Raw genomic sequence first — 144,179 nt, forward strand, 5'->3', positions numbered from 1 at the left:
ATTATCCTACTAGCCTCCTCAATTCTTGTGACTAAAAATTTTCTCTCTCATTATAAATGCAAGTCTTATCGGAACTTAGTTCTATTCTAACGAATTTTCATTTGTCTAACTAAACTGTTCAATCAAAATAATAAAGTAATAATATAGTGATCGGTTCTTTCGAACTAAAGGCTTAACACATTCGTCAAATAGTTGGGGTGGCATATACTCTATAGGGGAGTTCATCAAACCACCAAGCTTGGTCAATACAGACTTTGTCCAAAGACGTACTCACAAACTTACATACTTAGTCACAATTAATACCTTATCCACTCAGAACTTATTCAAAACACCATACTTTGACAAATAGTATTCGAACACTAGGATTACGTCAAGTGGGATGTTACACATAGAATCTAAGGATTCAAAGAAAGATTAAAAAAAAAGAATTGAGAATTAAAAACTGAGTTGAAAAGAATGAAATTTGGAGGGGTTTATATAGAAAAAAATATGGTTGTTGGGTATTATAGTCGTGGGAATTGTGACTGTTGGGAGAATAGTTACCGTTAGCCTAAAAATGTGCTCTATACAATGCATTTTCTTTTCTCTCTCCAAAAACAATATATATAGTATACATTCTCAAATTTTAATTTTCTTCAGCATCTTCTTATAAATCAGCTTACAATTTTACGATGTTATTGGAACTTTCAGGAAAGTTTCAAATAGTATGGAAAGAGTATGCTTTGGATAATATTCTACATAAATAATTAAATATTTAATTATTGTTTCTGTTCTAATTAATAGATCATATGCCTTATAAATCCATTTTCTTTTTCTTTTCTTGCAATTTAGTGTATAAATCAAATTAATATAATTCATAATGTACTTTTTATTATTTAAAAGTAACTTTAATGTATATGTTATTTATTCTACTTATTATCAAGGTATCATATAAATTTTAAAATTTGATTCACGATTTTGCATTTTGTATATTAAATTATATTTTATTTAATATGCATGTATGCATTATATTAGTTTAGACTTATTAGTAGTAGTTATTATTTATTTTTGTTAAATACATCTCATATATTTATAAATAAATAATATTTAAATTTTAAAAGCAATTTTCAAAACATATTTTTGTAAATTTTGAAAATTTTAAACAACTTTTGAAGACATAATAATTTTTTAAAAAACATTTTTAAAAGAAAGTTTTAAAACGTGTTCTAAAAATACATTTATAATGGAAAAAATTAAAATATTGGTTACACTAATTTAAAACAAATTGTAAAAACTTAACATTGGTTATACTAATATTATTACAATTTTGTTTTAAATTAAACGGAGCGGTGGTTAAAATTTTTGTTACACATCCTTTTGACACAAGTTCGAATCGTATTACCTCCTTACTCTACATGTAATACTATTATTAACTGTATATATATTTTATTTCATAAATAGCCTTAAAAATTAATATGTATTTTTTAATATATATATATATATTATTTTAATATTTTAATATGCCATCATAATACACTTATTAACTCCTTAACCTTATTTATAGAGTCTAAAAACTCTATTGAAAATAATTGGTTACCACTCGATTTCTAGCTAAGAAAAACAAAAGCTTTTGGCTCATAATATGAATTATTTTGTATAGAGAATAAATTAAGTCGAAAATGATGCAGAAAGTTGCAAATAAAGAATCATTGACTTCTCAGGTTTTCTTATTTCCCACTGCCACTACTTCAAAGGAATTATGCTTTTCGTGTAAGAAACTCTCAATGAGTAACGAGTGATTTTGACTCATCCATTTCACAAAAACTATGAAATGTAACTATTACTGAGGTTAACATACTATACCCCGCACACTCTGCTTGTCATCATATCTGTATATGTATCTCATATTTGAAATAAAGATTCGATGTCATTGTTGTTCAGTGTAGTGCGGTCAACTCTATTACTTCTAAGCAAAATGCAAACCAAAATGTTAATTAAGAGAAAAGATAAAATTTCTTGTATGTTCTCTTTGATTCGTTTATACCTTTTATTTATAAGTTTTCTTATTAATTTTTAATTTTTTTTTATTTTTTATTTAGCATCTCAACGACTTAGTCAATAGCTGCTTACAATCAAGTCAAAATCGCAACGGCTAATTGATGTGTTTTTAACATCTAAAGGCTTACTTGGATGCTTTTTTTCATGAAATTTTATTGAATTTTTAAAGAAAATTATAAGGATTTTCTAACCCTTAAACTTTTTAAATTAATATTAGATAAACAATATATAAAATATTTTTAATAAAAAAAAGAGAGTGTTTAATCATTGTAAATAACTCAAATGAAAGAAGTTACATTTTATAATACTTTTACTCTCCTTAATTGACTCACACTATAAAAGAGAGCGCTTTCAAGTTATTCAATACAACTTAACAAGTTTAGAAGTTTAAAATGGCTTTACACTTTTCAAAAGGTATTAAAATTTATAATATTTGATATTAATATTTTATAATTAATATAATAATATTAAATTAGATTTTATATAAAAAATAAAATTAGTTATAAATGAGTTCTTTTGGATATTAATATTTTACATATTTTAAAATTAAAATTTAAAACTTATTATTAATATAATAATATTAGATTTGATTAAAGTTAATTTTTATATAAAATAAAATTATTTAAATGAGTTCTTCTTTATGAAGGATAAGTCATTTTCAATAAAAAAAATGATTTAATTTTTCGTTGACTAAGCTATTTTTCATGAAACAAATATTGAAAAATATAGAAAATATTTTTTGTAAATCATTTTCTATGAAACAAACACATGTTATGAGTTTGGAACTTCCTAGGAAATTGAATCTTTGTGATGAAGAGTATATATGTAATTATGTATGATGTTTTAAAACTAGATAATTTTTGGTGAATCGGAAAAAGGAAGCATTTCAATATCTTTCTACAAATCAAACAAGTGTCTGATTTCAAAGTAGTGAATGATATTAAATAAGAACAAAGTGACAAAAGAGTATATCTAAACCGAGGAAAGATGAAAATGGTGTAGTGCAAGTTTATTTAGCTAGTAATAACAACGGAGATTGAGGAGGGGAAGCCTTTGACCCTTCGCCTTCAGTGAGCCAATTAAGGATGGGGACATTATCTTTCGTTGGTTGTTTTGCGTTTTTACTGCTTGCTGATGTCTTGTTATTTTCACTATCCAAGGAGCGGAAATACTACATCTCCCAGAAGTTTTACATAAAATGGAAAGAAAATTGGAAAGATGAAAAGTGAAGGGTGGACAAATAAAAGATAGAAAATATTATATTTCTTTAAAGTTGAAAAAAATGAAAAGAATAATTAAATTCTCTTTTGATTTATTATTTGGTAGAGTTGGAAAATGAAAAGAAAGAAAATAAAATATTTAAAAAATTCATAACTTTGAACTAAAATACACATTTCTCGCATTTTCTCTTCTCTCATCTTTTTAATTTAGAAAATGATATCTCTTTTATTTTCTTTTCTCTTACTTTTTTTCTCAACCAAACACACTTAAAATTTATTTTCTTTTCACTTTTTCGCTCACTCCTCCCATCCCAACCTGGCTCTTGTAATTCAACAATTGCAACCTTTATGTATGTATGAATGCGTTTGCTTAGTTTGCCTCCTCTCTTTTTATTCCTTCTATGTATCTATGTATCTCTATCGAAATCATTAATTAATGAAATGATGTTGCTTTTTATTAAATAAATAAACATAATAAAAATATGTATCTTATTTAATTGAATTATTTGATTCAATTAATCTAATCAAAGCCATTTAAACTAATAAATTTAAAAAATTAGTTTTACTAATAATTGAATTATTTGATTATATAATTCAGTAACTTTTTGAACATTTATCAATTTATTAAAAATAAATTTATCTAACAATTATATAAGTTAAGAAAATAACAAAAAAAATCCTTATCCTATTAGTAAGAAAAGAAAAAAATACTACATCCATTAATCATTAAACTATGAGTAAATTTTTGTTTTAGTTACTTAACTTGAAAAAAGATTATAATTTAATTATTAAATTATTCGAGAGTTTTCATTGAAACCACTAAACTATTCAAAATTTTTCATTTGAGTCACTAGGATGTCAAGGTTTTTTTTAACGTTCCGCTAGTGAGCTCCAATCAACAATTCGGTAATTGGTACGGTGGATCAATACTTATCGACGAGTAGAAGAATATACCTTAGATTCAAGTCGATCTGACGGTCAAGTCGGAGGTTGAAGAAAAAGGTTATTTGAATTTTAATTTGTTGATTTGTGACGTCCAAATTATTCATGAAAAAGAATCTAAACTATAGAAGAGAATGAGAAAAAGAGCTTTCAAGTGGTTTAGATAATACGAATAATGAAATCTCTATAATATTGTTTTAATAACCCAATAATTTGAATAGAAATTTTGAATAATTTAATAATTAAATTGTAATTTTATTAATCGAGTGATCAAACCTAAAATTTATCTATAGTTTAATGACTACCTTTAAGAAAAAGAAAGAAAGGGCGTTTTGAAATTTTATCACAAAACAAATGCTTTTTCAAAGGCTTAATATAAAGAAAATGGAAAAGAGCGGACTTATCGACTCCGGCGAAAATTTGATTCGTAGATATAAAAATATAGGTTTCTCCGCCACATCGGAGTTGCAGTCACCACTCGCCACCGTCTTTATTTTAAAAATAAATATTTTAATATTTTTAATCATTTTTTATTTTTATATATAGTAATGTTACTTTTATCCCCCACACCCAAAAAAATATTAATTAATTAAAAAGGAAGGAAAAGAAAAGAAAAGTCAGGCCACATTGTTCTCCGCCTCTTTCTTTTCAAAGAATCCCCGAAGGGAAAACTCAGTTCAAAAAACCCAGAAGAGAAAAGCAAAGAATTAGGCCTTTTTTTGGGGGGGAGAGATTTCTATCATTTGCTCGAATTATGGGATCTGCTTCGATTGACCCTGTTCTTTTGGATGATATAATATGTCGTTTATTGGAGTTTAAGCAAGCGAGGCCCGGGAAGCAAGTGCAGCTAATGGAAGGAGAGATCCGTCAGCTTTGCACCGTTGCAAGAGAAATCTTTCTTCAACAGCCTAATCTTCTTGAACTTGAAGCTCCCATCAAGATCTGTGGTACGACTTTGTCACTTTTTCTTTTCCTGGTTCGTTTGAATTTGAAAAATGATGGAAATTCATTTCTTGGGTCTTTGGATTTTTAGTTTTTGGCTTTGGGTGTTTAAATTTTGATTGTTCGAGGGAAAGTTTGAAAACTTAGAAGAATCGTTTTTCCTTTTTTTTTTCTTTTTTTCTTTTTAGGAATTTGATTGGATAATGGAAAAGTTGAATTTTTTTGGATTGATTGTTTTTGAATGATGTATATCCATAGCTATAGGAGCTGCATTGAGGATTTTGCCTAAATTGCATTAATTTAAAATTTATGTTTATGTCTTCGTTCTTGGTATGGTTGGTTTCGTATCCAGATTCTTTTGTTTGAAATTGTGGTTTATAATGGATTGCAAATGAGGTTGAATATGTACTTTATTAGCTATGGATTAACTCTGCTACGCATATCATCTCAATTAGTTGACATTGATGGTCTATTTGAAATTCTAACCGTCTTGATTAATTGCTTCTTTTAGATTTTCATAGCTTTTTAATGCTTGTGGGGTTAGGGCTGGGGCTACAATCTGGATAGAAGGATGCTTTAAACTGGGTAGTTGCTTCTATTTATCTTACTTGATGATGCCGTGGCTGTTGGCTGGAAAGTCTCCGAGGTGGAGAAAAGTCAGCTATTGCTGATGATGGACGGTATATATATATTGATAATCACTTTTCTTGGGAGGGTTTGAGGAGATTGTTACAAAGATTTATTCGACAAACATGATATTTTGTGGATTTTATCAATTTGATTAGATGATTAAATTGATGAGCTGAATGTCCTTTTTAGGACTGAATAAATTAATATATGCCCTTTACATGAGTTAAAATAAGTACTTGCAAGTAAACATCTTATTTGATACCTTTTCTTTTTACAATTTTTATGTTTTGAAGATTGTCAAGTCTATGCAATAATGGGAATATCCACCTTGAAAGCTTCGTTCTGTTGCATTTCATTTCTCTATGTTATACGCATGGGGCTTTTATGATGGCTTCTATAGAAAAATTGATATTGGGTGCCCGATTAACTAACCTCAAAGTTCTTATATATTGAAAGCTAAATAAGATTTTTATAAAAATCAATGGTGAGGAATCCTTTATACTGTTGTGACGGATTCTGGTATAAGTACATGTAGGACTAAATGACTGCTAATCTTTTTTATTTCAATCCTAACTTTAGAAGGATACTACTACGAACTGATGAAGTAATACTTGTTTGTATTACTTGATGGTTCCAATCATGAAGAGATAAGGCTAAGTAGCCTAAAGAAATATTGGAAATATGCTGTCTATTAGTTCCTCATATTGTAACTGTTTAGAGTTGTAGTTGAACTAACTTCACTTTCAATTTATGTCAAGGTGGCACCCATTTCAAAATGGTAAAGTGAAGAAACATAGAATACAAGCTTGATATACTGCTACTTTGAACATCAATTCTGGAAATATTTCTTCCTAATTCTGACAGTTGGTTTTAGCTTTCTAACAATCAGTTTTTTTTTTTCAGGGGACATTCATGGGCAGTATGCTGATCTTCTGCGGCTTTTTGAATATGGGGGTTTTCCTCCCAAAGCTAATTATTTATTCCTTGGGGACTATGTTGATCGTGGCAAGCAGAGTCTAGAAACAATATGCCTTTTGCTAGCCTATAAGATTAAATATCCTGAGAACTTCTTTCTTTTGAGAGGGAATCATGAATGTGCTTCTATTAATCGGATTTATGGATTTTATGATGAATGCAAACGAAGGTTCAATGTGAGACTTTGGAAAACCTTTACTGATTGTTTTAACTGTCTTCCAGTGGCTGCTCTAATAGATGACAAAATATTGTGCATGCATGGTGGCCTTTCTCCTGATCTAACAAATTTGGATCAAATTAGGAGTATAACCCGACCAACTGATGTTCCCGATTCTGGTTTGCTTTGTGATTTACTTTGGTCAGATCCTGGTAGGGATATCAAAGGCTGGGGCATGAATGATCGAGGAGTCTCATTCACCTATGGCCCAGATAGAGTCTCTGACTTCTTAATGAAAAATGACATGGACCTTGTTTGCCGTGCCCATCAGGTTAGGGATATTTACTTTTTCTTCCTTTATACGTCTGAGTGTAAGCTAAGTAGCTGACCCTAATACTTTGTTCAGGTTGTTGAAGATGGATATGAATTTTTCGCTGACAGACAGCTTGTTACTATATTTTCTGCTCCCAACTATTGTGGTGAATTTGACAATGCTGGTGCAATGATGAGTGTCGATGAAAGCCTAATGTGTTCATTCCAAATTCTTAAGCCTGCAGATAAAAGGTCCAGGTTCATTTGAGGGACACGATGATTGCTGTCTCTGTTCCTACGAAGAATTGCTGATGTAAGTTGAATCTATCACTTTCTTCCTCTTTAAAACTTTAGTTAGTGTTATGAGAAGAAACTCGACAGTCAACATTGAAGTAAGTGAGATAATTCAGTGACGAAGCATAAGAGTCCCTATCTCAGTAAAGAAAAGCTTTAGTTCACCCTAGTACAGAAAATATCATTGTTTGTAGCATAACTCGTTTCTGTTTTACTTAATGTTCATCTCTTTGCCCCTATTTTGTAAGGACCAATCTGTTGCAGTCATGCAACGATTTTCAGGAGTACCTTGGTTCAGAAACAGTTTATATAGTATCGGCATACTGGAGTCCTTATAACTAATTATATCTGCTCATCTTATTGTTTTAGCAAGTAAATAGTTACATACCTGAAGTTCTCCATGTTCCTTTGGGTAATTTCTTAACATTATTATGTAATTCTACTCAAGAAGAACTTGCTAGCAGTGACATGGATCACCTAGGTGACAGATAAATATGCTTACAAGTGGCATATTTTGATTTTGTCATCAGCTATCATTTCTTGTGTTTATACATATATGTGTTTTTATGGGAATTCTCGTGGAATACCATATACATAGGTTGTTTGTCAGCATATAGTATATCTTTAACAAGCTTGGAATATTTAGTTGAAACTATTCATTTGTCCCATATGTAATGACTTTTGTGATCACCGGCTATAATACTCGCAAGAAAGACCTACGTATTTCGAAGATATGATCCCTCTAAATGCATGAAAAAAAATTCGGGAGAAAATTAAATATGCTCATGTTGAATACTCACATCATGAGTCTGAACATAGTTCATTACTTGTAAACTTTTCATTGTCTTTGTAATTTGTGTACCTAATTTATACCCTTTTGTGTATGCTGATATTGACATATTTCTTGCAGTCCCACTTGTGATTTAAGAAGAAACCACTTGAAAGATTAGGTTGTGTTGGTGTTGGAGCTCCATGAAGATCTGACCATTTACTCCCTCATGTTAAGGGTACAGGTTATCTGTTTAAAACTATTTATAACCGTATTAAATCAAAAGACAAGACGTGATTGACATATGGCCCCTTTGATTTTTTATTTTCCCTTCTTTTATCAGACGTGAAATCTATTGCCATCAACATTCTATAACAGCTAAAATTTTGGTCTCTTTTTTTCCCCGGCTTATTTTGAACAAAAATTGTGCCAATTCGGTTTAATTTAATGTCACCAAATGAAACCTTTAATCGATGCCTCGCACTTTGCAGCAAGTGACGAAGCAAACCATGTTCTTAAGAATGGGTCAGATGACGTCGTTTCAATCCATTTGAATATTATTAAGTGTTAAACCGGAAGCCCGGTTACTAAATGGTAAAAGTTCATTCATTACTTAAAAAATAAAAAAAAAAAAATCATACACTATGCTTGGTTGGGGCCAATTTCGGGTCAATTCCGAGGGGAATGGCTATTCAGCCATTGAATGCTCGGCTAAATAGGCTTTAAGCCCGTGTTACACATGCTCCCTATTCTTAACTATACCAATGCCAACCATTTCTTTCATTTTCTCAATTTCAACCTACATTATTTTTGCAAAGGATGGAGAGAGACTCTCTAACTATGCTTTAAGTTTTGACAAGGTTGATAGTGGTGGTGACGGTGACATGCTGAAGACTAGAAAATAGAAGATGATTCCTTCATTAGAAGAGAAAAGAAAAATATCAAATGAGATTAAAATAATTTTAAATTTATATCTATCGATACTTTCCACCTATATTAACTTGAGTGAGTATTTGATATACTAGTAGTTTACTCTTTTTTTTTATTCCACAAACAATCTTAAAAAGTTGACACATTACTTTTTTAAGATGTATTTATTAATAATTTACTATAACATTATAGGACACTTGTCAATCCCTAATTGTTCTTGTGAATTGAACTGTTATTAACTTTCATTAAAATGTTTTTATTAATTTATTCTTATATTTTTATAAACTATGTTTAATTCTTTATATAAATATTTAATACAACAATAATCAAAATACTATTTATTTAGTTTGAGGATAATAATGTTATCTTATACTTATTCTTTACTTATTTATTAATATCATATTAAAATATTATAAATTCAAATTATATAATATATATTAGTATCCTATTTCATTCTAGAGAATCAAACTTGTGATTGATACTTTATCAAATTTTTAGAAGAAAACTATTTAATATTATGTATATCAAATAATTATATAATTATATCATTTAATTTTATATACATTAAAATATACATAAATTGTTTTAATTATTTATTTCGTTAAAATAAAAAATAAAAAAATAATTTTGTTGGATTTTTTTTTCCTTTTTCTTCCTCCTCTCTCTCCCCATGTGTTTTTCTTTCTTCTTCCTCTCCCCAGTAAAAGGAACTAAAATATGGCCTGATTTAAATAATTGATTGCTCTGGCTTAGTACCTCTGGATGAAGCAACCTGTCTCCGTGAAAAGATGGAGCATGGTGCACCTGCGACGTTGATTAGTCTCAATGGATGAAATTCCATGCACCAATCACCAGCCATCATCATAAGTTGTAAGATTCACACCTGAAAGTGATACAGATAGATGGGAGAGCAGGGATTCCAACTCCCAACAGCGACAACTACTAACTTCGAATATAAACCGTTAAAACAAATATGAAAATTACCATGAAACAAGAAAAGGAAAGGTAAATGTCAATCCAAAAATTATTATGGCAGCATGTTCAAATTTAGAAACATGGTTAATCAATTGTTAACCTAATCGAGTTCCAGTAAAGGCATCAAACGATAAACAGAAACGACATCGTCTACCAAGGTTTCCTTCAGTTTAAGTATGTTGCATGATTCGCATACATTTTAAATATACGAATGCTTGCTTCATTGCATTTGATTTTATTTTACTCTCATATACAAAATCATTATTTGGCCCCATAGATATTACTATAAGACGCCTCATTTTCTACCTTCATATAAACAACATATTGAAACAAAACGTGGAGAAGAGAGGAGGAAGATGATAAATAATAAAAAAAACCTGGTAAGAGGGAGAGAGAAGGAAGAAAAAGAAAAGTATATATATATATTGCACATTTCTCATTGGCTAAGGGAGATTGTTAATGCAGCAAATGTTTAGCCTAAAAGTGTAATGGAATTATAGATAAGGTTTCAAAAAGTCGGTTCGGTTAATAATTAAATTAAACTAGTATTAATCGATACTTTTAGTTAGTTGAACTGAAATTTTTTTAAAAAAAGTTTAACTGAACCGAAATATTTCTGTTAATTCTATCGGTTAACGAATTAACTGAAATTTATGTATTTTTATTTTTTGGTTAAAACAAATATAAAACATTTAAAAAAATTAACTTCCATTGAAAAGCACATTTAACTACTGAATTTAACTTCAAAAAGCTTGTCAAAACATAATTAACATACAACAGAAAATTTAACTGCAGAACAATGTTAATCACTTGCCAGTTCTAGAAAAATGATTATTACCACTATGAAATCTTAAGACTTAACAAAACTTGCTTATACCTAGAATTTATAATGGTCAACAATCTTCAGAATTAAAGTCATAATCAATCAACTCTTTCTACAAAGCATGAACAAGTTCAACCAAATTAAACAATGCATCCAACTAAAAAGAAACCAAACCAAAGCAAAATGGCCTAATTGAATGCCAATTTTCACTTCTGCAATCATATGGCACTTTCCAAAAGCAAGGTTCTTTAAGTGAAAGTTCTCCCATCCCCTACATTCTAGAGCATCACCGCATTTTCACGCATAATCTAGAAAACCAAATAGAAATTTAAAGTTCTCCCTATTAAACTCTAGAAATTCAAAAAAATAAAAAATCCTCTACATTTTTTGAAACTTATCTCAACTTTGAAGTAAAATGCCCAGCTATATTAAACTCTATCAACCAAAATCCTTGACACACTTCCTTTACTTCCTCGAAAACCAAATAGAAAATCAATGTAACTGAAAAACACATTCAAACACTCATTTCCAGTCAAAGAATGAAGCTAAGGAAACAGAAAAAAGAAGAAGTAAATAGACAGAAAATGTCTTCTAAAAAAACAAACCTCTTCTTTAACAAAGGGAAGGTATGCGATTAGGGATTTTGTGAGTTGCTGAGTTATTTTCAGTTTTTTTAGGAATTTTAGTTTTTTATTAAATTATTTATTTAATATAAATTAAATTTATAATTAAATTAATTATTTGGATTGAGTTGGGATAGGAGGGGTAGGTGTTGGGGCCTAAGTGGGATGTGGGTTGCTAATATATATTATATATTATATATATTGTTTATTTTGGTTAGTTTGATTAAATATCTTATTTCGAATCGAATTATTTGAAAATCAAATTTTTAAAAAAAAGTCATTAATTGACTTTTGGTTGAATTAGATTGGTTAATTAATCGATTAATCGAATTAGATCAGTTTGATCGATTAATTCAATTTTAACCAAAATTTGAACGCTCCTAATCATAGGCATCACTATTGATTTTTTTATTAAAGTTTTGGGGTCAATTTTTCATTTAAACTTTGAATTGTAAATTTAGTCCTTATATTTCAATTTTTTCATTTTTAGTTTTATACTTTTTCGAATTTTGAAATTTTAATAATGACGAAATGATAGCTATTAATTCATTAACTTATGCTACTTCCAAAATCTAATGCGAATTATCACATGTATAATGGTAAATGTCAACTTGCTATTTCTACATATTATTAAAAATTCGGTTAATTGATTTAATAATTGTCATTTGCATTAAGACTAAAATTTTAAAATTTCAAAAGTATAGGGATAAAGATGATCCAATTGTAGAATACACTCTAAATCTACAACTTAAAACACAATACAAGACTAAAAACATAATTTAATCAAACAAATTTAATCATTACAATTTAAGTTAAGATTGAATTTTAAAATTCAAAAAGTATAGGGACTAAAATTGACCAATTCAAAAGTACATGGACTAAATCCACAACTTACACATACTATAGAGACTAATAGTAAAAATTAACCTTTAACTTTTTATATACACTAGATTATGACATACCCACACTAAAAAATTACATAAATATATATAATTAATGTAAAAATAAATAAGTTTCTGTTTGAAAATTTTATATAAATATATATACAATCCAATTTTGTCATATCTTTGTACCTTTTCTCTATCATCATTCAAAAGAAGTTTGAGAGCTCATCTAAATTAAGAAGAATACCTATGAAGGAGGAAGGTATAATGTTAAAATGTCTTGAATCCTTCCAAAAAAAAGCTATTTAAACAGTTGTTTCAGTGACTATTGAGAAAGAAAAACAAATGGTATATATGTTTGGTTTGATGATGTTTATTTATTTCTAATGAATTTTTAAAATTTATATTTGAAGTGATTTCATATATAAGTTTTCCCTAAATTAACAATTAATGCGAAGTGCATCAAATTGGAACACAATGATGTCAAAGGTTTAGATTGTGAATCGTTGTTTGCATGCAATTCTCAAATAGGTATAACTAGTTTGGGTTCTTGCTTGTTTTTGTGTATTCATATTATAATATTTTTATAATTTTGTTTATGTTTTAATTAATTAATGATATTTGAAAAATTGTAAATTTACTTTAATCAATTTATCTTTATTTAAAGATATATTTTAAGTTTTAACAAATTGATGTAAATTAGTTTTAATATTGTATACATTACAAGTTCATATCTTTATGTGGCTCGCTTTAAAGCAACAATTGCTCACAAATGTGGAACGTGTTAAGTGAGGAATTGGATAGAATCCTTCTTGCCTAGTTTGCGACCATGCATTTGAAGACCTTCTTCATGCTTTTAAATCAAAGTATCATTTTCTTCTCTTCCAACTTTTTTGATTGGTTAGTTTCTAACCTATCTTCACATTTTAGGGCACTTCCAGCGGATGTTGTTTGGTTTTACCTATTTGGTTTAGTCGCGTGGTGCCTTTGGAAGAACAAAAAATTATTCATTTTCCATTGTCTTGAAACGCTCCAGAGATAATTAAAGTTTCGTTATGTTGGGCTGGACAATTTTCGATTGTACATGCAAATAGGACACTTAGTAGGCACATTGGAGTTCCAGTTTAATCTTTGTCAGGCAATTTTGTCTATTTACATATTGATGTGACAGTGAATGTGAGCATAAGGTCCACCTTTGTTAGTGGTGTGGTGTGGTGCGAGATTAGTTTAGAGACTGGATCGTCGGGTTTAATCATATTTTAGGTAATTGTTCTGTCTTTGATGCTAAATTTTGGAGTATTTGGGATGGTTTACTCTTGTTACAAGAAAAGGGATATCTTAATGTTTTAATTCAAATAGATAGCTTGGAGGCGGTCAAAGCTATTCAAGAAGGCTTTTTGAGGGCATTGAATTCGGCTTTGCTTCAACGAAGTCAACAAACGTTAACAGTGCAAGGAATTAGGCATGTCCCTAGAGAGAGAAATCAAGTCGTTGATCATTTAGTTAAAATGTCTTCTGTTGGAAAAGATGATATGCAGATAATAACAAGTGTACTTAAGGAGTTGATTGACTTTCTTAGGCAAGTCAAGCAGAAAGTCAACTCAAGCCTGCTTTTGATCATTTAATTAAATTTAGTTATCTCATATTTTATTCAAAAAAAGTTAGTATTTAAAAGTACTTTTTGAATTTAAAAATTTAATATATATTTGTGTTTTATTTCCTATAATTTATTTTAATTTTATATTTTAATGTATATTTAATATATCCCTGCACATTTAGAGCGTGTATTATTTAAGTTGAATTTCACACAAAATATTGATGTAAAAATAAAGTGTATTTATATATGCATAATCTTGTATTCATATAAAATTTGTTAATTTTATTCAATAAAAATATAATATATAATAAAACAAGTCTAAATGCATCGATATTGTGAACAATAAATATAAATATTTTAAAATTAATTAATTAATTAAATATAACAACATGTATTGTTTTTGTTTTGTTTTCCTTTAAGTAAGCAATGTATTGAATTAATGGAAATATATTATTAGATAGAATTTGCCTCGAATTAATTTTTATTCTAAATTTTTGAGATATTTAAAAAATATGAGGAATTTTTATCCCAAATTTGTCGAATTTGCCTTGAATTAATTTTTTAAATATAGTCAATAGTTACACGTGATGATTATTATTGTAACAAATGATAGTTTAATTATGTTATATGGGAATTATTTATCTCTTTTGAATAACCTCATATTGCTATAGTGTATATATATTTTAGATTTGTGGATTAAACTATAGTAGAGAATAGAAAAAAATCTAACTCATTAGATTGTTTTTAGAGTTAATAAGTGTTCATCAGTTCGTGATTAGAACCTACACTCTAAGCAAGTCAAGTTTCGAGAATAGTAGAGAAGATCGTGTTGGTCAAAAGCCGAGAACATTCTTTATTGCCTATTCCAAAACAAAGGTGCGCATTTGGTAAAGGGTATATTGCTATAAGTGTCACAATCACTTAGCTTCAGAAAAAAAAATTCTGCTGTGCAACAAAATTGTTTTTAAAACTGAATTCTTTCCAACATGTTTAATTCTGCTAGCCCTTTCATGGGCAATTTCAAGGATGCCCCATGCCTCTTTAGCAAGAGCACACTTTGAAATTGTAACACCTCTAAGCCGTATCTGTCACTGAAACAGGGTTACGGAGCATTACCGAAACTTTCAAAACATTTACAAATAATTCATGTTAATTATTGTTCATTTATCGAAATTATTCATAACATCCCTTAAATGGACCCTTGAAACGAGTATTAGAATCTAGTTAGGACTTAATCGGGAAATCCAAGAATTTTTTGCAAAATTTCTAAAATTTTCCTAGGTGCAGGGCTCACACGCCCGTGCGGTCCAGGGACACGTCCGTCTGACCCTAAGACACGACCGTGCTGTAGGCTGTGTTAAACCCCGTGTAACTCTTTAACTTGTATCACACAGCCAGCCACACGCCCGTGTGAGTAGGCCAAGTGATCAATTTAATTTTCAAAAATTAGATGCAGGGTTCACACGACCAAGACACATGCTCGTCTTCTAGGCTTTGTAGCACACACGGCTAAGACACATACCCGTGTCTCTGCCCGTGTGCTCAATTCTGAGCATTCTTTTTCTCGAATTTAAGATGTAGAGGCCACACGGCCTAACCACATGCCTATGTACCAAGCCGTGTGTCACACAGGGTCTAGACACACGCCCGTATGTCTACCCGTGTGGACAAAATAAAGCCATTTCTAGCTTCATTTCTCACCCAAAATTTTACCAATATCCAGCACCAAAACTTACATCCAAATACCAATCAATTCAAGCAATTAGTTTAAGCAAATTATAAGATCTAATATGATATATCATTGCATATATAATTATGTTTATAATCTTGCCTTAGTTTAACCTAAACATTAAACATAGCTTGTTCATCCATACTTAACATATTTGTATTTGTCATAACATAATGCTTTATAAGTACCAAAACAAAAGCATTACTAGCCATTCCAATGGTTAAATTACAAATAACATATTCAAGCAATCCATGGTTAAGTTAACCTATACATGCCATCGTACCAAAATAAGTTTACTATTTATATCAAAGTAAGCTTGTGGATAGTGTGATGATGCTCCAACTAATTCCCAACCTTTGCGAGCTTTAGAGCACTATAAAACAGAGAAAATAAAACCTAGTAAGCATTATATGCTTAGAAAGTTCGTATAACTAGAATTAAACTTACCAATCTCATTTATTAAAATTAAGCATATAATAACATGTTTCCATCAACTTGGCAAAAATTGCCTAAACACATGCATTCAATCAAACAAGTTAGTAACATAATTCTCATATACATCAAGTAAACATAGATGAGCTCATCATGCTATATTCTTTCAAGACTTTATTCATTTTGTCTGATAATTATCATAACATGTCAAGTATTTTATCCGTTAAATCATTGAAATTCCGATGAATACTCAGATAGTACACTTAAGGTGTACAATTCAATAACCCGTCAATTCATATTCAGAAGTACCTATTAAGGCACTTTATCCGGAAGTACACTCTCGAGCCACATATCATATAACAGGATTACTTGTCCAACCTAAATCCTGTGTCCAACATATGTTCATAAGAGTTTAATCAGGATTACCCATCCGAGCTAAATCCTATCTATATCATATGCTCAAGAGAGCTTATATCATGATTACCAGTCTAAGTTAAATCCTTTCTGTAATGAGGTCAATAGGATTACTCATCCAAGCTAACTCCCGCCAGCAACAAATGTAAGACCTCATTCAATAAGGGAAATCACATTTATCCATCGAAATTCAATATTCGAACGGAACTTAACCTTTTTCATACAATTTCAAGCATGTATTTATTTCCTATATTGTAACATCCAAACAATTAACATACAAATAAATCACATTCTATACAAATACGACATCCAATTCAACATATTTACATGCTCAATTAAGTTACACGAACTTACCTCGACACTTGTTCGCGTATATAGATTTACTAATCCGAAACTTTCTCCTTTCCTCGATCTAACTTTGAATTTGAGTTATCTGGATCTATATAAATGAATTTAATCATCAATTATCACATTTCACATTCAATTGAACTTAATTTACATCCTACGCAAAATTACCATTTTGCCCTTAAACTTTTCATAAATTCTAATTTTGTCCTTAGGCTCAAAAAATGAAATTCATGCAATTTACTCCTTTTTCCAAGCCTAAAAAAATTTCAATATAAAATTTACAGCACATATTTTCTATAAAATTTAGAATTTTTCTTCAATTTTCACAACTTTACAAATTAGTCCCTAAATCATATTTTCATAAAAAATCACTCTGTAAAAGTTGTTTATCTATCAACAACCTTTCATTTTCTATCATAAATTTCTAATTTTCAGCATATTCATCCTTGACATAATTTCTATACTTTGATAGCTTTTCAAATTAATCCCCTAAATAGATAGATTAAACTATCCCGATTTCAAAAATATCAAAATTACTAAAAACAGGACAAGAAAACTTACCCAATTAAGCCAAGAAAGATTGTTTTCTCTTTCCTAGGGTTTCCATAGAATATTTGGGGAAGAAGATGATATAAAATGATTTTAATTCTATTTTAATTATTTACCATCTTTAATTATTTCTATTTCCAATTTAGTCCTTGCCATTTTCTAAATTTCCATGGATGAATCATCAAAAATATCTACTAAATTTTTATTAATGGTCTAATTACCATATAAGGACCTCAAGTTTTGAATTCCATAGCTATTTGATCATTCTAACTACTAGAATTCAACTTTTGCATTTTATGCAATTTGGACCTTCCCGTAATTTAGCACATAATCGATAAAATTTTCTTATCAGAATTTTCACATGATATATCTATCATAATATTAACCATGCAATAAAATTAAAATAAATTTTATTTTTGGCTCGAATTTGTGGTCCCGAAACCACTATTCCGATTTCATTGAAAATGAGTTGTTATAAAAATTCTCTTAAACTCCTGCTGAGCAATGCCACAGAAGATAGCATAAAGTATTTTTAGAGTTGGCATTAGCGAGTTTCTTCTCATCAGTGGTCTATTCCAACATACACTTCGGGGTTCTTCTAGCTTTTTTTTGAATCAAAGGTTGCCTCCATCTAGTGAGTACGAATCTCCATACATTTTCATCAGTAGACTTGATGTAGGCTTTCATTCTTGTCTTTCAATAAGCATAGTTGTAATTATCTAACATAAAGGGGTGAGTAGTTAAATATCCTTCCATATCTAACAATTAGCAACACCAGGAAACACCATTATCTATGCTAAGTAGGAAGCTCTAATATCAATTGTTGAATCGAATAATTGCTAATTACTTAAAGAATAAAATGTTTAATGAAAAATGCTTAATTGCAGTAGCCACTTCAGTTGCCACTACGATGAACAAAACAAAAATACAAAATAAAACAATGACATCCTATATTTGCGAAGCCTAGCTCAGTGAGTAAATCCACTATCTCGAAAAATTGAGGCAGTTCTGGGATGGAAGCCACCAAAATCAGTATCGGAAATTCGGAGTTTTCTGGGTTTGGCAGGCTATTACCGAAGGTTTGTAGAAGGATTTTCTCTGATTGCTGCACCATTGACGAAACTGTTAAGGAAAGGGGTAGCATTTGTCTGGACTGAGAGTCAGCAAAAAGCTTTTGACCATTTGAAAAAGGTATTGACTGAAGCACCAGTGTTGATTCAACTGGAGTCTGGGAAGGACTTCACTGTGTACAGCGATGCGTCACATGTGGGGTTAGGATGTGTACTGATGCAAGAGGGTAAGGTGGTCGCTTATGCTTCCCGACAGCTTAAGTCTCATGAAGTGAACTACCCTACGCACGACTTAGAGCTAGCAGTGGTGATCTTCGCGTTGAAAATCTAGAGACATTACTTATATGGAGAAAAGTGTATCATATACACAGACTATAAGAGCCTAAAGTATCTGTTAACTCAGAAGGAGTTAAACCTTGAGCAACGAAGATGGGTAGAGTTGCTTAAGGATTACGATCGTTCGATTGAGTACCACCTGTAAGGCTAACGTGGTGGCTGATGCGTTGAGTCGAAGGGTTGTTTCTGATTTGAGAGCCTTGTTTGCACGTTTGAGTCTGTTTGATGATGGAAGTCTGTTAGCAGAATTGCAAGTGAGGCCTATTTGGACTGAACAAATTAAAGAAAAACAGTTGAAGGATAACTCGTTGATTCTTGGTTTGACAAGTTGAGAAGGGTGAGAATGAGGATTTTGGATGAATCTTGAAGGAGTTTTATGCTTCCGAGGAAAAATTTGTGTTCCGAAGGACTCTGACTTGAGACAGTCAATATTGAAGGAAGCTCACGGAGGACTTTGTGCCATGCATCCTGGAGGGAATAAGTTGTATCACGACTTGCGAGAACTGTCTTGGTGGCACTGGCTTAAACGAAAATGTGAGTTCGTGGGAAATGTCTAGCATGCCGCAAGTGAAAGTGAACATCAATTTCATACGGATTCTCGCAACCGGTGAAAATTCCATTGTGGAAGTGGGAGAGAGTCACTATGGACTTTGTGAGTGGGCTACCTTTGACACCCACCAAGAAAGATTCGTGTGGGTAGTGGTGGATAGGTTAACAAAATCGCCCATTTCATACCGGTTCGTCTTGATTACTCCCGCAAAAGTTGGCTAGGTTGTATGTGGCGAGAGATAGTACGACTACATGGAGTGCCGGTGTCAATTATTTCCGGCCGAGACCCTAGGTTTACATCTCGTTTCGGAAGAAGTTGCGGAGGAGGCATTGGGTATACGTTTGGATTTCGATCGCCTTTCACCCACAGACAGATGGACAGTCGGAGAGGGTTATTCAGATTTTGGAGGATATGTTAAGGGGTTGTATCATCGATTTTCGTGGGAGTTGGGAGGACTACTTGCCATTGGCGGAGTTTGCATACAATAACAGCTACCAAGCAAGTATTCAGATGGCTCCATATGAGGCACTTTATGGGCGGAGATGTCGTACGCCTACGTGTTGGACAGAGTTGGGTGAACGACAAGTGCTTGGACCGGAGTTGGTGGTAGATACTGAAAGTAAGGTTAAGTTGATAAGAGATCGATTAAAAGAGGCATCTGATAGACAGAAGTCGTATGCGGACCTAAAGCGCAAAGAGATAGAGTTCGCGGTTGGGGATATGGTTTTCTTAAAGGTTTCACCTTGGAAGAAGATCTTGAGATTCGGCAAGAAAGGCAAATTGAGTCTGCAGTTTATAGGGCCTTATCGAGTTCTTAAGCGGGTAGGGCCAGTAGCGTATCAGTTAGAGTTACCACCAGAGTTAGACAGAATCCATGACGTTTTTCATGTGTCTATGTTAAGACGATATCGATCGGATCCCTCACATGTTGTGCCAGTGGAGGAGATTGAAGTAAGGACTGATTTGACCTTTGAGGAAGAACCCATACAAATTTTAGATCGAGAGGTTAAAGTTCTAAGAAGGAAGTCGGTTCCGTTGGTAAAAGTACTGTGGCGTAATCATGGGAGGGAAGAAGCTACTTGGGAGCCAGAAGAGACGATGCAACAGCAATACCCTCATCTGTTTGGATTAGGTAAATTTCGAGGACGAAATTTCTTTAAGGAGGGTAGAGTTGTAATGCCCCAATTTTCGGGAATTCTGTGAATGTTGACAAAATTTCATGCTTTGATTTTGTCATTTGTGAGTGAAATTATGAAATAGGACCTATGTGAAAATGTTTGAAAATGCGATAGGCTAAATTGAAGTGGCCAAATAAATAGGAGTGCAAAATAAGAGGATTTGCATGACAAACCTCCCATTTTACATGAAGTGGCTAGCCATCATGTTGTTGTAGACAATATGAGTACTTGATATCCATAATTTATGGTACAAATTGATACAAATTGATAATAGGTTAGGTAAATGTTCCATGATAATAGGTTAGGTAAATGTTCCATGATAATGGGTTAGGTAAATGCTTCATGATAATAGGTTAGGTAAATGTTCCATGATAATGGGTTAGGTAAATGTTTCATGATAATGAGTTAGGTAAATGTTTCATGATAAGAATTTCATGTCTTTTGTATTAAAGAATTAAATGGATGAAATATGAAGTTTTATTAAAAGAAAAAGGGGTGAAAAGAACAAAGTTTTATCCATCTTTGTTCATCATAGCTGAAAGTTAGAGAAGAGAAAGGAGAGGAGAAAGCTCTTGAGTATTCGGTCATTAGGAGGAGGAAAATTGAAGGTAAGTTCTTGGTACCTTGCTTCTATTTTGAGGTTCATGAGTTCTTCTTGATTCTACCTTAACTCTTGAAGTATATTTTGATTTTTAGTTGTGTTGTGAGCATTTAGTCATGAATTAAAATGAAGGAAATGGTTGTTGTTTCATGTTCTTTTGATGAAAAATGGAAGATAGGTGAAGTTGAGCCAAACAAATGAGCATGCATGTGCCTTAGATGTTAAAGGGAAAAATCAGCTAACATGTTGTGTTTTAAAATGATGAAATGGAGATTATACTTAAGTAAAATCATAGATATGTGATGATTGATTGGTGATATACATGTTTAAATAACAAGCATGCAAGTTAGGTGTGAAAGAGTGATTTGGTAATAAATCTGCTTGGGACAGCAGTAGTAACGTGACTTTGGAAAATCACCATAAATTGTGGGAGATTAATTAGAAGCTGAATAAATTATGTAATTAAAGCTTTTTGAGTCTAGTTTCTAATGAAATAAACAAGAACATATTTTGAATTCTGTACAATGAGAAATTTGATTCGTAATGAAGGGTGGTCAGATTAGTCAAACAGTGAAACATGGGAAACTTTGAGAAAATTCTGGTATTGATTGGCTAAACCAAAAATTCTGAAAATTTTATGGATAGAAGATATATGAGTCTATTTTCAGGGAAAATTAACGGCACTTGATTTGGAGTTTCGTAGCTCCAGTTATAAATAATTTAGTGACAATTGCTCAGGAAGACAGCTTGCAGTGAAATTATGATTATGTGGTAAACATTGACAAAAATTTGTTAATGAGATGTTTATTGATTTCTTATAAGGTTACTATGATCTGTAGGTGTGGTTGGCTGAATATTGTAAGGGGTTAATACGTAGTTTGTATTTGAATAGTTAGATTAACGTGTTAGTAATCCAATTGTAGGCGGTTCGTGTGTGGATCTCAAATCGATATCGTCGCAAATGCAATGTGTAACTAACACCCTCTTTCTTAGTCTAGATCGGCAAAAGTCGAAAAGCGAAATGCCGAAAACCGTATTTTGTAGATTTGCGAGTGTCGAATGCTCGTGAGGTAAATCGATTAATGTTTTTGGTAAGCTGCAATGTTTGGACCGCAAAGTGCATGATTTACGTGCCCTCGATATTTTTGGGCTTAATGGGCCAAAATTGGAATGATGGGCCAACGGCCCAATTCGGTAAGAACCCTCGATGCGTGATTACTGTTAGTACGTGAAAAGTAAGAATATGCATGAAAAACCCTAAAATAGATAAATTACTGAAATACCTTTAAAAGTGAAAAATTTACGTTTTACCCCTAGTAGATAAATTACCAAATACCCCTAGGGTTAAATTGACCTAAATGCATGTTTGATTTGTTATTTACTGCATGCCATGTTGTTATTATCGATGCATGAGACGGGATATTGACGGAGGAAGTCTTGAAAGTGGCTTGTCCACGTCTTGGAGGCTCTGCCTCAATTCTTCGATAAGCTGAGCGAAAAGAAGGCAAGCGTGGAGTGTTGGGTGAGTGGGTTGAGCTATTCCCACATGGAGTGTATGGCTGGTACGGGTGGAGTGTAGTGGTTGGTGGGTTGAGTAGTCTCCCAAATGGGCTTGCATATGTTTCTTGATGTTGCATGTATTTTGAAATAGGCCTATGGGCCATCTTGTTATCTGAATAAGGGCTAAGGCCCGGTTTATTATAATCTGAAAAGGGCTCGACCCAATACCACTTATTACTGAATGGGCTTAGGCCCAATGGGCTTGAGCTGACTTGGGCTTTGAATGGGTTTTCCTTACACACTGAGTTTCCCCAAACTCACCCCTTTTATTTTCATCCACGCAGGTAATCCCCAACCATAGTGGGCTTGGAGCTGTGAGGGAATTCGGAGTGGCCACCTATTCGAAAGTTTGATTTTCTTACGTGAACTGGACATCCTTTTATTTACGTTTGAAGTTTTGGGTTTTTAAATGTAATAATGCCGCTTATTTATTTTTGATGGTTTTTTTTATATGTATTACTAAGATAAGTAATACTTATTTTAACTGTTGAAATTGGATAGCTTTAGGGCGCGTTTTCAAAAACAACAGTTGATTTCAAAATAACACGACAACAAGCAAAGCTTCCGCAATGAAAGTATTTTCCAAAATTAATCACTTTTCCTAAAAATGACTTAATCAAATCGGTTTCCTAGAAATATCCATGACGTTAAAGTGTGGCAATGGCGGTATGCATGTCTAGGATTGGATCCGAAGGGAGCTTGGTACTTAAGCAGTCCGATGGACTCACCACCTCTTTTCCGGTTTCCTACCTGGTGCACAGCTTCCATTCACTTGGATAGTTTGACAAAATTCGGCTTTTTTTTTTTTAAAACACTAAAAAGGGAACACGGGTTTTTGGCTTCAAAGTGGCATGTCGGATTCGGCCTTAACGTCTGGGCCGGGTTTGGGGTGCTACAGTTGGAGATTTGTTCTTTAATGCTATCTTCAATACTAATAAAATCAAATTCTTTGATATGATATAATCTAATCCTTAAGATAAGTTGCTTCAAATGGATTGGTTTTCAAAGTCAGGCTTGCATACATCTATAATATCAACAATTTTCAAAGCCCAAAGATTTTGTTTCAATAAATTACTAACTTCAAATATGACAAGTAATCAAACTGTCGTAGTAATGATAGAAGTGACCACTTTCATTAGCCACCCACCTCAAAAACTCTGCCTCAACATGATTTATGGTATTTTATGAGTTCAATTATGCATTATATTTATCATGCAGAAAAACAATTTAATGTATAATAATTAGGTTTACTTTAGCTTAAAGAATAATGTTATAACTAAATCAATTACTTAGAGGCAAAGAAAGAGTTTGTTTTTTTGTTTTCCAAGTAGCTTAGGTATATATATATATGTTTTGTAATAGACAATAATGTATCTTCGATTTTCTCTTCAAGGGAGTTTTCTTTCGAGATTTGTTTATTGATAGAAATTTCAACTCAAATTTTCAAGGATTGTTGGTAGAATTCTTCGTAACTTCAAATTGCTTAATTAGCTTGATTAGAAGTTATTTGAAATCCTTTGTTGGTGTTAAATCTAAACATCAAACCCTACTTCATTAAATTGGGTTTCATCTTTCCACAAATTTATCTAATTTTTGTTAATTGTTAAATCTTTTTAAACCAAGAATTAATTGAAATTTGGTTCTTATCTTTGTTCATATTGTAATTTCATAGAAAAGCCTTCTGTCAAAACCATCTTTCAAAATTTTAAAAAAAAAATGGAGGATCGACTTTTTGAAAAACGAAAATGGAGTCGCCACCAATCCTTTTTGTTTAGGTGTGATCGGATCACCTAAGAATTTGGTTATTTTAATAAAATATTTCTTTTTACTAAAACAACGATTTTGGCCTACGTAAATATGAGAAAACGTGTTCGGGAGTCGGTTACGCATGAGGAAGGGTTAGCACCCTCATTACGCCCAAAAATTGGTACCAAATCGATTAGATACTATCCTTATGTCTAAGATTTAAAAATGTTTTTGAAATGTGGTTCCTTTTAATAACATTTGAATAACCCGAGTTGGTCATCAAAATTCTCTTGCTTAAGAGGAATATAGCATCACATCCAGCGTGATAGGACATTATCCTTTATGCCCTCGAAAACATGATAAATTTCGACTTCCAAAAGTGTATGTGTTGAAAAACCATAAAAGGATACCCAATTATTTAGTCCAACGAAAAAATTGAAACCCAGCACAGTAGGGCACAATTCCTCGAATTTCTAGACATCAGACATTTCCTTATTTTAGAATTTAAAGAACATGAGTGAAATTCTAAAGGAATATTCGATTATTTTGAACAAATGAGAAATCGCAACCCAGCACGATAGGGCATGATTCTCGAATTGCCAAAACATCGAGTATTACCTTCGTTTTACAGAGTTTTTAAAGACATGAGTGAAATTTCAAAGGAATATTCGATTGTTTTGAACAAACGAGAAATTGAAACCCAGCACGATAGGGCACGATTCCTGAATTGCCAAACATCGAGTATTACCTTGTTTTGGGGGAGTCCCTTTCATTATAGTTTTAAAATTGATGATTAAAAGGTAATTGATTGAGCTAAAACATTTAAATAGCCACTCATAGTAGAAATATGTATGAAAATAACGACATTTTATCTTATCAAAACATATTGCCAAAGCATTCACGGATTATGAGGTTGCAATGCACAAACAATCAGATCACTACAGCAAAACAGGTTTTTAGCGGCGTTTTTTAAAAAGCGCCGCAAAAGAGTTTTACAAAACAATGTCATTTTGTATTGACCTTTTAGTGGCTTTAGCGGCGCTTCTTAAAAACGCCGCTATAGGTACACCTTTAGCGGCGTTTTTCAAAAAACGCTGCAAAAGAGTTTTACAAAACAACATCGTTTTGTATTGACCTTTTAGTGGCTTTAGCGGCGTTTTTAAAAAACGCCGCTATAGGTACACCTTTAGCGGCATTTTTTAAAAAGCACCGCTATAGGTACACCTATAGCGGCGTTTTTCAAAAAGCGCCGCAAAAGAGTTTTACAAAACGACATCGCTTTGTATTGACCTTTTAGTGGCTTTAGCGGCGCTTTTTAAAAACGCTATATAGTACACCTTTAGCGGCGTTTTTCAAAAAGCGCCGCAAAAGAGTTTTGCAAAACGACGTCGTTTTTATTGACCTTTTAGTTGCTGTGGCGGCGCTTTATAAAAAACGCCGCTAATGCTCGATCTTTAGCGGCGTTTTTAAAAAGCGCCACAAAGAAAACATTTCATCTGTCTACTTATAGTTTAACTGGTTTATTTATATTAAAATAAAATTTATTTTAATTAAATATTTAAATTCTTCAAAAAAAATAATGGCACAGATAAAAATTTGAAAGTAAAAACATAGAAAAATATTTGTTAAAAATGAAAAAATGAAAATACTATTTTTTAAAATAATTTTAAAGATTTTTGGTATATGACTGATTGCTTTTTAATTTATATGTTAAATATTTTCTTATATAATTGTAAAAGAGATAGTATTAATTTTAAAATATTGAATTAATTATCATTATAGTATAGGGTTTACGGTATACGGTATACGGTTAAGGGTTTAATGTCTATGAGTTACTATTTTAAGGTTTATGGATTATGGGTTTAGGGATCATGGTTTAAGGGTGGTTTAAGGGTAGTTTAAGGTTGGGGTTTAAGGTTTAGGTGTTAGGGGTTAAGGGTTAGGGGTTCATGGTTCATGTTTTAGGATTTAGGGTTTAGGATTTAATGATTAGAAGTTTAGGGTTTAGATTAATTAGTGTTTTTTAATTTATATGATAAATATTTTCTTATATAATTTTAAAATATTGAATTAATTATCATTATAGTTTAGGGTATATTATTTAGGGTTTAAAGTGTATGAGTTACTATTTTAAGGTTTATGGATTATGGTTTATGGTTTAAGGGTTGGGGTTTAAGGCTTATGGGTTTGGGGTTAAGTGTTATATTTTTAAGGTTTAGAGATTATGTTTATGATTATCCCCGGTAAATGTTTCTTTTTCTAACAATGGTTTAGTGTGCAATTGTATATATGAACTTTAATTTGATCCAGTTCACGTAAATTATTAACACAATTATTGATATAACATCATTTTATATTTATATATTGCATACATAAATATTTATATTTATCCAATATAAAAATATATTATTGATGTATTTATTTTTAAAACGTGTATGATTTAAATTAAAATTAAAGTTTCAACTATACATTTAAACCATAATTAGAATTTAACCGTCTACAATTACATATTAAACTGAAATTCATATATAATTACGAGATGTATCTCTATCAAAATTTAGGTGTATACATAAAATTAAATGTCATTTATATAAAAATCTAAGCAACTAATGCAGACCATACTTAAAAGAATAATGCTTGTATTGTTGTGTCATTTTGTATTTTTTAATTCATCGATTTCATTTTATTTCATTAAAGTTTCCTTTTTTATTTTATATGATAATTTAAAAATTATAAAATGCTCAAAAAATTAAAATTAAAAATTAAAAACTAAAAACTAAAAAATAATATTTAATATTTTAGTTAAAAAGTTAAATATTTAAAATTAAAAAATTCTAAAAATGATAATCTTATCACAAAAATTTTGAAAGAAAAATAAAAAATATTAAAAATAACAAAAAATTAAAATTAAGCAATAATGACGTTTTTAAGAAAAATGCCACAAAAAATTAAGCTAGAGTGGCGTTTTTATCAAAAACGCCGCAAAAAACTAAACTATAGTGGCGTTGTTTTTTAAAACACAGCAAAAGGTGAAATTAAAATCCCGCTCAATCCCCTAAAATAACTTTTGGTTGCCCGCTCGCTGCTTTCTCTTTTTCTCAACAGTTAACAGACTTCAATTTTATTCACCAAAGTATAGCACCTGACAGAATCGTTTCTAATTTTCCATTTTTCATTTTCTTCTGAAACAAAAACCCCATTGTTGCAAACTGGAATTTTGTGGAAACTGAGTCTCTCCCTTTTCTTTTTCTCTTCTTTTGGCTCTGGAATTTGAAAAACGAAAAATAAAAAAACAGGATGAGTACTGAAGCAGTTAAGAGAAGCACCACCGGAGCTCTAACGGTGAAACAACGGAAAATCGATGAATTGAAGCCTTCTCCGGCGCTTACTGCAGAACCCAAGAAAGTTATCATCAAAAGCGCCGACATGAAAGACGACATGCAAAAAGAGGCTGTCAATATCGCCATCTCCGTTAGCTCTTTTTATCTACCTTACAAGATTCCTAATTTTATGGCTTTTTATTGGAATTATTTTCTGGGTTTTTCATTTGATCTTGATTTGTTAGTAAATACTGTAAATTTGCTGACTTGGAGTGGTTTTTCCTTCTGGGGGTTTTGAGTAGGCTTTCGAGAAGAACAATGTAAAGAAAGATGTAGCAGATTACATTAAGAAAGAATTTGACAAGAAATATGGACCTACTTGGCATTGCATTGTTGGTAGCAATTTTGGTAAACCCAAATTTCTATTAGATTCAATTTTCATGGAAAATAGAATCTAAGATATCTGTTATTTTTAAGCGATGCTGTTGTTTTTACTTGAAAGCAAGCAATGTCAAAAACAGGTCCCAACAAGACTCTGCTTCGTTCACTGGGTCATCGCCATTTTTCGGATTTAACTGGAACAAAAGCCAAACGAAACTATGCTAACAATGTCTCTGAGTACAACACTGTCCTCGCTTCTCTCAATGCCAAACGAAGGTTCTGTCGTTTAACTTGTTGCTTTGTTCGGGTCTTATTTGATGTCTTTGTTTCTATTTTGTTTATCTATAGTCGGAAGAGGGTTTTTTTTTTTGACATGCATGAAGTTTCTGATTGACCATTGCAGTTCTTGAGGTTGTTTTGGTGGCAATGATCTATTTAAGTAGATAACAATACCCCTCAATCTGTTCATAATGTACCACGCGTGTTTAGTACAATGTTCAATTCTTCGAATCTTCTTTTGATGGTTGTACAATTACACTACGTTTACAGGCAAAATATAGAAGGAAATATTACCATGTTCATGCATTGATAAGTATATGATTTTAGATTTATCATTATCAATGCAATATACAGGCTTTTTATTCTATCTCTTATACTGATCATTTATGTTTGAAATTAATTGATCTGCTTTTCCAGGAAAGATTTCCTTTCTTAATCTTTGTTTATTTATTGTTTTTGTTCATTTTTTTAAAATGTTATAAGGGGAGTTTTTGTTATCGGTACTTGAATTGACAATTATTTTTGTAAGAGGTCAGTATCCATGTATTATTTTGTGTGTAGGATTTAATATTATCCTATATTCCATATCTTTTCTTTTGCATGTTGGTTCTTTGATGCAAATCTGATCTTCAATTGATTAAATTGTATGAACTAAATCTGGGTGTGAATATCATATAAACTTTGCTTTTTTGTCTGATTCTAAGACCTGCTAAAATCCTTTATTTACCTAATCTGCAATTTGAAAGGAGCTTTGGTTCTTGGGTAAATTGTACTTATTGTTTGCTCTTATTCTCACCCTCCATCCATGAATTTCTATATTTACATGCTACTTCACAATTAATATAATTTTATAATTTGTTGGTAAATATTGAAAGAGGACCCAAGGTACGTACTAGGATTTTCTTTTCTTTTCTTTTTATAGATCTAATAATCTAAGTACAACTTGATTAGAGTTGGTTCAAATTTCTTTTGCCTTTTGTTTGAAAGTATTTATGCTTATATTATTTATCTAAATATTATCTAACCAATTTTATGGCAATTCTGTTTTGGATAATTAAGCACCACTTTGAGTGCATTTAAAACATATTTCTTGTTCCAACCCTTTAATTCCTCCATCTACTCAAGCAATTGAAATAATAACTTATGAGCAGCACTATCAGCTATTATCAATTAAGTTAATATACTATATTTACTAAAAATAGGTTGGGTTATTAACGTGGAACCTCTTATTACTTCAGCAAGTAAAATGCTATCCCAAGCTTCTGCTTTTCCCATCCCATCCACATTTTCTTTAGGTAGGAGTCTTCATGATAGAAATAGGTTAGTTAATTTTCTTATTCTTGTTGAAATTTTTGAAATTTTAGAAAAAAGGGGAATGTTTAATTTTTACTACCAAACAGTGCAATATTGTCTTTTATTCAATTTATTTTGCACACGAGATTCTATTCTCAAAAAAAATAGATAGCTTACATACCTTTGTGCAGGAATGCTCATTCTTTTTTTTTTTTGGGGGGTCATATAATACCTATTTTATCCTTTGAAAATGAATTAGACGTGGATATAGTACTTGTATGCTTGCATGCTCAATAATATTAGCTTTATTTGGATTTTTTGAATAAAGAGTGAATCTTGAGTCATGGAGTTCTTCAAGAACCATGGCTGATGGACTTGTTAAATTATTTATTCTTTAAATAATGCTTATATTTCATTATTTGTGCCTTAGCGCATAACTTATAACTCACAATAGATTTTTTTTTTTTTTGTGTTTATCCTTTACCAGCAAAGGCAATAGAAGATATGATGTTATTGAATGTGATCCACTAGTTCGCAAAGGACTTGAGAAAACTGTAAGTAGTCTTTAATAGATGGCACTTAACAAGCATTCCATTCATAAACAGTAACCCCCTTGAATAAATTTTTCTACTTGAAAGCATGTGGATATACTAATATAAACTTGTGCAAGCAGGCTAAGCACATGGTTATTCCTTATATGTCGATGTTACTGCCTCCACAAAACTGGACAGGGTATGTACTCAAGGTCCTATCTTTGTACAGTTTATTCCCTGATGAACTTTGTGATACTTTGGCAGGTATGACCAATGTGCTTATTTGTTTTTACCATCATATGTACTCAAACTGTTTTTACCAAGGTGCTTATTTCATTTAATTTAATATGTAATTACATATTTTATTCATTTTTTATGAATATTTATTAAATATTATATTATTATTTTTATATAAGATTGTTGTTTTAATTATATAATAGAATAAATGTATAAGTTTGAGCTTAAAACTGTTGTTAGTTTTGTTCCAAAGTTAATTTTTTACCAGAACATGCTCTGTATCTATTATTTTGTTCCTTGAAACAACTCCTTAGTTTTTTATACTAATTGCTCCTTGAAATAATTCATCTCGTTATGTGCACAAGTATTTAAATGTTTATGATCGCAGCTGGTATTTATTTTTATTTTGCAATAGAAATTATAGCTCTAATTAATTTATATGGAGGACAAAATGAAATGAAAAAGGTAGAAAGAAAGGAACTCTAGCTGTCTCAAGTCCCTACTAAATTTCAGTGCTCTAGTAGTCCGTTTGGCAACTTAGGAACATTTTGAGCTAGCCTATATGTATTGAAAGCATGCCCTATTTTTCCTGACTTATTGTCTTGCAACGTTTAGATGTTTTGTTGTTTTTATTAATTAGCACTAGCAATGATCTTGGTTTTCAAATTTCAACATCCTAATAACATGGTTTATCAGGTTTAGGTAAGATCAATCCTTGGTTGTTTAATCTTGCTGTTTCGGGTTCGAAGAACTGTATGAAAGAAATCTGTTAAATTGCTGCTATTAATGAGGTCCGGAAGTGAGAAAATTGATGTTGGAAATATCTTTGTATGGTGGATTGAATGCTGCTGTATATTGTTGCTCATTACCGAATTAATGCTGAAACTAAGCTAATTAAATGGTGGATAATTTGTTGTTGATTATAATGGAAATGACTATTAAATGTTTAAAATTCATTTTATTTAATTGATGGATGCTGTTGTTTAAATGCTGCAAATTGAAGTGTTTAAATGCTGTAAATTGAAGTGTTTAAATGTTGTAAATTGAAGTGTTTAAATGTTGTAAATTGAAGTGTTTAAGTACTGCAAATTGAAGTGTTTAGTTGCTGGAAATTGAGATGTTTTATTGCTGTAATTGAGTTGTATAAATGTTGTTAATTGAGATGTTAAAGTGCTGCAAATTGAAGTGTTTAAATGTTGTAAATTGAAGTGCTTAAATGTTGTAAATTGGCATCTGTTTGTAGGTTCATTGGCATCTTCTCCTGATGAGAGTGTAGTTTATCAAGCTTTAAACTTTGCATTGTCCTCCGAGGTATTAGAATTCCTAGTTCAAAACTTAGCAATTTGTCTTTTATAAAAGACCTTTGCATTTTTAGTGTTGTTTAGATTTGCAAATAAGATGTTGTATTTGGACTTGCTGTTAGTAAAAGACTTGTATTTTACTTATATCTTTATATTTAATCTAATTTTTATTATTTATTTTAGTTTAGATTCTATATTTTTATTTTTATTTTAATATTTAATAACTTAAGTTCTAACTTTTGGATTTTAATTGTGTTATTAATTTATTATTTTAAATTCTAAATTTGAATTAATCAATTTTTATATTTAGTTTTAAAGTTAAATTTTTCATAGAAAATTTAATTTGATAATGAATTTTAATAGAAAATTTTTATATTTATATCATGGATATTATTCTTAATATTTTGATAATAAATTTTAATTTTTATGAACTTTATAATATTTTATAATAATTTTTTTAAATTTTATGACCTTTAGTGGCGTTTGTGGGATTAGCGCCGCTAAAGGTCATGACCATTAGCGGCGTTTGTGGGAAAAGTGCCGCTAAAGGTCATGACATTTAATGGCGTTTGTGGGAAAAGTGCCGCTAAAGGTCATGACCTTTAGCGGCGTTTTTTTAAATAAACTCCGCAAACTTTAGAGGCGTCATCTATAGCGGCGTTTGGAAAAGCGCCGCAAATAGTTTTAGAGGCACTTAAAAGCGTCGCTAAAGGTAAAAAAAGCGCCGCTAAAAGTCTTTTTTTCTTGTTGTGGATATGAACAATATAAAGGTAATGAATTTACAATGCGACCAGCAAAACAAATAATTGTATACTATTCTAACATTTATACAAATTTTAAGGGATATCAACAACATATTTATAATCTATAATAGAAAATAAACGTAAGGCAAAATATATAAAAAAAAAGTAAATAGAATCGAATAATTATGCATAAATTTAAAACAATCAATGTGAGAGAGTAGTTCTAAGAATCAATCGATATACAACAATTTAAAACGAATGATATGGAAGATATTTGGATATATATATATATATATATATATATATATATATATATATATATGTGAAAATAATGTTAAAGCACTTATGAATGAATAAGTAGAACTTAAAACAAAATATTTAAAATAATTTGATCTTAAAATAAATCACAAAATAAGAACCACATAAAATTGTATATAACATAGTAACATATAGATTAAAATTTTTTATGAACATTACATAAACAAAGAAATAAGTAATATACAAAATTCTATATATATATCAATATGTTAATCTAGATAGATAGTATACATAAGATACAAATAATTTACTCTATAAGAAAAATATTTGGAAGTGTTTGAAATAAACAAATTTATATAAAATAATACTAGATGAATGTTTAAAGGATAAAAACATGCATTGAAATAGGACCTCAAAAGGAGTACATTATATACGAATAGATTTAACAAAAACATATATACATATGTGTAATCAGATAAAATAATTAACATATTTAAAATAATGTATGGAAGCCTTAGGTCAATAATGAAACAATTTAAAAGTAAAGGCACGACAAATTTTAAATTAATATGAAAAATGGCTAGAACTTAAATATGTACATTTAGTGAAAGATATAATTTAAATAATATGTAAAATATGAAAGGTCCTAAATATATATATATATATATATATAACAGGATATATTCTTGAGATGTGAATTATATACATAATGGGCTAAAACACATACACACAAAAAAAAAATATATATATATATATATATATATATATATATATATATATATATAAATAGGTTTAAAAGGAATTATGTGTGTAAAAGTAACCATGGAATTAATAATATATAGAATAAAAACTAATTTGGCCATGGACTATATATGCATAATATTATATATGAATATTTAAATGAAGTAATATACAAAATTTTTAAAACAATATGATAAAAACTAAAAGGATATTTAATAAATAAAATGCCCTGTTGAAATTAAAGGGAGGACTAAAGCGCAATGCACGCAGACGCGCGGGGACCAATACTGGCAATATACCAGATTCCAAAACACTGTGTTTAGGCTTGGGTTAAATTGAAATGCTACGCGAATTCTAGGAAAAATTTAAAAATAAAGAAAATATGAGCGGGGCCTAATTGAACACTAACGCGAAAGGGGAAGGACCAACGCGCAAAAATCCCCCCCTTTGCAGAAACGCGCTAATCCTAGGAGAATACGGGTCGGGTCATCGGGTCACACACCAAACGGTACCGTTTTGAGGCATTATGGAACTGAACGAAACGACGTCGTTTCCTGGTTACCATAAATGCCTAAAATTTTTTATCCTCATTTGAACCCTAGATCTAAAAAAAATGAGAGCTCTCCCACTCTTCTCTGCCTGGTCGTCTCCAAGGATTCATCAGTGCCAAACGCACCTCCTCCCCGTCACGGTTCAAGGCTCGGGAATAAAGGAAGCAAGATGCGTCCCTCGATCCGAATCTACGGAGAAAGGGTCTCCGATGGCCGAAACCGAAGGTAGGTTCCTTCCCCGATCTCAAAAGGTAACCTTTTTTCGCTCTCTTTTTGAATATATATATATATATATATATATATATATATATATATATGTGTGTGTGTGTGTGTGTGTGTGTTATATTCAAAACTGGACTTGCAAAGGAAATGAGAAAACAGAATAGAAAGGAACACCTTAATTCTTTTTTATATTCGATTGCTCTTCTTTTTTTTTTGTATATTATGCGTGTATTGTGCGAGCCCCCCTTTTACAATGATCCCCTAAGGCTTCTATATAGCCAAAAAAAAAAAAACTAAGAAAAATACAATTGTTTTTGTTCTTTTCTGTTGTTGTTGCTGTCCATTTTTGCAAGTACGGAGAAGGCCAGTTGGCGTGCGGTGCTACATACGGAGGTACGGAGAGGCCTTAGGAATGTATGGCGGCTGAAGGTTGCAGCGCAAAGGTGGAAACCCTAGGGTTTCGTGTTGGTGTTTTGATTTTGGGCCTTGTATTTCTGGGCTAATGCTTAGGTTATAATTGGGTTAATTTGGGCCCTTTTTTTGATGTGTAAATGGACTTGGACTGTTTTATTATTTGGATTTTTTTTAGCTTTATTATTTATTTTAATTTTAGTTTTTCTTCATGCCCGGGCAAATTTGAGTCCTTACACCTTCAATGTGTTTCAAGAAAAGACCCTTTTTGTTCTCCGAAATCCAGAATGTTTCTAGTTTTCATTGTTTAATATTTTTCCCCATATTATTATCATTCAACTCTTTGCTTGAGATTTCAAAAATAGAGTGGAGCTTGCACATCAAGTACTTCATTCTTTCCGACTCCAAGCTGATGTTGGATTTCAGCTTTCTCAAAGAAATATTTATAACAACTAAAAACTTATCATTGGAGAAGTTGTTAAACATCAACATATATACTCTCTATCTGCATAAAAACAACCAATGAAGATTTCCCGTCATGTATAAACTTCACTTTCTTTACATGGAAATCGCATATACAAAATCTTGTTTTCTTCTAACCCATTCATCATATAAACATATGCATATAACAGGGATACCAGCAAAAAGGAACTTGTCTCTTCTTATAAAATTATGTCTTTGGGAGTTTTTTTGGACAAAATTTACAGTAAGTCAACTTGATAGCTACCTTGTCCTTAAAATAACCTCTTGATCATTCAAAAGAGGTGGAGCAATTTTGGACTTTACTTGATGTCTTTTCTAATGCTTACAATTGTAAAGACATGAAATTTTCGCGAAAAAGAAAGATTTTAAATTACCATATTGATATTCGGTATATTTATTAATGTTTAATTGGTTGTTTACATCTGTATAATATTTATGATGACTTCAATAAAATGGAAGACAAGAATTGTTTCTGAGTTGTATATATTTGAGTTTTTATTTTATAAAAATATCATATCATATGTTATGCCTCTTTAAATGTAAACTATTAAAACAATTCGTCAAATATATAAAAAATCTAAAATATTAAACATATTTTAGAAAACACAAGAAAATCTTTTATCCATGCCAAATACATAAAGTGATGCCTGATCCAATCAAAATAATTCATTTTCACTCTTTCTTTTCGATAATTTACCATCTTCCTTATACAATCATCTAATGATGTATCATCTGATTCAGGGGCGAAGTTATAATTTTTTTTGGGGCCGATATTAAATTGTAATTTTTATGATAATAAAAATACAATTTCACCATTTTAATAGCCTTTATCTTTATAATTTTTAAAGGATTAAATCAAATTTTTATTATTTTAGGGGGGCAAAGTGTAATTTTACCTTTATTAATTTAAAATTTTAAAAATTTTAAAGAGACTAAATAGAAAATTTTCTATTTTAGGGGGCAGGCCCTGCTAACCCCTTGGTTTTGCCCCTGATTTGATTGCTTTTCCATTTTCATTCTTTTACAAATAAACTCCAACAAAAAAGAGAAAGGAAAAAAAGAAGAAGATATAGTTGGGAATGAAATTTTGTAAATTGTATCCCCTTTGACAAAAAATGGAGGGATCAATTGATGTATTCTTTTAATTGTATTCGTCGGAACTGATGAGTCTTGAGCCCGCAACTTCCATCTTGACAGGCTGATAATTTAATCAATTGAACTACAATTCCAGGGAAATAAAGAAAAATGTAAAACATAGATAGTCTTATGATTTCATTCAAACTATTTCTATTTAGATTTTAGATTCGAATCGACCGGTTGTAACAAACAAAGGCACAAGTGATATATTGATATCTATACGAACATGCATTTTGAGTTAGAGCGACACGAATTACTAGTCACTAAGAATGCTTTCGTTCGACACTCATACTAATTCCAAGTAACATAAATGTATATAATAAACAACTTATACATGTACTAGAATTTATCACAAAAAATTTAAATAAAATAATTATTTTTAAATTTAATATTTTTATATTTTTATATTTTATTAATTAAATTAATTTCACTTTTAACTCCAATCATAAAATTAAAAACTAAGGAAGATTTGATCATAATATATACATATAAAATAAGTTAATGTAATAAAATATTTAACTCTTAATTCCTTTAAAGAGATTGGCCGGAAGGCTAGCTTGTCACCTCGTAGGACACAAGTCCTTAAAATAATAGAAAAATGAAATTATAATTTAATTTGTTAAGAAAATGGCATTCTAAGAATTAGATATAGAGTTATTATAAAAAAATTTAAAGTAGAAATTTTTTCAATTTAATACCTAAATTTTTAAGATCAAATTGATACTTAAAAGTTATATATTTTATTACCCCATTCTTTCTATTTTCGTTAAAAATCGGATTAAAAATTTAGCTTATAATTTATCAACACTTAAATAAAATACACCCCATAAACTGTTATATGACAATCACATGGAAATAAAGTGTGAATAGATTTTTTTTTTTTAAACCTGATAAAGTTTAAGTTATTGAAAAAGTATAATATATTTGAAATGCCAATAATACTCTTCTATCATCCCTTACGTAAACGACTAAAACTTCATCTTAATCTAGGGTTTTGAGATAAAATATTTGGTTCCTCCATTCACAATCTCAAAATATAGCAATAGTTCCAAGAAGATTTATAGACTTTTATCTCTCTGCAAACAAAAGAAAAATTATAATAAAGTTTTTACGAAAGATACCAAAATTTAGGGTTTGAAATTAAAGGAAAGATTGGTTCAAGATTTTCAATCACTAATGGAGCAGTGAATAGATGATGTTTTAAGCACTTGACAAAGTTAGATACAAAGAAATTTAGTTTTCTGCCTTCTTATACAAATTACTTAATTTCTTAGTTTTCTCCTTCGTTTAGCTTTACTTTTGGAAAAAAATTTCTTTTGAAAAGTGTGACTTAAGATTTAAAGTTTTATATTGCTGTCAAAAATCATATAAGAAGTTACAACATTCATTTTAGATAGGTTGTAATGTAAAAAAAAATCAATTTAATAATATTATAATATATGAAATATTAATTTTAAATATTTTTAAGTAATTAATATAAATTATTTATGTAATTTGAATAGAAAGTAAAATTCATAATTTTGATATTAAAATGACAAATATAATTCTTGTAAATTAATAAATAAAATTATAATTGATGGATTAATTGACTTGAATGCAAAGTGTCTAATTATAAAAGAAATGATATATTAATTTTTTCTATCCAGTTAATCCGTAACACTAACTTAATTAGAAATTCTATAATAAGTATATATATAAATTGTGCAAATATTAACACCAAATAAATTCTTAAAGAAAAGGGATTTACTTACGCAATGTAGAAACTAAAATAATTTTACATATATGATTAATATATTAATAAAATTAAAATTTTGGTTATTCAATCTCATACATTGTTGGATCTGATAATGTAAGACAGGCTTTGCATTGGCAACGAAGACGGCCAAATGTAGGGAAGAAAAATGTTTGAATTGCACAAGAATATGATTATATTAAAACAAAACAAGTACGCACATTGCATTGGTTTTTAAGTCATAGCATAGATTCTCTTCTTAAGAATCAGAAATATGGGATCTTTTACATGATTAATTTAAATTCACACAACTCTTTTTCCCCTTCATACATCAATTTCTTTACAATTTAACCTAGTTAATTTTTTTTATTATTATTTTTATTTAAAGTTACAGTTAAGTTTGATACCAAGTCTTTAGAACTCTTAAAATATATAAAAAATTTACACTAGTTGGTTCCTTGGTGGAGTCCAAATCCAGGAAATTACAGATCATTTTATTTCAGTATTCTAGAATAATATTTGCAGGCCTCTATAAATATAAACAAAAACACCTTCACTATCCTCAAGTTGACCACGTCTCGTTTTCCTTTTCTTTTGATTCTCCCAAGTGGTGGAATGGAGACTGATCAGCCTGCACCGGAAAACCCAGACAAGGCATCCTCGGATGAACAAGGTGCAAGCCCTGCAAGATCCTATGACTGCACTTTTTGTAAGAGAGGTTTCTCCAATGCACAAGCCCTTGGTGGCCACATGAATATTCACCGTAGAGACAAAGCCATGCTCAAACAACCTTCTCCAACTCATGAAACTACTACTACTACCCAACAATCTAATTTCGACATCTCCAAGATCATCCCCTCCTATTCTCACACACCAACCAGCCATGGAAAGTGGCGTTGGGTTCTTCAGGATGATGGTGCTGACGTCAGAACAGACAGAACCAGTGACCATATTGTCGGATCACAAATCCGACAACTGCCTTTGTTTGATGAAAAACCTTCCCAATCAGATCAAAATCCCAGAAACCAAGTTCAAGAGGGCCTTGAGAAAGGGTTTTCATCCACCCAACCTCCATTAGGGTCTGAAGTGGATCTTGAACTTAGATTGGGACCTGAGCCTCACGATTCATCGCCACCAAAGACCACCAAAAAGTTCTTTTAACCTCCACATGAACAACAACAATCCATATTATATACCATGGTACGTTTTCTTCTTTCCTGTTATTTTTATTATTGTAATTTAAAAAAAAAAAAAAAGTGTCGGATGATAAATGCTATTATGCCTCAAACCTCAAAATAATTATGATTGTATTTATTTATTTTTCCAATTTCTTTCATGTATTTAATTAACATTTAGTTTGTTCGGATTTAAATATCAATTCTTCTTTTTCTTGTTTTGGTACATAAAATAATCTTCTATTTCTCAAATTTTATGCTAATTAACATTAGAGATATTTCTTGTTTTCGTTTTTTTCTAGGGTTTGGCTTTGGTTTAAATCGAAAACAATGAAAATATGCAACATTAATGATTACTAAAAGAAGAGAATTTTTTTTAGCTAATGTTTTACACATTAATCCAAACAGAAGATTATAAACAAGTGATTCTTGTCAAAAGCTGACAGAGATTAACGACAGGTTTTCATTAAACTCGTCTCTGGTTGATTTTTCAGAGACCTTACTACATAACATAAACTTGACTCGGAAACTTTGAACCAACTGATTATGGATTTAATGGCAGGGTTTTTTAAAGCCTAAATTAGTTTGATATCATTAGATATATTAATCAACAAACGTGTACTCCAAGTGCAGCATGCAATGCATGCATGTCAATGCATATGTTTCATATCAAAAGAATTTCGATTTCTTCAAATGAAGTTCGTGACATTTTTTACTAGCTTATGTATGAAAGTACTAGACAGGGGCTATTCAGATACTGTACTAATCATTTGCACTGGAATCTTCTGCAAATATACATATATACATACATATATATATATATATGCACTTCTTTTGCACGAACCCTTATTAAGAAACTAATTAATAAATCTTGCATGCCTTGATATATGATATTGAATTCTCCAATTTGACATTTTCCTTAAATATATTCATGCACAACATATATTCCAATATGATATAAAAGTATAATCACTGAATATATAAAAGAAATTCTATTGGAGAATATTTGGATTTTTTTTTAAATTCTACTCTAAGTATAGATTTTACCTAATATATATTACTGAACTGAAGTGATTCAGAATCCATATGTATATATACATCTAAAATATTGCATTGAGTATAGTTTAGAAATAACGGTTTCTTAGTGCCATAATTTGGATACTCGTATATTCTTGAAAGTTTTGTCAAATTCAAGTGCCATCCAAGATATTTGAGGATTTCTAAGTGTTGTTCAAGATATTTGAATCTACATCTTTAAATATATATGAATGTACTCTTCAATTCATTTTATGTTTCAATCTAATTCCAATATGTTGGACTATGTTGTAAGAGCATAATATGGAATTGTTTTCTTTAAACACCCATAAATCATTAATGTTTCCGAATATTCGAACTTGCATTCTCAAACACAAAGAAATGCACTCTATAAAACAAATAAGATTTGATTTATAAAGTGCACTTCGAAAGATGGAGATCTTTTGTGTTTGAGGATGTAAATTTGAATATGTACAAGTGTACTTGTGGGTGACAAAATCTTAAGGGAGCTATGAATCCCAAAGAAAATTTTCAGATTATACCTTCACAAGTCATCTAATAAGTTGAGTCAAGATATGACATAAAATGCAACTTTATATATTTAAACCAGGCACAAGCCTTTGTGCCATGTTGGGAGAGCATAATCCGAAATATCTGGATTTTTTTTTTTTTAAATTCTATGCTTAGTATAGATATTATTGAACTGAAGTGATTCAGAATCCATATGTATATATACATCTAAAATATTGCATTGAGTACAGTTGAGAAATAATGGTTTCTTAGTGCCATAATTTGGACATATATTGTTGAAAGTTTTGTAAAATTCAAGTGCTCAACATATTTGAAGAATTCAAGTGTAGTTCAAGATATTTAAATTTAAATCTTCAAATGTATAGAAATTTATTCTGCAATTCATCTTATGTCACAATCTAATTCCAGTATGTTGTAAGAGCATAGTATGGAATTGTTTTCTTTAAACATCAATAGGTCATTCAAGATTTTGTCACCCTTAAAGAGTGCTTCCACCTATTCGAACTCATATCTTCAAACACAAATGAGTGCGTTATATAGAATAAATACCATTTGTTCTATAGAGCGCACTCCAGAAGATGGAGCTCTTTTGTATTTGAGAATGTAGATTCAAATATGTACATGTATACTTGAGGGTGACAAAATCTCGTGAGACCAATGGATGTCCAAAGAAAATTTTAATTTATGTCTTCACACGAGTCATCCAATAAGCTAAGTCAAGTCATGACATAAAATAAATTTTTTTTTTTTAGTCATGCACGGTCCTTTGTACCATGTTGGGAGAGCATAATTTGAAATTGTTCTCTTTAGACAAGTTTTTACTATCTTGAAGTGTGCTTCTAGAAATTCAAACGTACATTCTCATTTCTTAAGGAGGCAAAAGCACACTAACGGATGGAAGGAAAGAGAGGGTAGAAAGATATATTCATATATATATATATATATATATATATTTATAATTTATTTAAAGTAAATTGTTTTTATTTTAGTCACCAAATTTTAATAACTTATTTATTTTTAAAAATAAAAATTATCTTTTAAAAAACTTGAATTTAAAAAAATTGAATTAATCAGACGGAGATAAAACCCAAGCTATTTTGTGTAACTCAATTCTTAGTAAAAATCATTTTTTCTTTCTTAAAATCCAGTTTTTCCCTAAAGAAACACAACCCTTTTATTGAATTAAAACTAAAAATTAATTATAAAAAAAAGAAAATTAAATTAAATTAAAAAGATAAAATGAGTTGTCCTTATAAAAACCGAAGTAAAACTTCAGGTTTTTCCCTTTTATTGGGAGAAAACGAAATTTAATTCTTAAAAGGAAAAAAATAAATTATTTCTTCTATAAAAACCAAATAATTTAATGTAAATACCATGTTTTCCTTTTACTGAAAAAATTAAATTAATTCAAAAAAAGATAAATTAAAATGATAAAATAATTTTTCTTCGTAAAAATCTAATTTTTCTTATAAAACCCCAAGTAATTCCTTATAGCCTTTTCCTTTTACTAGAAAAACAACAAAATTAATTCTAATTTTAAAAAAGAAAAGATAAAATGAGTGCACAAAATGAAAATTTATTAAAGTTGAGTGATTAAAATGAAAATGATTGTTAACGACAGTGCCCAATTTGCACTTTCTTTTATTTTGAATGCCCAAAATGAAAACTTATGAAAATTGAGCGACCAATTGTATAGTTTACCTTATAAATTTTGAATTTTACCTTTTTTTTTTTCTTTTTAAGTATAGGACCTTATATTTTTATTTATTGTTAATAAAATCTTTGTTTAGTGGTAAAAGAAACATGTGAATTTTAAAGTTTTATATTTGAATCTTATATTGTGTGAGCTCTCTTTAGATATATTTTGATGTTTAGTTTGATTTTTCATCATAAATTACGATTGTAGCTATTCAAACTATATTGATTGCAATTATAATTATATTTTTTTATAAAAAACTTATACTTCTTATTATAGCTAGGTTTAAGTAGTAAAAAACTCATGTACTTTTTTGAAAAATCAATTAAGTTCTTCTGTGAAAAACACATTCAATTAAGCCTCAAACATTAAAAATTCATCAATTAAGTCTTTCGATCAACAACTTTCGCCATTGATCATTATTTTGATGATGTGGTCATTAACTGTCGCTGAGTCAGCCATCATGATGCCAACTGTGATGATACAAACTAGTAAAAAGAATTTCAAAAAAAAAATTAAAAATTCATGTCCAAAATGAATTTGGATAAATTGATGTCCAAGTTCCTTTAAATCTGGACAACAGTTTATCTAGATTCATTCTAAACATTATTGTTAATTATAAATTTTTAAAATTATTAAAACTTTGTAAATATTTATAAAAATTATAAAAATAAAAATTCAAGCCTAAAATTAATACAATGCAGGTGAATGGACATTGAGGTTAATTTGAATTTGGACTTCCATTTATCTAAATTCATTTTGAATATATAAAATTATACAAAGTATTAAAATTTTGTAAAACATTATAAAACATAAATAAAAAACAAGAAATGGTGGTTCTTGCTTTCTTGTAAATCTCTCTCTCTTTTTTTAAGTATGTTTTGAAATTCTAATAAATTAATAGTTTTTCATTTGTTTTTCAAACAAATTAATAGTATCAATTGAAATTTTAGTATTGGATTTTTATTATCTAATTTGTTAATTGTGGTATTGGCTTTTTATACTTTCAGGACTATTTTTTTTTACTAACTATTAGATTACGTTTGTTTGCCAGTAAAATATTTTCTGGAAAATGGCTTCTGGAAAATGATTTACTTTTCTGGTGTTTGGATGAATCATGTAAAATATTTTCATTGTTTGGTAAATTTCCGAAAATATTTTCTAAAAAAGCTGTTTTACATATATTAATAAATTTATATTTTAAATTGTTTTTCCATGTATTGCAATGATTTATTTATAAATAAATAAACCAAATTAAATATATAATAAATTAAAACGACTAAAGTCAAATAAATTATTTCTAATTGTGTTATAAAAAATAAAACAAGGATTGAATAATTATAAATTAGCTTTCAAACCACAATTAATATTAGAAATTAATAATATTATCCAAATGCATAATTAGTAGTACACCACATGATAATAACAACATTGTTCAAGTGCATAACTAATATTACATCACATTAAAAATATCAATATCTGCAACCTTAAGAAAATTTTTGAAGCCAAATTTTTCTATGCTTCTTACTTTTAACTAAAAAAGCTTTGGCCTCGGATTCATGACTCACTAGATAATCAAACATAGAACACAAGAAGTCATCATCAAATCCTTCTACCTCTATCAACATCACTTCTTCGTAAAGATGTGGTGTCTTATCTGCAATAAATTATTCCAAAGCATTAGCAATTTTGCTAAGTTGTTCAGCCACAAATTTAATTTGTTCATCAACGACACTTTCTTCAGCATTTTTTCTTTTACGTTTGAATGTGCCATATGAAGATACTTTTGTTATTACCTCTTCAGTCTCTTCATTGTCGCAGTCTATAAGCACTGAATCTTGGATACCATCATCCAAATCTTGTCAGCAAATGTTCTGGCAAAACTCCCTGTTGCCATATCTTTGCCAACAATCAAAGCCATTTCATCATAATGATCAATGCTTTTATTCAAAAATGGTTCATACTTCTTGTGTGCCTGTTGGATATTATACACAATTAGAATAACAAGTAAAAAATAATTGAAATATACTTAACATATATATGTATATATTACCATCACTGCTGCATCATATGTCGCTCTATCACATGTGATCATTTTCATGTTATCATCCTATCAAAAACCACTTTCACCCCGAATTGTACATATAATCTGCCATTGATTTTTTACAGTCCTCAAATGATTTTCCACATGCTTCGCATCGCATTGGACTTGAAATCTTTCAAAAATAGCTTCGGCAACCCTATTAATAGAAACTGCTTTGAAAGTGTTAGAAGGCCTATTTCCTTTCTGGGCCTCCTCTGCTAGAATTTCAAGAAAAAGATGTTCCATCGATTTTGTCCACCTGAATTGCTTGGAGGTCCCTTCTTTGTTGCCCTTACCCATTCTACATTAATAATTTTCATTATCAATCATTTCAATATCCAACAAGCTTAAACATAATAAATTCAATATCTAACAAATTCAAGACATAATAATTTCAAAATCCAACAAACTAAAATTTCAATATCATTATCCAACCAACATTAAAAATAATAATAATAATAAATTTAATACTAAAACATACATAACATAGAAACAATAACACTAAGTCCTAAACCGACCTAATATTTCTAGCCATATATGTAACGCCCCAATTTTCGGGAATTCTGTGAATGTTGGCATAGGTTTAATTATGTTAGTGGGCCTCTAGAAGGCCCAAGCTTAAGATAGAACCCGGCAATTTTAGTTAATTTTTTTTGTTCCATAAGAAAAAGGGGGTGAAATTATGAAATAGGACCTATGTGAAAATGTTTGAAAATGCTATAGGCTAAATTGAAGTGGCCAAATAAATAGGAGTGCAAAATAAGAGGATTTGCATGACAAACCTCCCATTTTACATGAAGTGGCCAGCCATCATGTTGTTGTAGACAAAATGTGCACTTGATATCCATAATTTATGGTACAAATTGATACAAATTGATAATGGGTTAGGTAAATGTATCATGATAATGGGTTAGGTAAATGTTCCATGATAATGGGTTAGGTAAATGTTCCATGATGGGAATTTTATATCTTTTGTATTAAAGAATTAAATGGATGAAATATGAAATTTTATTAAATAAAAGGGGTGAAAAGAATAAAGTTTTGTCCATCTTTGTTCATCATAGCCTAAAGTTAGAGAAGAGAAAGGAGAGGAGAAAGCTCTTGAATGTTCGGTCACTTGGGGAAGAAAATTGAAGGTAAGTTCATGGTAGTTTGCTTTTATTTTGAGGTTCATGAGTTCTTCTTGATTCTACCTTAACTCTTGAAGCATATTTTGGTTTTTAGTTGTGTTGTGAGCATTTAGTCATGAATTAAAATGAAGGAAATGGTTGTTGTTTCATGTTCTTTTGATGAAAAATGGAAGATAGGTGAAGTTGAGCCAAACAAATGAGCATGCATGTGCCTTAGATGTTAAAGGGAAAAATCGGCTAACATGTTGTGCTTTAAAATGATGTATACTTAAGTAAAATCATAGATATGTGATGATTGATTGGTGATATACATGTTTAAATAACATGCATGCAAGTTATGTGTGAAAGAGTGATTTGGTAATAAATCTACTTGGGACAGCAGCAGTAATGTGACTTTGGAAAATCACCATAAATTGTGAGAGATGAGTTAGAAGGTTAATAAATTATGTAATTAAAGCTTAATGAGTCTAGTTTCAAATGAAATAAACGAGAACATATTTTGAATTTTGTATAATGAGAAATTTGATTCGTAATGAAGAGTGGTCAGATTAGTCAAACAGTGAAACATGGAAAACTTTAAGAAAAATCTGGTATTGATTGGCCAAACCAAAAATTCTGAAAATTTTATGGATAGAAGATATATGAGTCTATTTTTAGAGAAAATTAACGGCACTTTATTTGGAGTTTCGTAGCTCCAGTTATAAATGATTTAGTGACTGTTGCTCAGGAAGACAGCTTGCAGTGAAATTATGATTATGTGGTAAACATTGACAAAAATTTGTTAATGAGTTGCTTATTGATTTCTTATAAGCTTACTATGATCTGTAGGTGTGGTTGGCCGAATATTGTAAGGGGTTAATCGTAGTTCGTATTTGAATAGTTAGATTAATGTGTTAGTAATCCAATTGTAGGCGTTCGTGTGTGGATCTCAAAAGATATAAAATCATAAGCAATGTGTAACTAACACCCTCTTTCTTAGTTTGGATCGACAAAAGTCGAAAAGCCGAAATGTCAAAAACCGGTATTTTGTAGATTTGCGAGTGTGCGAATGCTCGTGAGGTAAATCGATTAATGTTTTTGGTAAGCTGCAAAATTTGGACTGCAAAGTGCATGATTTCTGTGCCCTTGATATTTTTGGGTTTAATGGGCTAAAATTGGAATGATGGGCCAACGGGCCCAATTCGGTAAGAACCCTCGGTACGTGATTCTGTTAGTCCGTGAAAAGTAAGAATATGCATGAAAAACCCTAAAATAGATAAATTATTGAAATACCTTTAAAAGTGAAAAATTTACGCTTTACCCTAGTAGATAAATTACAAATACCCCTAGGGTTAAATTGACCTAAATACATGTTTGATGTTGTTATTTACTACATGCCATGTTGTTATTATCGATGCATGGGATTGGGATATTGACGAGGAAGTCTTGAAAGTGGCTTGTCCACGTACTAGAGGCTTTGCCTTAATTTACTATTAATCGAGCGAAAAATTTTTGCTGTGGAGTGTTAAATGGGTGGGTTGAGCTATTCCCCACATGGAGTGTAGGGCTGGTGCGGGTGGAGTGTAGTGGTTGGTGGGTTGAGTAGTCTCCCAAATGGGCTTGCATATGTTATTGATGTTGCATGTATTTTGAAATGGGCCTATGGGCCATCTTATTATCTGAATAAGGGCTAAGGCCCGGTTTATTATAATCTGAAAAGGGCTCGTCCAAGACGATCTGTTATTACTGAATGGGCTTAGGCCCAATAGGCTTGAGTGACTTGGGCTTTGAATGGGTTTTCCTTACACACTGAGTTTCCCCAAACTCACCCTTTTATTTTCATCCACGCAGAAATCCCAACCATAGTGGGCTTGGGTTGTGAGGAATTGAGTGGCCACCCATTCGAAAGTTTGGTTTTCTTCGTGAACTGGACATCCTATTATTTACGTTGAGGTTTGGGTTTTTAAATGTAATAAGGCCGCTTAATTATTTTTGATGGTTTTTAATATGTATTACTAAGATAGGTATTACTTATTTTAACTGTTGAAATTGGATAGCTTTAGGGCGCGTTTTCAAAAAAAAAAACAACAATTGATTTCAAAATAACACGACAACAAGCAAAGCTTCCGTAATGAAAGTATTTTCCAAAATTAATCACTTTTCCTAAAAATGACTTAATCAAATCGGTTTCCTAGAAATATACATGACGTTAAGGTGTGGCAATGGCGGTGTACATGTCTAGGATTGGATCCGAAGGGAGCTTGGTACTTAAGTAGTCCGATAGACTCACCTCCTCTTTTCCGGTTTCCTACCTGGTGCACAGCTTCCATTCACTTTAACCTATAATGAAATTATCTTTTAAAACACTAAGTAGGTCTTTTTGGATCAACAATATAAAATGTTTTGAACGCTTCGATGTGGCATGTCGGATCCGGCCATAACGTCTGGGTCGGGTTTGGGGTGCTACAATATAATCAGTCCACATAGTTTGTGCAATTTCATCTCTCTTAGCAGACCATTCTCTTGCTTCTTCTCTTTCTTCTCGCTCCGTAAAAGTTGGTATTATCAAATCAGATTCAGGCTCCTCGTATAATCATTGATTAAGTAAATCACTAGGATCAACTCCCATTATATGATTATGAATGATACAACAAGCCAAAACTATATCCACTTGAGTTTGAAAATTCCAAAATGGTTTAGCATCTAATACACGAAACTGTTTCTTCAAAATTCCAAAAACACGTTCAATAGTGATTCGCAATGATGAATGACGAAGATTAAAGAGTTCCCTTGCATTTTCAGACCTTTGAGCACTAAACTCTTTTTAATGATATCGGACACCACGATATGGGGTAATATATCCATTTCGGATGCCATATCCAGCATCAGCAAGATAATAATTACCTACGATTTTACAAAACATAATTATTACTAATAAATTATGAGCTTACTAAAAATATTTGGTATTTAATGATTTATAATTCTTACCTTCCGGAATTCTTAATCCTCTTGGGCGTGAAAGTGCGTCACTTAAAATATGAGAATCATTTGTACTACCTTCCCAACCAGCTAGAACATAGGAAAATTTCAAATAAAATGTAATGGCAGCCAATACATTTTGTGTCGTCCCCCCTTTACGGCTACGAAATCTTCCTTGAATGCTAAGTGGAACGGATGCACGAAAATGAGTTTCATCTAATGCTCCAATACAATCTTTAAAATAAGGATAAAACCTTGGATTGTTTCTGATTTCACTAGGAGTTGACTCATTTGGTAATCTAATAACTAGCTTATACAATTTCAAAATAGCTCTCAATACAACCTTAAAGTAACGGTGAATTGTCTCAATTGGTCTATAATATCTAGATCCAATCACTCGAAACCTTACATTATGACCAATTATATGTAAAAATATAACTACTTGCTCTCTAATATTCACCGATTTAGTTGACTGTAACAAATTATTCCTACTAAGAATATCACACAAATTAAAAAATGCTATCGGTCTCATCTTTATCACATTAATACAATGTTGGTCACCACTATATAAAATACTATTAATATAATTTTCTCTTTCATAATCTCGATTCACACGAGGGTGAGAAGCAATTTCCTTTCTAGTTTTTAATTTTTTAATCCAAAGAGCCTCAAAAGCTAAAACTGAAGCCACGAATCCGACAATTGTATTTTGACCTTGATTACAATCCATCTACAGAAAATAATGCCACACAAATATTTGATCACTACAAAAAAGATGCAAACTTTTCATAATATCACATATATGACTAAAGTTATCATGACTAAAGTGCATACATACATATATGAAAGTTTCTCAAGCAATGACTAAAGTTACCATGACTAAAGTTACCATGACTAAAGGGAATGGAGTTAACTAACCAACCTCAACTTAAATAATAACAAAAAAAAAGGCATAATTCAAGACATATTCATCACTAACTGTAGTACCCAATAAAACAAAATTAATTAAGCCATTTTAAAATTTGAAATTTATTTTTAAAAATCATAAACAAAATTTATTAAATTTTTTTATAGAAAATTTAAAATTATAAAAAAATTATAGAAGGCTCCTCATGAGAATATGAACTAGTAAAAGATTGGAGCTTGCAATACTTTAGTGCCTTTGTTGTTATTGTTTTCCTCATATTGACAAAGAAAGAATTAAGACATATGGTTCCTTTGACGTGTAGAGATTTCATGTTATTTTGATATAGAAAGAGTTAAAGCATCTTGAGCATTTTGAGAAAAGCTAAAATGCTAAAAAAAAGCCCTTAGTCTTTTCTAAATATCCTACATAAGCCCTTATCATATATTGTATTCGGTTAAGCTCTTAAAGTACTTTGTCTAATCAATCCCTTAAATTACTCTCTGTTTCTAGTTAAGCTCATAAAGTACCATATTTTTGAATTAATCCCTTATTCTTCCAACAGTTTTTAGTGCTTTTCATAAAAAAAAGGGTAATTAAACAAAAATAATATTAATAGCTCAATTCGGTGCAATAGAAGGTAAGTGTTTATTTGAGAATGTATAGGAATGTTTTCGGTGTTCTAGCCTTTGAGAAACTTGGTTCTTGTAATAAAATATTTACTGTTATTGGGAAGTACGCCTGTCAAGTTTTTATAGAATTGACTATTAATTAGCTCTTATTTCAATTTGCAACACTTTTGGGTTGCAATTTCAATGGTCTTCTTTGTTCTTTTCTGATCTTCACCCTTACGAAGTTATGTGGTAATTTCTTTACTCAACTAACTATAATACAATTTGAGCAGGCAAAGTAGGCATATTTTTCTTCTCTACATAGGCTTTATATTGTAGTTCTTGATCCAATAGTAACATCTTGTCATTTCTGGTTTATTAATACTTCTTTAACTTGATTGCCAAAGAAAAAAGAGACCCAAGTCAACATAGAGCAGCTTGAAAATGAAATCTTTGGTAGAAACACACACAAACTTTACTAAAATATTATAAAACGCAGCAATAGCATAAAAAAATGAACCAAAACCTCATCTGATTCTCCACATTTAGCTAAACTTGGGGCATTTTGTTAACATTAATAATTAGTTACTATCATAGTACTTGGGGTATTTTCTTCATTTTAATTTTATTTGAGCTCAACTTTAAGAAAATAGTTAGGTGAATTGAATACAAAAATATAGAAAATTGAAACATTAGATTAACTTTTTGTTAGTTCAGAAAAGAAAAAAGAAGAAGAAAGAACAGAAAAAGTCGAATCTCAAGCATCAAATGATCAAATCTAGTAATTACTCTTACATCAAAGGATTAAACGAATTTGAAACCACAAATCGCGTTGCATATTTTAAAAAAAAAAAGTTCAATCAAAAACATCAACTTATCTCAAGAATCATTCTCAAAAAAGATGCAACTAAAACATTATAAAACGACGTCAAATATGCAGCCTAATTATTCAAGAATTCCTTTACTAGTCTATGCAATCAAGAGGCTCTACTTGTCCCAGCTACCCAAGTAACCAAAGTTACTAGTTTGTACTGGTTAGCAATGGCTCTTACTCCTACTTCACGAGATTTTTGACTATTCTACCCGTTCTTAAACTTCCCATTCAATCTGCTAAATGATGTTGCAATGGTGGAGGGGTATAATTATTTGTGATTATTCTACATGCCTTTCTGCAATGAAGATTGCAGACAAGAACAAATCGAGATAGATGAAGCTAAAGAAAAGAACATGAACTTTTCTTCCTCAGTGAAAGCTATGAGAAAGAAGGGCCAAAGGAATTCTACATCTCTGAATGAAGCTCAAGGTTACTCTATTCGAACTAGCACAGTTGCAACTACTTAAATCACACCACAAAGGAAATAAACAAAAACATATCTACTATATATATATAAACAAAAACATACTGCTTAAAAACACCATAACCAAAAATAAATGGCCTTAAACAGCTTAGCTAAAACTCAAAATTTATCCAAATAGTATAAAAGATTGAGAGCAGATCAATCAAAAATGAAAAGTTACAAACATTTTAGAGACAAAACTGATGGGATTCTTAAAATTTGTACACTTTGAAACATAAAACTCCATCAAAAGAAAAATTTAATCTTTTAGCACAAAACTGGGAAATTAATTGGGTATTAAGCAAAGGAGAAAGTTGCAAACTTTTATGCATAGAATAAAATAACATAAAAAAATTGTACATCTACTGAGATCTGTGACAAAATGCAAATTGCAAGAATTGGCTTGGCTTCTTTAAGCCAAAGGGAAATTGCAACCATTGAATCATGAGGGTGAAGGGAGGTCGTGTTCGTCAGGAAGCCAAAACAAAACATTGCTTCAATTATGGTGTCCACATTGGTTATTTGAGATTTCATAAATTGATATTCAGGTTTTTGCTTTTTTTTAACACTATCAACCTTGTCTGGTTGTCCAATCATTGTAAACAAAGGGCCAATTGGACAGTCAAAGTCCTAGTATAACACAATATCAATGTTTGATGTTGCATTTTAGCAACAAAGGTTGAAAGCAATAATAGCACAAGTATAAATTCAGGAGAAAAAGGAATATGGAACTCTATTTTTCCTTAATACAGAAGCACATACAAAACCCTGAATCGATAGAATTTACCCTAACCTAGAAAAAAATTAAAAATAAAAAAACAAAGAAAGGCATAAAATTTCAGGCATAAAATCGGTAAAAATGTGGACAAGTAAAGAACAAGAAGAAAAAAAAAGCTTTATGCGATACCTTAGCCAAGACCCAGCGAAGAAGAACGAGATTTGCTTGAGAAAGAGAGAAAGAGAAGAAATGAAATAGAAACCTGAGAAGAGAAGATATGCGATGGAGTAGAAGATGAAGAACGGAAGAAGGAAAATGGATGAAGAATGGAAAAAGAAGACTCTTACCTGGATGAAGGAGGAACCGGAAAATGTCTTATAGAAATGAAATCCGTAAGACATTTTTCCAAAAACGTAAGGTATTTTACCTGTGTCTTGGAAAACATTTTCCAAATGGAAAATGTTTTCAGTCAAACAAACACTGGAAAAGCAGGAAAACATTTTCCAGAAAATGTTTTCCTGCAAACAAACGGAGCTTTAATTTCAATGTACGATATAAAACTATAATATCAAAAAATACAGTTAGACTTATGGTCAAACATGTGCATAAAATGAAAAACTATATATATATATATATATATATATATAAATTTTTTAGCATAGACATATACTTTCTTTTTAATTTTTATTTCTCTATAATGTTTTATAATTTTTTTAAATTCTATAATTTTTAAAATTTTTATAATTTAAAAACTACATGTAGAATGAAGTTGGATGTTCATTTGTTAAGGTTCATTCCAGTCTCGATTTTTAAATAATATTTACTTTTTGTTTACTTTTTAATTTTAATTTTTTATAATTTTAATAAGGTTTTACAAAATTTGTAAAACATTTTTAATTTTTTAATTTTAAAAGAAAACTATAACTAGAACAAATCTAGTCAAAAAGTTGTCCAAATTCAAATGAACTTACACAATTTGAAGTCTAAATTCATTCTAGACTTAATTTTTTAAATACTTTTTATTTTTGCTGACATAGATCACCATGTCAACATCGTGACGATTGACTTAATGATAGTTAACATCCATGTTAGCACAGTAACAACCAATGATGGAAATTTTTAATCACCCATAAATTCTTTAGCACCTCTCTTTCGAATTTGTTTCACAGGGTCTACTTTAGGTACAGTTGCAACCGGAACTGGTGGTGCAGGTTGTCTTGGGCAAACCACTTTTGGTTGTGGTTGCTGATGTTGATGAGGTTGGGGGCTTAAGTATTTACCATAAACTGGTCAAACATTTGTATTATCATCATGAATAAAACATTTCTAAAAGCATTCCCAGCAACTCCCAGACTAACTACAGGTGCTTATTTAGGAACCGGGGCCACATGATTCTCAATTTCTTCTCCAGTCACATCTCTAGATCCTTCAGACATCTTTTTTCAACAATACAAAAGATTTTAGATTAGTTTAACACACACATGGACTAAGTCAAAGGCGTATCATGTATTATGGGGCGTGACTCAACCTTTGGTTTTTCGATAATCGGCTCAACCTTAACTCTGATACCAAAATTGTAACACACCAAACTCGACCCTATGATAGGATCCAAGTATGGTGTGTTGCTACTTGAAATCAAACTAACTTCAAAACATTTTTGGCAGAAGCTTTTAAAATTTTATAAAGTTAAAAATATAAATCATTTGATAGTTGTTGCTTTACTCAGTTTAAATGGAATCATTAATAGTTTAAATAACATTCAAGTCATTTTTGTGTATAAGTGCAAATATAATAATTTCATTAAACAAAATGTATTAATTTAAAATCACGTATTAATACTTAATAGAAGTATTATAAAATAGAGTCTTATCAAAACAAAAGTTCTTTATACAAATCATTTCCAAAATGTTCTTATGTGCCACCCCCACGAGTCATGCATGAAACAAACGCAAAGCAGTTGGCTCACGATAAAAGCAACACTTTGGCGTAGTCCTTCTTATAAAGCCTTCCTTCAGTCAGCAAGCCTGAGAAGGTAAAAGGGTAACAGAGTAAGTCCAAATGAACTTAGTAGGTTTCAAAGAGAAATCATACATAACATTATTGATATTATATCTGAACCTTTTTGAAGGATTCACACACATAGTATGCCCAATGGCGTATACAGGACACATACAGACTCAGTACGCTAACTTACTTCTCACTCAGGCGTATATTATACGCAAACTTAATATAACTTAGAAAAATCTATCTTCATGCCAGACATGCACCCATAATTCAGAATCAGAAGCATATCATTCAGTCATATTCACATACGTTTTCCCCATTAACTCCTCATATCATTTTCATTCAAAATAGCATGTTTCATTGTGATCTGCCAATCCAGTTTGCAATATAATTGTCTTATCTGAGGCTACACAAACATATCTCCTCATCTGCATCACCACATATCATATCATATCATATCATATCATATCATATCATATCATATCATATCAGAAGCAAATAGTAGTGGCTTAAGTATGAAGAATGATGCTTACTTTATCTTACAGACAGGTTGTACTCATATTGAAGACTTTGGATAACCATTACCCACATAACATCTTTCATCCATTACAAAGGAGGATTACTTACCTTACACGAATTATAAAATAAATAAAATTACAACACATAGAGGTAATAAGGAACTCACTAGAAACTCTAGCACAATCTTTATCGTTTGGACTTACGTTAGCTTCTTGAGCTAAAATGAAGATAATTAAACATATCATATCATCAATCTATCAATCTGATCATGCATGTAAGAACCAACAACACTTAGTCTAGAATTAGGAAGTTTCCTTCTTCTCACACTATACTAAGATCTATGCATGCAAAATGAGAAACACATAAATGACTTAGAGAGTAACCTAAGGTTCATCAGTAATTACCAGTGAGCTGGTACTAACGTATAAGTTAACTGAATACTGTAAACCTTCACTTTGGAGAGGTTTTCTAAACTTAGGTTTTCAAAAAGTTTTAGAGAAAATCAAAGAAGAAAAAAATGTAAAGGTGTTCAGAAAGACCATCGCTATTTTTATTTACTTAAATACGGAAACAATGATTAGTGAAAAAGTCAAATAATTCCACTAACACTCTTGATTCTCGTGATTAAGTGCACTTAACATAATTTAAGTCTTATCATCTACAATAGTTTAGTTCTGTTCTAACTAAATCTTAACTTAATTATCCAAACCATAATTTTGAAATAATAAACAAATCTAAACAACTGCGAACTTAACGAGTTTGCCTAAGGCATCTGAGTTAGGAGGACACTTAATATAAGAGCCCGTCAAACCACATAACTCGCCAAACCTAAGAGTTCGCCAAATGGCACATATACGAAATACTATACTTGGCTAAAATAAACACTTTACTTACTCCTCTATCCTTATTTTACCAACTACAAGCCAAACAGTAACCAATTACAAAGACTCCGTCGGCGGGCTGTTATAATACGTCTGATTGATTACAATACAAAATTTAACCAATATAATGAATAGTGAATGAAGAAATTGACAAATGACATGGCAATCCAACAAGAACCTGATAAAACTAGGACCTCAGCTTTTGCCAATATTGCCAAGGCCTTATTGGTAGTACTATAGTTTTTTTATAAAACTTTAATTCATATAAAAAAATTACCTATGATATTTTTTATTTTTTATTTGATAAGGAGAACTTGATATATTGTTTGCGCCATAATATCATATAAACTTGCTCAAGAGTTGGTCACTCAAGTTTAAAGTGCTTCCTAATATTTGAAGCTTTGTACAAAAATATTAGACTCAAAAAATGAACACAAGAGAATAAGACCTATTTAAAATATGGATTAAACTTAGGTTTTAATATTCAAAGCTGGAGATCGGCCTGAATCCAACTCGTTTTCAATATTGTAACTTATTGTTTTATTTTATTTTATTTTTACATATTATATCATTTGTATCACGTAAAAATTAAATCTATAATATTGTAATATAAACATTAAAGAATGCCTTAGGGTGTATATGTTTGTAATCTTACTAAAATACATATTAAATATTAATTTAAAATAATATAAATTATTATTTTTAAATAATGAACTTAAAACAAATAGAATTAATTATTTACAAATATGAGCGAATTTAAACATAATTTAAACAAACATAAATTATATTAATATTATACCTTCATTCAACTCACACTCAAACTCTACTTGGGCACAATTCGACCAAGGTTAGAGGAGTATGATAGACTCCAAATCCAGCCCGACACCACTATAAACACCTCTTATATAATAATTAAACTTGAAAGAGATTTGTATAGCAAAAAGAATTTGTCCAAAACGGAATCTAGCTCATAAGACCCTTGAAAATCATTTAATAGTAACAAATTTGTTATAATTTTAAATATATATTAACAAAACTTCAGCCTTGGGGTTTATATCCGACAAAGGCAAGGAATGGTGAATATGGATGTTCTGATAATACCTATATAGTAGAACAATTATAACAGGTTTCATTTAATTACCATAAAAAATTTGACTAATACTTGCCAATAGTTTGTGTTTAGAATTGTTGTCAGCATCTACTCACTTTGGTTTCGAGTAAAGCAATGCCTGAGAAAAATTATTTTTCAGATTAGAAGACAAGAACAAGTAACATTAGCCTTCCCAACAATTATTACACAAATAATAGGACAATATTTGCACCAAAAGAAGAAAAAGAAAATATCCGAAAGAGTCGACACAAAGTTATTGGTTTGAAAGGATTGTCTCTCAGTCATCATCGACATATATGGTTTCTTGCTGAAACAGCCCACCAAACACCTTCCTCACTTCTGTTTTCTCTGCCTCTTTTGCCTTTGGTTTTGGTTTTGGCTTCGATACTTCCTTTGGCTTTGGCAATGGGGAAAACGATAATGGAGCTTGCTTCACATTGGCTTTCTGTGACGGTAGATTTCTAGCCGTGGTTTGCCCCCTCACTGTGGCTATCTGGACTTTAGGCTTCTCCTCATTTGGAGCCTTTTGAACTGCAGTGGCTATTTGGGAACTGAATTTTTCCCAAGATAGTCCTGATCTGAAGTCTTTTGCTTTACTCAGCAGGTCTTCCATTGATGCCCCTGCTACCTGTGCTTTCTCTTGGGCTTCTTCAGCTAGGTTAGCTGCCTTCGCTTCTTGCTCTGAAAGCTTCTTCACTTCCACTTCTAGCTTCTTCGCTGCTTCGGCCGCCTCACGAGCTTTCTCAGCTGCTAATACTGCCTCTTCTTCAGCTTTAGCCCTTGCGGTGGCTTCTGCATACGCCTTCCTTCTCCCATCCTCAGGAATAGCACTTAAAAGCAAGTAACAGAAACATCAATTACAACATAGTTTTTGCCCACCAATATAGCACCTTTCTATAACATCTATTTGAAGTAACAAAATTCAATTCAAGTCCCCAAGCAATTTACCTGAAAAGCTCGTCTACACTCTTCGATGGTGCCGATGGGCTAGTAAAAACTTCCACAACCTGCCTCATTTAGCAACCATTAGGACATAAATATATATGTAACAAAAAATCAACATGAGAAGGAAGAACAGATTCAATGAATGTACCTTGTTTTCTGCCACTGCTGTGTTGGAGAAAACATCTGCCACTAAAGATGCTATCTGGGATTTCGCAACCTGAACGAAGTTTTCAAAAATATTGAGACAAACAGAGATTCTGATCGAGAAAGAATTTTTTTTTTTTACAATGGAACAGACAAAACTGCATACATTACATTACATTATGTTACATTACTTTGTAGTCGTTTGTACCAATGCTTCCTTCAGCTGACACCACAACATTGTAAGAGCTCTCTTCCGAATAATCATCTGTCAGGGTTGTCTTTAAAAACGTGTAGCTAACGTCAGTTTCGATTATTTTTTGCAAGAACTCGGACAGACTCAATGGTTGAGATTGAGAGAAGAGGTTGCTAAAGAAGGACGTGATGCCATCGAGCACATTGTAAGTAGAACCATTCCCCGGGTTACCATCATACACTATTGCAACATGACCTACGCCGGCTAGTTGAGCTGCTTGGATCACTTGCACAGCGTCTGATGCAGAGACCGCAGAAGTGGGACCGTTCTCACCAGGGCCGATCGTGACGACTACTTTGCTGGCATTGCCAATTGCTTTGGCTATTGATTCTGCATCCTGGAAGGTGGATTCTACAGCATTGAGACGCTTTGATTCTTCATTGGATATGATCTGTGCTGACAGAAGGTTAGTGTTGATAGATCAAATTTAGGTCTTTACATGACCCTTAAATCTATGAATTATATATATCATCTCCATAAAGTGACATTTGATATATAATTTAAAGCATCCTTGACACCATTTGAAATATCTAATCATACTAGCAAATTGAGCTTATTGTGGCTAACCTTGTATTGGGCAGCAAGACGGGCCAGCTCCTGGGCAGCAGCAAGCTCAGGCACACCAGCACGAACGGTGAAACCCTGGCGCAATAACGTCTGTGCAATGCGAATGCCGGCCTGGCCGGTTGCGCCAGCCACAAATACAGTGCTTGGGTCTTTTCTTCTAACGTTCCCAAACGATAAACCCGAGGAAGGGTTACTGACGACGGGGACCAAAGTCTTAACATCAGGTAACTTACCAAAATCGAAGCGGAAAGGACTAGAATTGCCTGTATCTTCAGCTTGACCATCTTCAGGGTTGTCTTTAGCTTTCCCGAACTGAAATGGAGAGAAGGGACCGGACCCTTTGGCAAACACTACGAGCCTTTGGTACTTGAGGTTTACCCTTGAGCGGGGCGTGGTGGTTAAGAGAAAGGAATTGGAGGTGAGAGATGGAGCCATGGATTTGTTCCAACTCAAAGCAAAGGGACGACTCTCTCCTTCAATCCAATTCTATGCTTATCTAAGGTCCATTTAGTTGTTAATAGTAGTCAATCTCTGTGGCTAATGGCAATCGAATTGCGTTTTATCCAGATGAGAAAGGTGATAGAAAGGCAGCAAATGGAGTTGAGCCACGTAGTCAGAGTTTTATCTACTACAGGAGACTCGAACACCAGTCGTTGAGGAAACACATTAGATTTTATGTTGAACCACCAGAAAATGACAGATCCGACCGTCAACACTTTATATTAGTTTCAAGCTTCATCCATTCACCAGACACAAACTCCCATAGCCATGGTCCACACTCCACGGGAACCAAGCACAAACAGGTGTAAGAAATGTGCTCAACCATGCCATGTTCTTCTCTATTTAACTTAACGCTCAACTGTAACCAAATCAATCTTTTGTATTAAATTTAAAAAGAGAGATAAAAATGTGTCTCCCCCATATATGGACAAAAGTATCCAATGGACGTGGACGGTGATCAAACTCCTCCTTCCTTTCCATTATTTTACTACATCTAATAAATAAACCCCCAAAACAAAATACTCTGATTGGATAACAACAAGTTCAAAATATGCTGTTAGTCCCTGTGTTCTTACAGAATTTGACATCTACTTTTCACACTAAAATCTTAATCCTATCATTAATATTGTTACTATTTTTTGTCAAAATTTGTTTAATTTAAAATAATTATTTTTTTGTCAATATTATGCCACTTCATAACCGAGTTGGTAAATTTTGATGAACAATACTAACTATGTTAATGATTGAATTGAGATTTTTAAATAAAAAAAATTAACAACAATAATTTAGGTTTTAACTTTTTAAGTGCATGGACTAAATCCTAACTTTTGTCAAAGTACATGGACTGAGGATAGATTTGGACCAAACAAATTGTACTGACTACAGAGGCTAGAAAGAGGCCTTGAGATTACGCCACGTGGCCTCACTCTTATAATCGGATGCAAACCTATTTATATTGTAGTCTTTATTCTCCTTTTCTCGTCCGCTCCTCTGTTTCTCTCACTTTCTCTCTCTTCTCTCAGCTCCGATTCTTCAAACCCTAAGTCGCCCCTTCTCTAATTTCATCTGATCGATCAGTTCTTTAAGCTTCACAATCCCAATCCCAATCCCATGCTTCTTTCCCTTTTCTCCTAATATTTTTTCCCGGGAAAACTGTAGAATCCTAGACATTTCTTTGTTTGGAAGAAGTCAAATAAGAATCGAGGAGGAGAAAGGAGGAGGAGGAGCTGTAGATAGAAGATTTGTGAAAAAATGGCCTCGACCACAACGAGTTCGGTTTACATCAACGTCATCGAAGATGTCATCAACAAGGTTCGTGAAGAGTTCATCAACAACGGTGGACCCGGCGAAGCTGTCCTCAACGAACTCCAAGGAGTACACAATCCTTCTCTTATTTTCTTTTTTATATGATTTTTTTAAATTTTAGTATTTGATTTCATTATTTTAGGGGGGAAATACATATTTTTAGTACTCCTTTCGGGTCTGGATTTGATCTGATTGAAGTACTAGGGTTTTTTATTGATCTTATTTCATTGGAGCTGGTATAGTTGAATTGATTGCCTTGGATGTTGGGTTTTAGATTTGGGAAGCGAAGATGATGCAAGCGGGAGTAATATTGGGTCCGATAGAGAGGTCTTCGCAGAAACAGCCTACTCCTGGTAGCGCAATTACTCCTGTGCACGATCTTAATGTTCCTTATGAAGGGACGGAGGAATACGAAACTCCTACAGCTGATATGCTTTTCCCTCCGGTAACTTAGTTCTGTTTCCAGTGCTTTTATGAATTTATAAATCATGGTGGATGTTCTTGTTTTGTGATTTTTTTTATGTGAGATTTTTGCTTGCCTAGACTCCATTGCAAACGCCAGTTCCTACACCACTGCCGGGTAGTGCGGATGGTTCTATGTATAACATCCCTACTGGAGGTAGTGATTATCCTACTCCCGTGAATGATAATGGCAGTAATGCTGACATAAAAGGTGGAAGGCCAAGCCCGTATATGGTAAGAAATGTTCTGTTAGTGTCACTTTCATTTATGCGACATTGTGTTATGGCTGTTGCAATTACCTACTAGCCACATAAAGGAAACGTAGCTTTTTGAGATTGCTGTAGATTTATTGCTGATGTATTCTTTTTTTCCCCCTTATGCAGCAATCTCCTTCTGCTTGGTCAAATCAAAGGACCCCACTAAGTGTTGATGTTAATGTTGGTTAGTATGACAACATTAAAAGAGCAATTAGTTTTAACCCACTATGGTTTGTTAATATTCACTTCGATTTCTTGTAGCTTATGTGGAAGGGCGGGAGGAGGTGGACAGGGGAACCTCTAATCAACCCCTGACACAGGTGATTACTGTTTTGAGTGGCATCACAATGCATAGAGATTGTCTTTTTTTTCTTGGTTTGGGTGAACTTCTGGGTCGCACAAAAAGGATTTCAAATCCCAATGGTTTGAATTGTTTGGGATATATTTCCTTCAATAATCCTTGTTCCCATCTAAATGAACTGGTATTACTTAAGCTGGTGATTAATTTTAATAACTGAGAAAATTCCAGGACTTCTTTATGATGTCATCTGGAAAGAGAAAACGTGAGGATTTTGCACAATACCAAAATGGTGGATATATACCCCAACAAGATGGAGCTGGAGATGCTACATCTGAAGTTGCAAAGGCAGAGGTTAGTTGTTATCTTGTTTAGTACCTGTATATCATGTTCAGCATTGTTTTGTGGACCATGGATTTGCCTTCCTTCCCCAGAAAGTCATAGAATCCTTTGTTCTTAATTTTCTTCGGGGCAAGAAAAAGGATTCTTGAATCTATGATGTTACAGCCTGATTAAAATATCATGGTAATTTAAACCATTGATTTGATATTGCAAACTTGGAAATACTGTAATTACATGCTTTCTACCCATTGGCTGTTATCACCGCAGAGGGTCTTATGCAGGTAAGAGCTTTCCAACTTAATCTAACATCACTTGATAAGCTGTTGGCAGATAGAAAGCTATCTGTTAATTATATCTGGCTAAAATGCTAATATTGAAATGAGAATTATAAGAGTAATCTGATTAACTTGCACTGCTTATTGTTCTCCTTTGTGATGGCTTCATGTTATTTTGATCAAATATTGGTCTTTGGTGATTGGTAGGAATATGGCTAGTTTCTTCTATTTAAATGGAGAATAGAGTAGGGATAAGTTTATTAATAGTACTTGACACAGATCAATCTCATCCTGGAAATTCTGATTCTGGACAGTATTGGAGTTATGGTGGTCTTATGTTTATAGGTACTGGTTTTAGGTTTGTAGTTATTATCTATGAATCAGAAAAGAACATTCTCAAAGGTTAAATGATGTGTTGTTGAGTAGATTTTGATCTGACACAGAATGTTCTCAAAGGCTAAAACTCTTCAAGTCTTTAAGATCAGTGTGAGAAGAGGATGTTGTTTAGCTTCACTTATATGAATTCCTTTTATCTGTTAGCCTAAATCATTTTATCCATTATTGTTAGATACTTGGATCTGCTTCAGATAAACCGTGTTCTCTTGCCCCTGCATTATTTTCATTTTTCGCTTACCTTTTATGGTAATAAAAAGGCAAAAGCAAATATAGTTTAAGCTCTGAGCTATGTATAATTTGATGAATATTTGTGAGGAAATTTTTTTATTTTAATTAAACCAGAAGGGTACTTCTGTACCAGAGTCAATGTTGTAATGTTTGAATTTATTATTAATGCATTATACACCCTTTTTAATCATATATTTCTAATCTCAGGGAAGTAGGGGTGGTAATTTCCTGGATAGACGTCACTCAACAACCACTGCAAAAAGCAAGATCTTGGCAGAGTTATCTAAGTCATTATCAAAGATTCCTCAACTGGATGGTCCAATTCCTGATCCGTACGAAGACATGCTTTCTACTCCCAATGTAAGTATCATAGGCTTTCTTAGATGAATTCCTAATCTTGTTGTGTAATTCTGCGACTTAGTGATGGAAATGGACATTTTTCTTTGTTTATCATTGGAGAGTTGGCTAACTTAATGTTGTTGCCTTCTGATTTTCTTCTCTCACCTTGAAGATATACAATTATCAAGGAGTTGTTAATGAGGACTACAATGTGGTGAACACACCAGCTCCAAATGGTAACTTTAATCAATGGATGAATTGAGGATTGCATCTTCTATTTGGTTTTTTGGTTGACCTGCTTTTCTTGTTTCCTGGCCAGACCTTCAGGCTTCAACACCTGCCCCTGCTCCCCAAAATGATATAGTAGATGATGACGATGATGAACCATTGAATGAAGATGATGATGAAGATGATTTGGATGATGTGGACCAGGGAGAGGAGCTGAACACACAACATCTAGTTTTGGCTCAATTTGACAAGGTGATTTTGCTTGTTGTGCAGCATGCATCATTGCTGCCTATGACCTATTCATAATTTGTATTTATACAAGTTATAATGTTCATGCTGGCAAGAAATGATGACATAATATGTTTTTCTTTGTAGGTGACTCGTACAAAGAGCCGATGGAAGTGCACACTTAAGGATGGCATCATGCATATAAACAATAAAGACATTCTCTTTAATAAGGTTTGCATGTCACTGATATGGCATTTTTTTTTTTCTCTTTGGTGCTTTCTCCTTTTCAGTATTGTCTGTTCTGTTCCTAACCCTAGTTTTTGTGATGTTATCTATTTGCAGGCAACAGGCGAATTTGATTTCTGATTTTGTTAAGAGAAAAATGTAGTCGCCATCGTATTGCAGCAGTTGCCTTAAAAAGAGCAAGTCAAGGGGTGTTATTCTGTGTTTCGTAATTTGTCTTTTAATTATTATTAGAGTGAAAGGTTGATTGAGGGGCATGGGATATGCTTTATTTTAATGTCTTCCTTAAGACTTGGGTTCGATGGTTGTCGTATTGTACATAAAGGAAGAGAGCATTTTCGGCCTTAGAATGGATGACTACTTGAGACAGCTTCTTGCAGTTCTAAAAACTTCTGCAATGGAATATGTAATTTCATTTTTACCATATACTTAGACATTTTGGTTAAATTTAATTACGGGTCCCTTTGTTTTCTTTACTTGTAAGTATTTGTCCGCTTGGTTTCAAAATCTAAACCAACGCTTTGCGTCTACATCACTTGCTTGTTGCTGAAATACACATCTCGCCTTGAGATATTGTTAGCATATTACCAACAGCCAAATCTTAAAATCAAACAAGCTGTATTGCTATTATTGTAAGGCAAAAACAGAGTAAGAAAAGAATATAAAGAATCAACATAATTGATAAGGTAATGGCAAACATCAACTAACCTAGAACGAATTATAAAAGATGGGAAGGGCACTGTTATCGACAATGGAGAGAAAATCCCCCATTTAATGAACAGTACTGGTTGTTGTAATCATTTTGCATCGTTGACAAGAACACATTTGTTGTGAAACAGAGCTAACAAAGTGGGAGCCTCCACAGTAAACCCTGCTCTAACTGGTGGTTTCCACCCAAATGCTGTTGGTGTTGGAGTATTCATGTTGTTTGGCATTGGAAACATGAAATCGTCCGTCTCGGGGAACGAAATAGGCGATGAAGCGAGGGGTGTGAGTAGCGGAATGGGAATTGGAGCTTCGGCAGCTTTCATTTGATCAAGCTTAAGAGATTCTGGGGCGTGCTTTTGTAGCCTGGTGGGTGGCTTCCCTACTTTGGTTTTGCTTACCCCAATTACTTGTTTCTCAAATATGTTGCCACAGTCCTCCATTGTTGAAAACAAAGAAATAATCTCCCTTTTTTCTCTTCTCTAACACTCTCAAATCTCAATACTCACAAAAACTAGCAATGGTTAAACAAAAACATGGCAATGGCAGACATATAAAAGAAAAAAAAGGGGGGGAAAGAGAAAAAGAGGGAATGGAGGCCTTGTTTTGGAAAGCGGGAAAATTGGAGGTCATCAGTCAGTTAAAAGTAGTTACGAGGAAAATACATTTTTCAACGACCGTCCGTTAAGAAGTTATGGGCTAACGGTCACTTACTGCAAATGACTGAGGGGTTTTAATTTTTTTTGGTTCCTTATTGTGAGGCTAATATTTTCTTCACAACACCAACACATCATATTTCTTCCATTTTAGTGAGAAAAATAAGGTTAAAAAACAAAAAAGGACAGATTCATTGGATCAAAGATTTGATGAAGTTGGGGAATCTGAGACAGCCAAACTGACTCAAAAAGAGGTAGTTATTGTTGGAGAAATTGTTGTTGAAATGTGTCAAAGTCAAACCCAAAGCTATTCTTTGTAAATGACAATATTCAACAAAACAAGACTCCAATAACAAAAGGTAATAGTGAAGGCATTACCAAGGAGGATGGGGGCAATAAATCCATACTCCTTACACCATCTGCACCTCATCTTTTGAGCCATCCATATTCCACATTCTTGCTCTAATCTCTTTAACTATCGCCCATATTCTCCAATCACCCTCACCCTCATCTTTAATGCTATTCAACTTCCATTCTTCTCACACACTTTCACTGCCTTCTACTCATTTTCCAATTTAGCACCCTGTACCCGCCTGTCTTCCCAAATTAAAACTCTATCTCCTTCGCCATTGCACATTTTCTTTCAAAAAATTTCTCCCACCCAGCCCAAGATGCTCCCCCCCCCCTCCCTTTTTCATCTTCCATCATAAAACAACATTTTGGAAAACAAATTCCCTTCAAAATTCTAACCCAAAAACCATCTTTATTATTCAAAATCCTCCAACAAACACCAAGAGATCCTTGAATCCCATCTCTTTCCTTCTTGTTAATCCAACCCAACTCATGCAATGAATTTTCTTATCCTCTTCACCCTACCCCACCAGAATTTCGCAATGGCTGAATTAATCTCTTCACAACTGCCTTAATTCACACTTCTTTCCCTCCCATTGACACTAAATGTTGCTTCCAAAAGAAAAATTAGTTTATTGGAAATTTATATATTAAAATAAATAATATAAAAATATTTTATTATATTTGTAAAAAAATATAACTGTTTTTAATAAAATAAGTTTTAAAATATATATTTTGGAATTAAAGAAAATTGATTTTTTGAAGTATAAGCTTTTATCGTACAATGATTCATTCTGCCACTGGAAACATCACTTCCCGTCCAACTTGCATGTGATTAGCATACCACCAACGTTCATCCTGAGTGAGGATCGAACTCTCCATGAGATTTATGCACTTCATATTCACCTGGAGTTCGCTCCCAGAAATATATAGTCATCCCTACTCACTCACGTCAATCCCACAGGCCACAAGCCTTGAGTATTTTCCTTTTTAGATGATGCGGTCGTTGGAGCACCAAAAATATCTTATTCCTTGTAAAATAATGAAAAAGAACAGTAAAGGGGAAGTAGGGTCGAATCCTCAGGGATCGGATTATATGAATGCTTATTTCTCTATATCCTGGGCAGAATCGTGCCCAAGAAAACTTGAGTGACAGAAAAAAATAAAAAAAATAACAGAATTAAAGATTTGATTTGGAAAAAATAAAAAAACAGAATCTAAAGTTGACTGAAATTGTGATTATGAAAATAATAAAAATAATAAAGAGAGTTGAAGGAAAAGAAATTCTTATTGGTAGATTCCAGCCTCTAGTTGTCTCATTCCGCCTTGGGTTCGATCCTCGGCTTTTAAATGACCCTTCTCAACTCAAGTAAGCCAGTTATAGTGGAAGAGGACCCCTACGACCACCAGCTCCAAATATTAGGCTTACGATTTTTAGGGAACCTGACTCTAGCCAGTAATCCATGCTAGATCAACGCTTCTCAATGGCGAATCCCACGCCATTTCGTCTCTTTGGCTCGCCAACCTCTGACGCAGTAAGTTAACGAACCGACTATGTAATCCTTCCAAAACATATAAAGCGGCCGCCTTTGCATATGCTGAAAAGCTTACTTCTTAAGGGCCATGGACGGAAGCGTCAACCCGTAGTGCGGAGAAACGATGAATACTTGGTGAGAAAGCTAAGTACGAATTCTAGGCCTCAAGAACCCTTTTTGGGTAATATTGACAACTTTCGACTAGATAGGTTTACAGAAAAAGATCAACACCAAATAGAGTCACTTTACCCCTTATTTATAGTGCTAGGGAGATAGTCTAATTTAACTTAAATTAGTCCTTGTGTCTTATAAAATAAAATCTCTTCTTTTTGCGTTTTTAGTCCTTGTGTCTTCCATGCTCACACTTTTGGCACAATCTTTTTCTTGTGTCGCATATCAGCCCATTGTGTCTCTAAATTCGCACTTTTGTCCCTTAATTTTGCTTTTGCCTTCAAATCAGTCCCTAATCGATAAAAAGACATAAATAGCTCAAATTAGTAGGATCAAGCCCAGAATAAACACATGATTAATACATAAAAATACGTTATTCTAGAGCATTATCATTAAATTTTTTAAAAACTTTGATACAAATGAAATCATTCCTATAAATTCCTCACACTTGAATTTTTCATTTTAAAAAAGAATTTATGTATAAAAATCATAGCCGATATTTAATTCGCATTGATTAATCTTCAAATATCTATATATTAATATTATGTATATTCATATCTAGCATTAATTTTAAATTCGAAATTCTTATAAATTGTATATATTTTGTTGATTGAATTTCTAATGCACAACCATAATTTGCATATACAATTAAAGAAACCTTACAATTACTTTAATATGTAAATAATGGATGATCCTTCTGCACCCTCCTCAGTAACTATTGCTACCTCTGAACCTCTTATCCTATACTCAAAAAAAGAAAAAGAAAAAAAAGGGGTACAGTACATAATTTCCAAACAAAAATCACACTCAAACCACTTGCTACAGGTGAAGACTCTTACATACAAGCTTTGAACTGGTTGGATTACATGTTGATGCTTCATATTCAATTGGTTTGGAGTATTCTTCCTTTCTTCTCTTCCTCCATAACTACAAAAAATGAAAACAAGTTGCAAATTAATTTAATCGCAATTGCAAACATAATGAATAGCTATGATTCAAGGGAAATTACCAGTTTGAGAAATGGTTGTAGATTGGGGTGGGTGGTCTTCTCTTCCCAACAAAGAGTTAACAGCCACTTTCATTTTGCCCATTACACCAGCATCAGCAGCAGGGTGCATTGCATCAGATATTACCTGAGAAAGTGCCTTCTCATCTCCCCCTGGCTCTAATTTGTGCATTATATACTCTTTCACTGACACCCCTTTATCCCATTTGTTCTCTCCGGGATTTAATGCCCCATCATCACTTCTCGATGCATGTTTCTCTGTTACATGATCGGCTTCAGAAACAGCTTTCACACTGCTTGTCAAAACATGTTTCTCTGAGATTACTGGAACCGCCCTCGGATTCTGTCTGGCATGCTCTTTGTATGCCTCAGGTGCTAGCTCCGATTCATACACTGCAAATCAACACTGATGGGATTAACAATTGCAACCTCTCACTCCCTCTACTCTTTCAACATATTCTTCTACTCTATTGATTCAATAAAGCATCAGAAGAATTTTGTTGAATTGGATTATGTTACATTTTTTAATATAAAATAAATTACTCAGTGACCAATTTAAGGCCATATGGAAGCCATGCAAGCAAAATAAATAAATAAAAGTTCCACTTTTAATCTGCTTTTGCAAAATTCAGAATTGGAAAACTTAGAACCTAATATTAAATATATTTATTTATTTATTTATTTGGCGATGAGAATAATTTTTTTTTAAACTGTTGATGTAATTAAATTTAGTGAAATTCTTTTAACAGTGTTATCCAATTCAATTATTAAAGACTAAATTGTTGTAATTAAAGAAATAAAATATGAGGAAAAAAATACACATTTCGACATGTAAATAAACTTGGGGCACCAAGATATTCAGGATGTTCATCTTGGTAGTTACCATCGTCCTCTTCAAATCTAACAGCACAGGAAGTGGAGTTGGTATCTCCATGGTTATCCTTCTTTTTTCGGAAATTATTTCGCCATCTTCCAGCCTTCTCCTTGACTTTTGAAAGAACTGTTGACTTTCTGGAATGGTGCTGCACCTCTTGACTCCTCCCACAAGAAGGTGGTGACCATGTCTGACCATCCTTCACTATATAACAAATCAACCTTTTTCACACCAATAACTATCATCCAATCAAAACTTTACTATACCAAAAACAATTTCAGTATTGTTTTTCTCTTTTGATAGTTCTAGAGAATTCACGTAATGAGCAGACAAAACCATGTTAAACTAAAAAATATGCGCATGTTCTGACTTGATCCGTGACTTATGGCATATTAGGTTATTGATGTTATGTGCATGAGCTTAAAAATAAAAGAATACTTGGATGAAGTTGATCAAGAGTAGGAATGAGAGTAGCACCTGAAGATTTATGAGCATTACGATGCATGAGATGATTGTGCGAGTGGGTGAGCACCGATCAGGATCTTCAATATTGCTTGGGTTCATCAAGATCTATATTTCAGATCGAAATTAATTTTGCATTTTAGAATTCAACCAAATAAAAGAGACGATTCCAATATTAGTCTCCCAATGTTTTTCATCCACATCCGACATTTGCCAAATAATTTCATGAACTGAGATGCATTCCTCTGCCAATGGCCACAACTTTTACACATGCCAATAAATTAAACCAAAATAAAAATAGCAAGAATGAAGTTTGTGCGTCCTCCTTAGCCGCTTTAGTGCACATTTGTGTATGTCTTTGGACAAACAAGGGTTGTTTGATTAGACAGACTAACAACTTTGCAATGTGGGAAGACAATTAAAAGATATTTCATGTTGGATTTATAATTTGTAGAAAGAGAGATTTTTTGAAGAAGGTAATTCCAAGTATATGTTTGTAAATGATCCCTAATAAGAAGGGCTGAAGTCAAAGCATGGCTCATAAAAGCCCAATTTCGCAAATAAAAATCAGAATTACAGGGTTCCCTTATCCCCTCCCCAAAAGCCATCATTAAGGCAACCAACCTGTGAAGAACAAAATATGCAGTCATTGGCTGCCCCTTCCCACCTACTCCCCTCCTCTACCCGCCGGCATTTGCCCCCTTCCCCACGCTCCACCACCATCAAATGCCACCTCCCTTCCCCAAACCCTAAACCCCAAAACTCCATTCCCTTCCTCCCCTCCCTCTCCAAGCCCCTCGTTCTTGCCTCCGCTTCTGCCGCCACTCTCCTCATCTCCTTCACCCCCATTTCCATCCTCCTCCCTGGAGGCAACGGCGGGGGTTTCTCCGGTGGTGGAGGAAATGGAGGTGGTGGTGGTGGTTCCAACGGCGGTGATGGCAACTTCTGGGAGAAGCTCTTTTCACCTTCGCCAGCAATTGCAGACGACAGCAACCAAGATCAAGAATGGGATTCTCACGGATTACCAGCCAACATAGTAGTTCAACTGAACAAGCTGAGTGGGTTCAAAAAGTACAAGCTTTCGGATATTTTATTCTTCGACCGACGGCGATGGACCACCGTAGGAACCGAAGACTCATTCTTTGAAATGGTTTCGTTGAGACCAGGAGGGATCTACACCAAAACCCAGTTGCAGAAAGAGCTTGAAACTTTAGCTACATGTGGAATGTTTGAGAAAGTTGATATGGAAGGCAAAACTAACCCAGATGGAACTTTGGGATTAACCATTTCCTTCACAGAAAGTACTTGGCAATCAGCTGATAGGTTTAGGTGTATAAATGTGGGCCTAATGGCGCAATCCAAACCTATTGAAATGGATCCTGATATGACAGATAAGGAGAAATTGGAGTACTACAAGAACCAAGAGAAGGATTATAAGAGGAGGATTGAAAGAGCTAGGCCTTGTTTGTTGCCAATGCAAGTGCATAGGGAAGTGCTTCAGATGTTGAGGGAGCAAGGGAAAGTGAGTGCTAGGTTGTTGCAAAAGATAAGGGATAGGGTTCAGAAATGGTACCATGATGAAGGGTATGCTTGTGCTCAGGTTGTCAATTTTGGTAACTTGAATACTAAGGAAGTGGTCTGTGAGGTAGTGGAAGGGGATATTACACAGCTTGTGATTCAGTTCCAGGATAAACTTGGGAATGTTGTTGAAGGGAATACTCAGCTTCCTGTTGTCAGGAGAGAGTTGCCTAGACAGGTAGACTATTGAAGGCTGTTTCTTCCTTTTTCTTTGACGTTCTATTTTTTTCTGCGTAGTATGCTTACTGGTACTTTTTTGAGGATTCTGATATATATATATATATATATATATATATATATATATATATATATTACTCTTTTACCTTTAATGCTAGTTAGGGGAGGATTTGATCTTTGGTTCAATTGTAAAATTCTTGAAGCATATATTTGATTGTTTTCTACATTCTGAAATGGCTGTGAACTTCTTTTTGAGAAGGGGAGGGAGAGGGGTAGGATTAGGAGGTGTCCAGTGATCAAATCCAGGACCTGATATTTAACCAGGACTTCATTTCTGCTATCACACCAGGGGCTTTGTTCACTCAATTAAGTTAACTTGATAGACAAAGAACCACTTTGTGGATTTTGATATTTGATGTTATGGTTTCTTAAATGCTAGTTAGCTTAGGATTTGATCTTTGGTTCAATTGTGAAATTCTTGAAGCATATTTTCTATTGTTTTCTATATTCAGAAATAGCTGTAACAATGAGACAAGGTTACTTGATAGTAAGCTGAGCATGAAAAATCAGATCTAGTGTAGAAGAGGGAACTTTTGTCTGAAGTTCAAGCAAAGAACTGACTTTGCTGCTTTTGTATAAACTCTCATGAGATAGGGGTTCGCTGATAAAAATATTTTATGTCTTAAATTCAACAAGAAACAATTATTGTTTGTTGAATTTTTTATTTGGTTTCCTTCTCCAATGACCTACTGGTTGTTAGTTTATACCTTTAACTGTAAAGTTTCTAATTATGCCTATCTAGTCTGCTTCTCCTCATATTTATATTTTTTGGTTGCTGATTTATGTAACATGTTTCAGTATTGATGATGATTAATAGTTGAATTATGTTTGCTTTTGACTTACAGCTTCGACAAGGCAATGTTTTTAATATTGAAGCTGGGAAACAAGCCCTGAGGAACATAAATTCACTGGCTTTATTTTCAAATATTGAAGTGAATCCACGGCCTGATGAAAAGAACGAGGGAGGCATAGTTGTTGAGATAAAGCTCAAAGAGCTAGATCAAAAATCAGCTGAAGTTAGTACGGAGTGGAGTATTGTACCTGGACGCGGGGGACGTCCCACATTGGTATGTAAATCTAGTTATATGTATTCTACCTTGCAATTTTGCTTGTAGATTATGAGAGTTTGTACAGTAAATGTAAAAATTGTGATTTATATGGTTACATATTGTGCTATGTTTTCTGTTCAGGCTTCATTTCAACCTGGTGGAACTGTCTCCTTTGAGCATCGAAATCTCAAAGGGCTTAACAGATCTATTCTTGGTTCACTGACCACCAGTAACTATTTGAATCCTCAGGTAATTTTTCCTAAATATGCATCCTCCTCCTCCTCCCTCTCTCTCTCTCTCTCTCTCTCTCTCTCTCTCATAGTTCTTGCAATGGCTTTTTCCTCTAGTGATTAGTGTAAAATTTTCATCCTATGGTATTCATGATATTCTTTTATCTAGGATGACCTTGCCTTCAAGCTAGAATATGTACATCCATATTTAGATGGTGTTTATAATCCACGCAACCGAACTTTTCGTGCAAGCTGCTTCAACAGCCGAAAATTGAGCCCAGTTTTCACTGGTGGACCAGGAATTGATGAAGTCCCACCAATATGGGTTGACCGAGCTGGTGTTAAAGCTAACATTACAGAGGTGATCTGCTATATTTAGAAAAGTTCCTCAAATGAGTTTTGGACTTTATGTACCATAGAATCAATTGTGATCAATATGTCTCTAGCAGAATTTTACCCGTCAAAGTAAATTCACTTATGGACTCGTGATGGAAGAGATAACAACACGTGATGAAAGCAGTCATATCTCTGCAAATGGTCAAAGAGTGCTACCAAGTGGAGGCATCAGTGCAGATGGACCTCCAACCACTCTCAGTGGTACTGGCGTTGATCGCATGGCATTTCTACAGGCCAATATCACCCGTGATAATACCAAGTTTATAAATGGTGCTATAGTTGGTGAGAGGAATGTGTTCCAGGTTAGCCCATAAATTTGCATTGCTAATCTTTTGACTGAACCAGGATAGTTTGTGTTCGCTAATACTGTTCAATATCAGAAATGAGGTGAAAGCATTGGTTGTATAATTTGCTTGGAAAATGATTGTAATGGGCCTTAACATATCAGATTTATTCCTACAGATACCAAAGATATTCTAATTATCCTTCTAACATTTTAGCCTTATGAAATAAACATGATTAGATGTATCAGATTCAGAGTAGTAGCCTCATTATTTTCTTGCTGTTGGATATTGAAATATCTTGTTTCATGTGTTGTTGAAATAGTTTAAATACATAAGTTTAAGCTCACTAATGAGGGCTCCTATTACTGTAAACTATTTCCTGCTTTTAGTTACATGGTGGTTTATTAAAAAATCTATGCTTGAGAATTTGCTTCCGAGCTAATTGCTTGCATTTATTTATCCAATGCAGGTGGACCAAGGACTTGGGATTGGCAGCAAGTTTCCATTCTTTAACCGCCATCAACTAACTCTCACACGATTTCTCCAACTTAGACAAGTGGAAGAAGGTGTTGGTAAGCCTCCGCCACCTGTTCTAGTCCTTCATGGACATTACGGAGGTTGTGTTGGTGACCTTCCAAGTTATGATGCTTTTACCCTTGGAGGCCCATATTCTGTGAGAGGTTATAATATGGGTGAGTTAGGTGCAGCAAGAAACATTCTTGAGGTAAGAATGATAGGAAATACCTGTTTTCTTTCTTATCTTTTGATGTAATAGTTTATGTTGTATTTCTGGTGAAAAGATGATAAAAACTGTAGAGTTAGTTAACAATAAATTGAACCTGTGTTTACATCAGATGAAGTGACTAAAATTGATCTCAAATCCATTTTCTGATGTTATCTGCAGCTCGGAGCCGAGATTAGGATACCAGTGAGAAATACACATGTTTATGCATTTGCAGAGCACGGAAATGATCTAGGAAGTTCGAAAGATGTGAAGGGGAACCCAACAGAGGTGTACAGGCGAATGGGTCACGGTTCATCATATGGGGTTGGTGTGAAGCTAGGTCTAGTGAGAGCTGAGTATGCTGTTGACCATAACACCGGAACGGGTGCAGTCTTCTTCCGGTTTGGTGAAAGATACTAAAATGTGATTTAGGGTCCAATTCTGCATAATCCAGGGTAGGCATTTTGGTTTCTAGTTTACTATAGGAGCTTGTTTAATCTGGCAGATATTGTTGAGATGCAAGGAGCTAGGCACACCATTGTATCGGCTTTGTTAGTCCAATAAATACTTTGTTTTTTTGTAATCATGTGCTTTACATATACATTCTTATTCCTTTGAGTATTTTTTTATTTATTATGTTTTTGGGTATGGTGGGTGGGGAGCTAAGAAGTGGTGATGGATTGGGTAAAGATTCTCAAAACCCAGAATGAGAAGGAATAAGAATGAGAGAAGAAAGTTCTTTGGGACAATCTCAGGAATTTTGTTCCCTCTTGGATGCCAACACAGCCTTTTTACCCTAATTTTAAAACCTTAACTCTTTGTTTGGTTCCCATAAACGCAATTCTAAAACCATTATGGATACGGTATTAATGGGCATATCATTTTTATTCTTGTATTTGTACATATCAAGCATATTGTTTTAATTTTATCGACATTTTAAAAAAAATATATATCTATAATTTATAGGGTAAATATTTGGTACATTGTCCAGAGTCTAGGGTTGAAAAGTATATAGAAAATAGTAAAGAAAGAAAAAAGACATGACAATTTTTAAAATTATTTGTGAAATAAGAAAAAGTATACACTATCATATATATATATATATATATATATATATATATATATATATATATATTTTCAGCTCGTAAGTGACTTCTAAGACTATATAAATTATTAATTAATTTAGATGGAAATTGTGTGAATGAATAGTTAACTGTTAATTAATTGTCTTCCCTCTATCAGGTACCATACATGAATTCAGTCACTGAAGAGTGGTGAAATTTTTCCTTTTTCCAATTTGATTATTTTGTTACTCATCCAATAATATCTTATTCTTTAACTACAGAAATGCTATAAGTGATGCATTGCTTTTGTTTTGTTAATCCATCCATGCTATTCACACACAAATTCAAATTCAAGTACATTTATTTGAAAGTAGATTTAGTGTTATAACACATCAGTTGATGCCAAATGCAAAGGTTTCAACTCCAAAATATTTTTTTTTATTCATATAGAAACAAATAAATATTTTTAATTTGTACACAATTTTATCTAATTAAATTATTCATAGCCATATAAATACTATTTTTAGAGCTACCAATCATATATATATCTATATATATATATATGTATGCACATAGTAAAATTGGAGACACAATAACTTAAGCCTTTTACAGTATTTTGAGAGAATCTTCGTATCAAGTTGATTGTAGTGGTGTTCTTAAAGATTAATCGAATAAGAGAATCGCTTTACTCTCCAAACCTTTTTGTTGCCATGATGTTGATTTAGCTAAGCTTAATGACATTAAATTTAGTTTAGAGATCTTTATCAAGACTAAGTGGTTGAATTCTCATAATCTAATTGTTGAGTCAAGACTACAATGTTTTTGTTTCATGGAAATATAATGAAAGTTTCTAAGTTATTCATCATTGTATTACATTGATTCTTAATGTCAAAAGTACTCATGCAGGAAACTAATAATTGGGCAAATTTTTTGGTTAAGACAGACATAGATAAAAACACTATTTTTTGGGATTAAATGTTATCATAGTATATTGTTGTAGTTGTAGACATTACGTTTTAATTTAATAAATTTTCAAAAATAAAATAAATTATCTTTTTTTTAAAAAATTTTGTCCGATATATATAATCGAGATTAATTAGGAGATATTTGTCATTTTCAGCATGATATCTTTTCTGTTTTCTCTGAAGAAAAAGAACAAACTTTTAAATTTCTAACGTTAAATTCAAATTTTATAAAATAATAGTAGTAATATTAAATTGGTACAAGAAATTTTATTCCATATCAAATATATCTATAATTAAATGGAAAATAGAATTTTATTTAATCAATTATTTTAATATTTTAATTTCATTTTTGGTCAACACGTACTTTTTTTGTTTTATTGTGTATTTATTTGGTCTTTACGAAATTATTAAATAGATTTAATTTACGCATTACTAATTGAATGTTACATAAAATTAGAATTAAAAATAATATTTACTAAAATAAAATAATCTACCTCTACATAATATTTCCCACTCCATATAGTTTATACTTAATAAATAATTGATTGGACCAATTTAAAATATGATAATTTTTTTATTAATGACCCGAACTCATATATTGTATTTTTGGTAAAAAAAAAACTCTTAAAACTATAAGATATTATGAGTTTATTATTTTTATCCGTGATGTATTATTTATTTTAGATATTCAAATTGGGACATTTATTAAGGTATTTGAGCAATTATAACAAAAAGCATCAGCACTGATAAAAATAATCCTGCGCAAATGCAACTGCCTGTTCACATGCCCTTGCTTCAGCTGCAAAAGCATCAGCAATGCCTTAATGTGGGTGAGTACGCGCAGCCATAATTTGCCCTGATTCATTTCTAGCCAAAAAAACTGAGATAGAAGTATTTGAATTAGAGTCAAAAGAAGCATCGACATTTAGCTTTTTTTTGTCTGAATCTGGTGGCACAAGCTGTTGGTCTTCACTCATCTAGGGCCTCGATTTCTAGCAGATATCTTTTAATAAACACAATCAACTCTTGTGTAGTTCGTCGGGCTCCCTCCTGAACTAGCCTGTTTCACGTGTACCGAACTGCCCAGTAAGTAATCACCATTAGCTTCCTAGATCTAATATCTACTTGCCTGAAGACCTCTGCTAACCAACACCTGTAATCTGAGTACTGTGAGGCAGGTAACACCCCAACTTTTAAAGAGTCCAACGTTTGCTTGGAGACAAAATAATGCCGCAACAAATTAATGGTTAACCGTTTCTTCAGCTTCCTTGCACAAAGGGGCATAGATTGTCAACATGAAGCTTGCGCCTCTTCAAATTCCCGAAAGTAGGCAGAAAATTATTAGCATATCTCCACATAGTAATATTAACTTCTGCTGGAAGTTGTAAAACCCACAAGTTTTTATAAAACGCTATAATTAATCTAGACGTAGTCGTAGGATATAAGCTCCTGCTATGTAACTCTTCTTCTAGGAGCAATTTGTACCCACTCTTAGAATATTCACCCAACCCCTCGTAGCGCCACACCAGTGTATCTAGAGACCTCGTTTGAGCAAGTGGAATAGTGAGAACTTTATCAGCCTGGTCAGTCTCAAGAATGGACCAAACTCGTCCTTCAATCCAGATACAGGAGTCTGAATTGATCAACTGCTCAACATTAGTAAATTTAATGTCTATATGCTGACACTGTATTGTTCCATTTCCAGAGCCAGGAATCCACGAGTCATTCCATACATTGACCTTATCCCCAATACTAACTCGCCAACCAACTCCTTTTTCTATTAATCCTCTGGCGCTCAAGATGCTTGTCCAGATAAGTGAAGGGTAACAACCTGACCAAGCTGATATAAAATACGTCTATGAATAATGCCCAGCTTTCACTACTTTTGCCAACAAACTATTTGTGTAACACCCCTAACCCGTATCCGTCGCTAAAATAGTATTTCAGAGCATTACCAAGTAATCGTAGCCTAATTATTCATTTCAAACATTTCAAAAATCATAAAATGATTCAACATTAACATGCATAAAGTCCCTTAATAAGCCTTTGAGAGTTTAAAAATATTTTAGAAATGATTTGACACTAAATCGGGAACATTTGAAATTTTTTGGAAAAAGTTAGAAAACTTTTAACTGCAGGGTTCACACGGCCAAGTCACACACCCGTGTGTCTGGCCATATGGGCATTCGAAGTAGGGACACACGGCCGTGTCCCAGCCTGTGTTTGTGCCTATGTAACTCTCTGACTTAGGTCACACAGCTAAGCCACACGCCCGTGTGCCAGGCTGTGTACCCTTTGAAATAGCCTCGCACACCCGTGTGCTAGCCGTGTGGCACACTCGTGTGTTTGGTCGTATGGATCTAAAATGTGCCTTAAACAACAAAGTTACCAATTCCTATATGCTTGAACATTAAAAACCTCAAAAATCATTCGTTTAACCTGTTAAAAACTCGATCAAACATATTCAAAACATGCCAAAATAATCATTTTATGTGCCTAACCAGTGTACCTTCATTGGTACCACATTTATATCATAAATTTATATCATCAAAGCATCATTCAAATCCAAATTATAAACATGCCAAAATCCATCAATTTGGCCTAGCTCATATCTACCTAAAACATTAACATGAATTCACATGCACATACCAAGTTTTGGTTCAATTTACCATACCATACTATGGCTTCAAACACAAACACATGTTTATATGTATACCAAACCAACAGTACACTTATAACCTCATATACAATCCATCCACAAAATAACTATCAATTTCAACATCCTAGGTACATGCCGGCACAAAAGGTACATCACCACATTTGAGTTCGGAATCATTGTTGGATGCTGAATCGGTGATCAAAAGTGAAGTACCTAATATGCGCACGAAAAAATAAAACCGTGTGCTAAGTAAAACTCAGTGGTATTTCTATAATCCGAATATTTAACGACAATATACTATAATATGCACAATTGAATGTTAAGCACATATTAATGTCCAGTATCATGACTATCATATGCTATCATATTTCATTTGTTAAACAATGTCCCAATTCACACAATTGCTATATAAATAGTTATTCACATATCAAACCACATTTATTTGTACAATGGCATTAGCCATTCAATACTCAACTCATGAATACATCATTTCATATCATACTCAATTTTCATCACTTGCTATTTAATAGCTTTTCACAATTTGATCCACATATCATTTAAACAATAACATTATCCATTCCATATCCAATTCATGAATACATAACTTATATATCTCATTTCCATGTTTCAAATCACTATCCCATTTTCAATTCACATACAATATCATCCAATATCAATCATAGTACCGTTTTATTTAATTACCTCTATTAACACGACTTGGGACTTGGACGGATACACAGATCTAACCAACACACCAATTTGGACCCAGTGCCTCATTAGATAAATCCGAAGAAGTAACTGCACCCGGCGCTATATAAATTTGACACCCAGTGCCTCATCGATTCGAAGTCGAAAAAATCCCTGAACTCTTCCTATCCTATGGCATGCCATCTATATCTGACTCAGCTCAATACAGTTAATAGGGTTTAATTTCACATTTCAGATAACCAATATCCAATACTAATTTTTCATATAATCACATATATAGACATGAATTAAATTCAAACTATAATAATCAATATCTAACTTTCACATTAACACATATATTCATTTCAATTCAATAATAAATACATTCAATATGTATCTACCAATTTAATCCATTTCAATCAATTATCAAAATGTCAATTACTCACCTCAACATTTACCATATGCGTTAAATTGAATTATAACAATTAACAACTAAGTTCGGATTATAGAAATACAAACTAGGAATTCCAAGCTATTCGACATCGATTTTATCTTTCCCCTTTTTAGTCAAGGATTCCAGTACGACGTTAGCTACAGAATTAAAACAATTAAAATTCATCAATACAGCACAATTCAATTTCATATTAAATATTTAAATTTTTACTTAATATTTGTTTAAATTTCAATTTAGTCCCTAAACCGAGACTAATTTTTATTTTTCACATTTAATTCTATATTTTCACACAAATTTCACTTTAAACTAAATTTAACTCCCTATTTTCACTTAAGCCCTTTAATTTTTTTCACAATTTAGTCTCTAATACTAAAATTTCACAATTTATTCTACAATTTAATCCTTTTCATTTCTAACTTAAAAATCTATCAATTTAATCCCTAATACTAAAATTATTCAACATTGACAACACTTAAAAACTTAATAATTGCTAAAATTTCAACATGGGTCAGGTAACCCTAGGTACCGGAATTCCAAAAACATAAAAATTACAATAAAAGAGATTAAATTGACTAACCAATTAAACTTTGAAAATTTGGAGCCCTAGCCTTGCGTGACTTCTTATTTTCTTATTTCTCTTCTTCTTTCTTTTTCTTTCTTAATTTGTATGACTTTCTTTCTTCTTGTTTTTTTATTCATTCTTTTAATACTTTTTGTTTTATTATTATATAATAAATATTTACTTAATTATTAAGATAACATATTTTATTATAATATAAAAATTAAATTTACATAAAATTTATATATATAATTCACTAACCGTCCCACTTAAAGAAACAATGGTAAAATTGCTTTTTTAGTCCCTTTAATTATTTTTAATTCATAATTCAACTTTCACCCTATACACAGTTTAGTCCTTATACCTAATTACTTTTAATTCAAGTAAATTCGCTTACTAATTAACTACACAACTAGCTTAATAAATTTAAAAATATTTACAAGTTCGATTTACGGGAATAAAGTCCCGGGAATGCACTTTCCGACACCCTGACTGTCGGGTCGTTACAATTTGGATGAGTTACAATATGCTAACATTGTTTAGCTAAAAGGGCAATATTAAATTTGGACAATCACGAAATCCTAACCTCCATCTGTTTTCGATAAATATAGCGAATGTAATATCCCGAATTAGGGCCTACTCAGAATAGTGGTTTCGTGACTGCAAATTCGAGATAGAAATAATTATTTTGTAATTATTTTTAGGTCTATGATATGATTTCATGATTGTGTGAAAATTTCGTGAAGAAATTCTATGCATAAAGTGCTTAATTTGAAGTTAGGGACTAAATTGAATAAGTTGCAAAACTTGCATTCTAGAAGTTTCTAGTATGAAATTGCTTTGAAATATTAATTAGGAGGTATTAAATAGCAATTTGACCAATTTCTAAGTTTATGGACAAAACTTTAGACATGGATGGAATTTTTAAAAGTTTAGTAAAGAAGAGTATTTTGGTCATTTTGATATTAAATGAAATAAAATAGGAAAAATAACACAAAAATGGTCATCTTCTCCATATGTTGCTGCCGAATTTTTCTCTCTCCATAGCTAGGGTTTCTTCAACTTTTAAGCTTCATAGTAAGTGATTTCAAGCCCCGTTTTTAATGATTTTTATGTTTTTGAAATCCCAGTAGCTCGATTTAGCTTATGCTAGCAATAATTCAACCTAGGGTTCATAATTGGAAAAATATCCATAGGTGAAATTTGTGTATTTTGGTGTTTTATGATAGAATATGAGGTTTTAAATTATGTTAGACAACTTGTGCTACTCGGTTTTAAGTGAAAACGAGAAAAATGGCTTAATCAGTAAAAATACCTAATAGTCATAAGTACATGTTAGAGTGAGAATTTGATGTTGCCATAGAGGGGAAAAATGATCAGCATGTCATAAAACATAAGAAAATAGGATGAAGTTTAATTTCTGAACCTTGGGGCAAAAGTGCAAATATGCAAAAGTTTAGGGGTCAAAATGAAAATTTGTAAAAATATGATTTTTGGACCCGTATGAATAGTGTGACTAATTATTAGACTAAATGTGATATTATAGATGAAGGAAATCGAGATTCGGGCTTAAATCGGGAAAATACAAGGTTATGGACTAAAATGGTAAATTGCCGTTTCTGGATCGAGGTAAGTTCGTGTGTTAATAATAATGCAATACCATGCATGAATTGTAATTCTCTATTGATATGGCATAAATTGTATGATTTAATATGTTTAAGAGAAGTTGATGGATGGTATGTATGATATGGAAAAAAAATGTAATGCTTGTTGTGTCATGTGAAATTGAATGGAAAATTTTTGTTACATGAATTGAGTGTTAAATTACTATTACCTAGGTTGTATGAATTGCTGCACGGTTGTACCTGATGAGATTTCGACAAGTTTGTACGTAAATAATTTATCGATTCTTTTTATTTTGTTATATTTTGCTATCATATCTAATGTGGCTACCTATAGATTGACTATTTGTTGTAAATTGAAAATTGAAAAAAAGACTATGAATAAATTTGTAACATGTTGGAAGGTGAGGAATTTCCCGGTTGAGCCTTCGGAATAAAAACGATACAAATGATCTATTGTGAGGTCGCATGTGTAATACTAAGTGCAGGCTACTATGCGTACCCGATAACTTCGATCACGTGTGTAGTACTAAATGCAGGCTATTACGTGTTTCAGATGGTTAGGTCACGTGTGTAGTACTATGTGCAGGCTACTACGTGTACCGGATAATTGGTCGCATGTGTAGTACTATGTGCAGGCTACTATGCGTACCAGATAACCTTGTCTACAAGTGTGAAAATATGTGCAGGCAACTGAGTATCAGTTATTATTCCGAAGAGTTCAACGGGAAAATCGATTAAGTAAAAATACATGTGAACATGATTATATGATGAATAAGTGCATGTATATGTTTATGAAAATTTTGAGCAATGTGCTCGATATTTGGGTGAACTTCGATAAGACAAAATGGATTAAGTGAAATTATGTAAGAGTGAATTTTAGTAGTAAAACAGTGTTGGACAGCAGCAGTTTCGTGATTTTGAAAATTCACCAAAAATTGTGTAAGTTGAATTAAATTTAAAAAAAATTATTGAATTAAATATTAATGAGTCTATTTTCATATAAAAGAAACAGGAGGAGCAAAAGAGTTATATATTATGTGATATTATAATTTTTGTGAGACAGTGTCAGAATGAATTTGAGATCCCTTGTTCTGACTTGGAAAAATTGTTAAAAATTGTACAAAAATAATTATGAGTTATAATTTACATGAATAGAATCTTAAATGAGTCTACTTTCAGGAGGAATGGACGGGAACATCATATGAACCCCGAAATATGAGATAAATAATTTTTAGTGAAGAGAGGTCAGAACTGTTGGACAGCAAAACAGAGGAAACTTTAATGAATAAACTGTACTAATTGGATAAACAAAAAATTCTGGAAATTTTATGGGAGAAATATATATGAATCTAGTTTCAAGGAAAATTAACGAAACTAAATTTGGAGTTTTGTAGCTTCAGATATGAATGATTTAGTAACTGTAACTTGATAACACAGCTTAACCTGAACATGTGTAATTGTACAATTATAGTGTTTTATCTTGAAAAGCGTAGTAGTAATTGCTTATTAATTTTGTAACGCCCCTTACCCGAGACCGTTGCCGGAGTCGAGCACAAGGCACTACTAAACTTATTTGAGCACTTAACCAAATTTAGATAATTTATATAATACTTTTTAGACAAGCTGTCCAACTGTGTCATAGTTGCTAAATAATTCATATCTCGAGTTATAAAACTCGAAATCCAAATCCATAAATTTTCTCTGAATTTATACTCATATATCTACTTACCAATTTTTTTCTAGAATTTTTGGTCAAGCCAATTAGTACAGTTTATTATTTAAAATCTCCCCTATTTCAGGGTTTGACTACTCTGACCTTTGTGTATTAAGAATCAGATATCTCTCTGTAAAGAGCTTCAATGACTATGCCATTTGTCTCTAATAAAACTAGACTCAATAAGGAATCTGTACATATAAAGTACGACTTCTAATTATCTTTGTAAAATTTATGGTGAATTTCCAAAGTCAGAACAGGGGATCCAGAAATCGCTCTGGCCCTGTTTCACAAAAATTTAAACATCTCATAAAATATAGCTCATATACCTGTTTTGCTTCTTCCATATGAAAATAGACTCATCAAGATTCGATTCCATAATTTATTCATTATTTAATTCTATTTCTACTATTTTTAGTGATTTTTCAAAGTCAAACTACTGCTACTTACTGAAAACTGTTTTAGTACAAATATTGTTAACTAGTTTATAACATATTTACTTCAATTCATTCAAACTCTATACATGCCATATAAATCTTTAAACATAAAACAAAAACTACCGAATTGATCTGAATAGTGTGCCTGTTGTGTTGATCCGATCTACCCACTTCACTTCAAGTCAATCTACATGAAAATATTAAACACACACAAGTAAGCTTATTGAAGCTTAGTAAGCTCATAGGCATATAAACACAAATCATATCAAATATCGTACACAATCATATATCTATTAGTTTAACTATTACATCCTCCAAATCACAATTTCATTAATAACTCATTGGAATAATTTCCATATGGCAACTCACAATTTAACTCCCTTAGGCCCATTTCTCATTTACTTCATTGTCAAATTAGGGAACAATAAGGGAATTGAGTGCTTCATTATCACATTGCCATAGTAAACTATGGACTTTCACATTGATAAGCATCACACACCGAAGCCATAGCCTTGCCATGGTCTTACACGGTTCACATATCATACCGAAGCCATATCCTGCACATGGTCTTATACGGAATCACATTATCACATTATACCGATGCCATAGCCCACTATGGTCTTATCTGAGTCACATTATCACATTTCACCGATGCCATAGCCCAGCTATGGTCTTAAACGGGCACACTTGTCACATATGTTTCATCAACTCTTGAGGTCACGAATAGAAGCACTCAAATCCATTGTTCCTACTAATTTGTACTTTTAGTTACACATTATTCATTAGTTAATGCAAATTGATAGTATTCATCAACAATAAAATACTTTAACAATCATAATATTTTCATATCAAAACATTGAACTTTGCCATATGAACTTACCTGGACTAATTTGTAAAAGTCGAGAAATTCGGGGACTATTCTTGAATTTTCTCCTTTCCACGATTCAGATTCGTTTTCTTGATCTATAATTATAAAATCATTCCTTCATTAGCATCCATTTCAATTCTATTTCACTTCACAATTTATGCTGTTCAAATTTCGAAATTGCACTTTTACCCCAAAATTTACAATTTTTACAATTTAGTCCCTTCTCAATTCACCCGTCAATTGAACTAATTTTTCTCAATTAACACTTTATTTTATCATTATAAACTATTTCAAAACCTTTTATATTCTTAATTTCAACAGAAACCTTCAATTCACAACTTTTTCACAATTAGGTCCTAAATATCATTTCCTATCAAAATCACTTAATAAAACCACCTTAATATAAAATTAGAACTTAAATTTCATAATAATTCATCATAAAATTCCCTTATCCATCCAAGGTAACTTCCAATTTCACCCATAAAATCAAAAACTAATGAATTCTACAAGTGGACCTAATTGTAAAAGTCATAAAAACATAAAATTATCAAGAAAAGTAAGAATTAAACTCACATGATGTAAAATATGAAAAACCAGCTTTCTCCAGACCTTCTATGGCGTTTTAGCTGAGAAAATATGAAGAAATGTCTAGATTTTTCAATTACATCATTATTTAACTATTAACTTTTATGTTATTTCCAATTTTGCCCCTTGTTCACATTGTTTTCTTGCTTATTTCATACCCAAACCGTCCAGCCATTAACCTTTGGGTCTAATTGCTCTTTAAATCCATATTTTTAAATACTTAAGCTATTTACTCACAATTTAACAAATTTTGCGCTATTTTCAATTTAGTCCTTTTTAATTAATTAGCCATCCAAACGTTAAAATTTTCTAACGAAACTTTAATACTAACTCAATGACACTCCATAAATATTTATAAAAATATTTATAGCTCGATTTTCAACTTTGAGGTCTTGATACCTCATTTTTGACCCGTTTGACCTAATAAATTCTTTTAATTCACTAATTTCACCATTTCACAAATTCTTCTAAATTCTTACTTGACTCATAAATATTAAATTACTATCTTGTTCAATCTTATTTTTCGAATTTAGTGATCTCAAATCACCATTTCCGACCTGATTGAAAATTAGGCCGTTATAACTCTCCCCTTTAAAAATTTCGTCCTCGAAATTTGTTACCCAAAATGATTTGGATATTGTGATCTCATTGACTCCTCTGTTTCCCAGGTTGCCTCCTCCAATCCATGTCGATGCCATAACACTTTTACTAACGGTACTCGTTTATTCCGTAGTTCTTTAACTTCCCGAGCTAATACTTTCACTGGTTCCTCCGAATAAGTCATATCTGATTGTAGCTCTATCTCAAGATGAGGAATCACATGTGAAGGGTCTGATCTATATTGTCTCAACATAGATACATGAAATACATTATGGATCTTCTCAAGTTCGGAGGCAAGGCCAATCTATAAGCTACTGGACCGATCCTCTCAATGATTTCAGATGGTCCGATAAATCGTGGACTAAGCTTTCCTTTTCTACCAAACCGTAAAACTTTCTTCCACGGAGAAACTTTCAAGAACACACTATCACCCACATTGAACTCTATATCTCTTCTTTTCAAATCGCATACGACTTTTGACGATCGGAAGCGACTTTCAAACTTTCGAATACTCGAACGTTCTCTTTAGTTTCCCGAATTAAATCCACTCGACTAATTTCGATTCACTTAATTCGACCAATACAACGGGTTCGCACTTCCTTCCATACGAGCTTCAAACGGTGCCATTTTGATACTAGCTTGATAACTGTTATTATAAGCAAATTCAACTAAAGGTAAGTACCTTTCCCACCGCCATGAACTCGAGTATACAACACCTTAACATATCTTCCAAAATCAATCACTCGCTCGATTGTCCATCCATGCGAGGGTGAAAAGTCGTACTAAATTTTAACTTAGTACCTAAAGCTTCCTGTAGTTTATTCCAAAATCTCAAGTAAACCTCGGATCTCGATCGAAATAATTGATGTCGGCACCCCATGTAATCTCACAATTTCGACACATATAATTCCGCTTAACTTATCAAGTGAAAAATACATTCGACCGGGATAAAATGCGCCGATTTAGTTAATCATCTACTATCACCCAAATCGAATCTTTTTCTTGAGTCACCGGCAATCCAGATACAAAATCCATCGTCACATGTTCCCACTTCCATTCGGAATCATTACGGGTTGTAACAAACCCTGAGGCACTTGATGTTCAACTTTTACCGTTGATGATTAAACATTTTGCCACAAATTCACAAATTTCCGTTTCATACCAGGCCACCAATACATTTTTTTCAAATCACAATACATCTTCGTACTACCCGGATGAATCGAGTACATACTACTATGAGCCTCTGATAAGATATCCTTCTTCAATTCTAGATTATTCGGGACACAAATTCTATTACGATGGTATAACATACCACTATTATCAATAGAGTAATCTAAGTTCAAATTATCCCGAACCATTTGTCGTTTCAACACCAACTTCGGATCTTTATCTTGCAATTCCCGAATTCATTGAAAGAATACTGGTTTTGTCTTTAATTCAACTAATATAGAACCATTTTCATTAACAGACAAATGAGCATTTAACGCCTGAAGAGCAAATAATGATGATTTCCGACTAAGTGCATCTGCCACTACATTTGCCTTACCCGGATGATAATCAATGATAAGATCGTAATCTTTCAACAGCTCTAACCATCGCCTCTGTCTCAAATTCAGCTCTTTCTGTGACATTAAATATTTCAAACTTTTATGGTCTGTATACACATAACATTTCTCTCCATATAGGTAGTGTCTCCAAATTTTTAAAGTAAATACTATGGCAGCTAACTCAAGATCATGTGTAGGGTAGTTCCTCTCATGTGGTTTCAACTGTTGAGAAGCATATGCTACAACTTTTCTGACGCATCAATACACAACCTAAACCATTCGAGACGCATCACTATATACTACATATGGCACACGATTCAGCCGAGTTAACACCGAGCCTCTGTCAACATTTTCTTTAATTGATCAAAACTTTGTTGGCACTCATCGACCCATACAAACTCAACATTCTTCGTAATAATTTAGTTATCGGTGAAGCAATCAGTGAAAAATCTTTCACAAATCGACGATAGTAACCAGCTAATCCAAGGAAACTTCGCACTTCCGTAACATTCTTTGGAGTTTTCCAATTAATCACCGTTGACACCTTACTCGGATCTACCCGTATACCATCAACTGACACAATGTGACCCAAGAATCCCACTTCATGAAGCCAAAATTCACATTTACTAAATTTTGCATATAATTGTTTTTCCCTTAATATCTGTAGTACAATTCTCAAGTGCTGAGCATGCTCGGATTCTGTCTTTGAATAGATCAGTATATCGTCAATAAACACAACCACAAATCTATCTAGGTAAGACTGGAAAATTCGATTCATCAAATCCATAAAAGCAGCAGGAGCATTTGTCAAACCGAACGGCATAACTAAGAACTCATAATGACCATACCGAGTTCTAAAAGCTGTTTTCGGTACATCACATTCCTTTACCTTTAACTGATAATACCCAGATCTGAGATCTATTTTTGAAAACACTGTAGCATCCTTAAGCTGATCGAATAAATCATCAATACGAGGCAAAAGATATTTATTTTTAATTGGTACCTTATTCAGCTGCCTGTAATCTATGCACAACCTCAATGAACCATCCTTCTTTTTCACAAATAAGACAGGTGCACCCCACGGCGACATACTCGATTCGATAAACCCTTTGTCTAATGACTCTTGCAACTGCGTTTTTAACTCTCTTAATTCTGCTGGAGCCATTCTATACGGTGTCACCGATATGGGAGCTATTCCCGGAAGCACATCTATCACGAACTCAACTTCTCTATCGGGTGGTAACCCTGGTAATTCTTCAGGAAATACATCCATGAATTCATTTACAATAGATAGTTGCTCTAACTTTGATTCAGAACTTCGAGTATCAAGAATATAGGCTAAATAAGCCTCATTTCCTTTACGCAACAATTTACGAAAGGACATAAAGGAAATCATTCTAACCATGTCATCCAAATTTCCAGACTCAACCAAAATAATGTCTCTGTTTGACATTTCAAACTAATTCGTTTTCTCGACAATTCACTATTGCGTCATGTTTCATTAACCATCCATGCTCAAGATAACATCAAATTCACGAAAGGGTAGCGACATCAAATCGGGGGAAATCACGCCCCTTAACTTTCAAAGGACGGTTATGACATATTAAATTAACTACCACACTTTGACCTAACGGATTTGTAACTTGTACATCATAATCGATGAGGCTCAAGAAATAAGTTCTTTTCAGATGCTAACATAGTGCAAATATATGAATGAGTAGACCCAGAGTCTATTAAAGCATACACAGGAACATCATAAAGATAGAAAGTACCAGCAATTACATCTGGAGCTGTTGCTTCTTCTCTCGCTCGAATGGCATAAGTACGAGCAGGAGCCCTAACTTCTGATCGGCTAGCAGTATCTTTCATACCCGAACGAGTAGCCCCTGTAGCACTGCTCTGACCAGAGCGTCTTCCTTTTTGAGGAAGAATTTTCGGTTTCTCCCTCTGTTCCACTTCTTCTACTTGTAATTGGGGACAATCACGAATAAAGTGATCAGTGGCCCCACATTTATAACAAGCCCCTAATTTACTTCTACATTCACCGGGGTGACTTCTTCCACAATGTTGACACTTGGGCCTTTGGGTATTTTGTACACTACCCACACTAACAGCAGGTTTGTCAGATGCTTTATAATCAGATTGTCTTGGCCTACTTTTTCCTGATCTTTCTGGTACTGAAGTGGCTCGACTGAATTCCTCTTTAGATTTCTTCACTGGTAAAGCCGAAAATGACTTAGATGCACTTCTTTTGAAAGATTCTTTACTTCTTCTATCTCGTTGCATCTTTTTATTATATACTTCTTCAAGCTTCTGAGCACGATCTGATAGAACAACAAATTCTCGTATCTCAATGCCCCCTATCATCATTTTAATCTCATCATTAAGCCCTTCTTCAAATCTGATACACATTTCTTCTTCAGTGGGTACTATATCTCGAGCATATTTGCTCAGATAAACAAATTCTCTTTCATATTCAGCCACTGACTTGTTTCCCTGTCGCAAGTCGAGAAATTCTCTTTTCTTCTTATCCAGATATCTTCTACCGACATATTTCTTCTTAAATTCATTTTGAAAAAATTCCCAAGTGATCTTCTCAGCCGGTACAACAGCTTCTATTATTTCCCACCAGTTATAAGCTTCTTCTTTCAATAATGACACGGCACATATTAAGTAATCATCTGGTGAGCATGCCATTTGCCTAAAAACCCTCATTATACTTTGTAACCAATATTCAGCTTTAACGGGGTCATCGTCTGTTCTTCCCCGAAATTCTTCAGCCCCATGTTTTCTGAGCTTTTCAAATGGAGAACGTTTGCCAGATTCAGTTGTCGGAGGAGGTGGAGGAGCAACCGGGGGTACTACAGATGTTGAGATAGGGGGAGGAGGTTGCGGAGTCTGATTTCTTTCTCGCACATTCTCATTATACCACTGATTCATGAATCCATAAATCATATTTTTGAGTTCTTGTTCTCGCATCAATGAAATCGAGCTTCACTACTTGTTCCTTGTTCGAGATTTGTACTCGCTATTAACTTCTTCTTGCTCGGTTTGTTCGGTCTATCGACATCTTTTCAAATCGAAGATAATCTATAATAAAAACAAGGATTAGATCGGATCATACACGACACACTATCACAGATTTATATGGCATGTAATTCTAGACACTTTTCACATCATACATATTCGAGAATCGGCTAAACCAAGCTCGATACCAATAAATGTAACGCCCTTACCCGAGACCGTTGCGGAGTCGAGCACAAGGCACTACTAAACTTATTTGAGCACTTAACCAAATTTAGATAATTTATATAATACTTTTCGACAAGCTGTCCAACTGTGTCATAGTTGCTAAATAATTCATATCTCGAGTTATAAAACTCGAAATCCAAATCCTTAAATTTTCTCTGAATTTATACTCATATATCTAATTACCAATTTTTTTCTATAATTTTTGGTCAATCCAATTAGTACAGTTTATTATTTAAAATCTCCCCTGTTTCAAGGTTTGACTACTCTGACCTTTGTGTATTACGAATCAGATATCTCTCTGTAAAGAGCTTCAATGACTATGACGTTTGTCTCTAATAAAACTAGACTCAATAAGGAATCTGTACATATAAAGTATGACTTCTAATTATCTTTGTAAAATTTATGGTGAATTTCCAAAGTCAAAATAGGGGATCCAGAAATCACTCTGGCCCTGTTTCACAAAAATTTAAACATCTCATAAAATATAGCTCATATACCTGTTTTGCTTCTTCCATATGAAAATAGACTCATCAAGATTTGATTCCATAATTTATTCATTATTTAATTCCATTTCTACTATTTTTAGTGATTTTTCAAATTCAAACTACTGCTACTTACCGAAAACTGTTTTAGTACAAATATTGTTAACTAGTTTATAACATCTTTACTTCAATTCATTCAAACTCTATACATGCCATATAAATCTTTAAACATAAAACAAAAACTACAGGAATTGATCTGAATAGTGTGCCCTGTTGTGTTGATCCGATCTACCCACTTCACTTCAAGTCAATCTACATAAAAATATTAAACACACACAAGTAAGCTTATTGAAGCTTAGTAAGCTCATAGGCATATAAACACAAATCATATCAAATATCGTACACAATCATATATCTATTAGTTTAACTATTACATCCTCCAAATCACAATTTCATTAATAACTCATTGGAATAATTTCCATATGGCAACTCACAATTTAACTCCCTTAGGCCCATTTCTCATTTACTTCATTGTCAAATTAGGGAACAATAAGGAATTGAGTGCTTCATTATCACATTGCCATAGTAAACTATGGACTTTCACATTGATACGCATCACACACGAAGCCATAGCCTTGCCATGGTCTTACGGTTCACATATCATACCGAAGCCATATCCAGACATGGTCTTATACGGAATCACATTATCACATTATACTGATGCCATAGCCCACTATGGTCTTATCTGAGTCACATTATCACATTTCACCGATGCCATAGCCCAGCTATGGTCTTAAACGGGCACACTTGTCACATATGTTTCATCAACTCTTGAGGTCACGAATAGAAGCACTCAAATCCATTGTTCCTACTAATTTGTACTTTTAGTTACACATTATTCATTAGTTAATGCAAATTGATAGTATTCATCAACAATAAAATACTTTAACAATCATAATATTTTCATATCAAAACATTGAACTTTGCCATATGAACTTACCTGGACTAATTTGTAAAAGTCGTAGAAATTGGGGACTATTCTTGAATTTTCTCCTTTCCACGATTCGATTCGTTTTCTTGATCTATAATTGTAAAATCATTCCTTCATTAGCATCCATTTCAATTCTATTTCACTTCACAATTTATGCTGTTCAAATTTCAAAATTGCACTTTTACCCCAAAATTTACAATTTTCACAATTTAGTCCTTCTCAATTCACCCATCAATTGAACTAATTTTTCTCAATTAACACTTTATTTTATTATTATAAACTATTTCAAAACCTTTTATATTCTTAATTTCAACAGAAACCTTCAATTCACAACTTTTTCACAATTAGGTCCTAAATATCATTTCCTATCAAAATCACTTAATAAAACCACCTTAATATAAAATTAGAACTTAAATTTCATAATAATTCATCATAAAATTCCCTTATACATCCAGGGTAACTTCCAATTTCACCCATAAAATCAAAAACTAATGAATTCTACAAGTGGACCTAATTGTAAAAGTCATAAAAACATAAAAATTATCAAGAAAAGTAAGAATTAAACTCACATGATGTAAAATATGAAAAACCAGCTTTCTCCAGACCTTCTATGGCATTTTAGCTGAGAAAATATGAAGAAATGTCTAGATTTTTCAATTACATCATTATTTAACAATTAACTTTTATGCTATTTCCAATTTTGCCCCTTGTTCACATTGTTTTCTTGCTTATTTCATACCCAAACCGTCCAGCCATTAACCTTTGGGTCTAATTGCTCTTTAAATCCATCTTTTAAATACTTAAGCTATTTACTCACAATTTAACAAATTTTGCGCTATTTTCAATTTAGTCCTTTTAATTAATTAGCCATCCAAGCGTTAAAATTTTCTAACGAAACTTTAATACTAACTCAATGACACTCCATAAATATTTATAAAAATATTTATAGCTTGATTTTCAACTTTGAGGTCTCGATACCTCATTTTTGACCCGTTTGACCTAATAAATTCTTTTAATTCACTAATTTCACCATTTCACAAATTCTTCTAAATTCTTACTTGACTCATAAATATTAAATTACTATCTTGTTCAATCTTATTTGTCGAATTTAGTGATCTCAAATCACCATTTCCGACACCACTGAAAATTAGGCCGTTACAATTTTCATATGAACTTACTAAGCATAAAGCTTACTCATCCTCTCCATTTCTTTAGTATTGGCAGGTTGGCTCGGGGTTGGAGATCGTCGGAGACAAAATCACACTATCAAACTATCATTTTTGGGAGAATTAATTCAAATATTAGAAATATCAAGTGAGTGGCATGTATAAGAAATTGGTTTGTGATATGTATTTTTATTATGATTTTGACCATACGTATCAGTTTGCATTGAGTTATCGTATATGATCATGAGATGTGGTCCTTATCCATTATGGTTTATAAGTTTAATTAATCGTGCCATGTCCTATGTTTTGATGTAATGATATAGTTAGCTTTGTTTGTTATGCATGTGTTCGAAAAGTTTTGAATTAAATGAAATTTTATGGCCCGGTTTTCGTCTATGTGTATTGTTAAGTCTGGTAAAGCCTCGTACTCTATTCCGGCCTTGGATACGGGTAAGGGGTGTTACAGCGAATGTCATGTAGTCCAATGTATACCTCTACAAGACTTATTATTCTTCCACCAAAATATGTTAAGAACACTTTCTAACTTGCTACATAACACCTTTGGTAAAAGAAAGCATTGCATTGCGTAAACAAGTATAACTTGTAATACAACCTTAATAAAAATCTTCTTCCCACTATTAACAAAAATCTCGTACTCCAGCCTTTAATTCTTACTAAACCGATCCAAATAGTGCATAAAGGCTTACTTCTTACTCCTACCCACCATCATGGGCAGTCTCACATACTTCTCTGGGTTTGTTGAAACCCGAATTCCCAGAATGCTACCTACAATATCCCACTCAACAAACCCAACATTAGCCCTAAAATAAATAAGGGATTTATATTAGTTTACCTTTTGCCCTGAAGCATTCTTATACTCCAAAACTACTTTATGAAAATTCTCGACACCCTCTCTTGAAGCATCACTAAATAAAATATAGCCGCCTGTAAAAAACAAATGGTTGATTGCTAACCTCTCACTTCCAATTCGAGTCCCGCTTATTAACCCAATTGTTTTTGCCTCATTGAGAATAGTAGAAAAACCTTTGGCATATAGCAAAAACAAATAGGGACTAAGTAGGTCATCTTGCCTCAAACCTCTCAAGGGTAAAAACCTGTCACTAGTGCCTTCATTGAGACCAACCGTATAGGAAACAGAGGTAACACACCTCATAACCAATGTCACCCAATTATCATGAAATCCCAACCATAACATCATCCCTGCTAAAAAATCTCATTTCATCCTATCATATACTTTGCTCATGTCGAGCTTAAGCACAAAATTACCTAGCTTACCTGATCTTTTCATTTTAAGGGAATGCAAAATTTTATACGCAACTAAGATATTATTTGATATTTGCCTTCCAGGTATAAAAGCTTCTTGAACCTCGTCAACACAACATTTCAACATACCATTCATTCTGCCCACTTACTTTTGTAATGATTTTATACAAAATATTACACAAACTAATTGGTCTAAATTGTGTCATGCTTCTAGGACCAGACCCTTCGAAATCAAGACAATATGAGTCTTATTTATTTCATCAATAGCAACCTCACCACTAAGTACAACTAGACAATATTTTGTAACATCCTTGCCTATAATATGCAAATATTTTTTTTTATAGAAAAGAGTAGGGAAACCATCAATACCTAATGCTTTAATAGGGACCATAGACCTGACAGCAACCCATATTTCCTCTAACCTGAAAGGTAGCAACAACTCCTCATTGATATCCGGTGAAATCTTTCGTTGAACATTAGCATAAATCCACGAAGCATACCCTACAAGGGAGGTCGTGAATCGCTCTATGAAATAGATTGAGGAAATTTCCATAACCTTTTCTTCCTCAAATACCCAACGCCCCTCACCACCCTCAATACTGATAATCTTATTGCACTTTTTTCGACCAGATACAACCTTATGAAAGAAAGTATTGTTTTTATCACCATTTGTAAGCCAATTTACACGAGCTCTCTGTTCCCAAAACAATTTCTCTTTATCCGCTTCTAAATTTAGCCCAAGTTGAATCTCTGACAATTCAACGAGAATGTTATCATTTGGATCTTTTTCATAAAGCTCATTCATTCTGAGCTCTAACATTTTTATTACTGACATCTCTATCTTTTTTAATTGCATGACTCCATAGTCGCAACTTTTTCCCCAACCCTTATAACTTTAAAGCAAACCATCTAAAGATGATGACCAAAATTGACAGATTTCTTCTTCACAAGACCTTTCCAAACACTAATTACCATTAAAGCGGAAATTATGTCGACCCCTTCTCCACCTAATACTCATTCGCCCTTTCGTATCTACTATTATTGGACAGTTATTAGAAAGTAATATGTCCAATGAGCAACATAATAGTTAAGAAAATTATTCCACCAGGCTATATTCACTACTCCCCTATCAAGCCTTTCTCGAATGTTGTTTGATGCTAATCTGTCTCTCTCCAATGTGAACCAATGTCCTATAAACCCCAATCACTTAGTTTATAATCTTGTAGAGCAAATACAAATGCCTCTATATTCCTCTCCACTCGCAATCATCCATCCTTCTTTTCAAAAGAATATGCTATCTTATTAAAATCCTCAACTGTCAACCACATAACTGTTTGATCCTAACTAGAGCTGATCATGGGCTGGGCGGCCCGGCCCAGCCCGAAGGCCCGCCCGAAAAATGAAAGGGTTTGGGTAAAAATATAGGCCCGAAAAATGGGCTTGGGCAAAAAAATGAGGCCCGTTTAAAAAATGGGTCGGGCCTCGGGTAAGAGTTTTTGGCCGTGCACCTATTACCCGAAATTATATATTAATATATTTTTTATTTTATTTTAATTATTTTAAATTTTAATATAACTATTTTTTATTATATTGTTAATTTGTGTATTATTTTAAGAATTGTTTTAGTATTATTTTTATTTGTTTTAATATTTATTTTATGTTTTTAAATATATTTGATTTATTATATTTTTAAATTTTTTATTTAATGAAATAAGAAAAAAAAAATAATATGGGCGGGCAGGCGGACTCTGGCTTAGTAATTTTATTTCGGCCGGGCTTGGGCAAAATTTTAGGCTCATATTTGGTAGGCAGGGCAGCCTAGTAGACGGACCCAAAATTTTATTTGGGCCCAAATTTCTACCATGATCACCTCTAATCCTAACCCAACTGACGAAGTAAATCCCATAAATTATCCCTTAGCCATTCCTTAGAATGCCCGTAAAAACCAGTAAAAGGTCATAGTAAACCCTCATGATCATCATGTATTACAACATCAATATGGTATTGTAAATAGCTTTGCAAACTAACCACATAATTTTGTTGCCAACCCAACGATAATCCTCATCTAAAACCCATTTCTCCCACGTCAATTCTGTTAGGAAATCCACACTTTCTTCTAATTCTTTCCATCTTTCTTACACTGACTTTTGTTTCCATAAGAAACACAATTTGGGGACAAATTTCTCTCAGCTTATTCCTGAGACGATTTACTGTTTATGGTTTCCCTAGTCCACGGACATTCCAACTTAAGGTTTTTATTGCGTCTGATTGCCCTGCATTGCAGAGCTAGTCAATCTATCTTGACCTTCCCTTGTCACCCCTGTGTCACCATTGATCAAATCAGTAGAACTCGCTCGAAACGTTCGTTGTCTTTTTTTTTTTTTCATCACCAAACTGAATAGGACTATCTTCACCATCTGAGACTAATTCCATAAGCTTGAAGTTATTAAGCCTTTTAACATTAGACTCATACTCCCATTTAGATACTCCTTCATTAGCCTTAATCGGTTAGAATTTTGTGGACCCTATCAGATTGTGATTAGATTAGGATTAGGATTAGGATAAAAATTCTTCACATTATCCCAAAATCACGCTCGTTCACACCTCTATCCTTATCCAAACTCTGGCTCATCGTTCCATCCAACACTCGTAATCATCGACTAACCATCGACGATCCTCTTCTCATCGGAGCATGCAATGAGATATCCCATCCAAATATGATCTTAGTCGGATCCACCCTCACCCTTATTGGACAAAAGTTCTCCCTATGTCCAAGCTTACCACAGAGGAAACAAAATAGGTTGAGCTTTTCATACTGAAATCTGGCATATATCGTTCTACTAGTCCCCAACACAATCTTCTTTTTACGCTTTAACGGAAGCTGGACATCCTGTCAAACTTTAATCCTCATATACCTTTTTACAACCGAAGCTAAAATCTTCATATCATAAACAAGGAAACTCCCTAAAAAAGAACCAAACTGTTGCGCATTGCTTCTGACATTAGACCTAGAGGCAAACCGTGTATCTGCACCCAAAACTCCGCATATATCAATGGCAACATACTCGAATCTTTCCCTAGTTGGATCTTATGCATCAACAGTAAATGATTATTAAAAGACCACGATGTCCTCTCCAAAACCCGATTCATGTCAACTTTATAGAAAAACTGAAACAAAACACGCCTCTTACCCAGATCTGTGATGGAGATACCACCAATAGGGTGCCATAAATCAGCCATTGTATTCCTCAATGAAGGGAAATGCATTACACTATCTGTCAAGCAACTTCCAACCAAACAGAACTTGTAGTCTTCTTCTAACTCATTTTCCTCCTCTTGAAATGCCTCCTCCTCCCGTCAACGAGATTCAAATTTGCTACGAACCCTAATCAAAATGTGTCAAAATGACAGACAAAACTTCGTGCCAAAGCAGCAGACTAAAAATTTCTCAATAATTTGAAAATTCTAGTAATTAGAATTACTTAATCACAATCGGTCAGAATTAATAAACATATAGACAATGTTAAAATCTTAATTATGAGTATTAATGCTTTTTAACTTTTTAAGTATTAATTAGTTAATTACATTAACTTATATTTTAACTGTGAGAATTTTTAATTTTGTTTTTTATTCTCACATTACTTTTGAAAAGAAATTTACAATATTGCAGTTAAAACATATATTGTTAAATTGTATTCTTAATATTTGATTACTTAATAAAATTTAACAAATATTTTAAAAATATATATTAAATATTATTTTAGATTTAATAAAATCGAATAAGCTAATACAGACTTGGTAAATAAAAGTAAGGGTACAGTATTCTACCAATAAATCTAAATTCTTAAATTATAAAATACAAAATTCTTATAATTAAAAAATAAAAATCTTAAAATATAAAAAAATTGATATATTAAACATTTACTTTATAATTTTAGTTATTAATAAATATAATTAAAAAGACAAGCCATGTATAGCGGGACTATATTCCTAGTATATATATATATATATATATATATATATATATATATATATATATATATATATATATAATGTTTAAAAAACTTTTCAACCAATGAGAATTTCTTTTATTTTCCATCATATTACAAAATTAATTTTTAAAAAATTATAACTTTATTTAGAATTATTAGTTAAAAAAGTTATGTTAATTTTAAAATAAAGTTATTATTTGAATAAAACTCTATGCAGAAAATATAGCAAAAAAAAGTGATAATTATAGTTATAAATTAATTTACAATTATTAATTAAAAAATTAACGTAAATAAATGTTTTACTTGAATAGAGTAAAATAGAGTTATTACTAGAATAAAACTCTAAACATACTAATTATCATTTAATTAATATTATAGTTATATACCAATTAAAATTTAAGTTTAGGTTTATAAATCGCATTCACTAGTTAGACATATTCATTCAAGTAACATCTAAGAAAAATTACAGGTGAAAAATTAAAACAATGATTATTCGAAGAGGCAATATCGACAATGGCACTAGAGAGCGACAGAAGATTATTTTAATTGATGATGAAGTAATATAATGTTATGATTCTGTTTTTTAAATTTTTCTATACTAGTTTTTTATATTGTTTGAAGCAAGCACTCTTAAAACCCTTTTTTTATCTATTTGTTATTTGTTTGGTGCAAGTGAAAAATATTTTGAAACTAAAGTCGAATTTCAGCAATTATTTTTAAATTATTATTGTTAAATGTGTTTATTAATTTAGTTTAAATATCTTTCCTATTTATGATGAACTATTATTATAATTATTGCATGTCGTTTTACCCTTTTTTCTATTTTTTCAAATTAATATTATATTTTAATTTCTTATATAGTTTCAAATTTGTATATTATTTAAAATTAAGAGAAATTATCACTATAAGTAACAATAATTAAAAATTAAGTATGTAAAATCACATGCAACGCATTGGATATTAGATACTAGTATTATATAAATATGTGAATATTATATATATATATATATATATATATATATCAATTGCATATAATTATATTTATATGAAATTATTAATTACTTATTAAATGATTATATTTTAATTTCAAATATAATTATAAAATAAAAGATAATTAAGATAAAAGATATAGATTAATTTAAAATAATAATATCTTGTACACACTAATACTAACCATTGTGGACTGAAATGCACCGATTATAGTGGCACCAAAACGAAAAGTAAAATTTATTATTTCAATTTACTACAAAAATAGGAGAATTGACTAGTTCATTTTTGGAGGGAATTTTATTTAACATTGTTTCAGGTGGGAAAAGAGAAAATTTTCCAAGATAGTTGCAATTTTAAGGAAAATGTGGGTTAAATAGAATTACAAGTGGGATATCTTTAGAATGAATCAGACCCTCATATTTACCAACCATTTTCTTACATTTGCCCATTCAAGATTTGCAATCTTTTAATGCTTTGAAAAAGAATATATAAGCAGAGCAATGTGTGAGGCCACCCACAAGATTCTCCACTCATTCTCATTATATTATTTTCAGGTTAAGGATGCTTCCCTTGAGACTCTAAAGGTGCTTGTACACTGGAATAAAGTAGCACTGAGAATAAAGTAGCCGACTTGGATTTCTCAATTTCTTCCCTCACTTGAAATGGCTATTATTACACTTACCCCTTATCCAAACCTCAGTTTTCTGACAACCCAGTTCTTCTCCACCAATATAAATGCAGCGTATCAGCATGTGGCTCCTGCCGAAATTACAACAGAAATTTCCAAAAATAGAAATTTTAAGATATCATTACTTGCCCAATAACTCATGCTTTTTGTATGCATTCATGACTTTCTATGAAATAGTTAAAGATGATGATGTAATCAACCATTCACCAAGTAAATTATACTGTGGAGAAACATAACTATAATTTGAAGATGAAGAATAAATGGCACACTTGGCTGCCATTGCCAATGGATAAAGGATAAAAAGTTCACTAAAAGGAAACGGGACAAAATGGCCATAAGCAATCCAATAACAAGCAAAATTGATGATAAGTGGTGGACTTTCGCTTAGCTTTTTTTTTATTTGCATTTTGTTTAATGGCCGAAAATAAAGAAAGTTTGATACAAGTTAATGATAATTATGAATAAAATTAACAAGAACGTAAAATTTTAGGAACTTGACCTAATCTAAGGTAGAAGATGAGTGAACTTCTGGGGGTGCTTCCTGCTGCTGCTATCAAGTAAATAGAGGGAGATAGAAGCTGAAATATGTGCACAGACAGCAACTTCTTTCTGCTATCCAGTGAGAGAGGTTTGTTTATCTCTTTCACAAGTTCATTCAAGTGAACACCAAGTTGATCAAAATTTTCTGAACCTACAAAACAATAATAATAATACTATGAGTTAATTGAAATCCTTGAAACAAAGAACATTAACAGTCAGCAAGCATGTGAAATATCAAATCAAAGCCCTTGAAACAGTTTTCTTTCTTTTCTAAAGTAACTGGGAAAAATACGGTTTTATCACCAGTATAGCGAGGAGCAACCAAGTGCAAAACCACTTCACCAGTCGAGCTACATGAACTAATACCGTCAGCTGAAAGCTTGGAGAAAGAAAATAAGGAAGATGGAAGCCATTGTAGGTGAAAAGCATAAAAAGGGTTGGATAAAGTTTGCAATTCAACAAGTAAATGAAACAGACAGTTGGGGTTCTAAAGTACATTGATACAAGTGTATAACATTAACTCAGAAATACCAAAAGCACTGCAGAGCAGCACAAAGTCAGAATCCAATATCTCAAACATAGTGCTGAGCTACGTACAAGCTCGATTACAAACAAAACTACCAAGAAAAAGGTCTATTCTTCTAGTGAAAAGGAATTGCTTACCAATTAAGTCAGTATCAGGACAATGAACTAGATATATGCAGAATGAGAATAGGCATCAGTCATAATCAAGCCTAAGAACAAAAAAGTGATTCCTTCTCTGTCAAAAAGAATACAACTATGAAATTATTGCCTCATATTCCTGTTTAAATCATATTGTCACATCTATTCCTAGTAAAAGAAGAAAAATAACCCAGCTTCGATTCCATTCCAACCCCAAAACACCCAAGCAAAGATCTAAAACAAAGGTTTTGAAGCAAATTAGCATGCTACAATTCAATTCTCAGCAAAAGGAAGTTCCTTTGATAACCAAAAATTGTAACAGGCATGATAAATGAAAGAAAAAGACTGACCTTGGTACAAAAATCTAGCTAATTTAATTTATCATTGGGAACCATATCTATTCCCATCAGACCAGTCTCTCTGCTGCATCATCCCATAGGAGTTCGCTTCGTACCCATTCTGATGATGATATTGTCTTTGTTGATGATACAATCCTTGATGCATCCCCACATGTCCATACATCGGCATCGGGACCGGCATCATTGGTGCCCCATAAGACATCGGTATAGCCATGCCCAAATGCCCATTCCCATTCCCATTGGCACCACCACCACCACTTCCTCCTCCACCACCGCCACCACTTCCAGTCTCGTGAAGACTCTGCGGCACCGGTGTTGATGCAAAAAGCTGATCGGAAGCTGAAGGGCCTTCGTTGCTTAACCCTTGCATTCTCTTCAAGTAAAGCCGATATTTTTGCAAATGACTGGCAACGTTCTCGCGGGTCAAGCCTTCCACGTTCATTAACTGCATGATTGTTTTGGGAAACGCGCTTTTTATCCCTAGATGAGCCACCACATCAACGAATCTCTTGTGCAGCTGCGGCGTCCACACTAAACGCGGTCGTTTCAATGTCCTCCCAGACGGATCGTCCGAGTTCTCCGTCGTCATAACCGCTGAATCCGCTTCCTCTGCAATATCCATCTTCCTCATCTTCTTCGGGTCAGATCCGGAGCCCGACCCCGACCCATATCCTTCTGCTTCAACTACTACCGTATCACGGAAATTGCTATTACTGTTATTGTTATTGGTGGTTGAGGAGTGGGCCCCGGTAGAGCGGAGAGAAGAGAGAGTACTGCGAGAAGCGCGGTTGACATCAACTACGGTCCGACGAGGCTCCGGCGAGATGCTGAAAGCGGAGGCAAGTTCCGGCGGGATTAAGGATTGGGATAATGGAGTTAAATCATCGCAGTTAGGTAATCCCATCTCCCATTCGATAACTCTTTCTTCGACATCGTCATCGTCGTCATCAACGATGGTGGTAATGGCGTTTGCGGTTGCTTCTTCATCGTCTCCGCCGTTAGCTTCAAAGTCACTCATCTTCACTTCTTGACCCATATTTAATGCTTTTGGCCTTGAAAATAGGGATTTAAAAATAATAAGAAATGACTTTTTCAGAGATGATCGTTTGGATCGGAAAAGAAAGAGTAAAAACTGTAGAGATTTTCAAATATTTGCGTTGAAATCGGGGGCTGTTTGGGAAGTAAGAAAAAAACTTTGGTTTTTTACATTTTAGAGGGTAGAAGGAAAATAAAGGAAACGGAAGAGAAAAGGAAAAGTGCAATATCTGATTCCAGATCGGTCTAGCGGTGGTGCCGACGTGGACGAGTTAACCAGATATTTTTGATCCGCTAAATATCTCCCTCCCTTCTCCTATAAATCTCAAAATCAGCATTTGTCCATTTAGGTTTGGCCACGTAAGTAAAATCTGTACTGTTCGGATGGAAGCGGTCTTGCTGGATCGTCGCTATGTAAATGAATTACAGTTAACATCATCTTAAATTGAATAAGAAAACATTTTATATCTTATCGCATTCTAGGATAGTGTTAATATTTTAAATTTAAGCTAATACTAAATACATAAATTCATAGTAATGTTACTTGAAATTAATTATAATATTTTTTTGAAAGAATATTCTATGCATGGTTAATGTATAAATCTCATTTATCATTATGACATATCCTCACTGATAAACATTAAAATACGTATAAAAATAAATATTATTTATAATTATTAAATATATATAAATTTGAAATGCGAAATCTAAAATCTAAAACTTAAAAAAATCATAATTAATATTTAATTATATTAATTCTCAATTTTTAAATTTATATTAATCCAATTATCCATAAATTAATAATGAATGAAATATTAGATTGGATATAATTCAATATTACTGAATTTACAGGTAAGCTCACTTTTGAGGGTGATTTTGGGAAAGAGAGGATTGGAAGTAATGTTGGGACGGTTTTGCCCTTTTAAAGTGGACTAACGAATGAGAGAAGAGAATGTTGGTGAACAGCTAGAGGAGATACGTGGGTGAACAGCGTGGAAGGTTGTAAACCGTTGGATGATAAGTATGAAGGATGGATAGGAGGAAGACCAAAGTTTGTCCACTTGGACACCAATATTATTTATTGTAATATTCTGGCAACACTCATTTTTAAACTTATCATCATCTATATTAAATTACAATTCTAGAAAAGCTATTTATACATACAAACTCCTTTATTATATATTATCCTTCATCATCTACATTGAATATTCAGTCAAATAAAATGTATATTAATAGGAAACACATTAATTTTATTAAATGTGAAAACTGTAGAAAATTAATATAGTATGGGTTAAATATAAATCAACTAATGACTTTTTCTTGGAATAATATACAAAACAATTATTTATTTAAATAGTATGTTTCTTTTTTACCAAAATAGCATGAGACATAATTTTTAAACCTCAAATCACATCGTAACTGTTAATTTAGGGTTGACAGATATACACTTTGTTGGATCAATTTTCTTTGCCTAGCCCACTAATCAAACCCATTAACCACTAGCCCAATCCTATAACTCAAAAAAGCCCAAAACCAAAGCAAAATTCACCCCAAATACCCTCATCCCAACGTGCCTCCACCATCCACTGCACCTCCGAGACGTGCGCTACCAATAGTCCCTCTTTATCACGCCTTGTGCTTCCGAGATATCCGCAACAACACCTGTAATAGGAAGCAAACAGATAGCAACCAATAGAAGAGTTTATTTGCTTTTCTAGGCTATAAAAGCCATTTTAAACATTGTAAACGAGGCTCTTTCTTTTTTTTGCTCATTATATAAGTACACTAGCAGAAATTATAGAGAAAAGATCGGAAGTAAATCAAAAATCTAGTCTCAAGATTGAAAGGTGATTTTTCATTCTTCTTCCTGTAACTTTTTTGATTCGTATTTTTTTTCTTTTTTTTTTATTTTGTTTATAGACTGATTTTAAGTAAAAAGAAAGAAAGGAGGGCTTACCCGGTCGTGATCCGTGAACCGGTGATGGGGTGGAGGTGCGTGGCACCTAGAGCTGATCATGGTTTGGTGGCTGACTACCCAAGGCCCGCCTAAAAAATGAGAGGGTTTGGGTAAAAATATAGGCCCAAAAATGGGCTTGGGCAAAAAACGAGGCCTGTTTAAAAAACGGGCAGACCTCGAGTAAGAGTTTTTGGCCCGGCCCGGCCAATTATATATTAATAATTTTTTTATTTTATTTTAATTATTTTAAATTTTAATATAACTATTTTTATTATTTTGTTAATTTGTGTCTTATTTTAAGAATTGTTTTAGTATTATTTTATTTGTTTTAATATTTATTTTTATGTTTTTAAATATATTTGATTTATTATATTTTTAAATTTTTTTATTTAATGAAATAAGAAAAAAAAATTAATATGGGCCGGGCCGGGCTGGGCTCGGGCTTAGTAATTTTATTTCAGGTCGGGCTTGGGCAAAATTTTAGGCCTATATTTCGGGCCAGGCCGGGCCCGGGCCTAGTATACGGGCCTAAAATTTTATTTGGGCCCGGCCCGAACCCGGCCCGGCCCGGCCCATGATCACCTCTAGCGGCACCGATGATGCTCCAGGGTGGCGCAAGCTAGGTTGAACTCCTAACAAAAATGGAGAGGGAGCAAGGAAGAAGAAGCATTCTGCTTCTTTTTTGAAAAACACTAGAAATAAAAAATAAAATGGGTTCTTAAAAATGGTAGATGCCATTCAATAGCTTTTAAAGTGGTGGGGCCCACACGTTTTGCCCTTAAAGGGTCAATTTGCGCACTAAGTCCCCGTGCATTTTCTTGCTGCCCAAATCTGCTTCACTTTTGTTTTTGAATTTCACCCAGCAATTTTGTGCAGCTTTTAATTTGGTCCATATTAAATAGGTTCAAGAATTTGGGTAAATTACATTTTTAAACCCCCTTGTTCCACGCGCGCTCCAATGAGATCCTCCCTTCCCATTTTATTTATGTTTTACCCCAGAACTTCCGTTGTGATTCCAATTAAGCCCTATTTTGTTTATTTTAGACACTTTTATCACAAATTTTTTTTGGTATTATTATTAATCTATTATTACTTTTTTACTATCATTTTTAAATTATTTTCCTATTATTTATTGTATTAGTTTTTACACTATTATTTATTATGCTTATTATATTATTTTCATTATTTTTATTTATTTTCATTTAATTTAATCAATTTGAGTTATGTTTTATATTATTATATCATTTTATATTACATGCTTATTATAGTTTTTTTAGCAAAGTTAATTATTTTATGTATAAATCTTCATCATATTTATTATATTATTTGTTATATTATTATTTTTTACTAATAAGCATTTTTATACTATTTAGTTTTTTTAGGCTCATAATTTTAAATATAGTTTATTATACTTCTTATTTTCTTCATTATTTTTACTATTTACTACCATTTTTTATTACTTATAACTTATATATATATACATTTTTTCCCTAAAAGTTTTTTTCCTTCAAATATATTCTTTAATGGACTTATCATATTGTTTTTATATACACCATTTTTTTATCAGTTATTTTATACTAAATTATTATTATTTATTACTCCTCACTATATATTATTATTGATTTCATATTACTTGCTGTCCATATTCTTTTATATATATATATATATATATATATATATATATATATATGTATGTATTATATTTTATTCATACATTTGTTTCTTTTAAATCCCATTTCAAAGTATACCTCGGTCTTCAAAATATTTTCTTATGTTATTTTGCATATATATTCAATTTAAATTATGCCTTTTACTTTATATGCATATCTTTTGATCCTGTTATAATTTAGTCGTATTATATTGTTGCATGAGATTATTGTTATATATTTCACAATGGCATACCTGTTTCCTTATATGGTATAACGACTCAAATTTAAACTCACTTAAGCCAGTTCTTAGTTTTTTCGTTTTTTTCAAAAATAAATTAAATAAATACATTTTTTAATTGACTTTAGATCGTTTTTGAAAGTCTTATAAAACAAGGCAATGTTTCGCGTTTGGAAGTTCGAAAGAGTCGTGCCCTAACGTGCTGGGTTGTGGTTTTTTTTCGGTCATCTAAATGTTTAAATATACTTCTAGTCTCAGGTTTTGGAAAATTAAGGGACTATTTGGGTCTTGAGGGTTAAAATGTTGCATCCTAACGTCTTTGGGTGTGACATTTTGTCCTTTTGGAACAAATAAGCCTTAATATCCCAAAACGAACTGCTCAAATATTTTCTAAAAGAATTATATTTTAAAATCTCTTAAAATTTTCAACAATAAGGACATTATTAATCAATTTGGTACCGATTTTGGGGGTTACGAGGGTGCTAATCCTTCCTCGTACGTAATTGATTCCCGAACCTGTTTTCTTAACATTCGTAGACCAAAATGCTTTATAAGGTGACCCAATTACACCTCAAAAAGAATTGGTGGCGACTCCATCCATGTTTTTAAAGTCGATCCACGTTTTAAAATTAAAAATGGTTTCAACAGCTTGGCGACTCCGCTGGGGACCTTAACAGAGAGTCAAGCCATAAAATTGATTAATTTCTGTCCTTTTGTCGAAAATGGAAATTGTGTTTTGAAATTATTTTTTCTTCCGTCACATTTGTTAGTATCAATTTTATTTTCTCTTATGTTATTCTTGCATCATACTGCATGTCCGTTGTGGTCACACCCTTAAGTGGGAGTGAGAAGCAATGCCTTCGTGGGGTTTTCACCTCCGCATGGGCTAGTGGATCGCCTCCGGGATACATCCGTACCTATGGTTTCGTGAGGTTTTCACCTCCGCATGGCCATAGGGAAATGTATCCCCCTGAACTGAACTCGATCCATATGAGCCTATAATGGGTGAGGATCAAGGAATCTACTGGTTCAGGTACCCTTTCCTTAGAACTGAACCGCATATAGTAACCTTTAGGGACCTACCCTAAGTAGAGCCATGCCAAATTCTAGTGATTACCCAAATAGGTTTTTGATTATTTCTTGCTTGCTTTGATTTTTATTATTTGATACTAACTTATTGTGTTTTATTTTTTCCATGATTGCATGTCATTCCATATCTAGGAAGGTGTCAATACCTGTTCGATTACTAAGTTAGAGAGCTTGTCATGGAGAGCGGACTTCTTGATAAAGTGGGGGATAACGCGGTTGTCCGTGCATGGTCAGAGAATGCTCAGCTCAAGAAAAGGGATAGCTTGGCCGAGGGCTATGCGTCGGAGTTGTGGGACTTCACTTGTATTAGTGTGACACAGAATGAGTTCCAAGAATTGAGGGATATATGGGCCCGCTGGAATGACGAGACCAAGAAATTATTCTACTACAACTACGGTGATCTGCCTTACCTGCTCGACATTAAGGTAGACAAGTACTTGTTTCGAGCTATGACTCAGTTATGGAACCCTGCATATAGTTGTTTCACCTTCGGGAAAGTGGACTTGGTGCCAACCGTGGAGGAGCATTCAGCCCTGTTACGTTGTCCAAGGTTTCAAACGGACAGAGTGTATGTTAAGGTCCCCAATGTACCAAGTTTTGTAAAGAACCTAATAAACGTCACTGGGATGAGTAAGCAGTGGGTTACAGCCCGGATTTAACAAAAAAGTGAGGGGAAATGCATTTCTTGGGTGAACTTGAGAGACTTGATCCTGGCACATCCAGATGTAAAAAAAGAAGGTTGACATTTTCACCTTGAGTATTTATGGGTTAGTGATCTTTCCCAAAGCGTTACGACATATCGACAAAGCAGTCACTGATTTATTTGATCGGCTTACCAAGCGGGCTACACCGGTACCAGCAATTCTAGCAGAGACATTCAGATCTTTAAATGTGTGTCGAAGGGCAGGTGAAAGAAGATTCGTGGGATGCGCGCAATTATTATTAGTTTGGTTCCATGGCCACTTCTAGAAAGTTCACAGAAAGCCGAATCGAGTTTTTTTTTTTGAAAATTATTCCCCTTTGAAAGAGATAGCAGCTATGCCCATGAGGGACGACATATCAGAAGAAAGGTGGATGACAATTCTCCAAAATCTCCAAGAAAAAGATGTGGAATGGAAGGCCCCTTGGATGGTTCCTGATGAAGTCCTCTACCGGTGCGGAAATTTTGATTGGGTACCTCTGCTTGGAGTTTGGGGAGCTGTTGGGTATGCCCCTTTGCTGGTGTTAAGGCAGTATGAGTTAGAGCAGTTTGTACCTGCGACACATGGGTTAGCTCATAGTGAATTCTTGTATAAAGGGGATAATTATAATAAGAGAGTTCGACAAATTGCCGATGCCTGGAAACAGACACACCGAATGAAGAAGTTGACTAGATGCCTAATGACGACTCCTGAGTACAGTAGGTGGTTGAGTAAGAGGATCAATGATAATATTCCGAGGCCTAGTCTAGAAGGCGTCCAATCAATGGAAGAAAACTTACGAGTAATTCTTTCTGAGCTGGAAATTATAAAACAAGACTTCAAAAAGAGAAATTCAGAGTTAGGAAAGAAGATAAAATAGTTGGAGGAAGAGAAGATGCATCTAAGGTTAGATATCGACGTTTAGAAACTCAAGGCTGAGAAACTGCAAAAGGGGAAAAGAAAAGCTGAGGAGGACTTGGACGCTTTGAAGACCGATTACCGGCAGCTACATAAGTCAATGAGAAATGCTGGACTGGGAAAGACGTCAGAGCAATGGCGACAAGAGGTCTAAGAGGGAAGGTCTAAAGCAGAACAATGGGAAAAAATATTTCATGATACTTGTGCAAGAGAGAGCGTCTTAAAAAAGAGTTTGGTTGAAAGCCAGAATGAAAAAGAAATGTTAAGAGCTTGAGTAGAGGAGTTAGAGATGGCGCTTCATCAATCTCGTAGTCGTAACTCTGCAGTAGAGCTGAAGGCAAGCTTAAATAGGATTGAAGATTTGAGAGGGAAGATAGAAGAACTTGAGACCGTACTTCAGAATCGTGAACTTTAAATTCAACTTCTTGAGTCAGATAATGAGCATTGAAAAGAGCTGCTACATAGATCTCAGAACCAGGTCAGGGACAGAGATCGCATCATGGGTGAGGTCGTGGCTCAGATTCGAGAGGTAGCGGAGCATTTGCAAACTCTAGCAGTTCAAGTTGACGTGTTGAGTGTAAAGTATAAATTAGAGTCAGATCGAGGTCGAGAGCTAGCTGGGCTTCTCGAGAGAGTTAAAACTTTGGGCATAAGGGCTAGGCCGTATATATAACCCGTTTTATGTAAAGTTTTCAATTTTCCAATAAAGTTCTTTTAAAAGAAATTGAATCAGAATTGACGCCTTCTTAGTTTTACATTCATTTCATACATTTACATCACATCGCATCATATGCATTAAGTTACACAAAAGAACCCTATTAATTAGTGATAATTTATCTAGTTACCCTAGAACATCACTACTATACACGGAGGAAAACAAAGGATATGGATCAGAGGTTAGAGAAATTAGAACAAATGCAGGAGCAACTGCAAGCTCAGATGCAAGAACAGCTGGCTAAGATCCAGCAGGAGATGAAGGATCAAATGCTAGAGTTCCAAAAAAACATGCTGGAGTCACAGAACAACATGATGAGCCAGCTAACACAGCTGTTGAAGGGGGGGTCTGACAAAGGAAAAGGCCCTATGGGTGATAGTGGGGACGACAATGAAGACTCCACATATCCTCCTAGATTTACCCCAGCAAGTTCCCAACCACCCAAGGTGTCTGTTAATATTAGACCACAGTATCAATATGGTACTTCAGCGCTAGGGAATCTCCCAATAGGCTCAAGTTTTAATCCGGGCGATAATTTGGCAAAATCAACTGTCCTCGACCTCGACGATGTTGAAAAAAAGGAAAAAGCAAGGGCTGAGCTCCCAAAATAGTTCGAAGACCATTGCAAGTGGTTAGAGGAGATGTTCAAGGCATTAAAAGGTACAGATTATTATTGCGGGGTTGATGCTAATGAATTGAGTTTGGTACCGGACTTAGTACTCCCTCCGAAATTCAAGATGCCAGAATTTGAAAGGTATAATGGAACTAGCTGCCCGGAGGCTCACATTACAATGTTCTGCCGGAGAATGACGGGATATGTCAACAATGATCAGCTGTTGATTCACTGTTTTCAGGATAGTTTGATTGGGGCTGCGGCGAAATGGTACAATCAGTTAAGTTGTACCCAAATCAAATCGTGGAAAGACTTAGCTCAGGCCTTCATGAAGCAATATGGCCATGTAACGGATATCGCACCTGACAGGATCACGTTACAAAACATGGAGAAGAAATCGGGTAAAAGTTTTAGAAAGTATGCCCAGAGGTGGAGGGAAGTTGCCACACAAGTTCAACCACCACTGCTGGAAAAAGAAACGACCATGCTGTTTATCAATACATTGAAGGCGCCTTTCATCAATCATATGCTGGGAAGCGCAACTAAGAGTTTCGCAGACATAGTAATGTCAGGCGAAATGATAGAAAATGCGATAAGATATGGGAAGATAGAAACGGGGGAAAGAACAAGAAGGTCAGCCCCAAAGAAAAGAGAAAATGAGGTAGGTAATGTGAGCTCAGGGTATTCAAAACCTGTCACGGTTAACCAATCGAGAACGATAGCCACAGGCCAACAGGCCGCACCAAAGCGAGCCTAACACAAGGCGAAATCTGAGAGGTTCAGTTCACTCCCATACCAGTGACGTATAGGGAGCTCTACAAAAAGTTATTTGATGCACACGTAGTGGCCCCTTTCCACTTAGAATCGTTACAACCCCCATACCCTAAATGGTATGATGCAAATGCTCAGTGCGAATACCACGCGGGGATTACGGGGCACTCGATAGAAAATTGTACCTCGTTCAAAAGGTGTGTAGAAAGGCTTATCAAAGCAGGTGTTGTAAAATTCGATGATACACCTGATACGGGAAATCCGTTGCCCAGTCATACTGATAAAGGGGTAAACACGATAATTGAGAATATGGGGAGGAAAGTCAAGTTGAATATCGCGGAGGTGAGAACCCCATTGAAGCTAGTTTGGAGGAAATGCAGAAGAGAGGTTTAGTCCCGCAGGAGTTGAGGGATAAAATCCAAGATACACGGAACTACTGTGAGTTCCATCATAAGAAAGATCACGAGATCCAGAATTGTATTGAGTTCAGGGCCCTAGTACAGGGTCTAATGGATAATAAGGAATTGGAATTCCTCGAGTCTATTGAAGAGGAGGATGTATGCTTTCTAGGAGGAGAGTCGAGTGAAGAAGGCTGCAGAGTCAGCCGTCCAGTGATAATTATTTCGAAGCCCAAAGTTAGTGAAGTAGAAGCAAAAGTTACACCAAGAGTTATAATCCAGAAGCCAACAGTTTCCCCTTATAAAGATAGTCATAGAGTGTCTTGGAATTATAATTGTAGTATAGCAGTTGCAGAGAAGGAGGGTTCGATTAACATGCCAAACACAGAAGTCGAACCAACAAAAGGGAAACTCGTCATGCTCAAGCAAGAAGTAGAGAGATCAAAACCACTAGTTAATGAGCCAGTAATGGAAAATGAAGCCAAAGAGTTCTTGAAGTTCCTAAGACACAGCGAGTATAGTGTTGTGGAACAACTACACCAACAACCGGATCAATTATCGATGGCTCTGCTGGTAAATTCGGAGGTCCACCGCAACGCATTGATGAAATTGTTGAACGAAACCTATGTTGCGGATGACATTTCGGTTAACAAACTGGATCGTCTTGTCAGCAACATAAGTGCTAACAATTTCATCTCCTTCAGCAATAATGAGATACCATCAGGGGGTAGGGGTCTACTAAGGCTCTGCATATCACTACACGTTGCAAGGGGTATACACTACCCAGAGTACTTGTTGATAATGGGTCTGCATTGAATGTGTTGACTTGGGCTACGTTAAACCGTTTACCTATAGAAAATTCCCATATGAAGACGTGTCAGAACATAGTAAGAGCATTTGATGGCACAGAAAGAAAAGTAATGGGAAGGATAGAGGTACCTCTTCAGATTGGCCCAAACGCGTACAAGGTAGATTTCCTCGTGATGGATATTAAGCCTTCCTATAACTGTCTATTAGGAAGACCTTGGATTCACTCAGCTGGGGCAGTGCTATCCTCGCTGCACCAAAAGCTAAAGATGGTTACTGAGAGTCGGGTAATAACAATAAATGCGGAGGAGGACATTATTGCATCAGTTACCAGTGATGCACCCTACGTAGAGAATGACAACGAAGCGGTTGAATGTTCATTTCTATCGTTAGAGTTTGTAAATACAATGTTTATAGCTGAAGGAAGCAGGATTCCGATACCTAAGATGTCAGGGGCTACGAAAATGAGCCTGCAGCTGACAGTTGGGAAAGAGGCGTTACTTGGCAAAGGACTCGGAAGGCACCTCCGTGGACAAGTTAGAGTGCCAGTCTTGGTTGGCAAGTGGGATCGCTTCGGTTTGGGATTCAGGCCAGATGCAAGCCAAGTGAAGAAGGAGTTTGAAAGGAAACAGGAACTGCAGAGAGCAAGATTGAGTGGGATAGAAGTCAGGTGGGAACCGATGAGCTTCCCCCACATTTTCCAAACATTTGTATCTGGAGGGTTTATTCATTCTGCACCGGAGAGGATAAAAGAAGAAATGGTCGAGGATGTGATAGGAATTTGGAACATCAACGCCACGTTTGAAGAGGAAGCAATGGAAAGGAATTTATCAGGCATTTGCCTGTATGAGCCTGGGAGTGTTTTGAATAACTGGACTGTGGAAGAAATTCCTGTAATCTTTAGAGCTAACACAGGGTAATATTCAAAACCCACTTGTTGTCTTCTAGCCTAGGGACAATAAGAATCTTTTGTGCAATAGGCTCATGTTTAAACATTATTATTTTCAATAAAAAATGCATTATCATATATCAGTTCGAGCAATTATTTTTTCTTCCTTTTTATTTCATACACAATCATAACATACAAAGGAATTATTCATTTCGTTTTCTTTAGGTATTCTCTTATACTCATAATAGGCCTCCGGATGTTAACGTCATGAGTAATGCTGATACGAGCCCAGAATTTCCTTTCAAGCGAGACATGTGCTTTGAGGGACTTCAAGATTTTGAAGAGGATTAGGATTGTGGTTTATCTCCCTGTTTGTTAAGGATGGTGGAGCGAGAAGAGAAGCAGATCCTATCACACAAAGAGACTACTGAGATTGTGGCCCTGGAAAAGGGGAGGGAAGTTAAAATTGACACTTGCGTTAACGAGAAAACAAAACAGAACCTTATTGAGCTGTTGCAAAAATTCAAGGACGTCTTTGCATGGTCATATCAGGATGTGTCTGGTTTAAATACCGATATCACAGTACACCGTGTCCCTACAAAAAAGGAGTACAAGCTAGTTCAGCAGAAGCTCCGAAGGATGAGACCCGATGTAGCAATGAAAATAAAGGAAGAAATCAAGAAGCAGTTTAATGATGGATTCCTACACGTGGTCAATTATTCAGAATGGGTGGCCAACGTCGTCTCTGTCCCTAAGAAAGATGGGAAAGTACGGATGTGTGTAGATTACAGAGATTTAAATAAGGCCAGCCCAAAGGATAACTTTTCATTGCCTCACATAGACACTCTAGTGGATAATACGGCAGGTTATTCACTATTCTCCTTTATGGATGGGTTCTCCGGGTACAATCAGATTAAGATGCATTCTGAGGATATGGAAAAAACTACATTCATAACTTTATGGGGAACGTTTTGCTACAAGGTGATACCCTTTGAGTTAAAAAATGCAGGAGCCACATACCAAAGAGCCATGGTAACCTTGTTCCATGACATGATGCACAAGGAAATTGAAGTCTACGTTGATGATATGATTGCAAAATCCTGAACTGAAGAGGAGCATGTGCGAGTGTTGAGAAAATTGTTCCTGAGGTTGAGGAAATTCCAATTAAAGCTCAATCCGTCAAAATGCACCTTCAGAGCTAGGTCCAGAAAGTTACTCGACTTCGTAGTCAGTGAGAAAGGAATAGAATTCGACCCTGATAAAGTCAAGGCTATTCAGGAGTTGCCACTGCCACGAACTCAGAAAGAAATCCGAGGTTTCCTAGAGAGACTAAACTATATCGCACGATTTATTTCGCAACTGACTGAGAAGTGTGACCTCATATTCCATCTTCTTAAAAAACATAATCCTGGGGTATGGGATGATGAATGCCAAAAAACCTTTGAAAAGGTTAAACAATATTTGTCCAATCCCCTAGTGCTAACACCACCAAGCCTTGGTAAACCATTGATACTGTACTTAACAGTATTTGATAATTCGATGGGGTGTGTGCTCGGCCAACATGATGAGACTGGAAGAAAAGAAAGAGCGATATATTACCTCAGTAAAAAATTCACTGAGTGTGAAATGAGGTATCCGCCAATTGAGAAGCTATGCTGTGCTTTGGTTTGGACAACACGAAGGTTGAGGCAATACATGTTGTACCATACAACTTGGCTAATCTCAAAGTTAGACCCTCTCAAATACATGATGGAATCAACTACTTTAAATGGAAGGATGGCCCGATGGAAGATTCTGTTCTCCAAATTTGATATAGTCAATGTAAACCAAAAAGCTGTGAAAGGGAGTGTAATAACAGACTTCCTAGCCAGTAAAGCTTTGGAGGACTATGAACCTTTGAATTCCAGTTTCCCCAATGAATATCTAATGTATGTAGTAATTGCTGAAGGAGACATGTCTGAAGATCATTCTTGGAAATTAAATTTTGACGGAGCATCAAATGCCGTTGGAAATGGAGTTGGGGCAGTACTGATATCCCCAAATGGAGACCATTATCCATTCACTTGTAAGCTGGATTTTGACTGAACAAACAACATGGCAGAATACGAGGCATGTATCATGAGAATTCGGGCAGCTATAGACCGCGAAATCAAAGTATTAGAAGTGTATGGAGATTCTGCATTGGTAATTTATCAGCTTAAAGGCGAGTGAGAAATGAGAGATCCCAAATTGATCAGTTACCGAAAGTTAATCTTGGAGTTAATTGAAGAGTTTGATGATATTACCTTTCATTACCTCCCACGAGAAGAGAATCAGATGGCTGACGCCTTGGCTACACTGGCTTCCATGATCAAAGTAAATGAACAAGAGGATATGAAGCCAATTCAAATAAGTATCTATGAGGCTCAGACTCACTACTGTAATATCGACAAAGAGAAAGAGAGAGATGATCATCCTTGGTATCATGATATCTTACAATATGTGAAGAGCCGTGCGTACCCAGATCAAGCAACCGAAAATGATAAAAGAACATTGAAGAGGTTAGCCAGTGACTATGTCCTGGACGGTGAGGTCCTATATAAGAAAAGAAAGGATCAGGTGTTGCTAAGATGTGTTGACGTTGTTGAGGCAAAAAAAATTCTAGAGGAAGTCCATGATGGCATCTGTGGGACGCATGCCAATGGTTTTACAATGGCTCAACAAATCATGAGATTCGGATATTACTGGTCCACAATGGAAGGAGATTGCATCAATTATGCTAAGAAGTGCCATAAGTTTCAAATTTATGGAGACAAGATCCATGTGCCTCCTTCGCCCCTCCATGTTATGACTTCCCCATGGCCATTCTCAATGTGGGGTATGGACGTCATTGGGCCGATTTCGCCAAAGGCTTCCAACGGACATCGATTCATTTCTGTAGTCATTGACTACTTTACCAAATGGGTGGAGGCTGCTTCGTATGCCAATGTCACAAAGTCGGTGGTCAGCAAGTTCCTGAAGAAGGAGATCGTATGTCGTTATGGTATGCCAGAAAAAATCGTATCTGACAACGCATTGAATCTGAACAATAGTGCAATAGCAGAAGTCTGCAGTCGGTTCAACATTAAACATCACAACTCGTCGCTATACCACCCAAAAATGAATGGGGCGGTTGAGGCAGCTAATAAGAATATCAAGAAGATTGTAGGGAAAATGGCGGAGACCTACAAAAATTGGCATGAAAAGCTCCTATTTTCCTTTTATTCTTATCGGACATCTGTCAGAACTTCTACCGGGACAACACCTTTCTCATTGGTTTATGGGATGGAGGCAGTTTTACCTATTGAGGTCGAAATCCCTTCTCTCTGAGTTTTATCAGAGTTGAAGTTAGACGAAGTAGAATGAATCCAATCTCGTTACGATAAACTAAACTTGATTGAAGAGAGGAGGCTGAAGGCTATTCGTCATGGTCAAATGTACCAGAGGAGAATGATGCGAGCCTACAACAAAAAAGTTCGCCCTAGGGTGTTCCATGAAGGGGACTTAGTATTGAAAAAGATTCTCCCTATGCAAAAAGATTTCAGGGGGAAATGGATGCCAAATTGGGAAGGACCCTATGTGGTAAAAAAGGCTTTCTCTGGAGGGGCATTGATACTAGCAGAGATGGATAGCAAGAGCTTGCCTAACCCGATAAATTCAGATTCTGTCAAAAGATATTTTGCTTGAAGCAGTTGAGGTGAAAACCCATAAAGGGCACCAAAAAAAATAAAATAAAATAAAATAAAAAATAAAAAAGGGAGAGGCCAAGGTGAAAACCCGTAAAAGGGCGCCTTGAGACCAAATGGGTTTTGAATTGAAAACCCACAAAGGGCAATTCAAAAATTGATCCAGACTGGGGCAAGTAGCAGTCTCGTTACACTAGAATCGACAAAGAAGGGATGGGCTACATCTTGGGGCATCGACAAATGCTATAGATCCCTTGAGCACATGCCAAGTGTAGAATGGTCTTCGAGTAGTTCGTTCAGAGAAGCTCAAACTGCGGAATCTGGGGCACCTATTTGTTCTTTTTATCCCTTTTTTTTTTCAAATAATCAATGCTTTCTTTCTTTAGTACATCTTTCGTGAGCTAGGACTCAGATAATTTTCAGTTCCATTTACCCTTGTGATCTTTTTCAAGCGTTTTATATTGAAATAATGATTAATGAACTAAAAATGTTTTCAAAAAAGGTTTTACGTATTACTCTGAAAGATTTCTAAACAATACAAGATCATAAAACAGGACAATTATTTAAAAGTCACCAAGCTTAAAGTGCTAGAAACGTGTGAAGGAAAAGGGACTTACAGTATCCTCAAGCCCTCTTTTTTCAAGCTGGATGAGAAGGCATACGTTAGGGATGTTACCATAGTAAGCAGCGAGCGATAATAGCCTAAAAATTTAAATGATCATTCTCATGACATTTTGTATTTATGCATTTAAATATCCATAAGACATCTAGTTGGAGCATTTGATTAATCATGGCATCCTAAACATCTAGCATAAGCAAGAAATTACTCTTCTACAGATAGGATCCCCCAGTGGACAATGTAGCAGGATTGATTAAAAAGACAGATATCATCAGCCTTATCTTCACTGAGCAGGAGTGGAGCAGGTTAAACATACCCGATCTTATCTTTACTGAGCAGGAGTGAAACAGATCGAGTTTTGGAGAATCTTATCTCCATGTACCAGCGATGGAGCAGATTCCAATCATCAACTTTATCTTCATTGAGCCGGAGTAGAGCAGGCTAAATATACCAGATATTATCTTCATTGAGCAGGAGTGAAGTAGATCAAATTTTAGAGAATCTTATCTCCACATACCGGCGATGGAGCAGATTCCAATCATCAGCCTTATCTTCACTGAGCAGGAGTGGAATAGGCTAAATATACCAAATCTTATCTTCATTGAGCAAGAGTGAAGCAGATCGAATTTTGGAGAATCTTATCTACACGTACCAGTGATTAAAAAGATTCCAATCATCAGCTTTATCTTTACTGAGCAGGAGTGGAGCAGGCTAAATATACCAGGTCTTATTTTCGCTAAGCAGGAGCGGAGCAGACCAAATTTCGGTGAATCTTATCTCCATGGATCGACAATGGAGCAGATTTCAGCCACCAATCTTATCTTCACTAAGCAGGAGCGGAGCAGATCAGATTTCAGCAGATCCCACCCCACTGAACAGGAATGGAATGGATCAAGTTTCAATAAATCATATATCTACAAAGCTGTAATGAAGCATCTGGAAGTAATAGGATGCAGTGGGTTAAAACAAGGCTACTTGAAGAAAAGAGACAATCAAGAAGTCAAGACATGATGGGGCCAGGCAAAATTGGCCCTTCTAAGTCTTTGCTCTATTCTCGTTACACGACAATGAGCAAAGAGAGGCAGCTGTTGGACCAATTTTCTTTGCCTAGCCCACTAATCAAACCCATTAACCACTAGCCCAATCCTATAACCCAAAACAGCCCAAAACCAAAACAAAATTCACCCCAAATACCCCCATCCCCACGTGCCTCCACCATCCACTGCACCTCCGAGACGTGCACTACCAGCAGTCCCTCTTTGTCACGCCTTGTACTTCCGAGATATCCGCAACAACACCTGTAACAGGAAGCAAACAGATAGCAACCAATAGAAGAGTTTATTTGTTTTTCTACGCTATAAAAGCCATTTTAAACATTGTAAACGGGGCTCTTTCTTTTTTTTACTCATTATATAAGTACACTAGCAGAAATTATAGAGAAAAGATCGGAAGTAAATCAAAAATCTAGTCTCAGGATTGAAAGGTGATTTTTCATTCTTCTTCCTGTAACTTTTTTTATTCGTATTTTTTTTTCCTTTTTTTATTTTGTTTATAGACTGATTTTAAGTAAAAAGAAAGAAAGGAGGGCTTACCCGGTCGTGATCCGTGAACCGGCGATGGGGTGGAGGTGCGTGGCACCAATGATCTTCCAGGGTGGCGCAAGCTAGGTTGAACTCCTAGCAAAAATGGAGAGGGAGTAAGGAAGAAGAAACATTCTGCTTCTTTTTTAAAAAACACTAGAAATAAAAAATAAAATGGGTTCTTAAAAATGGCAGATGCCATTCAATAGCTTTTAAAATGGTGGGGCCCACGTGTTTTGCCCTTAAAGGGTCAATTTGCGCACTAAGTCCCCGTGCATTTTCTTGCTGCCCAAATCTGCTTCACTTTTGTTTTTGAATTTCACCCAGCAACTTTGTGCAGCTTTTAATTTGGTCCATATTAAATGCTAGGTTCAAGAATTTGGGTAAATTACATTTTAAACCCCTTGTTCCACGCTACGCTCAATGAGATCCTCCTTCCCTTTTATTTATGTTTTACCCGTAACTTCCGTTGTGATTCCAATTAAGCCCTATTTTGTTTATTTTAGACACTTTTATCGCAATTTTTTTGGTATTATTATTAATCTATTATTACTTTTTTTACTATCATTTTTAAATATTTTCCTATTATTTATTGTATTATTTTTTTTACACTATTATTTATTATGCTTATTATATTATTTTCATTATTTTTATTTATTTTCATTTAATTTAATCAATTTGAATTATGTTTTACATTATTATATCATTTTATATTACATGCTTATTATAGTTTTTTTAGCAAAGTTAATTATTTTATGTATAAATCTTCATCATATTTATTGTATTATTTGTTATATTATTATTTTTTACTAATAAGCATTTTTATACTATTTAGTTTTTTTAGGCTCATAATTTTAAATATATTTATTATACTTCTTATTTTCTTCATTATTTTTACTATTTACTACCATTTTTATTACTTATAACTTATATATATATATATATACATTTTTTCCCATAAAAGTTTTTTTCCTTCAAATATATTCTTTAATGGACTTATCATATTGTTTTTATATACACCATTTTTATCAGTTATTTTATACTAAATTATTATTATTTGTTACTCCTCACTATATATTATTATTGATTTCATATTACTTGCTGTCCATATTCTTTTATATATATATATATATATATATATATATATATATATATATATATTATATTTTATTCATACATTTGTTTCTTTTAAATCCCATTTCAAAGTATACCTCGGTCTTCAAAATATTTTCTTATGTTATTTTGCATATATATTCAATTTAAATTATGCCTTTTACTTTATATGCATATCTTCTGATCCTGTTATGATTTAGTCGTATTATATTGTTACATTAGATTATTGTTATATATTTCACAATGGCATACATGTTTCCTTATATGGTATAACGACTCAAATTTAAACTCACTTAAGCCAGTTCTTAGTTTTTTCGTTTTTTTCAAAAATAAATTAAATAAATACATTTTTTAATTGACTTTAGATCGTTTCCGAAAGTCTTATAAAACAAGGCAATGTTTCGCGTTTGGAAGTCCGAAAGAGTCGTGCCCTAACGTGCTGGGTTGTGGTTTTTTTTCGGTCATCTAAATGTTTAAATATACTTCTAGTCTCAGGTTTTGGAAAATTAAGGGACTATTTGGGTCTTGAGGGTTAAAATGTTGCATCCTAACGTGCTGGGTGTGACATTTTGTCCTTTTGGAACAAATAAGCCTTAATATCCCAAAACAAACGGTTCAAATATTTTCTAAAAGGATTATATTTTAAAATCTCTTAAAATTTTCAACAATAAGGACATTATTAATCAATTTGGTACCGATTTTGAGCGCTACGAGTGTGCTAATCCTTCCTCGTACGTAATTGATTCCCGAACCTGTTTTTTTAACATTCGTAGACCAAAATGCTTTATAAGGTGACCCAATTACACCTCAAAAAGAATTGGTGGCGACTCCATCCATGTTTTTAAAGTCGATCCACGTTTTAAAATTAAAAATGGTTTCGACACACTTGATTCGTTAGAACACCAAATGAATAACTACCATATTGATTTGGTGTCTTTCATGTCTTGTCATGTTTGTACAAAAAGAAAATATTATTTGCTGTCTAGGAAGCCCAAATCGACAACCGCTATGTTGATTTGGGCTTCGTAGGCATCATGAAATCTTTGCCCCTATACCAACATGACTAAAGGTGTGGGATTTCTAGACCTACCAAACCAAGGGGTCTTTGAAGACCCCCAATTTTTTGGGGAGCATTTGGATAAGTTTGAAAAAGAAAATTTAAAAGTTATTTTTGAAAAAAAAAAACTAAGAGTTAAGTGAAGTGAAGGGAAAAATAAAACAAGTTATTAGAGTTTTTAAATTTGTTATAATATAGTTTTGCTTATAGAAGGAGGATTAATATTCCGAGGTGCGAAAACTAATTACTAGTTTATTGGTAAAAATACTTTTATTATTATGCATAGATTTAAATTGCAATTGTGTTTAACTTTTTTTTCAGTCAAAAGAAAATAGTTTACGTAGAAAATATATGAAATTGTAGATGTTACAATGATATATCGATTTTAAATGTTTTAATTTTTTTAGCAAAAATCTAACTATTAAAGTAAAAAATATGGAAAATTATAAATGCTATTTAGGCTTCTTTTTTTCCTGAATAATATAGGAAAAAATTAATATACTTAGGTAATATGAGAAATTTTAAATGTTATAGACAATTGGTTGGTTATTATTGTATTAATTGGTGGAAGTAATATACTTTTCATAGGAGCAAGGTTAGAAGAGGCAAGTGTCGATATAAAAAAGGTATGAAAAATTTATAATGTAATTATATTATGGTTTTACGATTTATGAATCGTATAAAATGACATTATATGAAATTGTTTGTGACATGAGATAGTAGGGTTTAGACTTTCTATAATATGGTTAGTTTGAAATGGTTAGATGATTTAGGGTTAGGGTTTAGACTTTATATAACACAGTTTTCATCATAACAATCATATCTCAATCATGTCATCACAGTTTTCATCATAGCAATCATATCTCAATCATGTTATTCATTTCGAGTAACTAACATTCATATTGGTTGGGATGATTCATGTATTTCTATGTTTCCTGGATAATCTTACTTATCCATTCATTAAATCAGACAAATCAAGCACATAATATCATTTAAGGGCTAAACAAACATGGATAAGTATATCACAGTCTAAACTTTCATCTTACACATCATCATATACATATCATTACAATCATATATATCAGTCCAAGCAATTTAATACATTTACTCAAGTTATACGAGCTTACCAATCATAATCATCCCAACCAATATACATGAATATTTATCTTATCAATATTTTTGATAAGTTACTCAAACACATGCATTTATTCAAATAAATCGATCATATACATCATGGAATTATCTATTAATCATAGATAAGCTCATTTCACCATGTACACATGTCATGAATCCTCATTCGTACCTTTCCAAGTTTCAGTTCGTCATGACTATACTTTACTCGAATATTTTAGCATCACATTCAACATGGTCGGTGTAGCTCGGTTGGAGAGTATCTTTGTCTAAACAAAGTGGCTCTCATATGCGTCGAGAGACATCACACTATCACGGATCGGTGGCATGTATAGCTGGACTTTTACACATGCTAGGTTAGTCCGAGAACCGACTAAACCATAGCTTTAATACCACTAAATGTAACACCCCTCACCCTATCCAACGCCAGGACAGGGTTCGAGGCGTTACCGGACTTAAACATTTACAACATGCAAAATTGGGCCACAAAATTTTTGTCCAAAATTAAAACATCTTAAACACATGCATATCGTCCCTTATATAGGCCTTTGAAGCCTATAACACACATGTTATAAAACTAGGTCCCTATACATGCCACTCACTTGATAATTCTAGCATATGTGTTTATACTCTCAAGGTGTTGGCTTGATAGTGTGATGTTGCCTCCGACGATCTCCAACCCTGAGCTAACCTGACAACACTAAAAGAAATGGAAAAGAGGGGGTAAGCTTTATGCTTAGTAAGCTCACATGAAAATAATAAACAATTTACTAACATGCTTTCCATAGTAAAACTAACCCAATTGTACATTTACACGTGTTCTGGTTAAGCTGCTTTCTTGAGTTACAGTCACTAAATTATTTATATCTGGAGTTAAGAAACTCCAAATTAAGATAAGTAAATTTTATCAGAAACTAGACTCATATATATTTCCACCATAAAATTTTCAGAATTTTTGGTCCAGCCAATAAGTATAGTTTATTATTCAAAGTATCCCCTATTTCACTGTTAGACAGCTTCAACCTTTCTTCACTAAAATTTATTTATCTCATAGTACGAGACTTGGATAATGTTCCTGTCTCTTTCTCCTAAAATTAGACTCATTAAGGATTCTAAGAATATAAATTATAACCCATAATTATTTTTATAAAACTTTTAACAATTTTTCCAAGTCAGAATAGGAGATCTCGAATTCATTCTGACACTATCTCACAAAAATTAGAATATCACATAATATATAACTCTTTTGCTCCCTCTGTTTCTTTTATATAAAAATAGACTCATTAAGCTTTAATTCCATAATTTATTTGAAATTTAATTCAAGTTAAAAACTTTTTGGTGAATTTTCAAAGTCACACCACTGTTGCTATCCAACACTGTTTTACTACTAAAATTCACTCTTACATAATTTCACTTAATCCATTTTGTCTTATCGAAGTTCACTCAAATATAGAGCGTATTGCTCAAAATTTTCTTAAACATATACCTGCATTTATTCATCATATAATCATGTTCATATGTATTTTTACTTAATCGATTTTCCCGTTGAACTCTTCGAAATAATAACTGATACTCAGTTACCTGCACATATTTTCACACTCGTAGCCAAAGCTATCTGGTACGCATAGTAGCCTGCACTTAGTACTACACACATGATCGAAGTTATCGGGTACGCATAGTAGCCTGCACTTAGTACCACACATGCGACCAATAATCTGGTACACGTAGTAGCCTGCACTTAGTACTACACACGTGACCTCACATGTAACACCCCGTACCCGAGACCGTTGCCGGAGTCAAACACGAGGTGTTAACGGACTTAATTCATTAATTAAACAGCTCATACAATTCATTTTAAAATTTCCAGACAAGCTAGCTAACTGCATCACAGTCGCTTTAAAAATCATATCTCGAGTTACGAAACTCGAAATCCAATTCCGTAAATTTTTCCTGAAACTAGACTCATATATATATCTACTAATTTTTTCTAGAATTTTGGTTGGGCCAATTAGTACAGTTTATTAGTTAAAGTCTCCCTGTTTCAGGGTTTAACTACTCTGACCTCTGTGTATTACGAATCAGATATCTCCTGTACAGAGCTTCAATGACTATGCCGTTTATCTCTAATAAAACTAGACTCAATAAGGAATCTGTACATATAAAGCATGACTTCTAATTATCTTTGTAAAATTTATGGTGAATTTCCAAATTCAGAACAGGGATCCAGAAATTGCTCTGGCCCTGTTTCACAAAAATTTAAACATCTCATAAAATATAGCTCATATACCTGTTTCGCTTATTCCATATGAAAATAGACTCATCAAACTTCGATTCCATAACTTATTCATTATTTAATTCCATTTCTACTATTTTTAGTGATTTTTTAAACTCACGTTACTGCTACTGTCTGAATCTATTTTATGGTAAATTTTACCTATTTCATGGTTTCCATGGATTAGCTAGCAATTTGACATACATAATACCAAATATGATCATGATTAGCCATTCCAATGGCTAATCATTACCAAGCATTTCTATTTCCATACCACTCAATAACCATATCATAAGACCATATATACAAAATGATTATAATGCTATACATGCCATACTCAAAATATACAAGCCATTACGCCAAGATGGTATACGGATAGTGTGAGCGTGCCTTGACCTTTTCCGATTTCGAGCTGGCTTGTCAACACTACAAGGAATGAAAAGGAGGAGTAAGCATAAATGCTTAGTAAGCTCACATGCAAATAGCAAGTAACATAACCATATAAGCAAACATAAAACATCATTTGCATAATCATCACCAAGACATTCATATCACCTTTTCATTTATCATCTTACCATATTGTTGTTATATCGAGTTTTCAACCCGAGGGTTAAGTACATACCTGTTCAAAGTATCCATTTCACAACACTTACCAATACGTCCCTTTCATCTTGAGTATTCCTCCATTTGAGTAGAACTTTACCCGTTGAACACATCGGAATATAATTCGGATACATGGAAAGTTTGCACATAAGTGCCACATATGTAGCCAAGCTACCATGTAACCCGCCCATAAGTGAACTCGGACTCAACTCAACGAGCTCGGGCGTTCGCATCCATAAGTGAACTCGGACTCAACTCAACGAGCTCGGATGCCTAGTTACATCTCACGAACTCGGACTCAACTCGACGAGTTCGAACATTCGCATCCATAAGTGAACTCGGACTCAACTCGACGAGTTCGGATGCTCAACCATCCTAGTGACATGTCACTTGTATCCTAATCTATTCCTAAGGTTCAAACGGGATTTTCCTCGAACACATATCCTTGCCATCTTAGTAAAATACCGAAACCAATACTCGGTAGCACTTTATATTTAACAGATAATACACATATCTTGCATTTTATTCAAAATAACCACAAAGCATATATTTCATGATAAAATCAGCATATCATATATTTAACATCAATAACTTAAAAATAACAATTATGCTACATTATTTACACATGAACTTACCTCGTATGCTAAAATGGCTATTTTACCATTTCGCTCTACAACTTGGTATTTTCCCCATTTTAGCCCAATTTCAGTTTTCCTTGCTCTATCATTTAAAATATAGTCTAATTAGGACTCACATTATTCAAATTGACCCAAAATCATATTTTGGAAAAATTACAATTTTGCCCTAAACTTTTGCATACTTACACTTTTCCCCAAAGCTCGTAAATTAAAATTCAGCCTATTTTCTTATGTTTTATGACATGCTGATCATTTTTCCTTCTATGGCAACATCAAATTCTCACTCTAACATGTACTTATGACTATTAGGTATTTTTACCGATTAAGCCCTTTTGCTCGTTTCACTTAAAACCGAGTAGCACAAGTTGTCTAACATAATTTAAAACCTCATATTCTATCATAAAACACCAAAATATACAAATTTCACCTATGGGTATTTTTCCAAATATAAACCCTAGGTTAAATTATTGCTAGCATAAGCTAAATCGAGCTCAGGGACTCCAAAACGTAAAAATCATTAAAAGCGAGGCTAGAACGGACTTACAATCGAGCTTGGAAGCTTGAAAACCCTAGCCATGGTTTCTCCTTGATATATTCGCCATGGGGTTGAAGATGAGCAAAATTGGCTTTTAATTTTGTATTTTAATTCATTTTACCCTAAATGACCAAAATGCCCTTACTACTAAACTTTCCAAAAATTCCATCCATGTCCAATTTTTGTCCATAGACTTAGAAATTGGTAAAATTACTCTTTAAGGACCTCTAATTAATAATATAATTCAATTTTATGCAAAATACTTCTAGAACACAAGTTTTGCAATTTATTCAATTTAGTCCCAAATTTCAAATTAAGCACTTTATGCATAAAATTTCTTCACGAAATTTTCACACAATCATGCAATCATATCATAGACCTTAAAATATTCATAAAATAATTATTTCTATATCGGATTTTGTGGTCACGAAACCACTATTCTGACGAGGCCCAAAATCAGGATATTACATCACAATAGATCATTCGTAACGTTTCTATTCCGAAGGCTCAACCGGAAAATTCCTCACTTTGCAACATGTTACAATTTATTCATAGTCCTTTTTCAATTTGCAATTTACAACAAATAATCATTCTATAGGCAGCCACATTTCATATGATAAAAAAATATAATAAAATAAAAAGAATCGATAAATTATTTACGTACAAACTTACCTCGGATCCAAAAATGGCAATTTACAATTCTAGTCTATAACCTTGTATTTTCCCGATTTAAGCCCAAATCTCGATTTCCTTGATTATTAAGCTTGGAAGCTTGGCCAAACCCTAACCATGGCTGCTCTTGGTACATTCTGCTGTAGCAAGAAGAAAGGGACACATTTGGGTTTAAAATTTGTCTTTTAATTCATTTTACCCCTAAATGACCAAAATGCCCTTTTTTACTATTCTTTCAAATTTTACCCAAACAAGGCCATTTTTGTCCAACAAGTTATACAATGGCTTAATTATCATTTAAGGACCTCTTATTTAAAATTTCGTGACAATTAGACACCTCTAACATATAAAACTCAACTTTTGCATTTTTTACAATTTAGTCCTTTTTACTAAATTGAGTGCCCAAACGTGAAAATTTTTGAACGAATTTTTTATGAAATCATTTCGTGAAATCATAGAACATAAAAACATAATAAAAATGAAATTTTTCTCATCGAATTTGTGGTCCCGAAACTACTGTTCCGACTAAACCCAAAATCAAGATGTTACACAATTTTTGATTGCCAGATGTATAAGGTGAAGTACCCGAGAAGGAAGAGGAGATCTCAAATGCTAATGTGGATGATTTCAATAACACTAAATCCGATGAATTCGCTGATGACGATGTAAATGAAAATCTAGTTCATGAATTCGCTGACTTCCCCAACATTGTAAAGGTGGCGGTGGCATGGTGATCAAATTTAATTCGTAAGGTATGAGTTGCAATGCCAAAATTCAACCAAAGAATGGAGGGGATTCATTCTAAGGCTGAAAATAAAGCAATGAATTGGTTTAACGATATGGAACCATATCAATAGGCACAAATCTTCAACGACGACTCTCGATACGGCCATCTGATGACTAATATGGCCAAGACAATAAATTTTGTTTTGAAAGGAGTTAGACATCTACTAGTATTTATTGTATTCTTTACAACATTCTATATATTGGTTGCATTTATGCCAAATATGAGGGTTAAACAGGAAACTCAAATGGTGGTTGGCCTCATTTACTGTGAGGGTGTTTGAACAGTGCATTAGATGTTAACAAACAAAAGCTAACTTGATTTTTGTTCAAACCTTCCTACACATCGAGCAAACTTTTCAAGTCACCAAATTTGTCAATCATCGGGCAGGTATCCTTGCTAGGCCCTTTCGTGTTGATCTACTAAACCAGTTCTGTGATTGCAAGAGGTTTCAAACACTCCATTACCCATGTTCACATATGGCTTCATGTGTCCATATATGGCCATTACGTAATTTATCGATGATGTGTATAAACTTGAGAGAATTAAGCCCATTTGGGAGAACGAGTATCGACCAATGAGTGATAAATTCATATGAGACACAGACAAACATAGTGATCCCTAACAAAGGATTACGTCGAAATCCTAAAAGACATCCCAAATCAACTAGGATCAGAATGAATATGGACAAGAGGGAGTCGCATGAATCGAAACAATGTGGGTTGTGTCAAACGGTTGGTCATAGCTAGAATAAGTGCCCATATCACAGTCTTAGTATGGGTTAGTTGCCGAGGTCCTGATTTTAGTGCCTTTATGTTCTGTAACATTTGAATTGTTCACCTATATAAACTTGTTGATATCAAATACACCTAGTTATCTTATACTTTATAAATTGTTAACACCTAAAATAAGTGCCTATATTTGAATTGTTCAGTTTGAACTTTAAACAATCAATGAACTAATATTTACTTGTCACAATTTCGCTATGCATGCAAAATATAAAAGACATAAATACAAAAGGCATAATAGTGAAATGTGAAATTAAATTTATTTATTTATTTATCGCTCAAATAAATAGAAAATAGTTACATGTTTACTACAATATGAACACATTTCTCAACAAATTCAGAAAATTGTGACAGCGGTGTCTTGGCAGCTGGCGGCGGTTGGTCGTTGGTGGTTGAGCAGTAGAAGAGTTGCACTCCTACTAGAACTATACCAGAAATTTTGATTTCAAATTAATTATTCCAAAAATAATACTATTTTAATAGTTTAGTATTAAAATTAATTTAATATTTATCTTAATATTATTTTATTAATTTAATATTAAAGTGAATATCTTAATATTAAATTAAATTTAATAGCAAGATAAACATTCTATTATTTTTATAAGATTTAATATTAAAGTGATTAAGTGTAATTATAGTTGAACTCTCTAAACTCTCCTTATATAAAGAGAGCCTTGGGTCATTATTTACAAACACTTGAATTCAACAAAAAGTTGTAGAGGAAAAATTCTCTAAAGAGATTATTTCAGAAAATTTCTAGAGATATTTTTCTAATTTACAACTTGACCCAAAAATTTAGAGAAATTACAAAACTACCCAACTGGTAATTTTTGTGAAAAATTTTCTAATTTAAAGCAAGCCTACACTCAGTAGACATGAGCTTGAGGATAGCGGAGAAGACTACTCAATCGAAGCGCTCAACCTAGACGAATCGAAAAGGTACAATTTTGATTAAGTGTTTATTACTTTATATATCACAACCAAAAATTTATTTTGGAAAAGTTTTTAAAATTCTAGTTTTCCCTAAATTTATTTTCTATTGCGTTTTCCAAACCTATTTTTTCCGACAGAATCAAGTTCCAATTCCATCTTGTATATTACCATCTATTTACTTCGTTTCTTGTGCCCAGGTGGAAATATCCAATCATTGCAACAACATTTTAAATATATTACACAGAGTTTATAAATAAATATACATTTAGTAATTTCAAAATATGTTTAAATAATTCAATATTAACCATAACGCAAGTAGGAATTGATAGACTGTACAACTCAATGGTATTAAGAAAGACATCTTAATATATGCCCAAGTCTGCAATAATATAATACATCACCCATTTTTGCATAATGGTGCCTTGTTGCTAAGCACAACTCCCGATATAAATGTGCTAGAATAATAGATCTGTAACACTCCTAACCCAATCCGGTCGCCGAACCCGAGCTATAGAATGCTACAAACATTACATAATCCAAGCATGATATGATTTATAAACAAATTTGAGCCCCAAATGAGCTTATGAAAGCTCTTAAACCAACTTGGGAACATATTAAGACTCAATTGAAAACTTAGCAAAAAGTAAGGAAAAATCTGTAAACAGGGGTCACACGACCGTGTGACAAGCTGAACCCGTGTGATGTGACAAGCTGAACCCGTGTGACAAGAAGTTAGACGACTGTGTGACCGACCCGTGTGACCGAACTGTGTAACTGACTGAGATCGTGTGACTAAGAGTAACATGGCCGTGTAACTTACTGATGTCGTGTGAAAAATTAAGGAATTTAACTTCAAAACATACACAGGTGTGTGGCCAGCTGTATAACAAACTGTGACTGTATATACAATTGTCCCATAACTTTTAATAAGCACACAGCCATGTCACCAGTCCGTGTGTGACACATGGTTATGTGTTAGATCATGTACAGCAAAATAGGCCATATGATGCACAATACAATCCAACCCTTCCAAAATGGCCTTTAAGCATTCCATAGCCAATTTAACCTTCCCAAAACATGTACATTTCAATGTCAAATTTCAACCTTAATAACCAACTAAACATACAACCAACATGCCACATTCGACACCATCACAATCAAAGTTATAAGCATATATCAATTCTTATATTATCTAGATCATATACATATCAACTTCTAAACTATGCCATTCATTTTCAAAAGTCTAAATATCAAACTTTGCATTATACCAATAAGTTACCATATAGAACTATGCACTTATAAGCGAAGATCAACTAAAAAAAAAAAATACTTGTGCCTTTACAAGTTTGACCATCTTATGTACATGCCACAAATAACCAAATTGAAATATTCAAAAGACTATCAAATCGAGAGACGGTAAGTGTGTGCTTCTCGCTGATTTGGTCAACACGTTCTAGATGTCCAAAATCTACAAAGAAAGTAGTAACAATGAGTAAGTATTATAAATACTTAGTAAGCTCATACAATATAAACAAATAGCTTACCCTATTTATTTAGCAATTAAAATTCAATATTCACCAAATTTCACCTATCATGGCATTCACAGCAACATCAACCAAATGAAATTTGGATTATTACCACATATATAATTTCAAATGGTAAAATGCAAAATTCAATTCAAAATGCTTCATGAATCAATTTCTAATCATCACTTTGCTTATATCCACATCATACATTTTCCCCATTTCATAAGTATCTTTTACCAACATCCACTTTGTACCATCAAATTTTTCTTATCTTATAATTTTACCCGATGAAACATTGTAAGATGAAATAATATCATATGCTCGTCCAAGCTAAGGTTTTAAGGTTTTAAGGTTTTAAAAGGTGATCTAGGTTGAAGGTATTTTTTTGAAGCAATTTGGCTACTGCTGATTTGGTGAATCGAGGCACCACTAAATTCGACATTCCTCCCATATAGGTTTCAACCCCAAATCGATAGTTGTCAAGTCGATTTTGGATCCAATTTTCATTTTTCATATTATTTTTGTAAAAAAAAAATCTTATATTATTTAGATAAATATTTATTTATTTAGTATTATTTTGGAAAATAAAGCATGAAATAATAGCATAACTTATCAATAAATTCTATTAATTTTTTTTCCAATTATACACCAGTCTCTACTCTTCGACTCTAACTTCAATTTTTTTTAACTCAAAATTAAGTCTAATTGATAACCTTGTTAAATAACAATTTGGACTTAAAATTTTAAACCAGACCTCTAAATATTAAAACACAGTGCATTCAAACTTAACTAAAGTTCACTAATGATAACATCAATTGGACTTTAATATTTAAATCCAACAAGTAAGGGGACTAATATCTAAGAAACAAAAGCAGAGGAAGTAAATTTCTAATTTTCAAAGAGTTGAGAGCATGTTAATTTTCCTTTTAAAGATAGACAAGCCCAAGACTGAAACTGAAGTCCGAAATCACTGTCAGCCCAAGTGTCTTTGAATTATCATGAAACTACGAATACTGCCATTTATCTCTAAACCCAGTGGCAAGCAGGCAGGCACCCTTTAGCCACGGTGGAATCGAGCGAGCTAGGAAGGAAGGAGAAGAAGAAAGCAGTGGTTGCTTGCTAGTGCTAATGAACTATGGCTTCCATTTCCAGCGTGCCCATATCTCTACCTAACCTACCTTCCTTACCTTCCATTTCCAAGTCAACATCTGTAAACACCCAAAGTTCATCTTTACTCTTCCCTTCTTCTCTCTCCTTATCAACAAAACCCACCCTTTTTCACACAAATTCCCATCAGAAGAAAGGCCGCAAACTTTGGATAACGTTGGCCACTCCCGAAGAGGTTCTGCCATCAGATTCCACCCCACTTGACAACTCGCAGCAAATAGTGTCATCTACGGGTGATGAAGGTGTGGCAACAGTTATACAGGCTCTCCTCTTTGTTGCCTTTGTTGCTCTTTCTATTCTCACCATTGGGGTAATTTTGCTGCTCTTGTTCTTCCCCCCTAATTTGACTTATATTTATGATTTTGAACCATGGGTTGTCTCTGAACTGAAGTGCTTTGAATTGGGTTCCAGGTTATATACATAGCAGTGCAGGACTTCTTGGGGAAGAGAGAGAGAGAGAAGTTCGAAAAAGAAGAGGCTGCCAGAAACAAGTCTGGAAAGAAGAAGAAGAAGAAGAATGTAAGAGCCAGAGCTGGGCCTAGGGGATTTGGTCAAAAGCTTGATGAAGATGATGACGATGATATTTAGACCACAAATTTCCCTTGCTGAGTTTACATTTTCATCCTAAACTTCTAAAATTTTGCTTCTTTTTTCATGGAGACTTTGTTCGGACAAAATTGTGTTGGTGTTCCTTTTTTTTTCTCTCTCTCTTTTTGCTCGTCTTCTCTTGCTCTGTGAGTTTATTCTACTGAATGGATTCATATGGAAGAAACTCATCCTTTTGCTTGCAGCTCGTTCAAAATCAAATACATCTTTGCAATGCACCATTCAATGCAGTTGATTCATGCAATTATTATTACCTCTTTTGTTAAAGCAACTAAGGTTGTATAAACATAAAGTAAGTTGATAGAAAAACGTATAATTAAGCATACGTTGCAGGGGGAAAAAGTGTGGCCTCAACTAAAAACATCAACAGATCTTAACATGCCAACAACGTTTTGATTTTGTACAGTCCCTTTATAAATTCATATTAAGCTACAACTACCTCAGCCCTTTAAAATTCTTTTTACACCCTTAAAACTTGTATCAATCATTTCGACTCTTCTGCAGGGGCATCAACATCAGTTGTATGTCTTCAACAGCTCAAACCTCGGCTTTGCTCGATACTCGATTCTATGTATAAAACCCTTAAAGCTACACAATGTACAGTTCCGAGTACAATCAACAATTTTATTTCCATCTCTCTCTTAACTGTCTAAAACTCAAACTTGAACCATAGCTCTAGATACCATACGAAAAGGAAGATGGGCAAGCTCATATAAGCTTCTGTTAGCTGTACAACTGCAAATACATTCTTTCCTAGACCGACTAAGCAGGGCGTGGAGACTGCGCGGCAATTCTCCTTTCTGAAAAGGAATTTAAATCACGTGTTAGAAGTGTTGGCTACCAAATTCAAATTGATAAAAAAAAGATGGTTTTTGGTATTATAGTTCTATATCTACTAATATAAGCATGTCATACAACTGCACAGCACAACTCTTATGGTTTCTTATGACCACAACCAATCATTTACGCAGGAAGTCCGGCAGAGTCGAAAGAACTTAAAAGGAACCTTCAGCCAAAGAGATCCAAAACATGCGGTAGCAAACAGAGATTAAAAACACTCATTTGCACAGTACAAGAACAGACAAGTAAATTTAAAATAATAAACTGATAAAGACTAGGAAGAATTAGTACCCCCAGCAGCAACAAGTTTCTCTACACGCGCAACAATATGCTTTCCGTAAGTGTACTTCTTCAATGCATTTAAATGGACCTTAATTCGAGAAAGGATCAGCTCACGTTGCTGGTCATCACAAGTCTCGAGTACTTTCTGTACCACATAGTTTGCAAACTGATCTTTCATCATTGCCTGGGATAGACTAACAACTGTCAGTAAACAGACTCTGAATGACAAGAAATTTACAGAAACTCTTTTTAGAGAAAATTGACCAAAAAGCTGAATCCTGAGCAACATGCAACAACATTTAAGAACTCCATTGGATCACAATCTTGTATCATAACATCCAGATACATTAGTGCGACACAAATTTTACAATCACCGTAAACTTTTAGCAGCATTCCTGTCGAAAGTTTGAGTTCCCATAAACTTTAGCAGCATTTCCGACCGTGAATGGAAGTTGATCATCCAAGCAAGAGATACTCATAGTACAAAATGATTCTCACCAACAAGGAAGATCACCATAATCAGCCAAACCAGGCACAACCGAAGGCAGCCATAGTTCATGGCTTTTCTTCAATGATTTAAAAAGCCAGGCAAAGTTATTTTGACAATTGTTTCCAAACACAACTCAAATAAGAAAAATATCTAAGAAAAATATCAGCACAAAACATGTACAAACCTGTAGAGGCTCATTCTCATCAGTAGAACCAAGCATTTCATTCACCAATAACAGTCGTTCAGCAGGACCACCAAAAGTTAAGCACTTCTCAACCACATTAGAGGCAAACTTCTGCTGACTCATCTGGACAATCTTTCCAGCTAACTCCTTTATTATAATTGAACGCTCATGAGGCTTTCCATGCTCTAGCACATGCTGTCAAGTGAATCAATGGGGTCAGTTCTTGAATCAATCAAGCAAAATACAATAGAGATGCCTAATCATAAAACTGAACACCTTTCAAAGACAGAAAATTTTGGACAGCATGTTATGCATGGCAAAAAGATTGAAGACCCTCGAGTAGATTTGGTTAATTATTTTGGTCCCAATACACCCTATAACATAGGAACTATAAGCTGCCAGAAAAGAATGACAAACCTGGACAACATAATTGCCATACTGGTCTTGTGCCAACATGCTAACAGATCCTAAAATCTCATCCATAACCTTATTCTGTGTTTTTGGGTTCTTGCAGTGCTCCAGTATCCTCTGCAGTGTCGAAAGAATTTTAATATAGGACACACATTGGTCGTTCTTAACATAGAACAATTGCAAAGATCAAAAGATCAGCAGCAAAAAAAATTAAATGAAAGTAGTTCCAAACCTGTATCACTCGGCACCCATATGGATGAGTGGAAAGGGTCACAACTTGATCAAAAAACGTTGTAACTATAAATTGAATGTGCTCCTCAGAAACACATTCAATACACTTCTGGATGACATGGTTGCCATTCTGATCACGTACACAACGCATAACACTACCATCAAGCTCTCGAACCATTTTAATCTTCTGATCCGTATCAACAACTTCTATAGCCTTGAGTGTTAAAGAAAGCATAAATTATTATCAGAATGCAGGGCAGCATTCATCAAGTAACCATTGAGATTAGGATCAAAAAGCATAAGTACTTTTACGAAATCTATATAGAAAGCAAGATAAGGCGATGAAAAATTAAGTGAATGAAGCATATATAGAACATATTTACAAAATAAACATAAACAAGGACACTCGTTCACTTAATGAAATCAATATAGAAAGCAAGATAAGGAGATGAAAAATAAAGCTCTATTAACACGATTGAAGCATATATAGCACATATTCAGTATTTAGAACATAAGCATAAACAAGGACTTATATGAAATGAAATTTCAAACTCAACCACAGTAGTGACACCTTTTCACTAAATCAATATTTTTGCACATCTCGATTTAGAACGTAACTCATAACTGTCAAGAAACCATAAAATTATTATGAGGAAGAGTTTTATAAGTGAAAAGAATCAACAAGAGAAGTTCTTCAATATAAAACTCCGATTATAAGCACAAAACAGACACACAGACACAAGAAATAAACTCTAGAAGAAAATAAACCATTTACTGATACCTTCTGGATCACCCGACAACCATACATTTGAAGACTTAGTGTTAAAACATGGCCAAAAAGCTTGTCAGCAAGTTCTCTTCTCTGAGCTGGAAGTCCATGTTCGAAAAACTGTAGGCAGATGCAGATTTTATATGGTAAATAAAATAAACCATAGACTTATACAATGAAGCAGGCATGCAACAAATTATAAGGCATTTACCTTTTGAATGACATAATTACCAAAGACATCAGTCATCAAAGCAAGAGCTTGAGGCATGATCTCCTCATAAACCATATTTTTCTCTTCCGTGGTAGCAGTTTCAAGCTTTTGCTGAATAAATCGGCTGCCATACTGATCCGCGCTGCACGCAAAAAAGCATAGAAATGTCAGGATGACAGAATTACAACATAAAAAATTATTTAAGATTTAAGATGGGAGCATACCTGAACTCAACAACATGACCAGCAATTTCCAAAAGTTCAAAACACTTTGTTTTATTGCTTTTAAACTCTTCAAGTAGGGAGGAAGCAAAGCTTTCATCCATGTTACATCCTGCATCGAAATGCCAGGGTCCCATGACACCCCCAGCTAGATTCCTCATCCCGGAAGGAAAACACATATTCAGGTCACTATGTCTCATAGGACTACCAGGTCCAACTGGAGAATTGGGAATAACAGGACTTGCTAAGGGGCTTCCTGGATACGACATGCCAGCTCCAAAAGTGGGGCTTCCATAAAAACCATGAATATTAGAACTACCAGATTTAGCACCTAAGGGAACACCATAAGGAGATTTCTGAGGTGATAGCAGAGTTCCAAGATAAGCTTTTTGAAGCTCAAGCAAGTTCATGTATGAATTACCCAGGAAGTTCCTATCCATGGAGGGATCATTAAGAGCTGCAAGCTGCGCTGCAGTGTAATCAGAAGTCCTCAGATACTGAAGATACATAGGATCAATCAAAGACGCCTGCAGAGCATTCCCCACTATTTGGCTTCCACCTCTACCAAAAGTATGCAACTCGGAAGCAGCATTTGAATTGCTTTGTCCAGACCCCAAACCTCTTCCAAGCACTCTGGAGTCCATTCCGGGGACAGCAATAGCTGACGAAGCAGCAACACTTTCAAACAGTGGTGGCAGATTGCCAGTTCCAGGTTGGCTAGCCATCACAGAAGCTAAAGCAGGATTTAGAGAGTAACCACTTAACACATTATGCTGATACCGAGCAGGTAAACTGCCTCCACCATTGAGTGTGGAAGTAGGTGATCCTTTCAAGTAAGAATTGTTAGAGGGAAGGGCAGATTTCTGGAGCTGAGCTTGCCTATCAGATAGCAAGGATGGGTTTTTGAGTTCTGATCTGACCCCATTACCGTTAGCTGAAGGCATATGTAAATGGCCAGATTCAGATGTCTTCAAGTACGCCTGCTGTTTGATATGACTCTGACCATCTTGAAGGCCAAATAAATAATTCTGATGGTTTTCAACATCTTGTTCAATCTGTGACGGTAATTGGTTATCTTCATCAATCACACCATTAGATGACAGATTCATGCCAGACATAGCAGCTACCAGATCACCAGACTCATTGAGACCAGATGTGATACCCCCAAATGTGCTTGGACTATTTATGCTTCTTTTGTCCGAGTTACCAACTCTGCCTCCTCCAATTGGTGTAAGACAAGGACTAGGAGCCCTAGCAACAAGTTGGGGATCAGGAGTAGTACTCCTAGACAAGGAAGCCCCTACAGCATCAGCATAAGTGTATGAAGTAGGTGGCCCAATGTTATGGACTGCAGATGATCCTTGAAGACTCACACTTGACCGTAAAGTATCTGAAGAAGTCAGCTCAGCAGAACCTCCATTCTCAAAGTTCTCATCAAAAGCATTACGGCTGGCAGGACGTGATGGTATCCTTGCGACTGGAGCAGTGTGTCCCAAATCATCCTGAAAAAATACTAAATATCAAATCACTGAAACAAAAAAAGGCCTAGTCCCAGAAGTTTTTGATATTTGAACAAGAACAACTTTGTGTGATAGTTACAAAGGAAGTTGAGGAAAGAAGAAAAGTTGATAATGTAAATAAGCAAGATTTTGAATCTCATTTTGAATCTTACCATATGCTGTAAACAAGCTAGCTGTAAATAGAAAACAAATTGATCACATATTTGCCTACTAGTTTCTTACTATTACTACCTCGGAAATCAAAAGAATAGCAAATAATTGTATCAATCATATATAGGGTCATGTTGCGAGTACATACAAAGTACAAATCTTGAGACAACTCAAAGATGAATGCTAACCATAGAATCCAAAAGAATGGACCCAAGATACTATACGAGTAACGACATTGACTACAAAAAGCTCAAATAACTGGAATTTAGACATTCTTAAAGAAGGCATGCTAATGGGGAAAGAAATGTTGCACAAACACAACAGTTATCAACTATAAACATGATAATTTTCAAAACAGCACTTAAATTAGGGAAGTGAAAGTAAGGCTACAAATTCGTCCGACTTAAGAGATACACAGCAAACTGCGAGATAGTTTACTGATAACAGAGTTCCCTTATACGTATATCATTATTGTATGTGAAGGATGAGAAAGAACCTCTACTTATAACTCCAAAGCACAGGTACACGTCAAAACATAAAAATGAAGTGAAAAAAGGTAACGATAAATAATCCATAAAGCAAGAACCCTAGGACAACCAACTTGTTATCAGCAACAAAAGGCAGAGACCATACAAAAATAATAAACCTCAGAACGAATGGAGTTTATGTACAAATATTAAACAACTGGTAATCACCTGAAAAATTTCAGCAAGGCTTTTCTGTTTGCTTCCAAGTCCGATACCAGATATACCAATCAGTCCATTGCCACCCCACTCCGCTGAGCTACGACCCTTCTCTGCCTCTACTTCAATCTCTTGTTTCCTTGAATCAAACCCTGGTGGCATCGAAAACATCGACCTACTACTACCATTATCAACCCTATTCATTTTTCTCTTATCTCCAACCCCACCTATGACTGAATTCCCTCCTTTCAACCTCTGTGCATACTTCCAATCCTCCTTGGAAAGCAAAGGGGGTGGAAGCCTCGGGTTGAGATTCACATTTGAGTAATAGTATGAATGATATGATGGATCAGACCTAAGCTCTTCCTCCGACGCAAACCCATTTCCATTTTTTATCCCATGAAAAGCTGAAAAGGGGGTAGCCCCACTACCAGCAGCAGCAGCAGCTCCTCCCCCAAACAACCCGCCAACTGCACTCAGTGAGCCGTCTACGGTAGGAGGCGCAGAGCCACTTCTGTACAAGTTTAGCGCACGTTCGAGATCATCAGGGTCTTGCCTACAACGCTGTTCACGGAGCAAAAGGTCTACCTCCTCCAAATCATCCCCAAATGATCCTTCACTATTTTGTATCATCGGTCTCCTGCCCAGTTCGGATAACATCCTTAAATACAATAACTGATAATTACATATACCGGAACTCCCAAAATGATCACTACCCAAAGCCAATAACCAGACTACAAACCCAAGATTTCCAAAACTTTTCTAGACAACTACACCTAAATCCATATTTACAAACTTCAAAGATGCTAACTTTAAGCTACCTAAAGGGTCTCAAAGATCAAAACTTTAATCACCCATCTCCTTAAGATTATCAAAACGAAGATAACAAAATTAAAAAGTAGCCCAATTTAAAAATCCTTCAAGTTTGATATCAGCAACAGCAAAAAGAAAAATTAAGAGCTAAAGATACAGGTCAATAGCTAGGAAAAGGAGAAAGGCTGAAGAGAGTAAAAATAAAAAAAGCTTATATATATAAAAGGAAAAAAGAGTTAACGGCTGAGATAAAATCCGGCGGCGATTGGCTCTTACAAGAACCCTTTTTAGGGTTTTGTTGCCATTAAGGGATATGCCGGGATTAAATACAATGAGAAACTAAAAAGAGAAAATGGGAAAAATTCTTTTTTTGTTATTTTGGTTATTTAACTTTATTGGGGGAAATAATAGGCTATTAAGGGCCAGTAATTAAGTGCGATTGATGAAGAAAAAAAAGAAGATAATGATGTTTGTTTACCTCAAAGGAAAGTGAACTGACACATCAGCCCGTTAGATCGATGCTTCTTTAAGTCTCCTTAAGACATTGTCTGAGTAAAAACAAAGCAAGTACTGTACAGGTAAATCTACCCAAATAACTGAACTACCCCTTTTGGTTACTTCCATTTTTTTCACTTTGGAATATGCTTTCAACCAAAACCAAAAATTCACATTGGATTTTATGTTTTTTATTTGTAAAATTAATATCGTCTTTTTCTGAAGTTATAAATATTACCTTCAACCCTTTCCACTTTTCATACATTTGAAATTTAGTCCTCTTTTATTTCAAAAAATTAAATCATTTACTTTTCGAATTTAAAAATATAAGTTTAATTGTTAATACCATTAATTTTTTTAGGTGAGTCAGCCAACTTTTAGGATTCTTTCATTTTAATCACCAAAAAAAATCATTACATTTTCATCATCATTGTTAAATAAAATTTTCATTTTAATCACCCAAGTGTTAAAATCCTTTCTTACCTAATAAGATTTTAAAATAATAAATTAATGAACATGTTAATGTCATGAATTTAGGTACTTGTATCTGAATAAATGTGTGAATAATTTAAGAAAGTAGTAAATGATTATGGTTATTGTTGATGTGATTAAATATGTAGAGAAAAGGACTAAATTGTAAAATACTAAAAAGTTATGTGTGACTATGAAATTATGAAACTTAATTGTGCTTGTGATGAATATTGATCTTATAATTATGTTAAAGCCCTTGTAGACAAGTTTTGAATTTGTGGGATATAGATGGCATGCCATTAGGAATTTTTTAATGTGCTTGTGAATTTAGCACTTTGGTGCTCGTGTTCTAAAACTATTAGTGTCATAATAATCTAGCACTTACGTGCTCATGTACTCTGTGACTACAATCTGTATATCTTTCTTGTTCACTCGAGTCTACAAGGGGCAACGTACGTGGTATATAAAAAATAAGTGAATGATGAAAGTATGGTAAGTGAAAATGTGTTAATTAACCTTATTGTTACTATGAACTTTATCTTTGGTTTAATTTATTGTAATAATGTTTATTTATTCATAGAATTAGCTAATTGAATTCAAATGTAATATATGAATTCTTGAGTACGTAGGCAAAGATCGTTCTGAAGACATCTTTTGAAGTGACTGTCCCCATACTCATCTCATTATCAAGCAAAGATTGAAATGTATGGAACTTAGATTTGGTAATAGAGTGGCATGTACACAGGATTAGAACCATATGAATTTTTGTTGTAAAGTAACTAAGTGGTTCCAAAACTATGTCATGCATGCCTAATATCATATTGTTCTTTGGGATAATCTTCCTTAGATGAAGTTTTTGAATAATAATTTGACATATTTTGAGTCCTAAAAATGTTTAGAAGTGTTATTGAATGATTGATGATAGTTTAGACTTGGTTTTAGATGTTTCAAACATGTTTTGGGTAATTTGTCCTTAGTGTCGCGACATTGGACATGTAATTAGAGTAATATGCTCTCGGTGTTGCAACACCCATTTCCTAATGTCGCAAAATTGACTTTGTTACCTTGTTTTGACCTAAATAAGCCTCGAATGGTCTTTGTTTGTAACCAAACTTTTAAAAAAACCTAGAAATGAGTTGAATAACTATAAAAGAGTCTATTTAGGTTAAAGCAAAGTTTTGAAATTGATTTTTGAGTTAAGTAGCCTTAGTGTCCAAATGTAACATTCCTTACTTGTGATGTATCAGTTCAATTTAGTTGAGGGGTGTTACACCTTTAGTACCTATTAAGTTGACCCTTGATCTAGGTGCTGATTCGTTCTAGGTCGACTGTAACCGAGACTATGTCCCATCTTCATACAAGCTTGTCTGTTATAACTCGGCTCCATACCACTTGGCTTATGAGTTGCATTGTAGATATTGTGAAGCTCCCCTCCCACAAGCTAGAAAATGTTGGTGGAAGTAAAGTTTTTGAGTTGCCAAACTCTGTTGATATTACTAGTAACAATTGAAATAAGTAGAATAATTGACTCGAGAGAAGTGGGTAGGAAAAACTATGCTAATGTGACATTTTTCTTTCTTTGAATAAGTGTTTTTTTACATCAATTTGCAAATATAGAGATAAAAAAAAAAAGTCGATACTGTAGTAAGGGAGGTGTTGGCAAAAAACTTTTGGATGCAAGGGAACTTAAATGGAGTTTGTAATGGTGTAGCTATGACATTTTGATCGGTTGGGATGGTTGATGGAGGGTGGCCATCATAAGGAAGCTAATGGTGGTGGGAGGGTGGCAGGGATTGAATAAAATTAAGTTAGGGAAGAAGAATGAAAGAGAATTTGATAGGTGCAAAATTTTGACCTTGGTAAAAAAAAAAAGAAGTATAATGGGATTTGACCAACAGGTGGACATGATGTGGCATGCTAAGTCAAACGTTGTTATGGAGTTGATGATTGAGTGATTAAAATGAAATTTTTTTTAGTAACAGTGACAAAATTGAAAGAATTTTTTTGGATGACTAAAATGAAAGTCGCCTAAAAGTTGAGTGACCAACTGGAGAATTTACCCTAATATTTTTATACAATGCCTAGAACTACCCATAACTCACTCCAACCCTTAAACATTAGGATAATCGCATTTCAACACGCTTAAACTTACATCCTCTTGTATTGATAATAATGTTGATGTACTTTATTATCTATTAAGTGGACGTGATTGAAACTTTCTTTTAACTACATTTTCAATCAAATCATATTCTTTTTGTGTGAGACCCCAAATTAAAAATGTATTTACTAATCCCCATTTAATTATAATTATATCTATTCGTATTCTTGGAGTTATTTGAAAATTAAAAATCTTATATTATCTTATATTATTTAAATGTTGGTATGAGGTAATGTAGGACTGGTTTGAATTTAAACATAACAAAACATTTAGATTTTGGATCATGAAAATTAAATCTAAAATGGCAAAATTCCGTTTGAAAAGCTTAAGGCTTAAGTTTGTTTGAGAGAGAACCCAAAAGTGAAGAAAAGAAAACCTATTTAGA

The 144,179-nt window shown here is 33.4% G+C and overlaps 10 protein-coding genes and 2 long non-coding RNA genes across 26 annotated transcripts; 7 read left to right on the forward strand and 5 right to left on the reverse strand.

Moving 5' to 3' along the window:
* The first annotated feature begins 4,575 nt into the window (after window positions 1-4,575).
* Window positions 4,576-8,662, forward strand: LOC108459241 (serine/threonine-protein phosphatase PP1). The gene is made up of 4 exons (XM_017758590.2): window positions 4,576-5,146; window positions 6,675-7,234; window positions 7,310-7,528; window positions 8,420-8,662. Exons 1-3 carry the CDS (start codon window positions 4,954-4,956, stop codon window positions 7,481-7,483), a joined length of 927 nt encoding a protein of 308 aa, XP_017614079.1. The 5' UTR covers window positions 4,576-4,953; the 3' UTR covers window positions 7,484-7,528; window positions 8,420-8,662.
* Window positions 8,663-9,780: 1,118 nt separating this feature from the next.
* On the reverse strand, window positions 9,781-11,672 carry LOC128295568 (uncharacterized). Its single transcript, XR_008286093.1, has 2 exons — window positions 11,612-11,672; window positions 9,781-10,091 (listed from the first exon to the last, which is right to left on the reverse strand). It is a non-coding gene; the product is annotated as an uncharacterized LOC128295568 (long non-coding RNA).
* Window positions 11,673-27,629: 15,957 nt separating this feature from the next.
* On the forward strand, window positions 27,630-32,149 carry LOC108487634 (DNA-directed RNA polymerase 2, chloroplastic/mitochondrial-like). 10 transcript variants are annotated; one of them, XM_053030940.1, is made up of 7 exons: window positions 27,630-28,094; window positions 28,246-28,351; window positions 28,465-28,600; window positions 30,384-30,450; window positions 30,570-30,693; window positions 31,363-31,457; window positions 31,910-32,111. In XM_053030940.1, exons 1-6 carry the CDS (start codon window positions 27,921-27,923, stop codon window positions 31,437-31,439), a joined length of 684 nt encoding a protein of 227 aa, XP_052886900.1. In that variant the 5' UTR covers window positions 27,630-27,920; the 3' UTR covers window positions 31,440-31,457; window positions 31,910-32,111. The 10 variants fall into 10 exon arrangements, 9 of the variants coding, with proteins under 9 accessions (XP_052886900.1, XP_052886901.1, XP_052886902.1 ...); XM_053030941.1 differs by lacking the exon at window positions 31,363-31,457 and adding an exon at window positions 30,694-30,753 and having other exon boundaries at window positions 27,631-28,094; window positions 30,570-30,628; XM_053030942.1 differs by lacking the exon at window positions 31,910-32,111 and adding an exon at window positions 30,694-30,753 and having other exon boundaries at window positions 27,631-28,094; window positions 30,570-30,628; window positions 31,363-31,622.
* Window positions 32,150-34,308: 2,159 nt separating this feature from the next.
* Window positions 34,309-35,174, forward strand: LOC108487965 (uncharacterized). Its single transcript, XR_008285418.1, has 2 exons — window positions 34,309-34,485; window positions 34,836-35,174. It is a non-coding gene; the product is annotated as an uncharacterized LOC108487965 (long non-coding RNA).
* Window positions 35,175-38,860: 3,686 nt separating this feature from the next.
* On the forward strand, window positions 38,861-39,406 carry LOC108477191 (transcriptional regulator TAC1-like). Its single transcript, XM_017779664.1, has one exon. The coding sequence runs from the start codon at window positions 38,861-38,863 to the stop codon at window positions 39,404-39,406; it is 546 nt and encodes a 181-aa protein (XP_017635153.1).
* Window positions 39,407-57,066: 17,660 nt separating this feature from the next.
* LOC108468406 (protein PLASTID TRANSCRIPTIONALLY ACTIVE 16, chloroplastic) lies at window positions 57,067-59,434 on the reverse strand. The gene is made up of 5 exons (XM_017769294.2): window positions 58,848-59,434; window positions 58,219-58,671; window positions 58,032-58,100; window positions 57,887-57,945; window positions 57,067-57,768 (listed from the first exon to the last, which is right to left on the reverse strand). Exons 1-5 carry the CDS (start codon window positions 59,280-59,282, stop codon window positions 57,216-57,218), a joined length of 1,569 nt encoding a protein of 522 aa, XP_017624783.1. The 5' UTR covers window positions 59,283-59,434; the 3' UTR covers window positions 57,067-57,215.
* An 858-nt stretch (window positions 59,435-60,292) lies between these two features.
* Window positions 60,293-64,401, forward strand: LOC108458102 (transcription initiation factor IIA large subunit-like). The gene is made up of 11 exons (XM_017757361.2): window positions 60,293-60,722; window positions 60,928-61,098; window positions 61,197-61,349; window positions 61,499-61,556; window positions 61,634-61,692; window positions 61,902-62,024; window positions 63,119-63,271; window positions 63,423-63,486; window positions 63,570-63,730; window positions 63,854-63,937; window positions 64,049-64,401. The coding sequence occupies exons 1-11, from the start codon at window positions 60,600-60,602 to the stop codon at window positions 64,070-64,072; spliced, it is 1,173 nt and encodes a 390-aa protein (XP_017612850.1). The 5' UTR covers window positions 60,293-60,599; the 3' UTR covers window positions 64,073-64,401.
* Window positions 64,402-68,185: 3,784 nt separating this feature from the next.
* Window positions 68,186-69,879, reverse strand: LOC108477201 (uncharacterized). Its single transcript, XM_053031296.1, has 3 exons — window positions 69,725-69,879; window positions 68,377-68,766; window positions 68,186-68,294 (listed from the first exon to the last, which is right to left on the reverse strand). Exons 1-3 carry the CDS (start codon window positions 69,750-69,752, stop codon window positions 68,251-68,253), a joined length of 462 nt encoding a protein of 153 aa, XP_052887256.1. The 5' UTR covers window positions 69,753-69,879; the 3' UTR covers window positions 68,186-68,250.
* A 277-nt stretch (window positions 69,880-70,156) lies between these two features.
* LOC108456211 (protein TOC75-3, chloroplastic) lies at window positions 70,157-74,790 on the forward strand. Its single transcript, XM_017754816.2, has 7 exons — window positions 70,157-71,465; window positions 72,370-72,591; window positions 72,715-72,822; window positions 72,973-73,164; window positions 73,253-73,501; window positions 73,953-74,207; window positions 74,388-74,790. The coding sequence occupies exons 1-7, from the start codon at window positions 70,350-70,352 to the stop codon at window positions 74,625-74,627; spliced, it is 2,382 nt and encodes a 793-aa protein (XP_017610305.1). The 5' UTR covers window positions 70,157-70,349; the 3' UTR covers window positions 74,628-74,790.
* A 25,733-nt stretch (window positions 74,791-100,523) lies between these two features.
* Window positions 100,524-103,858, reverse strand: LOC108474643 (transcription factor LUX-like). Of its 3 annotated transcripts, XR_001869913.2 has the most exons (3): window positions 102,370-103,858; window positions 101,316-101,507; window positions 100,524-100,887 (listed from the first exon to the last, which is right to left on the reverse strand). XR_001869913.2 is itself a non-coding variant. In XM_017776637.2 (2 exons), the coding sequence occupies exon 1, from the start codon at window positions 103,412-103,414 to the stop codon at window positions 102,401-102,403; it is 1,014 nt and encodes a 337-aa protein (XP_017632126.1). In that variant the 5' UTR covers window positions 103,415-103,858; the 3' UTR covers window positions 101,176-101,507; window positions 102,370-102,400. The 3 variants fall into 3 exon arrangements, 1 of the variants encoding a protein (XP_017632126.1); XR_008285989.1 differs by lacking the exon at window positions 100,524-100,887 and having other exon boundaries at window positions 101,176-101,507; window positions 101,660-103,858; XM_017776637.2 differs by lacking the exon at window positions 100,524-100,887 and having other exon boundaries at window positions 101,176-101,507.
* A 29,170-nt stretch (window positions 103,859-133,028) lies between these two features.
* Window positions 133,029-134,066, forward strand: LOC108475936 (uncharacterized). Its single transcript, XM_017777941.2, has 2 exons — window positions 133,029-133,569; window positions 133,671-134,066. Exons 1-2 carry the CDS (start codon window positions 133,228-133,230, stop codon window positions 133,845-133,847), a joined length of 519 nt encoding a protein of 172 aa, XP_017633430.1. The 5' UTR covers window positions 133,029-133,227; the 3' UTR covers window positions 133,848-134,066.
* A 126-nt stretch (window positions 134,067-134,192) lies between these two features.
* LOC108475937 (pumilio homolog 2) lies at window positions 134,193-141,268 on the reverse strand. Of its 4 annotated transcripts, XM_053031299.1 has the most exons (10): window positions 141,149-141,268; window positions 139,870-140,497; window positions 137,508-139,006; window positions 137,284-137,425; window positions 137,085-137,192; window positions 136,305-136,517; window positions 136,079-136,189; window positions 135,662-135,856; window positions 134,997-135,171; window positions 134,193-134,665 (listed from the first exon to the last, which is right to left on the reverse strand). In XM_053031299.1, exons 2-10 carry the CDS (start codon window positions 140,488-140,490, stop codon window positions 134,628-134,630), a joined length of 3,102 nt encoding a protein of 1,033 aa, XP_052887259.1. In that variant the 5' UTR covers window positions 140,491-140,497; window positions 141,149-141,268; the 3' UTR covers window positions 134,193-134,627. The 4 variants fall into 4 exon arrangements, 3 of the variants coding, with proteins under 3 accessions (XP_052887259.1, XP_052887258.1, XP_052887260.1); XM_053031298.1 differs by having other exon boundaries at window positions 139,870-141,171; XR_008286145.1 differs by lacking the exons at window positions 134,193-134,665; window positions 141,149-141,268 and adding an exon at window positions 135,362-135,553 and having other exon boundaries at window positions 139,870-141,085.
* Window positions 141,269-144,179: the final 2,911 nt, after the last annotated feature.

The sequence above is a fragment of the Gossypium arboreum genome, chromosome 7, assembly GCF_025698485.1.
Source record: "Gossypium arboreum isolate Shixiya-1 chromosome 7, ASM2569848v2, whole genome shotgun sequence".
NCBI lineage: Eukaryota > Viridiplantae > Streptophyta > Magnoliopsida > Malvales > Malvaceae > Gossypium > Gossypium arboreum.

Coding starts and splice junctions, on each gene's coding strand:
- LOC108459241 (XM_017758590.2), top strand. CDS start 4,954: ATGGGATCTGCTTCGATTGACCCTGTTCTTTTGGATGATATAATATGT. Junction 5,147..6,674: donor AGCTCCCATCAAGATCTGTG/GTACGACTTTGT, acceptor TTTTTTTTTCAG/GGGACATTCATGGGCAGTAT. Junction 7,235..7,309: donor TTGTTTGCCGTGCCCATCAG/GTTAGGGATATT, acceptor TACTTTGTTCAG/GTTGTTGAAGATGGATATGA.
- LOC108487634 (XM_053030936.1), top strand. CDS start 27,921: ATGAGTACTGAAGCAGTTAAGAGAAGCACCACCGGAGCTCTAACGGTG. Junction 28,095..28,245: donor CTGTCAATATCGCCATCTCC/GTTAGCTCTTTT, acceptor GGTTTTGAGTAG/GCTTTCGAGAAGAACAATGT. Junction 30,754..31,909: donor CTCAAACTGTTTTTACCAAG/GTGCTTATTTCA, acceptor ATCTGTTTGTAG/GTTCATTGGCATCTTCTCCT.
- LOC108477191 (XM_017779664.1), top strand. CDS start 38,861: ATGGAGACTGATCAGCCTGCACCGGAAAACCCAGACAAGGCATCCTCG.
- LOC108468406 (XM_017769294.2), bottom strand. CDS start 59,282: ATGGCTCCATCTCTCACCTCCAATTCCTTTCTCTTAACCACCACGCCC. Junction 58,672..58,847: donor GTCTTGCTGCCCAATACAAG/GTTAGCCACAAT, acceptor CTGTCAGCACAG/ATCATATCCAATGAAGAATC. Junction 58,101..58,218: donor TTGGTACAAACGACTACAAA/GTAATGTAACAT, acceptor AACTTCGTTCAG/GTTGCGAAATCCCAGATAGC.
- LOC108458102 (XM_017757361.2), top strand. CDS start 60,600: ATGGCCTCGACCACAACGAGTTCGGTTTACATCAACGTCATCGAAGAT. Junction 61,099..61,196: donor CTGATATGCTTTTCCCTCCG/GTAACTTAGTTC, acceptor TTGCTTGCCTAG/ACTCCATTGCAAACGCCAGT. Junction 61,350..61,498: donor GAAGGCCAAGCCCGTATATG/GTAAGAAATGTT, acceptor CCCCTTATGCAG/CAATCTCCTTCTGCTTGGTC.
- LOC108477201 (XM_053031296.1), bottom strand. CDS start 69,752: ATGCATCGTAATGCTCATAAATCTTCAG. Junction 68,767..69,724: donor TAATGCTCATAAATCTTCAG/GTGCTACTCTCA, acceptor GTTGATTTGCAG/TGTATGAATCGGAGCTAGCA. Junction 68,295..68,376: donor TACAACCATTTCTCAAACTG/GTAATTTCCCTT, acceptor CATTTTTTGTAG/TTATGGAGGAAGAGAAGAAA.
- LOC108456211 (XM_017754816.2), top strand. CDS start 70,350: ATGCAGTCATTGGCTGCCCCTTCCCACCTACTCCCCTCCTCTACCCGC. Junction 72,823..72,972: donor GTAACTATTTGAATCCTCAG/GTAATTTTTCCT, acceptor TCTTTTATCTAG/GATGACCTTGCCTTCAAGCT. Junction 74,208..74,387: donor CAGCAAGAAACATTCTTGAG/GTAAGAATGATA, acceptor TGTTATCTGCAG/CTCGGAGCCGAGATTAGGAT.
- LOC108474643 (XM_017776637.2), bottom strand. CDS start 103,414: ATGGGTCAAGAAGTGAAGATGAGTGACTTTGAAGCTAACGGCGGAGAC.
- LOC108475936 (XM_017777941.2), top strand. CDS start 133,228: ATGGCTTCCATTTCCAGCGTGCCCATATCTCTACCTAACCTACCTTCC. Junction 133,570..133,670: donor TTTCTATTCTCACCATTGGG/GTAATTTTGCTG, acceptor ATTGGGTTCCAG/GTTATATACATAGCAGTGCA.
- LOC108475937 (XM_053031298.1), bottom strand. CDS start 140,517: ATGTTATCCGAACTGGGCAGGAGACCGATGATACAAAATAGTGAAGGA. Junction 137,193..137,283: donor GTAATTATGTCATTCAAAAG/GTAAATGCCTTA, acceptor ATCTGCCTACAG/TTTTTCGAACATGGACTTCC. Junction 135,172..135,661: donor ATGAGAATGAGCCTCTACAG/GTTTGTACATGT, acceptor AGTCTATCCCAG/GCAATGATGAAAGATCAGTT.